The 114,689-nt window shown below is 38.3% G+C and overlaps 5 protein-coding genes across 6 annotated transcripts; 1 reads left to right on the forward strand and 4 right to left on the reverse strand.

Moving 5' to 3' along the window:
* Positions 1–4,942: 4,942 nt before the first annotated feature.
* Positions 4,943–30,128, reverse strand: kdm5bb (lysine demethylase 5Bb). Of its 2 annotated transcripts, none has more exons than XM_066643621.1 (28): positions 29,776–30,128; positions 24,475–24,552; positions 24,035–24,157; positions 23,691–23,861; positions 22,575–22,631; positions 19,646–19,786; positions 19,328–19,433; positions 18,487–18,605; positions 18,146–18,304; positions 17,126–17,245; positions 16,532–16,690; positions 15,933–16,114; positions 15,155–15,317; positions 14,557–14,676; positions 14,236–14,430; positions 13,272–13,453; positions 12,487–12,611; positions 12,150–12,300; positions 11,874–11,988; positions 11,322–11,692; positions 10,894–11,032; positions 10,446–10,625; positions 9,702–9,860; positions 7,890–8,336; positions 7,513–7,588; positions 7,203–7,399; positions 6,828–7,088; positions 4,943–5,548 (listed from the first exon to the last, which is right to left on the reverse strand). In XM_066643621.1, the coding sequence occupies exons 1-28, from the start codon at positions 29,926–29,928 to the stop codon at positions 5,429–5,431; spliced, it is 4,569 nt and encodes a 1,522-aa protein (XP_066499718.1). In that variant the 5' UTR covers positions 29,929–30,128; the 3' UTR covers positions 4,943–5,428. The 2 variants fall into 2 exon arrangements, with proteins under 2 accessions (XP_066499718.1, XP_066499717.1); XM_066643620.1 differs by having other exon boundaries at positions 4,943–5,603; positions 29,776–30,126.
* A 4,768-nt stretch (positions 30,129–34,896) lies between these two features.
* tuba5 (tubulin alpha 5) lies at positions 34,897–40,619 on the reverse strand. Its single transcript, XM_066643986.1, has 5 exons — positions 40,501–40,619; positions 38,294–38,516; positions 37,838–37,986; positions 37,014–37,694; positions 34,897–35,511 (listed from the first exon to the last, which is right to left on the reverse strand). The coding sequence occupies exons 1-5, from the start codon at positions 40,501–40,503 to the stop codon at positions 35,218–35,220; spliced, it is 1,350 nt and encodes a 449-aa protein (XP_066500083.1). The 5' UTR covers positions 40,504–40,619; the 3' UTR covers positions 34,897–35,217.
* Positions 40,620–41,313: 694 nt separating this feature from the next.
* Positions 41,314–56,140, reverse strand: klhl12 (kelch-like family member 12). The gene is made up of 12 exons (XM_066643985.1): positions 55,874–56,140; positions 54,577–54,828; positions 51,592–51,745; positions 48,426–48,643; positions 47,199–47,348; positions 46,993–47,107; positions 46,636–46,742; positions 44,142–44,337; positions 43,465–43,623; positions 43,112–43,210; positions 42,813–42,999; positions 41,314–42,627 (listed from the first exon to the last, which is right to left on the reverse strand). Exons 2-12 carry the CDS (start codon positions 54,757–54,759, stop codon positions 42,501–42,503), a joined length of 1,695 nt encoding a protein of 564 aa, XP_066500082.1. The 5' UTR covers positions 54,760–54,828; positions 55,874–56,140; the 3' UTR covers positions 41,314–42,500.
* A 2,677-nt stretch (positions 56,141–58,817) lies between these two features.
* Positions 58,818–64,328, reverse strand: adipor1b (adiponectin receptor 1b). Its single transcript, XM_066643987.1, has 8 exons — positions 64,152–64,328; positions 62,376–62,583; positions 61,682–61,816; positions 61,194–61,365; positions 60,635–60,821; positions 60,237–60,424; positions 59,781–59,974; positions 58,818–59,586 (listed from the first exon to the last, which is right to left on the reverse strand). Exons 2-8 carry the CDS (start codon positions 62,511–62,513, stop codon positions 59,458–59,460), a joined length of 1,143 nt encoding a protein of 380 aa, XP_066500084.1. The 5' UTR covers positions 62,514–62,583; positions 64,152–64,328; the 3' UTR covers positions 58,818–59,457.
* A 1,184-nt stretch (positions 64,329–65,512) lies between these two features.
* Positions 65,513–84,395, forward strand: ptpn1 (protein tyrosine phosphatase non-receptor type 1). The gene is made up of 9 exons (XM_066643753.1): positions 65,513–65,807; positions 68,732–68,822; positions 70,876–70,976; positions 74,852–74,950; positions 76,316–76,453; positions 77,445–77,654; positions 78,054–78,215; positions 78,397–78,578; positions 78,781–84,395. The coding sequence occupies exons 1-9, from the start codon at positions 65,751–65,753 to the stop codon at positions 79,058–79,060; spliced, it is 1,320 nt and encodes a 439-aa protein (XP_066499850.1). The 5' UTR covers positions 65,513–65,750; the 3' UTR covers positions 79,061–84,395.
* Positions 84,396–114,689: the final 30,294 nt, after the last annotated feature.

The raw sequence follows: 114,689 nt of genomic DNA on the forward strand, positions 1-114,689 counted from the left end.
TCTCTCCCGCATGTCTGACCTCCTAACCCTGGGTTATGGTTCAGATTATGTGCAATGTAAAAACATTCGCTTAACATTCTATTATGGTTGTGGAAACATGGCTTCGGAAATGTTCCCTGAAAGTGAAAAAAAGTCTTTCCCCTGGCCCCTCCTCTTTATCATCATCAACATCAAAAAACACAAACTTTTTAGGGGGTCTCCGCATGCTCCACCTGAAAGTAAACAAACATTTAAGTATTTCTTTATATTTATCCGTTCATATAAAGCATTGTTCCAATCTACCCAAGCCATTCTGTGCAGGTAAAACACAGCATTCTTTAAGTTATACAGACGTTTTTGACGCATACCTCACTACACATCTATTTCTACACACTTGACAAGTGAGCAAGAGAGAGATGGGGAGAAATAGAGGAGAGAAAGGAAAATTAAGCTAGGTAATATTATAGTCGTGTTCCATAGGTTTTACAGATTAAAACAGTAGCCTGTTTAGATTCTACATACAAGCTTTAAAATAGTGCTGTCAAGGCTAATGTGTTAATTTTTAAAACGGATTAATCATATGACCATGTTTGACGCAAAGTTACACATTTGTTTTATTCCTCGCCATACAAATGACTAGAATTTTAAGTCGTGCTTTATCAAAGCCAGGCTGCAGACTATGTAACTGAATTTATGAAAATAAATATTGTGTAAAATTTGTGTAATGTATATTATACTTCACTTAATTTATTTTCACTGCACTAGTTTAGAAATAGGAACACTCTCCCATTCTTGTCTAATACAGGCCTCTAACTGTTCGATCGTCTTGGGCCTTCTTTGTCGCACCTTCCTCTTTATGATGCGCCAAATGTTCTCTATAGGTGAAAGATCTGGACTGCAGGCTGCCATTTCAATCCCGGATCCTTCTCCTACGTAGCCATGATGTTGTGATTGCTGCAGAATGTGGCCTGACATTATCTTGTTGAAAAATGCAGGGTCTTCCCTGAAAGAGATGACGTCTAGATGGGAGCATATGTTGTTCTAGAACCTGAACATAGTTCTCTGCATTAATGGTGCCTTTCCAGACATGCAAGCTGCCCATGCCACAAGCACTCATGCAACCCCATACCATCAGTGATGCAGGCTTCTGAACGGAGCGCTGATAACAACTTGGGTTATCCTTGTCCTCTCTGGTCCGGATGACATGGCGTCCCAGTGTTCCATAAAGAACTTCAAATTGTGACTCATCTGACCACAGAACAGTCTTCCATTTTGCCACACTCCATTTTAAAAGACCCCTGGCCCAGTGCAAACGTCTGAGCTTGTGGAGCTTGCTTAGAAATGGCTTCCTCTTTGCACTGTATAGTTTCAGCTGTCAACGGCGGATGGCACGGTGGATTGTGTTCACTGACAATGCTTTCTGGAAGTATTCCTGAGCCCATTCTGTTATTTCCTTGACTGTGGCATTCCTGTTTGAGGTGCAGTGACGTTTAAGGGCCTGGAGATCATGAGCATCCAGTAGAGTTTTACTGCCTTGACCCTTACGCACAGCAATTGTTCCAGATTCTCTGAATCTTTTGATGATGTTATGCACGGTTGATGGTGATAACTTAAACGTCTTTGCTATTTTACGCTGGGTAACACCATTCTGGTATTGCTGCACTATCTTTCTGCACAACAATGGTGGAATTGGTGATCCTCTTACCATCTTGGCTTCAGAGACACACTGACACTCTGAGAAGCTCTTTTTATACTCAATCATGTTGTCGCTTGACCTGATTAGTGTTAATTGGTCTTCCAGCTGTTCGTTATATGCTCAATTTCCTTTTTCCAGCCACTTATTGCTACTTGGGATTTGTTGACACTGTGAAATTTTGAATCAACATATTTTTCCTTTAAAATGTTACATTTACTCAGATTAAACTTTTGATCTGTCATCTATGTTCTATTACGAATAAAATATTGACATTGGCCACCTCCACATCATTGCATTCAGTTTTTATTCACAATTTGTTTAGTGTCCCAACTTTTTAGGAATCCGGTTTGTAAAACAGGTGACTCTTTCCTAATATATCTGAAGAATACCATATACCATTTATACAAAAAACGTTAAAAGAACATTCATGCACTGGGTGAAATTTTATCAAGGTCTAATAATGTTTATGGAACATTCCTTTGAAGTTACTGTAAGAATGTTTGCTTCTCACATTAAGATATCCCTAAAATAGAGTTAGCCAAAGTGGTGGAAACGTTCCCTGTTAGTTGGGTGAACATTTGGATTGAATTAACTTCATACTATATAGCCTAAAAAATAAAATAAAATAAATATCTTAAAATTGTGTGAACGTGAACATGTAATCTTTCATGGGGCCCCAAGATATCTAGCGGTGTTCATGAGTGAAGCCTAGCGGGCTGAGACCATTTTACACTTTTACTGACACCAGGGCTTCGTAAAAACACATGAGACAGGTTTTGACCACACACACAAACTGGAGAGCTAGCAAATGTTAAGGAATTTTGTAAAGGAAAGTGTTTTTCGATTATAATTACGAATTTTACCTTTAATTCTACAATAACCTACAATTCTCATGTAGAAGAACTTATGTGCATCTGGTTTTATCCCAAAACCTAGTCAGCTGTCTAACTTTTTATGCATTTTATGTCATAGTGCACGTAGGCTAATTCTTAGATAACCTATTATGCTGCCTACTAGTCTGCCTCATGAGGACAGACAACCCTTAGAATACTGCCTACGCAGACATCCCACATTTTAGTGATATTCGGTTCACAGACAGATGCTGATATTTTCCTTTTGAATGTACTGGTTTAAATCATAATTATATTATATTTTTCCCTCAAATTTGGCAAAACATCTGTATGTCAAACATATCTCAAGTACAAAATGTCCATGTGATTTTTACCAAAGTGCAGACAGGCAGTAGTTTTTTTTTTTTTTTAAGTAGTGGCGTTTCCATGGGGCAGCCATTGACTAAAATATTGAGAAACATCCCTGATGTCCATCGCAGTGGGTGTGGGGGGAAATGAAGAAACAGCACTTTCTCCCCTTCAACATCCACAGCTTAAGTGCCATTGTGTATTCCTCAAAAAAGTTATTTACCTGGGCACCAAGGTAACTGCCAACTGCTTTGAGTGTTTGCTTCTAATCACTTGTGTGTGTGTGTGCATGTTTACCACCACAGATGTGAAAAAAGCAGAGTCCAAATTTCATTGTAATGCCAACTTTTAGCACCTGATTAGCATTAAAGGCTAAACTAAGGCTAAGCCTTTATACCTAATAGACCTCCATGAATATTTCACATTATTTTAGTTACTGACATATATAAGTATGAATTAAAATGAAAATAGCAGCTTAATTTGCTTTAAAACTGACAATTTTATTATATTGACGGAAAAACCCGAGCTCGCTACGGAAATTCTTGAACGCAACCGTGACGTCACTGGTGAAGAACAGCTGAACAATGCCGTGGTAAAACACCGTTATGACTGACTGTTATGACAGTATCTAGCTAAATAACCAACATTATTCATGACAATAGCCTAGCAATAAGCTGAACTCAAATGTAGAGGTACCGCTATTCTTGTAAATGTGATCGAAGTCGAACTCGATTTCATCAACACACTATAAACCTCCGTAATGCAACTTGGTTTCCTTACATGCCCATATTGTTGGAAAAGCGCCAGTGAAATGAGCTACAGATAACGGAGTGAGCGGATGGTCCTTTCCAAAGTGCCCGTTTAAAGTTGACAAATATAGTCCATTTTCTGGATATTTTGTGCACAGATGTCCCACTGTACATTGAATGATTGCAGCCAAAAACAACACACCGTTTCGCCATTTTGCATTAAATTAAGTGCAACTTCTAGAGTTGTTGTCCACCATCTACGTCACATGCAAGACACCTATTAGAGTTTCCGAACACTGTTGGGGGGGACGGTCTTTTAAACCTTATTCCTTGAATTAGTAAGAAATAACATGTTTCCTGACTATCAATAAACACAAGTTAGGAACTCAAATTCCACTGTGTTTATTTGTTTGACACTTCCATATAGCTGGTGCTTTGCCTTTAACACCTTTTTTCTGAGGGCTTAAATCTTCTTTCTTTGTGCCATCATACACACCACTGTGTTGTGATGATCAGACTTTTATAGATCCCTATCCTTGTCCCTGTTCCAGGCCACTCACAGCTGATTGTCATCGCATTGCATGCAAACATACATTTGTTTAACTGGGGTCTTTGTCTATTTTTAGGACTTGTGTTCAAATATGATGTTATGGGTCATTTAGGTAAAAATATTTAGAAATATACTAACGTTCCAACATCCAGAAGAAAAGCCTTCTCAGGAGAGCAGAAGCTGCTTCTGAGAAAGGTGTTTTCTCAATAATTATTTAACATTGAACAAGGGTGAGACAATGTATGACAATGAAAACAGACCTTTGTAAGATATTAGACCAAAGGGTATTTTTTAATTCCACACTATAAACCAGGACATCTTAAACAAACTCAACCCAAACACCTGCTCCACACCCCCCACCCCACCCCACAAAATAGCCCAAACAAATTTTGTGGCAGTTTATTTTGTACACGTTTCGTTTCTCTTTCTGGCTGCTACATCACTAGTCACCAACCCAAACTGCACCATCTAAGCTTTATGTTTCCTGTACAGGGAACCATCATCTCTAAATCAACAGCACACACCTCATATTCATGCTCAAGCCTCTGAATGCTTACTGACATTATTATTGCTCAGATAAATAAACTAATCTACAAAACAAAACCGAAACAACGGAGAGAAAAAAAATCATATAATCCCGGACACGTACTAAACAGTGGGTTTTTCCAAAAAATATGTTTTCTCTTTATTTCTTAGTTATTTATTGTAGATATTTGGTGAAAAATATTGTTGAAGTGTGTGTGTGTGTGTGTGAGAGTGTGTATATATATGTACGTGTGACTTGCATTGTTGTGTCTGGTTCAGCATGCAGAAATCTCTGGAAAATGAGAAAACCTTGCATTCTGTTTATCACAACATGCTTTTGAACAAGTTACCTCACCTGCTGTCTCCATAATGCAACAGAGCAGCACATAAATGGAAACCCACTTTGTATGCCCACTGAGACTCTTCATTTAGCATAATTATGTTTTTTTTGTTTTTTTGTTGTTTTTTTTTAAAGGCAACCACACACAGTTCAAAGAGGAGGACAAAAGCTGTAAAAATACAAAAAAGTGACCAAATAGCATCATTCAGAACAACAGATTCCAAAAAATAAAATAAAATAAAAATCATAATTGAGGAAATAGCACCGTTGTTACAAATTCAGAGGTCATGGGTCATAGGGAATCAGGGACGGTCAGTTACACAACCGGGAACAGGACAGTACAAAGGAGTAAAATTGAGGAAACGTGGGGGAGATTAATTGGTTCTTCTCCTAGTCCTTCACATTCTCCCGTTCTCCTCTCTCGCTCTCATTTCTGGCTCTGGCCCATATTACGTTTGCTGCAGGTGACACACACGTAGTCCTCTTCTGCGGCCATCTTTGCAGAAACTCCTACACAAACCATATGGAACCACTGGTTACAGCAATCACACTGCACCCAGTACACCTGTAACACAGAGAGAACACACTCAGAACACACACACACCCACATCCACACCTAGGCCTGGGCGATGAATAGATAACTTTTATATTACATTTTTCAATATCGATAATTCTTTTTCTAGGTAATTTTGATGAAGAATAAATGTTTATTTTGGGTATAGAATCAAAGTTTTGAACTTGAATCAAGTTGTTTTGTACACTAGGTGCCAATATATACCCAACAGTCAAGTGAGGGAGTATTCTAGCAAATTAGTTCTCAACTGCTCAAATTGTGGGTCAATTAGCGGAGTTGTCCAGTTAGCTTTCTCAGTGCTGTCAATTATTATATAACACCGAGTAAAAAGGCCTGGATTTGGTTTTTCAGAACACAAGGAGATAGGTGGTAATGCTATATGCCCTTCTTAGCCTGGACTTGGCTCTTTCTTATTAAATATTAAAGATTTAAGGATAAGAAATGAATAATACTAATAGCAATATATATATATATATATATATATATATATATATATATCCTAATATTGTGCAAAAGTCTTAAGCCTCTGAGTAATATGTAAAGACATGTATACAAAATCCCTCTAATATTAATTCATTCATTATCTGTAACCGCTTATCCAGTTCAGGGTCGCGGTGGGTCCAGAGCCTACCTGCAATCATTGGGCGCAAGGCAGGAATACACCCTGAAGGGGGCGCTAGTCCTTCACAGGGCAACACACACATACAGACAACTTTGAGTTGCTAATCCACCTGCCAACGTGTGTTTTTGGACAGTGGGAGGAAACCAGAGCATTCCCAATGTCCACGAGAAAGACACGTTTTTTTTCACTCATTAACTAGATTGGCCTAGCAAGCTTTCAGTCAGGGCTGTTGATGGAATATTTAAAAAAATAAACAAAAAACACGCAATGGCTGGTTTGCTGTAAGAATTCAGAAACAAAATTTTGCAGCTGTACTTTCCTAACTAAGAGTTATTTTAACTGTAACCTCAAAATGTTCAAGTCTCGTTTACTGCATTTAAATTTTAATATATTATTATAAAATGTTTAACTATCCTATACATTTTTCTCTGCTGGCTAAGACTTTTGCACTTTCCTGTATCTTATGATATGGCCAGATCGCCCAGTCCTAACCACACCCACACACTTCTCCAGATGTGCCAGGTGCAGTATGATGGCTATAGTTGCAGCAATGACATAAGAGTAAACAGTTATGCTTATAAACACACACACACCTCATCTCCTGAAGGCTGTAGGCAGCTTTCAGCTGGGCAGAGAATCATGTCTTCCTCTGAGTCGTCTGATGGAGACAGGTCAGACAGGTAGCTGGGAGATGCAGAGACAGACGCCGCTTTCCTCTCTCTTCTCTTGTCTTTACTTATCCGCTGCTTCTTTCGTTTTGAGATCCCTTGCTCCCTCACCCCTGCCTTTAGACCCGAGTCCTGTCTCTCTATCCGCCGCTTTGCTTTCTTTTCTGCTGAGGTGACTGCATCTGTCTTTTGTACAGAAGAGACACAGAGAGAAGGCTGAATTTAAGTAAAATCCAAGGAAAATGAGAGAGACTGTCTAATCTATTTTTAGTGTCTGTACAAAAGGAAATTTTTCCTTACCTCCCTGTGTGGTGAGGTGTGTTCCTGAGAGTGGTATGGTGTGTGTTGTTGGCTGTGCTGCTCTGAGTGTGTCCGCTGAGGGCTACGCTGGACCGGAGGGCCATTCAGTAGAAGTTTATACAGTTGCTCAGTCTCTGGCAATGAAACCTGTAGCAATAATCCCTCCACCATCAACTCCTCCATCTCTGCACTTAGACCTAAAACACAAACACCCATATCTTATTATATTTTGATCCAGCACCTGACTGGCAGTTGACAAAACACATGTACAGCGAAATATCAAAATTATTCAAGATAATTCACTACATACCCTGTAGAGGGATACAGTGCTGCTCTGTGTAGAAGACAGACTGCTCCTGATTGCCTCTGCTCCAGTCCTGAGACCGCTGAAGAAAAACAAAACACAGGTCAGTCAATTCAGAGACTGCTTATTTATAAGCATATTTACAATGTCGATATTTATAATGTCACTAAAGACTCTAAACTCAATTTCCTTATGCGGTTTCTGATATGGTACGACATAAAATCAACCTCTAAAAAATAGACAAAAATGTGTGTCAGCTTCAAATGGTGGTTGTAGCTGTCATAAAGCTAAATAATGATCATAAGCTTCTTACGTCTGAATTTTATCTAAAAAAAAAAATAAATGACATTTTCCACTGACCATGGCACAAGCCCAACACTGACCTTTGCACATCCGTCTGCTCCAATGTGTTCCTGAGAGGTGGGCATGGAGTCATAGGAGGTCAAAACCTCTCGTGCTCGTCGCTGCCAGCTGACAGTGCGTTCGATCATGTAGCGCAGTGCATCTCCCTCTGGCAAACGCACACGGATCCTCTGCAGAGATGCCAGTAGTGGCAGGGTCTTGTCCAGAGGGGGCTTGGAAGAGCGGTGACAAGATGGGCATAGCCATGGCTCAGCATCGTGGGTGTCCACTGGCCCACCTACACACACACTGTGAAATGCATCCCGACACAGCTCACACTGACGCATGGCACCCATGGGAGGCTTCTGACATAAACAAACTTTAAGTGCACCGCAGTCGGCTGAGGGGAGGAGTTTTGATTTGTTAGCTGCACGGAGAGACACCAGAGACTCCAGTTCCTTCAAACGTACTTCAGCAAGCGTAGCCATCTAAGAAAGAGAAACCGGAGGTGGGTGGGGAGTTCTCAATCAATGATATATTTAGGGGGGACTAGTTACCTTACTATTACGAAACATACATTTTGTTTAACTTAAAGTAGCTATTGGCTCTGCTCTCTCTAGATAGCACGACCCAGTTTCTTCCAAGCTGCTCTGCGTAATGCTAATCCATAAATGCGTTTGCTAGGTAACATAACAGAACTGACAGATATCATTCAAATAATGAAATCACTAGTGAGCTAAAAGATTACCTCAGATATTCTACACAGCGTAACCACATTTTACCTGCAGATTTACAGCTTTATATACACACACCCACACACACACACCCACGCACACACGCACACACCCACGCACACACCCACGCACACACCCACGCACACACACACCCACACAGGGGTTGGACAATGAAATTTAAACACCTGGTTTTATTCATTCATTCATTCATTATCTGTAACCACTTATCCAATTCAGGGTCGCGGTGGGTCCAGAGCCTACCTGGAATCATTGGGCGCAAGGCGGGAATACACCCTGGAGGGGACCACATGGTTTTAGACCACAGTAATTTATTAGTATGGTGTAGGGCCTCCTTTTGCGACCAATACAGCGTCAATTCGTCTTGGGAATGACATATACAAGTCCTGCACAGTGGTCAGAGGGATTTTAAGCCATTCTTCTTGCAGGATAGTGGCCAGGTCTCTACGTGATGCTGGTGGAGGAAAACGTTTCCTGACTCGCTCCTCCAAAACACCCCAAAGTGGCTCAATAATAATTAGATCTGGTGACTGTGCAGGCCATGGGAGATGTTCAACTTCACTTTCATGTTCATCAAACCACTCTTTCACCAGTCTTGCTGTGTGTGTTGGTGCATTGTCGTCCTGATACACAGCACCGCCTTCAGGATACAATGTTTGAACCATTGGATGTACATGGTCTTACTGGTGCAATGTGCAGTTAATGAAGATTGGCCACCAGGCTGCTCCAGTTTAGCCAAGAAACCTCCCACACTAAAATGACTGGTGTTTCAGTTTCATTGTTTAACCCCTGTATGTATGTATGTGTATATAAAAACACAGGTTTTCTTTTTTTGCAATAAATTTCAACGTTACTGCAAAAAAACCTCAGTCAGTACAGTAAATCCTTTACCATTCTCCCTTAGTTAAGTTAAACATCTAAGGGATTTTATGTAACACACACACTTTAGTAATTCCCTTGGCTAAGGTAGAATCGTCACTTAAGGGAATAACCTGAGGTGTTTCATGCAACTGGGCACTGAAATGAAACAAGAGGATGAAAGCAACCAAATTCAAACTAACTGTAGGTGCAGACACCATAAATGTGTTCATTATAACTTACAGCAGAGGCAGAGTCTTTACTGTCGGAAAGGGCTTTCTCTACATCACTTAGACAGTCCAGACGCCCTGTCCTTTTCTTCCCACATGGCACTGCATCACCCTTCATTTTCTTCATCTTTCTCTTCAGACAGCTACCCACCTCACACCGTGGACACAACACCTGTTTACAGAGAGACACAGAAAGAAGGTCATTGAAATGTTTAGTTCTATTAAAGTTCAACCAAATGATACCAAAAAATATAATGAAGATATCAACAATCGGGTGACATTGTGGAGCAACAGGTAGTGTCACAGTCACCCAGATCCAGGGGTTGTGGGTTTGAGCCCTGCTCCAGGTGACTGTCTGCGAGGAGTTTGGTTTGTTTTCCCCATGTCCTCTGGGTGCGCCGGCTTCCTCCCCCAGTCCAAAAAACACACGTGTATGTGGACTACTCAAAAGTGTCCATAGGAGTGAGTGTGAATGTGTGTCACCCTGCGAAGGACAGGCACCCCCTCCAGGGTGTGTTCCTGCCTTACTCCAAGTGATTCCCTGTTGGCCCCAAACCCACAACTCTGAACTTGATAAGCGGTTGTAGACGATGAAAGAAAGAGTAAATATCAAAAAGGGGTCTTCAAAAACTTGGAAGTTGGATGGGTTCAACCTAAATCTTAACACCACCTTCCAGGATAACTGCTACGTGAACTCAAGTTTTACATCATTGTGATAGGATTTGATTTCAATGCTATTTATGAGCTCAGATCGCACCTCCAGCAGGGTGAAGGCAGAGTTTTTTATCAGGAATGTTTTGGCTGCTGTTTCCTTCCAGGCCTGGACTTCAGAGACCAACGTCTCCAGCCTCTCCAAAGGATCCAACTGCACAGGAATAGCACGGCCTCTTAGGACCATGTCAGACAGAGTGTCTAACACTGGCACACGCCCTCCTGCCTGAACAAACACACATGAACAGAGTACTCAATAATCATGAGCATGATCCTTAACCAAATTATGATTAGAGCTAAATGTACTACAGCCAAAATATCCAATCTTAGTACTTATAGCAAAGAAAATTAGCACTCCTAATTTTAGTTTTAGCCCAAATCTAACACAAAATACTGCTAGGAAGAAGTATTTATAAGCTTAAGTAATGCATGTTATTTTAAAATCAGGATTCAGCCAGAAAGGTATACATAGAGGACAAGTGTACACATACTACCTGTAGAGTCTCAGCCTCCTGTAACCAATCTGTGGCTCGGTTAACAGAGTCGCGCAGCAGCAAACAGTTTGGCAGGTAGGTAGGGATGGCCTCAACTTCTTTCAGAGTTGCAGACAGAGATGCAACACTTTCTAGAGGTCTGAGAGAAAATAAATGACAAAAAAGTCACAAAAAAAAATAAAATCAATGCAGCTAAGGAATGGATTCCTTTCTGATCTGATATCACACTGCGTACAGAAATTTGAGCATCTTTTGTTTGTTTTTTTTTTCAAAACACATTTGTAAACTATCTAAAGGGGCATCATGTTTACTACCTTGTGTGTTATATATTTTATAGTTTACAGCCATAACTGCTCTTTCTAAAATGAGAGAATTTCTGTCTGGATTTGTTTTATAAAAAGGTCAGAGTGACTCAATACTGCCCTCACCTGGCCTTGAGCAGTGTCAGAGCCTTCTCCTCCCACTGCTCTGACAGAGTGAGGAGCTCCTGTAGTCGGGCCATGGCACGCTCTGTGGACGGGTGAGGGGTCAGACTCACACCACGGTCAATCAGCTGCCGCATACTGTCTAATGAAAGGCCTCTGGGCCTGGTGGCTGAATCTTCTGCCTGCCGGACAGCCGCAAGCCAGCGAGCAAGCTCCAGACGCTGCCGCAGCTGAGGAACCTCTGGCAGACACACATCAAACTCGGAACTCTCATCTAGCAGCGTCTGGATCTCCCCTGCCAAATCAGCACTGGCTTCTTCAGAGAGGACTTTCTCACTGTGCTGCTGGAAATCCTCAATTCGATTCAGCAGATCCTTGGAAGAAAGAAATAAAAATAAAAATATATAAAATAAATGATCACCGTCAATTATGCCTTCAGCAGTTTTGTCTCCCCTTTCTTTCTGCCTGTTGCAGTGAATCACTGGATAGTCACTAGAGCTATGGGGCAACCTATGTCTTTGTGGTGTTTGTGTGCTTGCCTCTATCTATTGTTACCTTCAGTAACGGAGCTTGTGTTAGGCTGCAGGGGAGATTGTACAGCTGACGAACAAATGACCTCATTTCCTCTACCTTCAGCTGGTTCTGAGACTTACCCCCAGAAGTGCGGTACCTAAAGGGACACAATATTATTAAAACTCCTGCTTCCAGATGTTAATACAAATACCTGATGCACAATGTTGTGCCAGAACTTGGAACAATAACTGTCCCTTTGCTGAGGCAAGTAAATGTTCTATTCAGGACTTGGAATTGTCAGATAAAGAGAGTTAATACCTGGTCTGTCTCTTTCCCTTCAACAGCTGCTGGGCCACAGACAAACATCTGTCTGCATCTTGAGTAACCAGTTTCAGGTGCCTTAACAGATCGTTATCCGGAAAATTCTTCTTATCTGACTCCTCAAGCAGCGTATGGAACATAGAGAGGCCTAAAGTGAAAGAGAAAACTACAGTATTAGGCATTCCTGTAGGCTTTAAACCTGAAATAATGTCCATGCACTGGTGTTTTTCCTCCATTAAGAAATGAACCCTTATGATCAACTACAAATTAAACCTTACATACAATCCACATTTCTGCAAATCAAGCCCACTTCAGACAGTAAAGTGAAACATACTGCGTTTCTTGTCCAATTTGGCCTCGAGCACCTCATTAACCCGTACAGCCCACTCATCATAAGACTTAGCTCTTTGCTTCACAGCATTCATCATGGGGTAGAGGTCATCCAGTGTGAATCGGTACCTATAGCAGTGATCAGGAAGGATTATTGTGTCTAATCAATACAGTATAAATGTTATAAATGTTCATTAGAATCTGTCATAGACATCTATCAACACTAGGACTTGCTAGCAATTAGTAATACAACTATATCCTATCCTATCCTAAAACTATGTCCTTTATCTTTTAGAAACAGTATGAGATAATGAGTATGTGCCCATCCTTAGTGCCAGAACTACTAGCATTACTCTCAAACACTGTGATATATTTTACTGTATTAAATTAATGTTTTTATACTTCCTATAGGAACTGATAAATTAAATGGGAAATCCCAATACTAAACTAGATATTTTACAGAGTTGGTGAGAGGGGACAACTCTACAGCACAAATGTAATCAAACTGTTAACTATCCAAAATGTCTTGGGAACATACAAATTTCAGACGAATTTCTCGGTTTTATTAATCATGTACCCTGCATCATGAATTGACAAAAAAAGTGTTTTTATTTGTTGCACCAAACTGAAAATGACCAGGCAATCAGTTCTTTCACCACCACCACCATGAACAATTCTGATCAATTCATCAAACCATTCAGAATGCCTTATTTATATCAATTATTAACCAAACAGAATAATAGAAAAAACCCTTTGTGCTTATGAAGCTTAACGCCATGAAAGACTCACTTGAGGGTGTAGTTGGAGATAGGGCAGGAGCACAGGTGGTGGGCGTGGTGCAGACACACCTGTTCACCTGGCCGACAGGGACAGGTGAGGGCAGACAGGTAACAGGTGGTGCGGCACTTCATGCACTGTCTCTCATCATCTTGCAGCAGGTCATATTCAAACAATTCACACTGTACAACTCCCTGGGGAGAGTAGGGGAGAGGTGGGGAAAAAAGTGAGATCCATAGAGAGAGGACAAGCATTGATAGATGTGACAGAATAATACTGAATATAAATATTGTGAGTCAGTAGAAAATCCTAGAAGTTTAAAAAGAGGAAATTTAACAGTTAGGAATAACAACAATAACAGCAAAGATGGTCAAGATAACAAAACACAATCTGCTTCAACTGTAGATGTAGATATGTTTGCAATACACCTGCTGTAAATAAAATCATCAGTTGTGGCTCTTGATTATTTGGTGTAAGGTGGTCAGGACAGTGTTCTTAAGTCAGGTTGTTTTTTGTCATGAGTTTCTGATTAAACCAACCATGTTTAACATATCTTAGGTTTTAAGTATTGAATCCTGCAACAATATATCTTCCTGTTTTTGGTGTGAGAGGGTACGATAAGTCTTCTCAAAGTCTTTTGGAATTTTTATATTGTATAATTAGCATAAAGGTTTAATGTGGAATTTTGGAAGGAGAGTTCCACTTCAAGTTGGCTATTTCAAACAGCGCTTGGTCTTTCAGCAAAAAGTTCAGTCAGACAAGTGTACAGGTCAGTGGTAATATGTGGTGGTATAAAGGCTGTTGCAAACCAAAGTAAAAGATATCTGTTTAAAAGGTGCTGAAATGACATTTTAGCAAAATGTACTAGAATAAAAAAAATGGCTAGTAAACTGTATGTCCATCTTGTACTGTGGCAGAACAACAAAAACGTTTTTAATTTGCTGCATGCTCTGTGGTCTGAGTCACCCATTCTCACCAACTTGCGGATTTGGTCTCGTAGGTCTCTCTCCTCATTAATCATCAGCTCCATATCTTTGTGTACTGCTGAGGCCAGAACCATGTCCAGCTTGTCTGCTTTGGTAGCCATGTTGCAGATCATTTCATCATGGGAAAACACACAGTAACGATGCAGTATGCGATAATGATCCACACACTGTCTGCCCAACGGCATCTGTGGGAAGAAAGAGGAAAGGTATATTTGGTTAAAGCCCATCATCGTCTGTCATTACCTGACAACAGGTATCAGACACTAAATCTGGCTCCAGAAAAACTGTTTGAAATAGGTGTCCACTCTTACCCAATCCACAGTGCAGAAGTTAACAGCCTCTGCAAAGTTGAAACCCTGGTTAAAGCCACTGTGATACGATCTTGGGAACGTGATAACAAACTCTCCAGCACATTGATTGGTCCTGTAAATCTAGACAAAGGATTAAGATATGTTTCTTTAAGTTATACAGAGATTTAGCATTGCTATTACTATTGTCAATATTTGTATGTGTATTCGCATGCGTGTTTGTGAGTTAGTCTAACAATATGAAGGCACTATGGTGCAAAGTTCATATTTATCTTCATATTGTAGAGATTTGTTCTTGTGAGAAATGTAAAAAAAAATAATAATTAAACAGGACTGTCAGTTCTATCATTATTCACAAATATTTGTTTTGCAAATAAAATGTGACTGTTTCTGAACACTCATTTGTTGAGTAAGTGTGCCATGTGGGTTGGTGTTCTTTTGCACATGCAGATCATTTCCAGAGTGTGACCTGTTCAGAATCTGTTCTGAAAAATTGATTTGGATCACATTTACCTGCTGTCTGACCCTAGTCTAAGCGTGATATTTCCAACTTTGAGTGTGTGTGTGTGTTCATGTGCATGCTCGCGCATATATGACTCACTGGCACGCCATGGGACATGAGTGTGTTGGGGTTCATGATGGTGACGAGCTGGTGTAAAAGATCGGGCTGTGATTCAAACAGTTCAGGTGCCAGCTTCTTCATCACTGCTTCCAATTGCTCAGCTGCAAATCCTGGAGCTCCATACCATGTCTTTGGTTCTCCCCTGAACACATACACAAACACAGAAAAACAAATCAAAATTGTCATTTCTTTTAAATTATTTAAAGTAAAATGTTTTGAGCCCTGCTTTGAGGAAACAACGTTATTTTTAAAAGTCCTGATGTAAATCTATTATAAGAGGCAGGGACATAATCAGCTGACACTGAATTTTAAAAGAAACAGTAATATGACACACTGGAGCAGATTTAAGTGAACAAATGGCGAAAAAATTGTAAATTCTTCTCAAACCGAGGTGATGCAGAAAAAAATGAAAGTGATCCTACAAATGATTCTCTAGGAAGTATGATGTTTGTGTTATCAATGATGGTTGAGTGTTACTGGGGTGCATTCAGTAGTGGTATAAGTATAAGTAGTGTTATAATTCAGTGTTTCCCAGAGTGGGGGCAAATTAATGCCTAATATTTGTGAAATATAGCGCAGGTAATAATTTGCACCTTAAAAGGTTTTTGTCACTTTGTTGTTTTTGTCAATGAGAAGACATGTAAGTGTGTGTCGGGGTAGACCGAAAATATTTCCATCAGCCACAAGGGCGCACTGCAGAAATGTTTGGGACTCACTGGCCTAAGTCATGGGTGAGTCTTTATAAAGTAGAATTTACCAGTGCAGGTAGTTTATGGAATAGCTCCAGTGGTCCTCTATATGCCAGCAGAAAGAAGAGAAGCACATGCCCACATAGAGCCAGGGCAGAGTCATGCCGCAGATGTCAGCTGTCACATGGGTCAACACAGAGGGCTCCATCATTGCCATGTTATTCAGGTTCCAACCACAGCTCAAGTACTTCTGCAACACACAAGGAAAAATATACACCATATAATAAAACTAACAACAGTACGGCATGAAAACAAATTAAAATCTGATCTTTGGAATTTTTAAAGTCTAACAGTTTGCTTTGTTTATCTATAAATACACAGCATATCATTGCTATCTGATCAAAATCACTTCACATTTCAAATGATTGAAAACAGCAGTTACATCCTTCAGTGTCACAATTTCATTAAGAATGAACAAATAAAACACTTCATAACTACCAGGTTTTTTCCCCAACAGCATAGGTATCTTTCAAATATATTTGAAGTACATTAATTTTTTTAATTAATTAAATATTCTACTTCTGTGTAATTCGGCTTAGAAAATCATACCCAGTATGTTTAGCCTATAAAAGTTCAAATTATGCATTTGTGTTTGTCTTGTTTTTACCTCGTCATGCGGTGAAACCTTGATCTTGCCACCCTTGATGGGAAAACCACTTCCAAACTCTTTGGAGGCAATATCAGCTCCATATTCCACCGTCACATCCTCCTCAATAGTGGCCACTAACCTCCAGAACTCCTTCTCCACCAGCTCAGTGGGGACCATCTAAAATACACACGAACAAGAACACAGACTCAAAATGATACAGTGGCAAGAACTAAAATGAGCAAAACCTGTGAATGCTACTGATTTCATATTCAATTCAATTTATTTTCTGTCCTCTTAGTTCTCTAAAGAACCATTTTTGAAATGAATGTGAGATATGTGAAAAAGATTTAAAAAACAAGTAATATATAGTAATAGTAAGATTTTATTTATTTTTTTAAACCAAGTGCATGTAAGTAGTTTTATGAAGTGTGCATTGTACATAGTCTTGTAAGCTCTGATTTCTCTGTATGGCTTTTTTGTTTACAATACAAATGAAGCAATTATATTTAGTGTCATAAGCAGCCACTAAGGATTAGGGTACCAGGGGGTCCTTTATTGCATCTGTTGATGCATAGCAGTGTGTCTGTTTGTGTGTTGAATTTTGAAACTTACATGAACAGGCATGTTGAAGTAGTCAGACTTAAAAGAGTCTGCCATTTCCCCAAATGATTTGAGGGAGTAGTCTCTTCGTGCTTGCTCAAAGCCAAATGCCTCCTGTGGCTTACTGCATTCCTATGTGGAGACATTTAGCAGTGATCATTTTATCAAACAAGCAGTGAAATATCTGATTTAAGACCACAGACCTAGGTATTTTATAAATTATTTGGATTTAAACACTGTTTTTACTTAAACATATAACAATCTGCAATTAACTGAACAATAACTTTAAAACAAAATGTGTCCAAATTAACTCAGGATTATTTAATTCTATAAATAAGAAAAAACATTTTATGCACAGAACATTTTTATACATAGTAACTGCTTAATTCTTATTTTAAATGTGGTAGAGTAAGAAATCAACAGAATTTATTTTCTGCATAGCTTTTTATTTCAGCTCAGGGAAGATATGCTATGCTAATTTTAGTCTTGCTTGTTTGTCAGTTGTTGTTTTTTTTCCTGTTCCAAAAAAGAGAAGCAATTTTGAAGAATGAATGCACATCCCTTTGAATAGTAATAGACACCATATTTCTATTTAACAAAGCCCATGTCCAGACTGACTGATATGTTACTGCATCTCTATCCAATGACAGTGAAGCTAATTGTGCTCTCAGGGACCGTGCGCAACATATGGCCCAATTCAGGTCACAAAGGTGTAGCTCAGCCTTGCATGACAATCAATGCCTTGGCCACAATCTCCAAGGAGCTTTTCACAAATTCTCACTGTTCACAAATAAACCAACTCCTGACACAAGAAATCAGTTATTTGAGTTGGAAGACCCAATTCAGACTTAAAAACTGTAATCAAACGGTTGATATAAGAGATTTTAGTGCTGAAGCTGAATATCAAATGTAAGGTAACTCAGTCTCTTGTAACTTGACTAAAACAAAACAATGTGTGTGTGATATCAAAAGACTATTTTTCATATTTTAACAACTTAGCTTGTAGGAAAACAGGCGTGTCCCTTTTCTTACCTGTGCCAAACACTTGGGGCACCTCCAATCACCCTTTGGGACATCATGAAGGGGTGGGATTAAACAGAAGGTGTGGTAGCTGTCGTCACAGCCATCACACAGCAACAGTTTATCTTCATCCGTGCCACTTCCACATACTAAACACACATACAAATCCACCTAGAGGAAGAAAGAGGTGTTCGGGGAAAGGAAACGGTTGTTATATATACTGGAACAGTTAAAAAAAATGTTATATATTATTCCAAGTATAAACTGTCAGAATGTGAGATCTGAAAGGCTTCTTGAGCCGTACATAATCAAAGGAGAGGAATCAAAGCAAGGCAGAGACAGGAGAGACTCACTGCGCTGACAGGTGGTGGTGGAGTGTTTTTCTTATAGCGAGATTTGGTCTTCTCTGGCTCGGGTTGCAGATCTTTGCTCTCCACTGGCTCTTGTTTGATCTGAATGGGGATTTCCTTTACTAATGGACATAATATGAAAAAAGCTTATTAGTCTAAGCTCAATGTGTTTCATGTGCTCTGAATAAAAGTATTTATGGTTATTTGAGAAATACAGTACCAGTCAAAAGTTTGGACACATCTCAAACATTGGTGGAATAGTGCTATTCACTGCAAAGAACTGTGCATCAGCCCTACCTCTGCACAACCCAGGTTATGACCTCAAACACATTAAGGTGGCGAACAATTCTACAAATTTAACTCTGTGACGAGGCCACAGCTGTTCACTGAAAACCATTTCAGGTGACGACCTCATGAAGCTGATTGAGAGAACGGCGAGAGCGTGCAAAGCTGTCATCAAAGCAAAAGGTGGCTACTTTGAAGAATCTAAAGTATTAAACATACTCTGGCTTGTTCAACACCTTGTTTACTACATAATTCCATGTGTGTTCCTTCATTGTTTTAATGATTTCCATATTCATATAAAAAGTAGAAAATAATAAAAAAACAAAGAAAAAATGTTAAATTAGAAGATGTCCAAACTTCTGACTGGTACTATACATTCAAAATTGCCCAAAACAAAGGAAACCCTTCCTGGGTGGGTGTGTCCAAACATTTGACTGGTAGTGTAAGTCTTCATTAACTCCTCTACAATCAAAAACAAAAATCTATATGTGATCTATAAAATATTTACAGAAAAACATAACCCAAGATAGCCAATGTGTCAGACAGAGGCAAAGCTCACTTGGTTCAGGTTTGGCTACAAATGAGCCCATCCTCCTCCTCAGATTGGGCCTGTTCTCACAAAACTCGCCTCCTGCACTTCCCTCTGACTTATCAACAAAGCCAGGCTACAGACAGAGATAGAGAGAGGGGGAAAATGTAAGCAATAATATTAGTAAATAAAAATCAAGGCTAAGTTTGAGTGAAAATAACCAGAGTAGAACTGTTAAGCAAACACCGATTTTCTAGTAGGCAAAATTACTGAACATGTGGCAAAGACCTGTATGCTGAAATAATACTCATACACTTTATATGTGATTATATAATATTGCCATTCTACCTCAGTCTTCATCCGCTTGGCTCTTCTAGCAGGTGTGCTTACATCACTGGGTTGCACCTGTGTGTTCTGTCTCTGCATCAGATCATGAGGTTTATATTCTTTATCATCACAATATTCCGGCAAGGGCATATTCTGAACAAACTGGAAGCAAAAATAAACAAATTAATCAAACAAAACTCAAATTACTATCAATGCTGTGACACCTGTAGAGGAAATATCATGAAAGTACTCTGCATTTTACCAATACACACATCGGTATGCACTGTGAGAATACCAAGATAAATGTAAGAAGTGCATGCCTAGGCATGATACCTCAGATTTTAACACCAAAATACACTACAAACTCATTTCAGGCCTTCGGAATGAAACAGTTGTAGAAAAGTGTGTGTAAGATATAAGCCCACTGATTTGTATGATTACATATTTCCAAACAATAAAATTAATTAATAATCATTACTGAATATATACATAACTAATCTTAAAACCCAAAAGTGGATTTTCAGTATGAAGAGTGTTGGTGAAAAAAAATATATGCCACAACAAGAACAAGATGAGGAAAGTTGTGTTTTCACAATGTTAGTAAGAAGACAAAGTTTGCATGTAACCTATTTACGTTCAACAAAAAATTATTTAAGATTTTAATCTAATTATGTTGTAGAGATAATTTTGATTAGAATATCTTTCTCAGAAAACAATCTGTGAAAAGAAATGTATCCAGGTTCAATGTAATTACCATCAATAAAACTGTTAAATAGCTTTTTAAGTCACACATTAATAAGTTTACGGTGACCAGACGTCCTCTTTAACCCGGACATGTCCTCTTTTTTAGACTTAAAAAAAAATGTCCGGGCGGAATTTCACAAATGTCCGGAATTTTGTTTTTCTAGAGTTTACAAAGAATTTCGAGAAGCGTTTCGTTCACAAACTAGTCCCGCCCTCCCCTACACCGTTTGGTTCGCTTGAGTGAGAGGGGGGCGTGGTGAAGTAGCCTAAAATCTTCGGATAGCCTAAAAGCTATCGTTATTGGTCGATAACCTTCTCTGTAAACATTTAATTGGTCAGTCTGCACATCAGTAGTCTTTGTTAACGTCAGGCAAAGCTCATGTACCTACCCTCATCTTGAGCAGCTATGCCGAAATGTAAATGTAAGTTCTCGGATGAATTAAAAAGGAAATTCCCATGTTTTCCCATGTGTAGCAAATAAAGGTGTAAAGGACCTAAAAGCACACATAGGTTCAGCTAAGCATACAACGGCAGCGAAGGGTGAGAGCTCATTATCCCCCTCCCCCAGGAGACGTGTCCTCTTTTTCACCATCTCAGATCTGGTCACCCAAAATAAGTTAATGTGGGGAACATTAAGGTGGGCATTAAACCTGGTGGATATTTGGTTTCTAAAAGAAGTACTTTAAACAGTTCTAAATGTTCAAGAATTGAACATTTTGCTTCAGTCTTGATGTACAATCATATTACTCTGAATGTCATGAATACAATCTTAAACTTTTTATTATTTTGAAAGACCAGTGGAACTTCCCTTTACAGGGAAAAACTGCTATTCCAGCTAAAGAGAAGCGGCAACAAATTAACTTCTTTTTTTGCAATGTACGGAACTAATCAGAAGCTAATTTACATATGAATTCTGGAAAAAGACCAGAGAATCAGGCGCAGGCATTTTTTGGAGTTGCACTTTCACATGTGTCATGCGTTTTAGGCATGAGGCAGCATCTTGAGAAGCATGGCATTAATTCACTTAATTCTCCAGGACATTACAATTCACATATGGCCTGGCAGGATAAAATTTGGGCAAAGTTCAATGCAATTATTACAGACATTTGAGTTCACACATACAGCTTCTCTGGGTAAATTCTTGGTTACTGTGTATGTGTAAAGGGGGCTAAAGATACATTAGTTTCTTGATGTCATGTCTTATCATTTTCTGCATTCCTATGCCCTAACAGTTAACAATAAAGCTAAAATGAGATAACCTTTCTTATTATTAGGCTCCTTTGTCTGACACCTAATTGCCTGTTGATAATGACTGTAAAAGTGTAGTTATAAAGCTGTGTAACATTCTCTCTCATTCATTTTCCCTCCTTTTCATACAGCACGATAGACAAATGAGCTTGATCCAAAATGAGTTTGGTAGCAGTGTCAGATTACTGGATAGAACATGCAGAATGAGAGAAAGGGAGTGACTGACTTCACAGTTCTTAACCTAGAAGACTCTCCTTCATGAGGATAACACACTGACACACAAATCAGAGAGAGGGTGAGACAGAGAGACAGACAGAGCGAGAGACATAGAGAGAACGAGAACAGCTGGTGGTTTTAAGAGCTTACTCCCTGGTGAAAACAGGTTAAGACTATAAGAGCTGAGAGTGGAAACAAATGGGAGGAGTGGTTTGGAGAAGGAGGAAGAACAAACAAATAGAGACTATAATGAGTTAAAGAACAATGACAATACAATCCATTCACATTGCAAAGCAATGTAGCATTTGGCACCATGGGTGGGGTGGGGGCCAATAGGGGAAGGTGTTAAGAGGTCAAAATAGGTCACAGCCTGTCAGTCACTGAAATATCAGCCTATGACACCAACATTATACCAAAATAACAAAGACAAAGTCAAAAACAAACAAAAACAATTTCACAAATGGTGATTTAGCAAACTGGAAAACAAATATACCTGTTGGGAACATGCTTAAAGGGGACAAACTTTCATTGTTCTACCTGTGGGTCATTACCTCTAATATACTGAGAATGACAATCAGATTCTTAAGTAACTATCGATACAGTGGGAGCTTTAATGTGTATTAATATCATATATAAAAACTCCAATTTGCTATTCTTTCTGTATATGGTCACAGCCCCAATGAAATAAATCACAGCCACCTCCAACGTTAGAATCTGTTGTGGATCATAAAAGCAAACGTACCTTCTCCTGCTCAGGACCTGACCCAAAACTCATCAGTTTGGCTGCTAGCTCTTGTGCCTGGGCAAGAGAGAGTACCAATGTTATACAAGAATTTAGGTGACCTTAAGGCCAAAGGTCACCAACATCCAATTAAATACCCCCTACTTGTGGAGGCATATTTGCTGGTGGAGTGAAAATGTATGATGCTAGGGCTGAATCAATGAAAATTAGTGCAAGTTCATCACACAAAATAAATCGTTTTAAGTCAATGTACTTTCAGGATTTTCTCATTTTCACAACAGACACTTGACTCTGTAGTTTATCTTCTTAATAGTTCTCTGCAATTACAGTAAATAATTTTACGGTTCTAGTACTTATAAATAACTGCAAGTCAGCTGCATTTGACTTCACAGGGAGATTTTCCATTAAGAATGGCTCAAACTTTAACTGGCAAAAATACAATCTAGTAAAACAGAATGCAGTATTACTCTTGATGTTTTTCCTTTGAACTATGAAATAAAAAGTGAAATTATTCTCATTCACACCATAACTGCCATAAGAAAATACCAGAGAGTTAGTGTTCCTACAGTACTTTTCAAAAACTGTCCAACACTGATTGAACATCTTAAATAATTAAATAAGCTATGTCATCCTATGATGAAAAGAGCTTTTAAAGATACCATGACTTATTTACCTACACTACTATAACATTTCTGGCACACACACAAGGCACAGTCTTGTGAAAGAGTCTTATAGCTGTTAATTCTGTTAATTCTATTTAAATGTTTTGTTCATTTGAATGGTTAACTTGCAAACAACTGCAATAATATTTATATCCCTACCTTCTTATGTGAAAGTAGACATGGCTATATAGGCTAAGAGGAAATGCTATACTTTTTAAAACACCTTGTGGCCTTTCATGATATGGGAGGAGAGGCCTTAAAGCCACAACCAATACTATGTTACAGGCAGGATTTTGAAGAATGCAGTCATGCTTCTTACACTTAAAAAAGCCTATAACCACAACTGTATCTGCCCTTAATCTTAAGCCTATATTACTTTTGTCTTAGTGAATATACAAATAATTATTGGAAAAGACATCTAAATGTTAAGTGGGGAAGGACTCATAGTACATACCAGCAGATTGGCCCCAGACTTAAAGAGGTTGTAGGGATACAGGATCCTCTCATAATGTGCCCGCAGGTGCGAACCCACTGCCTTGCCAGGGGCAAAGCCCATCGTCATGGCTATCTTTGTCCATTTGCGCTCCTTACAAACCACATCAAAACCTCCCTCATCCGCAACCAGCTAAAGGAAGTCAGAGCAGGAGAGAGGGGGAAGGAAAAGATGCTTGTTTGAGGCAATATCCTTATAACCTTATATTTACATATGAAGTTTACATGAAATTTACTACAAAAAAATAAAACAAACAAAAGTGCTTGGAGGGGGTATATCAATTTGTCTGTGTTTAATTGGCTTACCCTGTTGAGCAGGTACAGGTCTAATATTTTTCGCTCTACGTGCGGAATTTTCAGACTGCATCCCTGAAGCTCCCAGAACTTTGCAATCTGGTCAAGAAAATTAAGCTTGACCCGAGTCTGCGCCTGTATTTATGAGAGAGAGACAAAGGCACAGGACAGGACAAAAGGAGGAAGACAAAAAGAAACAAAACAGGACCATGAAAGACTTAGAAAATGCATAGAGAATGATAATGATTAACTTGATTCTTGCTTTACTGAAATGGAAGAGACCCCATATTGGTTTGAAAAGGCCTAAATTCTGCTGACCAGTCTATTTAATGACAAGCTTTCACCATTTTGACAGCTAAATTTTCTGAGGATCCTCAGGACATTTTTTACCCTACAGTACCCAAAGGGTCACCCCTACCCTTTCCTTCACATAAAATTTGGTGAGAAATTACCTCCAATTCATTGAGTCTCTGGATCCGAGGAGTGAAATGGAGTTTGTCAACATCACAAGCAAAGGGAGGCTGCCAGTCCTACACACAAACACAAAGAATTTAACAAAAGCAATACAGCACATATAAACTGGATATAAATTTTTGTGATGCCTGCAACAAAAATAAACCCATTTTATTGACCTTTCAAAATGACCAGTGAAGAGTAATAAAATAGTTCTGTATAAATTAATGAGTTTTATGTGGGTACAATATTCAGTGTTTTTGTGAACAATTCTTGGTATGTTTCCTTTGTGTGTGTGCATATATCTTCTTACTATTTTTGCACTGTCTACACACACTTACGGTTACATAAGACAATTTTCTACCTTTTCCATCATCCACACTTAGAAATCATTTAACAGGGATGTTCTGGCTCACTTGGAACTGGTAATACACCAGTTAAAATGTGTATTTTTATTACAGCATATAACAGATTCTGCAACCACATACATTGCCATAAGCCCCACCTAGAATAAACAGTGAAGGCTGGAAATGAGTGTTTAGTCTTATATAAAAAAAAAAAAACACTTTCAAATGAAGCCTTGATATTTATACCGTATTATAAAATTTAGATGGAGATATAAGGCTTTTATGACCTCTAGGATGATTTCTAACTCTGCTTAACATGATAAATGTACCACTTTTAAAATGTGTAGACTAAATCTACATAATGAAAGTGGCAAGCTTGCTATTCAAAATAATAAAAAAAATTACAGTGGCAAATGAATGATTCTATTCATTTAATATGTTGTCTGCTTTGACGCATCCCATTTGGGCACACTCTATAAATGCAAGAAGCATTAGGTAGCAGAACTCAGCCATGCTGTCTTGAGCTGTAATTTTCACAATAAGTGATTACTTTTCAACATGCCTATCCAGTATTAAATATGCAGTCCCTCTATTCAGCTTTATTTATGACTATATGCAAAATGGAGATGAGATGCTACATCTTGACTTAAATTGCCTTTGACAAAATATCTGATCAGACTTTGCTTAACATATGGTCCTAACTGGCAATGGGCTGTAACATTCCTGAGTTTAGACTCCATGTGTAAAAGGGGTTATTGATATGCAATGTGTGGGGAAGTTTCACAAGTGAGAGGGCCTTTAAGAGTCTATTGGCTCTAACAAATGGTAGTTTAGCAAAGGGAGGTCATCTAATACTGCAACAAATTACTTCAGGGTTTAGAGGATTTACAATCTAATTAGGAGATGATGCAAAATACAACTTGCAAAACTAAAATGTTGACAAGTTCTGTTTTCCCATCTTGATGAATAATCAATGAGAAGTCAAATGTAGGCAAATCAAAAGTAGCTTTAGCAAAGTACAGCCAGATCTTCACTTTTTTATTAAAATTATTACTACAAATATAAAACTGGAATAACCAGAAGAACACAGAATGAATAATTAATTGTTCAAACCATCTCAAGCAACAATAAAATGTTTAAGAGACAAAAGCACAAGAAGGCTGCCAACCTTTTCACCAAGTGCTGGCCACACCTTCACAGACACTAGTAATAATTAAACAGATTAAGTCATTACTGCTTCAGAAACCATTCATTACAAAAGTAATCAGTAAAAAAAAAAAAAAAAAAAAAAAAAAAAGATTAATCATTGAGTGCAAAAAGGAGTGAAGTGGTAGATTTATTTTAATTTAACCCACTTAAAGCAATTCAGAAAATATGCTTGTGTGTCAGTAAATATCAGTTTCAGGCTAATCCACAAATATCAGCTAAACTGAAACCAAACCTGACTCAACCACCACTGGTAGCATAGGTGACAGTATTGTCTGTGGGTCGTCACATAGTCAGTCTCTCTCTCTCTCTCTCTTGATTTCTTACTTTCATAAAAAGCATGTCCTCTGAGACACATCAACAAGAGTACACTTCCTTTTTTTTTTAACCGCATAGGTGAGCTATCAACAAAACCGCTTCCTCTGTCAAAACGTAAACGACACCACCTGCTCTAGTACAACAAATTACCAGCGGATCTAAAATGGCTACATTTACTGTGAACATGTTATATATTCATATCACTCCTGCTCACACAAACATACCAACAATTACGTAAACCCAGCAACCATACGCAAAAACTAGCAAATCATAAACAACCAAGTTTTAAATCCTTTCATCTTCTCATCTTCACTCAGTCTTTACCCAAGCTCCCTTTCATCCAATCCCCCCACCCCACCCTCAATATTTTCCAGAGATGGAGCTACACAGCAACAATAAGCTTAGTGCTGACCACAGAACACAAACATATACAAGCAAAATGACAGCAAATAACAAAAAACGTTTACAATACTGACTGTAATTTGCAGCTTATTTTGTTCCCAGGACACAAAAGAGAGTAAAAGCAATACAGCAACATGGTAAATTAGTAAACATGATCAAAATTCTAAATAGCCTAAATAGACTGGGCTAAACTGCTGCGGGAATCAGATGTGATTATTTGGTGACCTCACAAAAACAAAGTGTGCAGTTTAATTTCCATATATAATAAAAATGGGGTGTTTTATTTTAATATACTCATGTTTGATGTTAAATTCTAACAATAAATAAAAGGATAAGGGATTTTTAACAGTTTGTATATTTGTTGTAATTATGAACTTAAAGAAAACTAATTACTTTATCATATTGTGTGTAATATAATAAAAGTCTCATAATGGAAATTAATGCAAACATAAATATAACACACACACACATACATACATACAGACATATATACACACACACAGTGAGTGATAGACAAGTATTCACATTTCAGAAAACAATGTAGTGTGAGTATTTCTTATCTGCATGTAAATGGACGAACTGTTTACAGAAAAAAAGGCAAAGATTTTAAATCAAAGTTCATATCTCCACATATTTAATCTGTAATTACTTGGTCCACAACTGTTGTGTCGTACACAAAATGGCCAGATGGTCCATTCACTCCACAAAGGCAACATGGAGGACACCACCCCGAAAACAAGGCCTGTTGAGTGGATTCCCTTCAAAATGGAAAAACTCAGTGTCTCCGTCGAGTTAAGATTACAAGTGAGGGTTAACACCGTTTTTCAGTTCAAGATATTTGTAAGATGTAAAGATTCGCTTTACTGTATTTTCCACATCCGTCCACGCAGTCTACTGAGGAGAAATGCATAATTATGAAAGCCAGTGTTTCACTTTCCTACGCTTGAGCTCTGAAAGACGTGTAAATGTTATGGGTTCCAGAAAAAACTGTCGGAAAAATAAAAACACCATCGCGTCATTTATATGTCTAACGTTAGGCGTTTGGATTCAAAGGTGTCAAACTTAAGGAACTGTGTTCTGTTTTTAATAATTTCAGCGGTTTTAGGGGACCTCACTACTGTAAATGGCTTCAGCAGTCGTTATTAACTTCATTAAATGTGTACATTTGTTTCTGTATCGTGTTGTTTTCACTTTGCTGCGACCTGCATCCGTGAAACATGTCACGTAGCTCCCATCTTCGCGTTTGCGTTTCTGAGCATGCGTTATGATTTTATTCAGACACTAACAGAGCGGTAACACGACGGAAAGGGTGTTTAAAGCTAAACCCGCTTTCATTTAAAGACTTGAAATGGCGGAATGTGTCGTTGGGTCCGGCATATTCGGCCCTCTTTACAAAAGTAACAAATAAATAAAATACTATACCTCATTTCAAAGAAAATCGCTTCTACGTCTAAGAAATTAATATTTCTAATGAATATTTCTACAATAGATAAATAGTGTGGTGTATCATATATAACAGCTACCAGTCCTTTATTGTTCTTCAGGTTTGGTGAAAACGTGTATGGTTTACGTAATACCACTTAATGTCGGCTGCAGTTGCTGAAAGGATGTGCATTCATAAAAGCTACGAGGATCTTATTATCTACAATACGCCGCAAGACCTTCTTGGAAGCGTCTTTAGTGACATCAAAATAACGCCAAAAATGAACCGTAAACTGAGAGTTGAGGGGTTTAACCGTTGATGGAGGGTCATCTCTCAGAGTCAAACTTCAATGTCAGTGATGCGCCAATGCGATTTGGCCCTTTTCAGCGTGGGCAGATTTTGATTATTTCTACACAGTATTAGCTAACTTTTTTTTAGCTAGCAGGTAGTATAAACAGTATTACACATATTTCTTTAGGAGCTGAACAAAGCGTTTCAGTTTCATTCACGACAAGGGTGGCTTCATGACAAATGTATTTCAATACAAACACCATAAATGTGTGTAACCATGTATTTTGTTTACTAGTTAAATGGTTTACTTTGGTCAAAGTCATTTATGAAGCTCTAAAGCCTGTAAAATCATATATGGCAACTTTTAGGTAACGTCAGTTGAGTAAAGTAAGTTGAGTTTCCTCATCCTTCACGTTCTGTTGGTTTATCTATTAATCAAGAGGAGTGCCCACACTGCAAGCTAACTTAACGAAAACTGTTGAGTTCCAGGATTTAAAAAAATAGTAGCGAAATTACTTTATATTGGCCCTTATAACTGATCCATGGTACTGTTAGCAACGTGCCACTGAATAGCGTTACATTAGCTAAATATGAATGTAACTTCTGCCAGAGCTAACAAATAAAACCTCTGCAGTTGCCAGTGGTAACGAATAAAACGGTCGCCCATTGACAGCAGAGCGGTACAGCTACATTATTTGTAAACAAAGAAGATGTCAGATAACTCTATGCAGGGAACAGTCTTTCTGTGAAAAAGTAATATTACGTTTGTTGAGAGACCTGGTCCGCTGTAAGTCTTTAACACGCTCGCTAGCGTCTCACATCTCAGCTTATCGTTAGCTTACAGTAACTATTTAAATGTAAAGACGTGCCAGTTTTAATTAAGGTTAACATATGTAGCATGTTCGGACCTAACCGGCCTCTTTACTGAGCTAATACAGCTGCGACGTTATAGTTCCGTCGACCAGGTTTCACCAGCAAAGGCAAAACAAGCCAGCTTCAAACAGCCCTAGTGCTGTCACAAGCTTATATTCGAGTATTCCGCTCCACCTTAAATAGTGCAGCAGTTACCGCTGCTGTACAATTATTTTAAGGTGGAACGGAACATTTCAGCTAAAAGCTGGCAAATTAGAAGACAGTTTCAGCCGCCATGTTGAAAATGTTCCCTTTAAATATGCTAAAGCTTCAGCGACTGCATGAACTACAAGAAAATATCGCCAAAGCTGCGGTTAGGCTGAGTTAAATGTGGGCTGAGAGTAGCAGGATCCCGGCGCTTCTTTTCCCGAACCCACTCACTCACTCCCTCACTCACTCACCGGCGGAGGTCGGATTTTGCAGATGCCAGTTTTCTCCGCGATGGGTCGTATCTTATTGATAAACGCGAAAGGATCCGCGAATTCCTCCCAGCTCGGCTCGAAGACCGGACACTCCGGAGGCGGCCTAAACTCGTCCGGCCGCGGCTGATTCATCCCGAGGATCCCGGAGCTCGGAGGACACAGACAGAGTCGCGAGGGTCTGGCCCTGGGTCAGTGCCTTTGATTACTCTCTCTGTATTAATCTCCTCCAACTCGAACAATCAAAATCAACATACGCTGGCTTAGGCAAACACACATACACACACACACACACACACACCGTGAGACGATTGCTCTTAGGCACTCACCACATCCGCCCAAAAAACTAGAGACGGAGCAAGCCTAAAAATCGAAAAAAGTGATCAATAAACCTTTGAATAATCACGATGCAGCTCAAGTATGGTGCTTTATAACTATTCAACCTAGCATGTGTACTAATGTTTACAGAAATGTATTCTTGTATACTGATGCCCTTTATGTGTACATATAAACGTGTTATACCCAAAAGGTTCCTACTGGGAATTGGTTATTTGACTTTATTTACACACACGGTACACTATTATCAAGAGAAGGTTCTGAAGAGCACTGAAACGAGTTCTTTGACTCGTAAAATTATTGAAACCCTGGTGCTATAGGCTTATAACATTGTGTAAAGTTCTCTTTAAAAACAATGTACAACAGCTTTCCGTCATCACCATAAAGCAATGGCAGAGAAGCAATCATAGGTTCCCTTGACTGTTAATGGTTCTATATAGAACCACTGTCTTTTAAAAGATCTTAAAGACATTATTTAGTGTGTAGTCATCCAGTATGTTGAGTTCACAACGGATTTATACTTTTTTCACTTGTAGTTTTCTCGAACTTTAAAGCCTCCTTTGATACAAACATGCAGAAAAGAACCTGGACCAGCTTAAGTGCTTTTTGGAAGAAGTCAACACCAGCAAACACTAGGGTAAACTTGGATGGCAAAGTCTTCACCCCTTTAGAGAAATACGTTAAAACAGTGGCTTAGTCCCAAATGCATTAGGAAAACGCACACTTTCAGAAAACAAAGTACAGATTTAAAAAATGTTAGAGCACGTGAGATTTGTCTTAAAGATAGGAATATTCTGCTTTTCTAATCCACTGTAACTTGCATGCATTAAGCTGAGATCATTGCGATGATGACCTAGTTCTGAGTTATATTCATTAATCCACCCAATCATTTGCACACATAATAGTATTTACTTCCGCGGATGAATACCTTCAGGTGACAGCTCACGGAGGCCGGGACTATTTCTTTAAATAGACCCCGTGGAGCAGCTTATTGGACGCTGTTCTTACGATGAGGGTGATGTAGCGCTGGGGGAGGATCCTGTAGTGAAACGCTGGAAAGAAAAACGCAAGACAACGCTGGAGAAAAGGAAGTACCAAATGCAAAAGAAGAAAACGAAAAACAGAACATTAAATTTATATAAAAAGTTTAATTATATCTGAAGCGAATCAAAGATTAGCAGTCACCGATTCAGACCTAAGTCCACGTTTCTGATGGTTGGTATTGTAGATGATGAATGTAACATGAATCAAGATTACTTCCACGCGGTGGACAAAGGAGTGAACCATCTCGACAGCCTTGCTTAGAATCGCCATAAAATCCTTAAAGAGCTGAATCAGTATACGTGTAAATACTCCCAGTTAAGTTTCCACGATTTTGAGGTTACTAGTTCTTGTAATTGTTGTAATTATACACATGACAATGTGTGAAATATCCGCTTCCAGTCCATTAGAGTTTCACATGGGGCCCTGTTCACTCTCATCCTACCAGCAGTCACAGCTTTTCTGCTATCATTTATCATTGAAAGTTTAAGTAATGCCCAATAACAATGTTTAAAACTGAATCAATGCCAGTAATCGTATGAACACACCAAGAAATGCACACATAAATAAGAGGTATTAATCCAAAATGATATACGCCCACTCAAAATTAAAAGGATATGTCAGTATTTACATAAAATGTTTGTTGCTGATTTACATGTCAGTTATGATGAGAATTTGACCCAAAGCAGTTGGGATTTGGAATCAGCTTCTGGCCAAACAAACTCAGAGAAGATTCAATTCCAGTTTGTGAATGTGAATGCAGTTTAATCCAGATTATAATTTATCTGTGCCCTCCAGTGCCATCTTGGTTAACGCAAAGATATTTAATTTAGGTAGGGTGGAATCTAGGGCCTGTTTACACCTAGCATTAATATGCATGCAGATTGGATTATTTGAATTTCATCTGTCTGCATGAATAGCCAGCCCCCAAAACATTAATCACTCAAACCATATTCCGAGGTGGTCAGAGATGGATTTTAGACACATTTAACACTGTAAACAAAATTAAATTAGAATCCATATTGTTGTACAAGCAGATACACATTGTTCAAGAGGAGGGACAGCACAGGTATGAGTTCATCAGAGTTCAGTGGCTGAACATTTTCAGATTAATTTGAATGTCTGTTGTAATCTGTGAAGAAGTGTTAGGCATTCTTTGTCTAAAACTGGACACATTTCTTTCCCAATAGTCATGGTCTCTCTGCAGTGTCCACACATTCCTCTGGACAGTTATCACAGAGGCTGCAAGATACAGCTATTCCTCTGCTTCACTGTCTGTTTTAAACATTTCCAAGGATTGAGAGCATATAATACACCGATAGCTGCATGTGAGAAACCAGGTTTACAGCTGCTTAAGAAGTACACCGGAAACTATGTACACATTTGTGTGCTTTTTACACGGGACAGTAAATTCAGATCTCACCTGGCCAGTCAGGGGGCACACATTTTAATGAAAGTTACAGACAAGAGTCTGGTCAAAATACCTAGAAACTGTCCAGACACAAAACACATTTTAATGTCAGGTGTAAAAAGATCCCAATTCTGTTGACACTGGCAGCAGGTGTAAAGTCAGAATCAACTCCAATAAAACTAGAGTAGTTCATCACTGTATACCTGTCTGAGAAAATCTGGAAAAAGAAGACACAGAAGATGAAAATATAAAGAGAGAATATGAACATAGAGCCATCAATAAATTGATAGTAAATATGAAACCAAACTCACTCTCAAAATGGGACGGAGTTCAATCCAGGCATCTCAAATTAATAGCCAGTGTTTGATCCCAACTCCCAGCCACATTGGAGTATCATTGGGAGCTACGTCCTCTAAACTGACACATGCATCAGCTTGTCAGCTAGGAGCATGTGATGTTTAATAAGGACCTACTATATCCCTTCTCATAGGCCTCTCCCTACATCCATCTGTCTCCAAACATTTATACATAAGGCTCCCATGTTATTTAGTGGAGTATTGGTGGCAGAACTACAAATGGAATAGAGATGTATTGGTACCACTTTAGAATAAGAATATACTTATATGGGTTTGTAAGTGGTTTAAAATCTGATTTTATATATACATATATATATATATATATATATATATATATATATATTATAATGTTATAACACTTAGGGCAACACAACAATGACCTGTTGGTTGCCAAATAGTTAACTTGCATCCATCTTCACTGTTAAACCTCAGGTCTTCTCCATCAATCAGCATGAAGTCTATTGGCTTCATCACACATATGTTAATGCATTTAACCATTAAATGGATTAATCACCAATAGTGTCTTCTTATACATGAATGATATTGTTGTGTAGCTTAACACATTAAATGACTAAATTCACATTCGCAGGTCTTAGCTTATTCTGTATACTGACATTTTCAGTAAGTTCTCTGGCACTTTCAGTATTAGACACAAAAGAGGTCATTGTTGCACTTCCTATGTGTTCCAGATGATTGACTTTTAAAGTGTTTACAACCTAATTAGGGACCATGTAATCAAAAAGCTTTTGTTTATCATCCTTAGAATCCTTTATAAGTATAGTCTTATTTTAAATGGGTACAGACTTATTTTATAATTTTAATTATATATTAGTGCATTCAAAAATACATTGCAACATCTAGGAGTTGTTTTCAAGACAAGGATTAAGCCTAGTCATGGATTATGTCCTCCTTTCAATAAAAAAAATATATATTAATAATAAAATCACAATTCAGAAAGCTGTGTAGTCCAGTACTAGGCTTAATCCTTGCCTGAAAAAAAAAAAATACACCCCATAAAGCAGGGGTGTCAAACCAAATGCACAGAGGACCAGTGTGGGTGCAGGTTTTCTTTCCATCCCAGCAGAAATGACACTTCATTTCACTTGTTTTTAATCAATAGATCTTGACTTTCAGTAGTGTGGGGCTTCTGCTTGATTGAAAGGAAGACCTGCACCCACACAGCACTCTGTGGGTTTGGTTTGAACCCCCTGGGCTAAAGTACAAGTCTTAAGATACTCCAGATAATGACAGACCATTTCACAGAAATTTCCACCCAATGCATTAGTCCAGTGCTTGGTTGATTTCAGTTGGATTTTGGACTATACAAATTGTCTTGAAAATCAAAACAAATGTAATACCTCTAACTACAAAATATAAAACCAACATTAAGCTGTTACCAGATCCAAATACTCCTCAAATTAAAAAAATGCATTTTAATATGACCTTGTCCACCGTAACTTCCCAAGTGAGTTGGGGCAAAAAACTCCAATGTAACAAATACCCTTCTCAAGGTCAATTTGCAAGGAAATTAAATATTAGATTTCTATAACATTGTATTGAAAGTGGAATATGAATAATTGTGGTTATAGAGTATCCATGTCCCCTGACAATTAAGGGTTTCTGAACATCTTAATGAAACTCCTTCCTGTCTGCTTTTATCCAATTATCCAGATGTGTAATCCAAGTTCTAATCATGACTAAGACAAGGCAAAATATAAGTTGCAATCACACAGCCCAATTAGACGTGGTACAGTAACTTATTTCCCCCAAGATTCGAGACATGCTTTTTTCAGGTGCATGGTAGAACTGTGCTATGCAAAAACAATAAGACCCGCATAATTTGTGCAGTGGAAGGTGGTTGATCTTGTCTTATCACACACTTCTTCATAAACTGGACACGTTATTTGTGAAATGAAAGTGAAATTTGGTGCATATAAAAAAAGACGTCAGTTTTAAGTGAAATTTATTCAGAAACAGATTATTGCACAATCTTTTGCAACATCCATTGAGGCAGTCAGCAATGTCACAGTTAAAAAAAAAAAAAAAAAAAAAAAAAAAATTTTTTGAAAGGAAAAATGCCTTTGGCACTTGGCAAGTACATGAGCCTTAGTGAACATTAAAAATAAAAGAGAACTGGGATCACTGACTGAAGGACAGGATAAAACACATACAAAGAAAGAGGAGACAAAACACATGATCCCTTTCTTTGGGACACGATGCGACAGCCTGGCACTGGAGAGGTAAAAGTATCACCAACTTCCACCACTTGTCTTCTGAAGACTAATACTCCTCTCCTTCCTCCTCGTCTTCAACAGACTCTGTGCCCACCTCTTCGTAATCTTTTTCGAGGGCAGCAAGATCCTCTCTGGCCTCAGAGAACTCTCCCTCTTCCATACCCTCTCCCACATACCAGTGCACAAAGGCTCGTTTGGCATACATCAAGTCAAACTTGTGGTCCAGACGAGCCCAGGCCTCAGCGATAGCTGTGGTGTTGCTCAGCATGCACACAGCTCTCTGTACCTTGGCCAGGTCTCCACCAGGAACCACCGTTGGAGGCTGGTAATTGATGCCAACCTAACAAAATAAAATAAATAGAAAGTTTTTAAAAAAAAAATACAAACATACACACAAAGAAAAGGTGCATTCAAGTTAGCCAAGTTTAAATATCTCATAAAAAAAACAAAAAACAAACAAACAAAAAAACCACACCTTTAATTTTCTCCCTACCTTTTCTGACATCTTTGGTTCTTTATTTTGTGGCATTGTGATTAAAGTTAATGTAGTGAAAAAGTAAAAGGCACAAGGACCGAGACATACTTCACACAAAGACGCGAATGCTTGAAGCTACGCACATTTAAGAATGTGTCATGATGCATTTCATAACGCAACACGACTGCAAGCTGCATTCTGACCGTTGCTGCAAGGTGAGCTACAGTGAGTCAAGTTGCCTATAGTCAACTGTGATGGTGGACCAGCTCTATGGAGTCGCCTGTAGAATTGGTTTCTCGTACAATTTCCATGAGAGGGATTCAGAGACCACACACCCCAACTTCTTTTATCGACTATGCAACAGGTAAACCCCACTACTCTACTGTAGACATGTTTAACCCTGTCCTATTTACAGACACTATGATTAGTCTTCTATCGCCCCACTGAGTACTACATGTTTTAACTACCACAGTAATGTAAGACAGCACATTAAGATTGTACAGAGGACTGTGCATTCGCAAAGCATTGGCCAGGTGCGGGAATTTGCATTTGCATCCTGTTGTGATGTATGTTTCAACCCTAACATATATATATATATATATATATATATATATATATATATATATATATCTCAAACAGACTTGCTTATACAGTTTAGGGCCCCATGATTTCTCTGATGTGGAGAACACTGACAGTATCACATAACTGGGGAATATGGGCATGACTTCAAATATGAAGATGAAAACGCAGAATCCTCTGGAAAAACATGTTCTGCTGTGTCATGAGCCTGAGTCTCAGTTCGTCCAGCTTGCTCTCTCGCATGTTTTTTTGACAGGAAAAATGGATTCAATGTTTAAATGCAGTGTAAAACCAAGTCACTTTTTGTTAACTGTAAAATCATTATATTCTGTGCTCCTTAAACAAGGCTAAAGAATCCATAACTCAATTTTCCACTTTTTTCCCTCATCTGTCAGCTTCTGCTGTTTAAATTCCCTCCCGTTTCTGATGTGTCTGAGGTTTCAGCATTTCAAATATATAAATGGAGACACAAGTGCTCATTGTTGTGTGCATGAACAGACTAGGATCAAAACAAAACAAGACTGACTGTTAAGTCACTGTACAGTCCCCAGGTTTTCAGCTATGCTGTCATATTTTCCTTTAACCTCTGCATTTTTAGCCATCATGTTGCTCGTCATAAGCTTTGGTGTTTTGCTACAAATTAGTTGTTTCAAAGGGCCCTAATGGTGTCTAACCATGTAAGACAAACTATTGTTTATAAAATGGACAAAAAACTTGAAGTGTGATTTGTGGTCTGTACTTGTACCCATTTTAAGTTTCAACACAATTAAAACTTTTCATATCCTCACCTTAAAACCAGTGGGGCACCAGTCCACAAACTGAATGGAGCGTTTGGTCTTGATGTTGGCAATGGCAGCATTCACATCTTTGGGTACAACATCACCCCGGTACAGCATACAGCAGGCCATGTACTTGCCATGGCGAGGATCACATTTGACCATTTGATTGGATGGCTCGAAGCAAGCACTAGTAATCTCAGCAACAGACAACTGCTCATGATAGGCCTTCTCAGCAGAAATGATTGGGGAGTAGGTAACCAGAGGGAAATGGATTCTGGGATAAGGCACCAGGTTGGTCTGGAACTCTGTCAAATCAACATTCAGGGCTCCATCAAACCGTAGAGAAGCGGTGATGGAGGACACAATCTGGCCAATGAGCCGGTTGAGATTGGTGTAGGTGGGGCGCTCAATGTCAAGATTTCTGCGGCAGATGTCATAGATGGCTTCGTTGTCAACCATGAAGGCACAGTCAGAATGCTCTAGAGTGGTATGGGTGGTTAGGATTGAATTGTAAGGCTCAACTACAGCTGTAGAGACTTGCGGTGCTGGATAAATGGCAAACTCCAACTTAGATTTCTTGCCATAGTCAACAGACAGACGCTCCATTAGCAGGGAGGTGAAGCCAGAGCCTGTACCTCCACCAAAACTGTGGAAGATCAGGAAACCTTGGAGACCTGTGCACTGGTCAGTCTAGGAGGGTAAAAAAAAATGTAACATTCTGATGATGTATAAAGTTTTTTCAGTAGACTCAAATATATATAATTGTGGGGGCTAGACATGGATAATTATGAATATAATGTACTAAAAATAAATAGCTTTAATTTTCCTCTTACCAGTTTACGAACACGTTCAAGAACCACATCAATGATTTCTTTGCCAACAGTGTAGTGACCACGGGCATAGTTATTAGCCGCATCCTCCTTTCCAGAGATGAGCTGCTCTGGATGGAAGAGCTGCCTGTATGTGCCAGACCTGACCTCATCTGCAACATGAAAGCAACATTATACACAGCCTACTCTCATATACAGACACATTTGTAGAAAAATTAAGATTTTTCCTTTTAAATAATTGAATGTAAACCAAGAATCCAGAATACAAGCATTATTTAATTATAATAAATTAATGCTTGCTGAGATTATTTAATGAATATTTGATTAGAACTCATTCAGATGAGTAAGGAGTTAAACTATCAAATCCAAATTAAATTCCTTAATAAACAGCAAGTCATATTTTTACAGGTCATGCGCCAAAGCAGGAGGGGGACTATTACCATTATTATGCCCACTTACCAATTACAGCAGGTTCCAGATCTACAAACACAGCTCGTGGTACATGCTTTCCAGAGCCGGTCTCGCTGAAGAATGTGTTAAAGGAGTCATCCCCGCCACCAATGGTCTTGTCACTTGGCATATTGCCATCAGGCTGGATACCATGCTCCAGGCAGTACAACTCCCAGCATGCATTTCCAATTTGCACACCAGCCTGGCCCACGTGGATGGAGATACACTCACGCTGCACCCCCACACACCATGCAAGAAGAGAGAAAAGTAAACAGTTAAACTGGCTGCTTACCCACCACTGTGGGTTCCAGATCCACAAATATAGCCCTAGGTACATGGCGGCCAGAGCTGCCCGTGTTGAAGAAGGTGTTGAAGGGGTCCTGACGGGAGTTGGGCAGTGATGCCACTTCTTGCATCACACCGTCAGGCCCCACGCCATGTTCCAGACAGAAGAGCTCCCAGCATGCATTGCCAGTCTGAATGCCAGCTTGGCCCACATGGATCGAGATGCACTCTCTCTGTAGGCCAACAGCAGCAGCAATCACAATAATCTGATTCCAAGCACCAGTTTTTTTTTTAAATGTAATTTTCTATTTTTTTGTGCCATCTCTTCCTTATGGGCATGTCCTTGTAGAAAACTAATTAAATACTGAAAGAGCTTGATTTTGCAGTAAAGATGTCCTACAACATCTGTATCAAATGCAAAACTGACCAGTGAAACAACCATCGAGCAATGTAACTCAAGTCAGAAAAGTATAGCAAGGCCAGAATCCAGGCCAGTCTTTTGAAGGGTGGATTTTTGAAATTCCAAATCCATAACTTGAAAATGGTATGCTGGGAACAAATGTCACCCCTGTGACCTTCTTCCAGCTTTAGTTTAAACAGCACTCATAGTCACATAGATGGACTTGACCTGTGCCATAGTTCATTCATAAAAGAGTAAAGCTGAAACCTCAACTTAAAACATTTTAAATAAATAGAAAGATAGTTGTGGGGGGTCTGAAGGATATTAACTGAAAGATTTACCACCAGAAACTGGTTAAAAAGAAAGACAAAAGAGGAGGGAGTAAAGGTGTTGGTTCCTGACTTTCTCAGAAGGAATGTTGAAATCTGCAAGAATTACAGACTGGAGCAGATAAAATTACGGACAGAGACAAGGGGTGGGTCACAGCACACCTTGTGGAAAAAACCCTTTCCTTCCTTGTTCTCAGATTCACTTCAGAAGTGTTAACAGAGGCATTTACAATTCAGGTTTAGTAGAATAGTTATAACCTAAAAATGGGTCCATGCTGTATTCTAAAGAACAGTTTAGAACAAAGGTCTTTAAACGTAGAGACAAGTTTTCGGTTCTGGATTTTATAAACGCCCAATGCTTTATAAAATGTATAAACTCCTCAAAATTAAAACTAATTAAACACTAATCACGACAAAATCAAGGATCTGTAGTCCAGATTAAAAGGTGCAGATGTAAAGTTCTGCAGCTTATACCATTAGACAAAGTTCTGGGTCAATACTTGCTTGGGCAAAGTCTAAACCTGCCATTCATCAGTTCTTTGTAATGCTTCAGTTGACGGCATTACAGCTCTGGCACTTCTGACATCGCGAGGTTTTAATCAAAATGGGCGACAGGAAGAAAAAGCAATTTTGATACTCAAGTTATACAATGGGCGTCTATAAAAGTTACATCCAAACGGACCACAGTCAAACTTGCTGGAACAAAGAAAACTCCGACCACTTCACAGAGTAAGGAATATTAGTCTGAGCCTACATTTTCTCCCTCTCTTCACCATCCCCCACTCCACAATCTCCCGCACACTCTCCTCACGGGGCTGAGAGTTGGCCTCTAGTGTAACCGCTGCACGGTTCAAGTTGAAGAGGAAAAGCCCAATAAGCCCAGCTCATATCACATTACAGTTCATAGTTATAAACCACAAGGGCGTTTCCATTTTAACAAAAAAATAGCACACATCTATTGTCCTTCTTAAAATTAATAATGCTGGAGTTTTAAAATATTTTTAAAAACTTTTTGGAAACAAAACAAAAAAGTGTTTAAAGTTTTACGACGCTACAGCAGCGGCTAAGACTACGAAAAAAAGTAAAGGTGGGAAACCTGGGCCTTATCAGAAAGTATGTCATGCCTTTTGGCGCTCTGCTAACAGTGAACAAAAGCTGTAAATATGTACATGTAAAATAAAGTAGAAGATAGTCAAACTCACCATTTTGGTTTAGTTCTACGTACTAAAATAGCTTCTTTGTAAAGAAATAGCTTTTTTTTTTTTTTAATTCTCTGCGCTCCGTTGACTACAGACGCGTAACGTGTCTCCGCCAACACAGCAGTGCGGGAAGAGCGCGCTACGGGGATCTTTTATAGACTCGGGCTCTCCCTTGCTGCTCCACTATTGGTCAACACCTGCCCGAGGACCTGCTATTGGTGGAAACAAACACTCTTAAAGTAAGTGCTGTAATGTCTTTCACAATTGTTTTACTGAACCGCATTGTCAAATCTTTTACCTTCAACTAAGCGAGGACCAAACATTAATATCGCTGCTTTACCTTTGTTTTTAGCCTTGAAAGGGAAAAAGGGGGCGGTTCCCTGTGAATTTCAAATTCACTTTTAAGTCAACCAGGTACTTGCTTTGGCTGGGGCAGTCGGAGCTCTTTTCAAAACGGCCTATCAGAGGCATTTCCTACTTCTAGACTGGGAAAAGAGCAAATCAGCGTGTCATACAGTCATACAGTGAGGTTAGTGCTTCAATACAACACCAGCTCTGACGTCTTTGTGTGCAATTGACAAAACATTTAGTGACTTCTACAATGAAATTCGGTTACTGTGGACATTAAAAGTCTTTACAATTGCACTAAATAAGCTTTCACAAAAATAACTCGAGTAGTTTGAAATAATGCCTTATGACCTTTCATTACATCGCACTCACTTAGTCTTGAAGATTACTTCTCTGAGACACCCATCAGTTTTTGGACTCAAATCAGTCCATCTACATTGTGAAGACAAGAAAAAAGCAGTAAATTTGCATGATAGGGCTGATGTACAGAATTTATGACATTTCTTTATTCGCAATTACATCAGTCCATTAATCAGCATACCATACATACCGCAATACAATACACATCATAGCTCATCGATCACTCATAATAGTGGATGCATATCTAGAGAACAATACAAACACTTCACATTATGGTCATGATCAGTTTGTACAGAAGTAAATTCCTCAATTCACTTCTAAACTCTATTGATGCAACTGACTTAAGAAAACACGCAGTAAACTGGCTAATAGACTTCTGTCGTCATGATGGTGAATACACACAGTGCATACATGATGATATTTAAAGTGTGACAAAAAGACTGATTTAAAGGTACACCAAGTAACGTTTGTGTCTTTAACAAAGACAAGCCATTTTGTCACTAGGAAAAAATTTGGGCACAACTAATAGTGCTGCTGTTCATTTTCTTAATATTTTTTATACAGTATTAAAAGATATGTCTACTTACTGTACCTTTAACTCTTGAGGCAACAAGAAGGACCTCTGCATTTCAAATACAGACTTGAAGATTAAAATGAAAGACAAGACACTGATATCATCAGTTCCACAGAACTTTGTACATGAACCAAGGTAGAGTTGTAGGCATTTACAGTCAGAAATATGGGCATATTGTTTTCAAGTCCTAAAATATGCTCTCCTTCAGATATTATACTGCAATGTCAAAGTAGGCTGAAGCCTCATGGTCAGTTTTGGTAACATTTGCCACAAAGGCAATAAGGCATATAGCAGCAACAGCTGAAGCACACGTTACAGTGTTCTTCTGCATTTAAAATATTGTATATATATATATTTTTTTACAGCAGTTGATCAAAATATTGCACTTTTGTAGTCTCATCCATATGAACCTCGCAAGTAACCACAGACACCACTGAACCACAGGGTCATGTACGGAGAGTGAAGACATCTTGGCAGGCCACAGACAGTGAGTGCATTACAAAGTTTACATCTCAGATGGCAACTGAACCAGGCTCCAAAAAAGGACTAGAGCAGAAATATAAAAAATGTTAGTCATATGATCTGCATTCCCAGTTTGCCTGCTCTTCCATGCTAATATGGGTGGCACGTAGTAGATCAGTCTTAGTTGCTAGCTGCCAGTCACCGTCAGAAAAGCTTACTCCATTGGTTTGCCAGTTGAAAATGTCAGACAGCCATATTCTCATTTTTCACGTAGCACACAAACCCCTGCGTCACAGCGCTGTGTAGCCATGGAGGTCACAACCTCCCAGCTGTCCAGGACAGGGTCATAACATTCGATACTGCTGAGCAAGGAGTTGCCATCATATCTGAAAATGGAGTAAAGGAATGATAATACAAGACACATTTAGTTGGACAATTTAGATGTTTTTTGGGCAAAGGAAAGTTTGATGACACTACTACAATAACAGATGAAGCATTTACCATCTAATACTAAATTTCTCAATTTGTACTGTATTGGGTATTTTGTAAGAAATGACATTTGAAATCTTACCCTGCAATGGCATATAATCGTCCCCTAAGGACAGTGGCCCCCACATAGCAGCGTGGTGTTGTCATGGGTGCCACAGTAGTCCAATAGTCTGTACGGATATTGTATACCTCTACAGAGGCAAGATGTGCTGTGCCATCAAACCCTCCAACTACATAAATGTGGTCATTTAGCAAAGCCACCCCTGCACCTATTACACAAAATATGACAACATTACATGTACAGCAAGAAAACAAATTTGCAAATCCTACACCATTCATGTACAAGCGTCTTCAATTAAAACTCAACAGTTTAAAAATCACCTGAACGTTTGTTGGCCATAGGGGTGACACTGGTCCAATGACCTGTGTGTGGGTCATAGCGTTCCACTGAATTCAAAATGTTCAGGCCATCGTAGCCACCTGTAACAATGGAACCGCAACTTACTCAATGAATAATAATACACTAAATGCAACTTTCTGTTCATTAGATGTACTGCCAATAATTATAATGTCTTCCTTTGAAACACATTAAAGTGAAAAATTAACAAAAATTAAAAACAGTATATTTCAGATGTAAATGTGACATTTTCAGTGTGAATGCAAACAACTTTTAACCTTTAATAGTGACTCTTTCACTGCATAAAATGCTGAATTTGTACTAACATAGATCATACCTAAACAGTAGATGAGCCCGCTTGCCACTACAAGTCCAGCTCCTTCTCTAGCTGTTTGCATATCTCCCAGCATACTCCACTGGTCAATGTTGGGATCGTATCTCTCCATACTGGTGTGCCGACGACTGCCATCAAACCCGCCAGCCACATAAATCATATCTGAATGAAGGTTTATACATAGGCTAAGTCAGCTTGAAATTATAAAAAATATATATATATATATATATATAGCAATGGAAGATAATCTGTTAAAATCAGTCAAGGCATAATACTGAAAGATGTAGTGCAGATATGCAGGCATAGCATGGGTAGCTCTCCATTCCACTAAACAGAAGCACTTATCAAGTCACTACAATTCTTACACTTGGTTTTGAGAAATAACAGCAATGGATTAATACTTAAGGAGTTTTGCTTGACTAATACACCACCAACTGTTTAAGCAATCCACAGACTAATGTGGTTTCAAATGTTGTAATCAACAGCTCACAAAACTTGTTTGTTAGACAGGTCTGGTTACAAACGTGCACTTTCCTGAAGTATCGGTCTCACACTGTAGTATGACAGAGGCCTTAATAAAAAAACATATATATTCAATCCTATCACTGTACCCACAAACCAGATCAGATTCACTTAATTTTTTAACTTGTCTTTTAGATAAGGACAAATGATGAAGGCACCTCCAAGTGTAGTCGCCCCTGCAAGGCCTCGCCGTACATTCATGGTGGCCACGGTGTACCAAACTCCATCTTCATCCGCTGTATAGTCCAAACACTCAACGGAACTAAGGCGTGACCGACCATCATAGCCTCCGATTACATATACACGGTCATTAAGGGAAACAGTGGCAACATAACGTCGTTTTCGTGCAATGTTCTAAAACGTTAAAACATACAGAAAATTGATGAGTTTACAAAAATAAAACTTCTTCATACCCAAGTTCAACATGCTTTAAATAGTACACCTATACTTATTGCTTAAGTAGTACAGAACTTTACAGTACACACAAAGAATACCACAATTTGTTAATTATTATTAAATTCAATACATCTGATAGACTTATATTTAATAAATACAATACACTAAAGATTTTGTGATTTTGTGAGCAAGGTCTATGGTAACTCATCAGATTGGTGCTCTTAATCCCCAGAAGCATTACACCTCCAATAAAAGACAAGATGACAATTTTAAATCATGTTACAAACTCAGCCTGTTTTCAAAAAATAGCTTAGTCTTTAATGGATTGAATTTTTATTTTCAACCAAGCATGTCAAACATAATACAAAGTTTCTTTTCTCAGACATATTTACTTTCATGATACACCCATTCCCAGACTTTCGAAAACTCAGGAAGTATAATGCACAAAGCAACAAAAAGATAATAGAATATCATATAACCACAACTCTTTCCTTTGACATGTGCTTCCCCTGCAAGGAACAGTAAATGTATCATCTTAAAGCTCTACTCCTGCTGATTAAATAAACACAGTATTAAATTACAAACCGGATTCCAAAAAAGTTGGGACACTAATCAAAATGTGAATGAACATCTAATATTTTATTCAGAATAGAACACAAATCACAGATCAAAAGTTTAAACTGAGAGAATGTATCATTTTAAGGGAAAAATGTTTTAAAATTTCATGGCGTCAACAAATCCCAAAAAAGTTGGAAGGCCATTTTTTACCACTGTGTGGCATCCCCCCTTCTTCTTACAACACTCAGCAAACATCTGGGGACAGAGGAGACCAGTTTCTCAAGTTTAGAAATAGGAACGCTCTCCCATTCTTGTCTAATACAGGCCTCTAACTGTTCAATCGTCTTGGGCCTTCTTTGTCACACCTTCCTCTTTATGATGCGCCAAATGTTCTCTATAGGTGAAAGATCTGGACTGCAGGCTGTCATTTCAGTACCCGGATCCTTCTCCTACGTAGCCATGATGTTGTGATTGCTGCAGAATGTGGCCTGACATTATCTTGTTGAAAAATGCAGGGTCTTCCCTGAAAGAGATGACGTCTAGATGGGAGCATATGTTGTTCTAGAACCTGAACATAGTTCTCTGCATTAATGGTGCCTTTCCAGACATGCAAGCTGCCCATGCCACAAGCACTCATGCAGCCCCATACCATCAGTGATGCAGGCTTCTGAACGGAGCGTTGATAACAACTTGGGTTATCCTTGTCCTCTCTGGTCCGGATGACATGGCGTCCCAGTGTTCCATAAAGAACTTCAAATCGTGACTCATCTGACCACAGAACAGTCTTCCATTTTGCCACACTCCATTTCAAAAGACCCCTGGCCCAGTGCAAACGTCTGAGCTTGTGGAGCTTGCTTAGAAATGGCTTCCTCTGTGCACTGTAGAGTTTCAGCTGGCAACGGCGGATGGCACGGTGGATTGTGTTCACTGACAATGCTTTCTGGAAGTATTCCTGAGCCCATTCTGTTATTTCCTTGACTGTGGCATTTCTGTTTGAGGTGCAGTGACGTTTAAGGGCCCGGAGATCATGACCATCCAGTAGAGTTTTACTGCCTTGACCCTTATGCACAGCAATTGTTCCAGATTCTCTGAATCTTTTGATGATGTTATGCACGGTTGATGATGATAACTTAAAAGTCTTTGCTATTTTACGCTGGGTAACACCATTCTGGTATCGCTGCACTATCTTTCTGCGCAACAATGGTGGAATTGGTGATCCTCTTACCATCTTGGCTTCAGAGACACACTGACACTCTGAGAAGCTCTTTTTATACCCAACCATGTGGTCAATTGACCCAATTAGTGTTAATTGGTCTTCCAGCTGTTCGTTATATGCTCAATTTCCTTTTATTGCTACTTGTCCCAACTTTTTTGGGATTTGGAAATTTTGAATCAACATATTTTTCCTTTACAATGTTACATTTACTCAGGTTAAACTTTTGATCTGTCATCTATGTTCTATTACTAATAAAATATTGACATTTGCCATCTCCACATCATTGCATTCAGTTTTTATTCACAATTTGTTTAGTGTCACAACTTTTTTGGAATCCGGGTTGTATTATTTAACACAGTATTAAATTATAAATTACTATATACATAATGGCTTACATCATGTTCGTAAGTTCCTTACAAACTTAACATATAAAAAGTATTATGAAAATGCTTCTTAAAAATACTAAATGTTCTTTCACTTACAGGCAGAAAACTCCATTCCTGAGTTTTAGGATCGTACTTCTCCACAACATCAATAGGGGACTGCTGACTCCCAAAGCCACCAATTACCAACAGCACTTCCTTGGCACCTGGTATCAGTACGAAAGTGTAATAATTGTTTTTAGACAAAATGTCACAGAAGAAGTGGTATGGATATGACAGGGCAGTAGCGCAGCTATAGTATAGTATAGCATAGTAGTAGTGTTGTGTGACGGCAGTAGTGTTTTACGGTTTGTGGTCTATAAAGCTTTCCTGGATTTTCCAGTGCTCATATAACATACAATTTAGTTTTGATTTTTGGACAATCTCATCAGTGAGTTTGTGCAGATGAGTTTGTACCTAATCTGGCTTGGGTCCGAGGCCCCTGCATTTCACTGCGTAACTCAGGTCTTAGATGAAACTTTTTGGCTTCATCCACAAGGTCTCGGCAGGCCAGACTGCAGCGTATAAGAGGCTAAACACAAAACGCAGACTTAAATGTACACAACATGCTTAGTCTTCTTTCTTTGAAAAAAAAAATAAATAAAATAAGTGGGAAGACTGACCTCTGAGTCTATGACATCTGTAATGTAACGTGGTGTAAGCAGAGGCATGCGCACATATTCAAGCATGTCTGCCAGGTATGGCTCTCGCTCCTTCCTGTTGTGCTTTACCCAGTTTAACACTGCCTCAAAAACTGGCTCCTCTGAGTCCACCTAAGACAGATAAATAAATATACTTAATTTATATTTCTGGCAAGGACATGTTTTAGTTTCACCAAAAGTATCCCTCATTAATTTGTATTTCATTTGGTAAAAAAAGAAGTAAAAGCTCACAAAGGCTATGACAATCAGGAAACAAATCTCAGACATAGACCTTTTATTTTTGCATAATACAGACTAAAAATTAAGTTTTAAATTCTAGTTTCACTGTTGGGTCAATGAGACACGTAGGCCAGTATGTCTGATTCTTTCATATACACAGAAATTTCTTTAAATGGTATGGAGAGAGGAAATATCTTTGAGACTAAAGAAGACTGGTTATAAATCTAACTCCAATGGGTATGCTTTCAGAGGAGGAAGACAACAGCAGTAGGAGAAGTCAATTCTCGATCAGAAGGTTTAAAGCCTTTGTCAACTAGTGAAAAAAGAAAATGAATGTGGAGAGAAAAAGTAGATTGAGTATTAAGTGGAATTACAACAGGCCCATGCTTGATTTTATGCTCACTATTAGTTTGTGGTTTAAATATAAAATAACATACAGCTAGGCAAGTTTGTGCCAGTTCAGTGTCTTACACACAACTGTTACAGACCACACAACCTTTGAGAGGTAAATTCTGTATCAATTTCCCAACATCCCCAGGAGTTGGGAACTGTTCCATCCTCTCCCTAAAGTTGTAACACAATAAAAATATCAAACATGCTTTCAGAGACAATGAGACACTGTGTATGAATGTTTTTTTCTTCTCAATGCCTCAGCTCTGAACCCTGCTGCTGGATTAACTTGTGTACGAGCGGCTGCCTTTCTGACAAACACACTAACATTGTAGTAACAAAAGTATGCTTATTAAAGTTGTATCTGAAATGTGGAAACAAAAATGTCCTGTAGAGGCATAGAAGGACCCCAAGAACTAAATATTGAGCAATTCTGCACATAAATAAATTTGGATATTTATGCCATAAATAGTCCTCAGTTAATCATCTGGATTAATCAACTGAATAGGTCTATACTAGGACTGAATACAAAACATTTTTGTGAGTGTTACTAGGCATTTTGGGCAACCAGAGTCTCACCTGAATCTCATCACATTTGATGAGTTTCTCAACTTCACTCTGGCAGAGGAGCATGAACTCTTCGTGCTGTACCACCTCTGAGAAGTGCTTCTGTGAGAAGAGCTCAGCTGCCTGCATCAGATCCACACAGTTATGGGTCTCTGCAAAGTCTCTAATGCCCAGACAGTTGGATGGGTCCAGTTGACTGTTGAGGAAATCACAGCAAGCTCTTTTCACCCCTGTGCAGAACAAAGTTAAGAAAGATATTACAAAATGACTACTGGAATGAGTATTTGAGTAACAGTAAGTAGACGAACCTACTTATTAAGCCAAAAAAAATTTCCCCATAAAAAGTTTGACACGAAATATATAAAACTAATCGCCCACAGCTATTCCCTGTGGGGAAAATACAGTGTGTGCAACTTTGTTCTCAATCAACCCAAAAGACTCATAAATATCAAAGCTTAATATTTTTGGAAGTTGTGGAGGAAGTTAGGAGGATATCTGTTTGTGCAGGTAACTATTACAGTGCAGAATTATTAGGCAACTTAATAAAAACCAAATTTATACCCATCTCACGTTTTCACTGGTTTATTATCACCAGGTAAACCAATATAACAACACAAAATTTAGAAATAAACATTTCTGACATTCAAAAACAAAACCAAAAACAAATCAGTGACCAATATAGCCACCTTTCTTTACGATAACACTCAAAAGCCTTCCATCCATAGATTCTGTCAGTTGCTTGATCTGTTTACGATCAACATTGCGTGCAGCAGCCACCACAGCCTCCCAGACACTGTTCAGAGAGGTGTACCGCTTTCCCTCCCTGTAGATCTCACATTTTATGAGGGACCACAGGTTCTCTATGGGGTTCAGATCAGGTGAACAAGGGGGCCATGTCATTGTTTTTTCTTCTTTGTAGACCTTTACTGGCCAGCCACGCTGTGGAGTATTTGGATGCATGTGATGGAGCATTGTCCTGCATGAAAATCATGTTTTTCTTGAACGATATAGACTTCTTCCTGTACCACTGCTTGAAGAAACTGGCAGTAGGTCTGGGAGTTGAGCTTCACTCCATCCTCAACCCGAAAAGTCATCTTTGATGATATCAGCCCATACCAGTAGTCCACCTCCACCTTGCTGGCGTATTTGTCATGAAACGCTTGATTGTTCTGTGATCACGCTTCAAAATTTGCCAATTTCAAGATTGCTGCATCCCTCTGCAAGACATCTCACAATTTTTGATCTCTCTTCTGACCCATTTTGCCAAAGGAAAGGAAGTTGCCTAATAATTAAGCACACTTTATGTAGGGCACACTTCTCATTACAGAGATGCACATCACCTGATTTACTTAATTGGTAGATGGCTTTCAAGCCTATACAGCTTGGAGTAGGACAACACGTATAAAAAGGATGATGTGATCAAAATACTCATTTGCGTAATAATTCTGCACACACTGTAAATAAATACGTTAATTAAAAAAAACTAGTAGCATATCAAAACAAGACAAATTTAATCTTTCAACTAGTGCAGTATTTATACAAGCAAACTTGGGAAATCCCTCCAAGAATGCATTAATCCAAAAAAGTAAGAACATTTACCAAATATATATATAAATACATATTTGGCAAATATCTAACTGTTATTCAAATTTGCTTTTTGAACTTAAAATACTTCATGACAACAATTCACACAAAATATAGGTATCGTTTAATTTTTTTTCAGCAAAATTACATTTTATTTCAATAACACCACAACTACACTGGGCTTGAAAGAACTATGATGGACCGCTGCTTTAATAAATATGACAGAAAACATTCTTGAAAGACGTGTCTATTTTGTTCAACTCTCAGATTTGTTTCTCGTGTCTATACAAAATCCATTTGATCTCAGCTGACTAAAGAAAGTAATATATACCCAAGCTGGTGTATATTCACTAAACACAGCAATGCTGTAACTGAAAGCTGGCAGCTCAGGCTTGTTTGACGCGTTATCTGTCATGAACTTATGATGCTTATTTCCACTGAAGGGGCTGACCCAGTTAAAGGCAGAGAGTGAAAAACACACAATGTCTCCACATAGAACAGAATCCTAAATCCTCAGCAAGGAAATCAGTCACAGCTAGCAGCGCTGAAAGGCTCTAAAGGGCCATTTCTGAATGGTTCTCTCACAAGCACCGACTTGTGCTGGACTTTTTTGCAAAGTAACTGAAAACAAAAGGGACTCTGAGCATAGGACTTGCCTTTAGCAAGAACATCAGGTGTGCACCATGCTTTACTCAACACTAGAGCATTATAGAACCACAAACACGCGGTTACTCAGTGCTGCCTCTTCTTTTGTTTGTTGTATGCTCATTTAGAATGATGATAATTCAGAGTGTGGTACCATAAAAAAAATCAGCAATACCACTTAAATATTTGATTCATTCAAAGAACTTCAGCTGCAACACAACACTTCCAAAATATATGCAACAACTAGAAGCAAAGATCATGTACAAGCCTGAAGTGTTCAAACTAATTAACTTACCACCTTGTTTAGTAGCTATGTTTACTTAGCAGTTAACACAGACTGAACTGTAAAAACCATATATTCCAGTAAACATTTAAGCAAAAGAGAAAGAAAATCATTCTGCTAGTTTAAAGACATTAGAAATTGCTACTCAGCTAACAACAAACAAATATTTTTAGCATGTTACATTACTAAATTATAAGATATCTTTTTTCATAATTCATATTTTGTGTTTCAACAAAGACATTTGGTGCTTTTCGATACTGACATGTATTTGACATAATTCAAAACACCCTATTAACATTTCTTTTGGCTGGGGCAATATACGTCTGTGAAAAATAACGTGGAAAATTATTTCAAACCTCCTAAAATATTGCAATTATCTACGTATCTAACTATATGTTATATATATTCTTTAAACTACGTTCTGTACGTATGCCTGGTCCACAGTAATTAAGTAAAAATAAAAAGCAAAGATGATACCATATGCTCCCAAGTAAAACCATTTCAACAGTACTGACAGATTTATAGTACAGTGTTTGTATCGGAATAGACCACACAGCAAACTATCACAAGATTTAAACACAGGCCAAAAGCAACATAATCAAAAGCTTGTGTGGTATGCAAATCTTTTGTCACATGACTTCAGGAAGCCATTTTGCAGGTGTTTACCTTTAAGCTGGAGCAGACAAGCAGCGGGAAGAAGCTCCTGCACGTTCTCTACAGTAACCAACACAGTCTCTGTATAAACAAAGTCCAGTAGGATCTCCATGGTGGAGGCAGTGAGACCCTGAATGTCCACAAAAGACTTCCCTTTCTCTGCCAGCTACAAGAGAACAAGAGGTGAGAAGGGATAGGAAGAACAGAGAGATTAGGCAAAGTGTTCGGAACAAATGTATAGAACTTTGTCCAGTTTCTACACAATATATTGTATACAGTATATTAATGAACATTCAGTCATTGTCTGTAACCGCTTGTGCAATTCAGGGTTGCAGTGGGTCCAGAGCCTAACCGGAATCATTGGGCGCAAGGCACGAACACACCCTGGAGGGGGCACCATTCCTTCACGCGTGACACAGACACACACACAGACAATCCAAGCTGTTTGAGGTGAAGTTTCCACAATCAGTGATGGTTTGGGGAGCCATGTCATCTGCTGGTGTTGGTTTACTGTGTTATGTTAAGTTCAAAGTCAATGCAACCTTCTACCAGACAAATTTAGAGCACTTCATGCTTCCCTCTGCTGACAAGCTTTTTGGAGATGCGAATTTCATTTTCCAGCAGGATTTGACACCTGTCCACACTGCCAAAAGTACCAATACCTGGTTTAATAACTACAGTATCACTGTGCTTGATTGGCCAGCAAACTCACCTGACCTAAACCCCAGAATATATGGGGTATTGTCAAGAGGAAGATGAGAGAAACCAGACCCTACAATGCAGACAAGCTGAAGGCCACTATCAAAGCAACCTGGGCTTCCTTAACACTTCAGCAGTGCCACAGGCTGATCGCCTCCATGCCACGCCACATTGATACAGTGATTCATGTCAAAGGAGCCCCAACCAAGTATTGAGTGCATATACTGTACATAATGTTTTAGTAGGCCAACATTTCTGTATTAAAGATAATTTTTTAAATTGGTCTCATACATAATATTCTAATTTTCTAAGATAATGACTTTTGGGTTTTCATTAGCTGTAAACCATAATCATCAACATTAAAATAAATAAAAACTTGAAAGAGATCACTCTGTTAGTAACGAATGTATATACGAGTTTCAGTTTTGAATAGAATTTCTGAAATAAATTAACTATTTGATGATACTGTAATTTATTGAGGTGCACCTGTATGTGGAGCCTTTCTGACTGCAGCAAGAAACCTTCAATATTGTCAGCAGTAGTGGTCCTATGCCATCTTGGAGGAACGCAAATGACTCACAAATTTATACTGTTAGAAGTAATTTTCAAGAAAAGAATTCTCCAATGCATTAATGTACAACTTTATTCTGTAAGCTCAGATCTATTAATCTAAACTGTATGTGAACAGATATTAAAAAAGCCCAAAATGAATAATGATCCTACTTTGAAATACTGCAGAAATAGGGTCTGGGCTCTCTGGGTTATGATTTATATTAATATCTGTTTTGCATTAAATATAATCAAACATATTAAATTAATTCATAAATTCATTGTCTGTAATCACTTATCCAGTTCAAGGTCGCATTGTGTCCGGAGCCTAACCAGAATCATTGGGCACAAAGCAGGAACACACTCTGGAGGGAGTGCCAGTCACACACTCACATTCACTCAGACCTATGGAAAGTCGCCAATCCACCTACCAACATGTGTTTTGGACTGCACCCGGAGGAAACCCACACAGACACGGGGAGAACGCACCTATTTTTGCACCATAACTGACAAAAATGTACACTACAATTTAGAAAAGAACATTGAAAAAAGTGCAGAAATCAGAAAAATGCTTTCAACTACTTTATCTCTGCTTGAAATAATTTAGATAGAGAAGGCCATGGAAAAAGACCACACCTGGATTTAGTTCATATATTTTGGTTGACTTGCTCCACTGCACCCACTAGTGAACAAAGATAAGACTACATGGAAACATATTTCTCCATTTTCTAAAACTAGCAGGAGTCTACAAATTTCTCTTCGTCTACCTTGAAAGCATTCCATATCTATTTAGGGTATTCTGTGTTTTATCTTAATAGACATTAAAAAGGTCAATGCTATCCTAGGTAAATCCACAGTTTAAAATCATCAACTGAGTAGTGTTTTTTATTGGAATATATACTTTAGAATATATTCTCAACAATTTCCTTTTACTCAAACTCAGTGTAAATTGCAGAGACATATATAATATATGTGTGTATGTGTAAAGTACCGAATTTGTTTGTGTATCGAATGAGAAATGAACATCCATTGATCCTGAGTGATTCTATCAGTTATAACATCTACAACACTTATAAATCACAATATATTTGAGAAAAGCAGGCCTGATTACTAAAATTTTAAAAACGAGATAAAACCTCTAATGCTTTTCTGCTGACCCCTAGTGGCCGATTGCAGCCCCCAGTTTGTGAACCACTGATTTAGGGTGTTTGACAGACTTGTCAAAAAACATTTAAATAATAATAATAATAATAATAATACACACAAGCTTCAATACCTCAGCAGACAGTGTCACACTCTTAGAGCCAATGAGGATATTTCCTTCATAACCTATATTTTCTAACTGTCTAACTTAAATAATATAAGCATGTAAGCATTGTAGAACTACCATTAGTACTACAATGATTAAGACCACAGATAAGTGTGCCATGTTAAGTCTCTAACAAAGCCCCAGATCTAACACAGGATGTTAAATTCAGGGCAATAGTCATCACACAAGTCTAAATTGCTTAAGACTAAGCAGGTATCTCACAAAAAAACTGAAAATGTAGCCATGAGATATGAGGGAGAACATATACAATCATTTGAAGGTAATTCATGATATGTTGTGTTTTCTTTTATGAAGGAAATGGAGTAAATAAATGATCCAGAGATAAAGTGAGGTTGAATAAATTGCAGTATTTGGACCACATTATTTAAGACTTGTTCAGCACTGTTAAAGTCTGTTTGGTCTTGGTGTGTTTTCATTACCTCACTGGTGAACATGGCACAGAAGTAATCGCTGCAGGCAGCCAACACGATGCGGTGGGCAGGAAAATCTGTGTTCTCAACCCTCAGCGTGATGTCACATAGTGTGTTACTCTTCCTCAAGGCGTTCATGGCATTCAGGATGGACTTGGCATGCGAGTTGGTCATGATGTCTTTGGGTGCCATGGCGACTGGCGAAGGAGGAGAGCGACACTTCCACAGGCAGTGCAGGATGATAAAACAAGATTTGGGTCTCTGTTCATAAAACAGCATAAGAGATTGCTGGTTTGTTACTACCTAACTACACAGATCTAAAGCCGTGTAAGATTAAAAGTAAGAACAAGTCCGCAATTCTAAGCGATATGTGAACATAACATATACATTCTATCAGTAATGATCCTACTTTGAAATACTGTGTGAATTCACAGTCTGGGCCCTCTGGTTATGATAATTATGATTAAACATTTTACATTACTGCATTAAGTCTAATAAAACTTGAATATTTTTTCTTTCCTAACAATGCATCATGCAGTTGTTAGGCTGAGATGGAGGTGGGGACTAAATATAAGCAAGTACACGACATGAAGGCAATGGAGTAAAGTTACATCTAGACACTTTTAAGGCATTAGATGAGATTTTATTGTAAATTGCATCCAAAAGTCATTTTGATGCACAGAGATGGGTTTTTAGGGGTTGTAACCCATGGCCGGTGATGAACTTGATGACGAAACCTCTTCTCTCATGGCCAAGGCCTCTGTATGTTTATTCCCTGCAGCTGGACTGGATTCATTCCAGTAGTCAGTAAGGTTAGGAGCAAGTCAGCTCTCTTGGGCTGTGCATTACATATAACTGAGGCTGCTTTGGTAGTAAACCGTATGCCTCAATCAAAAATGGTCAACGGTGGGGCTAGTATTGTAGACAACCAATAGTGTTGGAGTAAAAAGGTTTAGCCACAAGCAGGACCATTCTAAACGTTCGAATTTTGGATTCCATCTTTAACAGTCGCAGAGCACCAGCGTAGCTTCTGCACTATTTAAGGTGGAATGAACACTGCACGCCAACTTTAGTATCAAACAAGCAGCACCATCCTTAACTAACAATGTTATTTCTGTAAAGCTAAATTATTGAGCTAAGCTAAACGCTGTGAATATATCTCCTTCTGACCTGAACCACGTTAGCGTCCATGCTAAGTGGCTAATTTACCACCATTACTTTACAAACTCAGCATATACATATATTTAAGACATACCTGTGGTCCTATGTAATAGCAATATATTATTTAATAATATAAGCGACTCACCACCAGCAGGAGCAAAGTCAGAAAGTGAGGTCCGTGGGCTGTGAGCCGTGAGCGGTTACTCAGCGCCACATACGCCGCCTACAGAGTTTCATACTCCGGCCACACTCAGCCCCACAGTCTCCAGGGAATAACACAAAACAAGGTGAACAAGGAGACTATACTCAATCTAAACACTGTAGCATTCAGCTCTCTCTGATCGACAAACTTTGCTAGAGTTACAGTGAGTACTTTCTCTACTGGTTTCACAGATCTCCTCAGCAACAAGGTGGACACCAAAACACTCTACGTCACCACGTAGGGCCCGGTGACGTAGAACGGTCAAACGTTGTACAGGAAGAAATAAAAAATAGCACCAGAAACAGTACACATAAAAACAATGTAGTACACTTTTAGATAATGTTTTTATTTATCGCTTATTCTAAACATAATTGGCAAATGAAACTAAACAGGTCGAACCTCGACCAGGTGGCGTCCTCTGGTGGACGGTTTGAACAAATATTAGAATATCATCAAACAGTTAATTTATTTCAGTAATTCAGTTCAAAAAGTGAAACTCGTATGTTACATAGATACAAACAGAGTGGTCTATTCCAAGCGTTTATTGTTCAATCATTTTAATTATTGTTCAAATAGCTTTTAATGTTCAATCAGAATCACTTTACTCGCCAAGTATTTTACACATACAAGGAAATTATTTTGGTGAGAGCACACCTGTATGACACGTAACATACTAACAGACCAGACAAGTACACAGACTATTAAAAGTATTAAACTAAGGCAAAAATACAAACAAACAAACAAATAAATAAATAAATAAATTGATTGATTGATTGGTTAGGCGGCACGGGGTGCAGCAGGTAGTGTCGCAGTCACACAGCTCCAGGGGCCTGGAGGTTGTGGGTTCGATTCTCGCTCCGGGTGACTGTCTGTGAGGAGTTGGTGTGTTCTCCCCGTGTCCGCGTGGGTTTCCTCCCACAGTCCAAAAACACAGGTTGGTAGGTGGATTGGCAACTCAAAAGTGTGAGCGTGTGTGTGTTGCCCTGTGAAGGACTGGCGCCCCTTCCAGGGTGTGTTTCCGCCTAATGTCCAGTAATTCCGGGTGGGCTCCGGACCCACCGCGACTCTGAATTGGATAAGCGGTTACAGACAATGAATGAATGAATGATTATGGCTTACAGCCAATGAAAACCCAAAAGTCATTATCTCATAAAATTTGAATATTATGTATAAGACCAATTTAATACAGAAAAGTTGGCCTACTAAAAACTTATGTATAGTATATGCACTCAATACTTGGTCTGGGCTCCTTGAATCACTGAATCACTGCATCAGTGTGGCGTGGCATGGAGGCGATCAGCCTGTGGCACTGCTGAGGTGTTATGGAAGCCCAGGTTGCTTTGATAGCAGCCTTCAGCTTGTCTGCATTGTAGGGTCTGGTGTCTCTCATCTTCCTCTTGACAATACCCCATATATTCTGGGGTTTAGGTCAGGTGAGTTTGCTGGCCAATCAAGCACAGTGATACTGTAGTTATTAAACCAGGTATTGGTACTTTTGGCATAGGGAATCATGAAGTGCTCTAAATCTTCTGGTAGAAGGTTGCATTGACTTTGAATTTGACATAACACAGATGACATGGCTCCCCAAACAATCACTGATGGTGGAAACTTCACACTAGACCTCAAACAGCTTGGATTGTGTGCCTCTCCAATCATCTGAAAACAAGACTTTGGATCACTGAGCAACAGTTCAGCCTTTTTTCTCCTTGGCCCAGGTAAGACTCTTCTGGCATCCTGGATGTCCTGGATACGTCTTTGTGTGGTTGTTCTTGAAGCACTGACTCCAGCAGCAGTCCAGTCCTTGTGAATCTCCCTGAAATTATTGAATCCCTTTTCTTGACAAAACTTTCAAACTTATCCCTGTTGCTTGTGCACCTTTTTCTGCCACACTTTTTCCTTCCATATGCTTAGATACAGCATGAAGGTGTCAATGACTGCCTTCTGGACATCTGTTAAGTCAGCAGCCTTCCCAGTGATTGTGTAGCCTATTGAATAAGACTAAGGGATGATTTTAGAAGACTTAGAAAACCTTTGCAGGGGTTTTGTGTTGTTTATTCAAATTTTCTGAGCCTATTCTGGACAGCAGAGAGGATCATGTAGTCTGCCAATGCTTCAGGACATCTACAACAACAGGGTGATGAAGCACAATTACAGCTGTCCCCTCTCATCCTGGACATCACCTCTTTCAAACACTTCCCTCTGGCAGAAGATGCAGGGCCATCAAAACCAACACAACCAGACCTGCCAACAGCTTTCATCCCTGAGCTGTAGCGCTCATCAACCATAGTGGACATTTCGCACTTTAAACTTGAACTAACTGAACCACCAAACTCCCGTGTATTACAGTGACTCTTCTGTAATGTAACGCTATTTGCACAGTGGTACAGATGTTTAAATTTTGCTATATTCATATAGTTGTGTAATATTCTGCACACAGTCATTCTTCTATAGATATTCTTACTGGCCTATGTACATATACAAATATAATTATTATTAATAATCATTTATTTATTATCTGTAAGCACTTATCCAGTTTAGGGTCGCATTGTGTCCGGAGCCTACCCACAATCATTGGACGCAAAGCAGGAGCACACCCTCAAGGGGGCGCCAGTCCTTCTCAGGGCAACATACACTCACACATTCACTTTTGAAACGGACCTTACAAACAACGGTTGCTTTTGTAGTAAAGAGTGTGTCCCTGTGGCTAGTAGTGAAAATTAATATTGCTGCAGTACACATATCTAAAAACTAATGAGACGAAGGGGCCTAAAAATAAAAAAGGCAGACAGTCTCAAATAAGTGGATTCAGACAGTTAGGGTCATATACACCACCATTTTTTCCATGATATGAGTGCTTTAAAATGAAAAACGTATATGTCATAGTGCATATAATTTATTTATAAAGATTAAGTGAGATACATAATGACCAAAAGACCCTACAGGAAAAATGTATACATCAAAAAATCTATATAAGAAAGTTCAGTACACAAACTATAGGTCACATGGAATTATTTACAGCAGATAAAGAACATTCACATTTTATTCCTGTTCTCTTAAAATTCTGTAAAATTAGAAACCTTTGAGGAGTCCATGTTCTGTAGCTACTACTCCCAGCTGAAAAGAAAGCTAATCCAGCAGTGTAGAGGCCAGAATGGAAGAAAGAGGTAGTGCTGTTTATACAGCTCCCAGTGCTTAATGACTGATCATCTCCTTTGATGTATTTTTGACACAGAGTTGAAAACCAAACAATGAACAAACAGGTAACAGAGTTCTGAGCTTTTCCCTCATAAAAGATTTCAAGTATGTTGACAATAAATCATCTGTGGTCACATAAACTTTGTTGAAATATATGTAATAAAACTTTAAAATCATTAACATTAGAGTCAGTCCATCTTTGTATCAGAGTACACTGTCTGTCTGCAGCTGTGGTTGATTCAGGAGTGTTTAGACTGGTCAGCACTCTAGTGCTAAGGAGAAGGGAAGATAGAGTAGAACAGTAGGAAATAAATAAAGAGGGATGATGATATTTATAAAAGGGAGTCATCCGTGCATCCTCCTCCCAGGCCATAACGGAATTCTTGCAGGTTGGAGATGCCGTAGAAGTGAATAAATGCTGCAGCCACCACAAGTACATGGAATATCTGATGTGATTGGAACTGTGGAAAAGAATGAGACAGAAATGGAGAGACAAAAGAGAGAAAGCAACCATTGCAGCAAAGAGAGAGAAAAAAAGAAATTTGTTGACACACTATTGTGAAGCCATTTTATGAAACTTCATCTTTCAAAATGTATTCAATACATTTCAAACATGTGATATTAGTAACTCTACTGCTCTGTTCTAGTGCCTTACCCAGATGTCACATTTCCCAGGGAAGAAGCGCTCTGGGATGCGTGCAGCATAGAGTCCTGCTCCGGTTATGTACATTGCACCCATTAGTATAAACCAGCCCATTTGACCCACTGTTGTAGCTTTCACAAAGCCCTCAGCGATGGTAAAGTGCATAGTGGGAATAATGCCACTCAGCCCCAGACCAAGAAACACACCTAAAGTTGTTTAAAATAAAAAAGCGTGTTAATATTCTCAACCCAGTTCTTCATTCCTTACACATTAACACATGCTATCAAGCCTAAGTATAATAGGCAAGGCAATTCTGAACCTTTACAGTAACATAACAACATTAAGACAACATATTAGAAAAGGTAATAAGCCTCTATTATGTTGTCTATAACGGGTTATGAGGTTACAACTGCAGCAGGTATTAAACTTGTATATATAGGGTTCGATAACAAATGTTTGTATGTTTACCTGCACGTGTAGGGCGGTGACGTGGCGTGGCGAAACGGTCCCACTGTGCCACAATAATAGCGGAAATCCCCAGCACACACACCACAGACAGGTAGATGAGCCGTGGTTGTGGGGAACAGTAAAAGGAATAGTACAGCCATGGCACAAAGGAGCCCATTATCAGTAATGCTATACCAGAGTAGTCCAGTCTGTACACATACATATACACATGCACAAAGAATCAGGAGGTTATACACAAAATATGCAGCTCAAAATTCACATTCCTGAATCTAGTATCCTAAACATATTACGCGAAACAACTATTTGAATCATTTACAAATGACATTATTGAACCTTGACTGATAAAAATATCCCAGCTCTAACAGTGTTATCCTTATGAACAGCACACACACACTTACTTAGAGAATGTCCTTGATACTTTTTCCGAGTGACAGTAGACTGTGTGGAAGAGCCAGGAGAAGCAGAGACAGAGCACAGCACCCAGGAAGAACATCCCAAACACAACCTTCTCCTGCAGAGGAGCCATGAATGACACATTTGGCCGCAGCATGGTCAGGATGCCCAGACACAGGAACAAAATCAGACCTGAGAGGGTAATAGCATAATGAATATATTGATAGACAAATAACTATAACTGTGGAGACTGCATTAATAATCATTACGCATTTATGGCTGGGTTCATTCATACATCCATTCCATTGTTTCACTTGTGTTCTCAGACTACTGCAGATGAAAGCCATCATCTGAGAGGCAAACATTAAGCTATAATAAAGGGGATCTCAGAGGTTTAAACTTTAAAAGAACTGACAGTCTCAAACAGATAAGAGGCACATTAAAGAACTCTGTGGTTACTTGGTAAACACAGATATGATCTAAATCTTAGAACTTAAAACAGATATGACTAAAATGTTTTAAAGACATGGCAGTTCATGCACACAAGAAGTCTTAGCTACAGACCCAGTAAATGTGACCAGATGTTCCCTGTTTCTGTGTGGATCCTGAAGATGCTTCCGAAGCAGGCTCTGAATGATGGCATTGGTGGTCGGTGACCATGAAGTAGGTAATCATTATCCTTCAGCCAATCAGGAAGCAGCTGGTAGGGAATCACTCGCCAACGCCCCTCCCATACCTAAAAATAACACCCAGCAGAAGACATGTAACAACTTTTCAAATGCATTTGATATGCAAATAGCTGCCGACAAATTGGACCATCTCTTATTAATTTCCCTCTTGAGTCCAATACATCCCAGGATTTTTTTTACACATTATAAAAACAAAAAGCACCTTTTCAGACCAAGAACACAGGAACCAAACAACAAATGTAAGCACATTTTGACTGGACATGGGTTCTGGGCTAATATTATATGACCAGCAGAGAATTTCTGCTTTATATCCTGAAATATGTAAAAGTATAGTTGCCCTGATATGGCTTTGAATCTGTCTACCTTGTGTACAAATTCCTCCATCTTCTCCATGGCATGGTGAGCCTGCAAGGGCAGCTTGACCACCTTCAAGCCCTGTCCTTCATCATCGCTGTCATCATCATCATCATCATCTGCACCGTCGAGTGCTCTCGCAGCCTGTTTCCAAACAAGATTTGTAATATAAAAACCCACACATGTACAGTAACAGAAATAGAGTCTATATTATCAGCAAATAAAGTGCTGTGAAATTGATCACAATTTTGTTTTCCTTATTTGGCTATGATAAGGAACTTGTTTTAATTAAATGTTGCTCTTCAAATATCTGGCAGATATTTAGGTCCTTAATATGGTGTAATTAAATTAATGAGTATTTTTCTTGCTGTTGTTGTAATGCCAACTCTCATCATCAGTAAAACCTTTCAGGTTTTTAAACCACTTTTTGTGGCAAATTTTCAACATGTGCTTTTTTCAATAGTTTGGAAAAGAAATAGGTCAAACTATTATTTAAGCAAACCATGTTATTCTTATCAAAGAAAACATGTTAATCAACAAGAAGAATAAGAAAATAATAGCCAAAGTAATCATAAATAAATATGTTTTTTCATGGTAAACCCTATATTTATATAGCAAATAATTTTTACATAATTTATCAAGCAGTACATTTAAAAATTCAAAAGGCAAAGTGTTCCTTGTATTTGTCGCTCTGCTCACTCACTCTGGAATCAGCATCAGGACCGGTCAGCAGCGGTCCTAGTTCAGCAAGCTCTACGTCCTCCATGCTCCCCTCATCCTCAGAGACCCGCCACTCGGCATCGCTGCTGGGGGAGCTGGTACCATGGTGCCGCGTTGTCATGGGGAGACAAACCAAAAGCTCCCCACAGGCCCCACCTTGCCCCACAGGTGACAGTCAGTGTCCTGAAATCCTGTACAAATATGACATCAATGAGGAACTACTGATTAGCAAAAGCACATTTCATGACAGGTAAAGGGCAAACATACTTGTTTCACATCAGCAAAGGAGTAAGATAAAGCTGCAAACTATCAGCGTACTTGTTCAACCTGTATGCTGAACATATGATAAGATAAAAAAGACTGAAAGAAGATAAATGAAGTTTCAAAACTGGTGGAAGAAACATTAAAGAGGTAAAGTTATACCCTTTTTTCACAAAAGAATATAACTCACTGGAGACATGATGAAATAATTGTGACATGCTTTGGTCTTAATATCATAAGGATCCAACACGCCATCAATCTGCTCTTGTCTAAAGTACCTCATTCAGAATGTGATGTCACATGCATTTATCTGTCACTGTACAATGTACAACAAACACACAGACACACGCACTAATTTAACCACTGATTGTGAATATGCAGAGGTGACCAGGTTTGCTACCTTGGGTCAGCTATTTCCACAACAAAATACTCAGTATCTCAGTCCATATCTTTTCATTTGTGTAACCAGGACAGCAAAAAACAGACCAGAATAAAATGCTGATGCCAGTAAAATTAGCTGCTGGTAAAGACTTTGAAGTGTACCTTGGGTGGCAAAAAAGATTTTTAAAAAATGACACAAGCCTCATATCAAGGGAAACTGAAGCGCTCAACTTTTTACATCTTATGAGCGGAATCAGTTAATTGGGAAATAACTATGGCTTGACACGTTTAAAAGCAAAAGGGGAAGAAGACCAGAGGTAGGAGAGATGAAACGATCGAACAAATCATATGAAAGCCATGAAGAGTCCTAAAGACACAACCAGAAGATATGACCTTACAGAAACACTCTTAACATGGTCATAGACTCCATATTGAAAATTTTGTAAATGTCTTTAATGTCAGTATCAATGATATTATTAACAGACACAATTAAAATATGATACACATATTCAACACACTGCTTTTAGGCTCATGGTGAGGTTTATCCATTTTTAAACTAAAGAAATACACCTAAAATGTCTCAGATACAAATTAAAATTTACATACATAGTCAATGTATGCAGATGTATACTTAATTGGGTGTAATTACGTTTTTATTACTGCTAAATTAATACATTCAGCACTCCTGTAGGAACAAATCTAAAGTCCAAGCACATATATGTGACTGACAAAAATTTTTCTAATTCTAGTAAAAGCAGATATTTGTCACGCGAGTACCGTGCAGTGAAGGGACAGTTTAACACTGTTAATCATTTAAACCCATTTTGATATTACGGCTGATGTTACATGACGTGGCAGAACTCGTTCGTCAAGTAACGTTAGTCTGACCTGGTAGCAAATGTACAACTAACATTAGCTAACTTTGCTGCTAACAACCTAGAAATAACACAGCCGTAAGAAATGCGCAATGAGTTTGTGTAGATATATATATTCTGTACTTGACAGTGAAACTGACTAACGTTAAATGTCTCACAACCAAGCACAGCAGTCCGCTTTTCTTGTCAATTACAAAAATACTACAAAGCGACATACGACCGTTGATGTGTGTTCTACATACCTATCTGTGTTTCTGGTGAACACGGCGGAGATTTGTAACACCACACTCGTTCAAACGAATCAGTAAATTAGTATAGGAAATTATTTGCGTACACAAGCTAACGTTACTCGTCTAACACGCCGCAGACAAGCCGCTGCTAGCTCTGAAGCTTGTTTAGGTAAACCCAGGCCTAATCCCAAACGGCTCTATGCTCCCTACACAGTGCACTAAACAGGGAAGGACAGTGAGACTTCTAATTTCAATCCGTGTATATAGTACAAAAAAGGATGTGTGTAGCCTATGACTGAATGTTAACGGCTTTTCAAGAATATAACGCAATACTGAGATATAAAGCTCTTGTTGAATAAACTGCATAGTGAACTACATAGGGCATTAGGGGCCATTTGGGATTTAACCTTCCAGTTAAACATGAAAATGAACATTTAATCATGTAAGTAAACAGTGAGGTCGGCAAGAAAATGTCCGAAAGAAACGCTGTTTAAAACAATTTTTTGCACTCTAGTGTTTAAAATACATCCCATGTAAGCTGCGGTCTGTCTGAGCCTGAGTCCACGCAGTACTGTTAATGGTTAAGCAGACAGTTAGCGAGAACTGAGAAGCTTCTTCCTGGAATCGCTTTGTCTGTCAGCGGTTTAATGAGCTCTGAGACTTCACTGTGGTGTACATGGGGAGAGATTTTCAGCACTGGCAGCAAGCACAGGGCAAATCAGCTCCAGTCAAGAGCGCTGCGATGCATGTTTAATTTGTAGGATATTTCTGTTAATGCTGATGAATTATTTGCCTCTCAAATTTGAACTTCATACAAGGTCAACATCCAATAACAATTCAGGTGTCATAGCTAAGAAAACAATTAAAATAACAAATTTCAAAGTATTATAAAAACCGACTTAATTCATGTGCACTTTTAAAAATGATAATGCAATTAATGTGAGTTATACTAAATGATTAAACTCAAGTGCCAAATTAAACGTTAGATGTTGAAATAGTGTGTAGGAATAAGAAAATAATACAAATGCTTCCTTTCCTTTTATTCCGTCTGTTTTTTGACTGGTAGGTCATAACCATTTTAATGCGCCTTTAAATACTTGCACATGTAATTCAACTAGTCAGCTAAATATACAAGCCTTTCTGGATCTATAGTGGTTATGTTAAACGAGGGAAAGCGCAAAGATGTGCAGAGCAGAGGGTACTCCCGGAAGAGAGTGAATTTGACTGAATTTGACGTAAAAACTACAACACAACGATTAAAGGACTACAATGCCCAGACAAACAGCAGGTTAACGCTTCGCACCCCGATCGGGATGCTGTGTCGTGATTGGCTGTTTCTATGAGGGCCAACCTCTCGTGTTCCATGGTTGGCTAGTGTAGCTCTCCCCGGGGAAAATGGGCGAGGCCTCGCCCAGGCGAGGCGCAGCGGCGCGGGAGGAGCGTGCGGCGTGTTTCCGCTAAGAACAGGCCGAGAAAAAACAGTGGAGATAAAATAGAGGCTTTAGAAACAAAGCCGCGGTTTTAAAAGCGTTTGCGGCTCGTGATTTTTGCGCGGAGGTGTCTAAGAGATTGTACGCGTCCCTCTGGATCCTGCCCGGTGAACACACGGCGATGGAAGCGGAGTTTCGGGAAATTGATGAATCCGGGAACTGGAACGCCATTTACCAGGTAATGTTAACAGCTTCGAAAACGCACTGCACTCATGAGGCTGGAGCTGGGTTTTTATTTCAGTTTTACACTCCTCATTAAATAGATCAGCAGTTTGAAAGTAAGAAAAAAAAACCCAACAGTTACTCACGAAGGTGGAGTTGACTTATTCAAATTTTCCGTCCCACCTTAAGTAGTACAGTAGTTACAGTACTTAACTGTACTGCGAATGTACCGTCAATGATGCCTCATTTAAGGTGGAACGGGAAAATCTTTAAAACTGTTGGGGTCTTTTAAAATGTAAATGAAAATTAGAATTAGAAGCTGGAGAAATCAAGTTAGGCTTCTTTGGTTAACCTTTCTCGGCGACCTGTGACTGCCATTTAAGGTGGAAGGGAGACTTTGAATGTGAGAAGAACATTTAGTTTCATCAATTATTCGGCGCTGGCTGCATTCTCACCGCTGTTTTTCCAGTTAAGTTGCCGAGTTACTACACTGTCTCTCTTTCCGTGGTGTGTAAAAATCCCCGTGTCCTTATAGCGGTGTGCTGGTGACATTTAGCCGGATGCTAACGCTCCGTGCCTCGCTCCAGTGAGCTGAGCCGAGCTGAGAGGCTGACGAGCTAACTAGTAACTATCTGGCTCCCTCCCAAACCTCACTTCTGTGAAGAGGCTTTAGATATACGACAGTGCACGACTGAACTACACAACACCAGATTCTTTAGAGATACACAGCTATGTGTAAACCCCAGAAACTATATCTCACTTCTTCTTTTTCAGTAAAAACTGCCATTAAATATTAAATGATACATCAGGAGATATGTCTGTATATTATTTGCCAAACACGAGGAGTTGGAAAGTCAAGGAGAAAATGGGCTGTGTAATTTTTTTTTTAAATTTTTTTTAACCAATAGCTCAGCAAGATCATGTAGTCCACCAAAACTGTCCATGAGATTAACAGAGTAACTGCTTATAACTGTAATCAGTGGGGGAGTGGATAAAATGCATCTCCACTAGTGTTTTAATCCATCCGTCCACTGTCAGAACACAGTGGGTCTGAAAGGACACGCAGCTGTCAAGAAGCAGTTTCTGAGTATAGGAAGTAAACCAAGAAGAAAAAACGTGCACAACAAACAAACGGCTGGTTTTGGTAAAACAATGGACTGGCTATCCCACAGCTCAGACCTTAACCTCCTTGATTTAATTTCTAGATTTAATTCATTCGTGTGTATTTATAAGTGCATTTGAAAATTTGGATGCCCTTTGTCAAATCTACATGTTGTGGTACACATTTCTAAAAATTTGAATGTACAAATGTCACATTACTGTTAATCATAGGTTCTTATTCATAGCTAGCCCACTGAGATCTGCCCTATTCTTTTTGTCTCATCCATGTTCTGACTACATTTATAATGATTGCTGATTTTAATTTCTGCCTAATTATATCAACTATAAATTTCCAAGTTTTGATGCAGAAGGTTACATTACTGACAGCTCTGCTTACTAATCTAATCTCAGTCTCTTTCAAATGATGCAGATTCATGTTCGATACAAACAGCACCACAATTTTTTTTCTTAAAGGCTGGTCAAAGAACAACAAAAACTAGATTATTGAGAGTAAAATTGTTTAGTTTAAATTTGTTCATTATATGGTGTGCATCACTGAAGCAATTGCAGAAGAATTATTCTGAATTAAGGCACAAATATGTGGAAAATACAAAATTGTCATTTCTCTAAGGAATAATTGCAATTTAAATTGCTACAAATTTTTATCAGTTTATACCAAGGCCTGTTTTTATAACGTAAGAAAAACCCCTTAGGCTTCTGGCTTTGGTTTTGTACACTGACTGTCGAGTACCTGATTGACACTCAGTTGTGGTTGTTGTCATGTACACAGCACAGTGTTTGGTTGCCTGTGACTGGTCGAACTCTGTAAGCCAAAGGCCTGTTTACGCCTAGTGTTAACATAGGTTTTTGGTGATCACATGTTTGGAATTCACTTGTCTGCATGAAAAGCCAAGTGTAATCGTCCCCAAGATGCACTGTTATCAGATTATGATCTAATTACTCAAATCATATTTGGAGGTGGTCAGAAAGGGTTCTTGTCCACATTTAAAACAAGTGTAAACAGAATGCGTTTACAAGAAATGTGATTTTTTTTTTTTTTAACAGGTCAACTTGAATATCCACTGTCGTACGTGAATGAGTGAGAGGAATTCTGTGTCCATAAAACCAGACACAATGCTTTCTCACCAGCATTAAATTCTGTGATGTGTCCAAAAATTACTCTGGACATTCGAAGAGCTGACCAATGCAAATAATCACAGCGGCTGCAAGACAATTCCTAACGAACTGCAAATGATATAATGTCTGTTTTAACCTTTATTCCAAGGGTTTGAGAGTCTGTAATACACTGGTAATAGTATGTGAAAAACCACATTTACAGTCAGTTTGAGGAAGTAAAATAGAAATGATATTTTATTGTATGCCTTTTTTACGCAGGGAAGGTAAAATTGGATCACTTCTGATCAGGCCGGGGACACATTGTAAAGACAAGTGTAAACAGAATCTTGTCAAAATATATCCAGATACTACAAAAAATATAAATATGTATGTTAATGCCAGACCCAGTGTCCCCATTTACAACTTCAGGGTGCTGTTTTTGATAATGCCGGCTGTAAATAAAATTGCAACATATTCTGTTTTGAACTCTGCTCATTGTAGTAAAGGGGAAAAAAAGCAATGTCTATGCAAAAGAAAGTGCATGTCTGTGTGCACACTTGTGTTACTACTCGTGCAACAATTCAAGAAAATAGATTCTTGGTGAAAAAGGTGTGAAAATTTAATGTTTCTTATTTACATATGTATAGCAAGTTTAATATGTGCATTTTTACATATTTTTTTCCAAGGTATTTAATTAACTAAATTATTTGTTTCATTCTGTAGGAAATCAAACAAAACTCGAGTGAACTGCCCTGCAAGATTGCCAAAGTACCAGAAAACAGAAGCCGCAATCGGTACAGAGATGTCAGCCCATGTATGTGTCTTAACTTCCAGTGATTTAATGAATATGTTAAATTATTAATGTATTGTTAGGCTAAATGCATTTGGAGAATGATTCATGCAAATTATACCTTAATTTAGGCTGCAGTTTTGTTCTTGTTTCACAAATGTGTTGTCTGGCTTACTTTAAACTTAGCGTAGTCCAAAACTGAATTGTTGATTTCATGATAGTGGATCACTATTTAGGGGACAAGAGCAGAGTTTCACAAACCTGGTTCTGGAGACCTGTTATCTTCCTGTATCTCCTTTAGCACACTAACTGCATCTAAGTTAGAGTTTGGTAATTAGCTAATTGGTTTGATCAGGTGTGTTAGGAGAAAATATGCCTCTGGGATCCTGGTTGGGAAACATTTTAGACTACATCATGTCAGCAGGTTATGCGGTATAACTTAAGGCCAATTTTATACTTCTGAGTTGACTCGATGCAGAGCCTACACTGTAGGCTACACAAGAGACCTACGCTACCGTGAGCGTTTATACTTCTGCATTGGCATCTGCGACACTCTGCAAATGCACAGCCGCAACACTAAGGCTGAATCTCAAACATCTTGTTCTACACTCTGTAGTAGAGGACTGTGTAGTAGATTGTGTAGTACACAATGTAGTGGTGTAGTAGAATTTCTTTTATAAATCTTTAAAGTGCACTATTTTGGGAGTAGTTTGTTGTTTGGGACAGAGCATAGTTTAGTGGCTGAGGTACCAGAAAAGAAATAAATACAAAACTGACACTTTTCCTGCATGTTCCCGCTTCTCCTTTTTTTTCCACTGGAGATGTCCATATTTTACCTTTGTTCAAAATTTTTATTCATCCCTGATGCCCACACCATGTCTGGGCAAATCTCTCACTATGAATCTGCTGCTGTCTGTGGTCTCTATAGTGTGGAGAAGAAGAGCTAATTTTCCTGTACTACTTCCGTTCAACATAAACAATATCTGTCCGACTACTGGCCAGTCTCAGTCATTGCAGTCTTCATCAACATGTAGTTACATTTCTGAAGAGATGCACGTCAGGCTAAGGCGTAGGGTTCGTGTTGACCCATTGCCTATGGCGTAGATTCAACACAGAAGTATAAATTTGGCTTTAATTTCTTCAGAGCAGGTTGAAATAGAATTATTGATTGTTAACTGGGTGGAAATTGACACTTGGGCCCTTTTTTAAGTTTCAGTTCAGTTTTCTTTTGAATTTATGCAAATCTCTTATAAACTTGGTTTTATCGCACAAAATAATAAGACCATAAAAGTATAATGCAGCAGACGCACAAAAAATAGCTATTTTAAGCTGGGTAACCGTGTCGACCGTGACTGCATTTGTCATGTTTATGAGGCTTAAACCTAATTAGAAACGCTAACTTAGTTCTGCTTTGTAAGGAAAGCCTAGCTTTTTTGCCTAACCTCATATAAGGCTTACCTATTCATTTTAATACGAGTGCATAAAGAACACTGGCAATTGATTGCATATCTGTACAATACACATGATTGATAAAGGTGTCCGAACTTGTCTGTATACAAAATTTATACAGTAATGTAGATTCATGAAAATAATTAAAAAAAAACAAAACTTTTTTTTCCCTCTGTTTTTACCCTTCTGTAATAGTATTTTTACAGAGCAGTGCTGCAGTAGATTCCTAGCTCTTTCTGGTATTCTCTTTTTCTCTTTTATTCTTGTGCCCTTTTTTCTCCCTTAGTCCTTCCCCCTCTTCTTCCCCTCAGCTCTAAAGCTTTGAGATTTTAGTACTGCATCTCATAAAAATGCTCCAGCTATATTGGACACAGATAATTCTTATCCATAGCTTTATGGTCATGTATTGCAGCTTTTTAGTGGCTGTACGAAAACCATCAATACTTTTTCTTTTGGTGGAACTGAGAAAAGGACCTGAAAAAGATCTGTGATGTTTGTGCCACCACAGAGACCTCTGGGAATTCCTCGTAGCTGCACCTGTGACTGCTACACTGTAAGGGTATTTTATCATGTGATGACTGATGTTATAACACTGGTATAAAAATTTCTCTCTTTCTCCCCACACCAGTCGACCACAGCCGAATTAAACTTCAGCTGGGCAGCAACGACTACATCAATGCCAGCCTGATCTCCATGGAGGAGGCGCACAGAAGCTACATATTAACTCAGGTTAGAAATGAACCACTTGCCATTATAGAAGTCATCTGCACTTCCCATAGAATCCTAACAGTCCCTCCTAGTTCTCCTATATGGTCAAACTCAGTTTATGATAAAAAATGTATTGTTGGACTGTATTGATTTCGGCTGTGAAAGGCAACAGATCCTAACTGCAAAGTCCATAACAGAATTATTCAACAATACAAAAGCGTCAGCACCTCTAAAATTCCTGTCAGTAACACAACATAAGCAACACATATGACAAACTTACATAGATGGCAGCCTCAACTTCCTAAAATAAAACGGTGTTAGTAAATTAATAACATCTAACTACCTTTCTTGCCATGAATGTGACCCTATGGGCAGATATGGCATTAAACACAAACTACCTAACCTAACCTTCTATGTGGTCTCAAAGGAACGCAATTACTTTACCCAAGTAACCTGGGGAAAGTTAACCTCTTCTTTCCCCACTGATGTTTATCAATAACATCATAGAGACATGATTGAATTCATTATATTCAGAAATCCCTGGGAACACAATGTTAAACATGTCATGTTTAATAGCTGCCTGTCCTAGTGTTTAGTTATTTTTGGTATATTGCTGTGAATTCAGAACTAAGCAGTTTCAAAGGCAGAGTAAAACATGTAGAAACTGGATGGTGCTCTGAGAATGTGAATTGGGGCCAGCACAGGAGTGAATAGAGTTCATACAAGGGAATTTGAGAAATTAAGAAAAGTCAAAGCTCAGGATAAATTACTAAGTGAGTAAATGTAACTAATTACTAACAGAGTTGAAGATCATGATTTATTTTTGTTAAAGACAACATCAAACATAATAATGTAATTATGTTTTATACTACTTAAAGGCTAAGCACCAGCTGTATGAAAGTGTCAAACAAACAAACACAGTGGAATTCAAAACGGTGTTCGGAAACTCTAATAGGCGTCTTGCCTGTGACGTAGTTGGTGGACAACAACTCTAGAAGTTGCACTTAATTTAATGCTAAATGACGAAAAGGTGTGTTGTTTTTGGCTGCAATAATTCAATGTACAGTGGGACATCTGTGCACAAATGGCCCAAATATCCCAAAATATCCCAAAAATTGACTAAATTTGTCAACTTTAAACGGGCACTTTGGAAAGGACCATCTGCTCACTCCGTTATCTGTAGCTCATTTCACTGGCGCTTTTTCAACAATATGGGCATGTAAGGAAACCAACTAAAGGTGTTCAAGAGCCTCTGTACACATGGAGGTAAACAGGGTAAGGACACTCACTTCACCTGTTTTAGTTGGTGTTAGTTAACGTTAGCTTGACTTGCTAAACTCGGTGGCTCAGATTATACTCGGCTACGTAGCTGCATTACGGAGGTTTATAGTGTCGGATGAATTCGAGTTCGACTTTTTACAAGACACATTTACAAGAATAACGGTACCTCTAAATTTGAGTTTAGCTTATTGCTAGGCTATTGTCATGAAGAATGTTGGTTATTTAGCTAGCTAGATACTGTCATAACGGTGTTTTACCACGGCGTTGTTCAGCTGTAGTCCACCAGTGACGTCACTGTTGCGTTCAAGAATTTCCGTAGCAAGCTCGGGTTTTTCCGTCAATTTAATAAAATTGTCAGTTTTAAAGAAAATTAAGCTGCTATTTTCATTTTAATTCATACTTATATATGTCAGTAACTAAAATAATGTGAAATATTCATGGAGGTCCATTAAGTGGTGCTTAGCCTTTAAGCACTGCAATGCGTTACAGTGTAAATTCTTATAAACATATTATAGTTAGTACTTAGTAAAATTTGCATTGCTTGAGTTACTTGTGTCTAATTGAGCAAACGTATGTATCTGCAGAACTTTAATGCTTTATTGCATTTTCTGTAAAGGTGCATATATATGTATGTATATATAAACCTTGCTTTTTCTGGTACATAATTCATGAAAGCTATTACTTGTAACAGAATCAATAAGCGAGAACACAAACCTCAGTAAAATTTTCATTCACATTCTGTGCAGTACTCATCAACAAACAAACATAAAAATCTCTAAGTTCATTTGGTCTGTTGGTTGTTATCAGATTAAAGCCAAACTCTGGATATTCTGGGTGTCACTTAGGATCTGTTTAAGGAGCACTGCAACAACATGTTGTTGTTTGCTTTTTGTTATTTCCAAATTTTGGTGCTTAAGAAATGCGATATCATCGTGTAACGTATATTATTCTTGATGTGTGACGTCAGTATACTCGTTCAGATGTGTTTTGGCCATTCATCAGTGCCTTTTATTTTTTTAGTCTATTAAAAAGAAATCAATAAATCCTCTGTGTAATGAAAAAGCATGATTGGTATGTTCCCTTTCCTTAATGGATGGAATATTAAATAAATTAAATATTTACTCCTCAAAATGAAGGTTTCAGTTTGTTGAACACTTAAATCGTTATTAAAATTTCAGTTCTGTAGTAATCCATGTGTGAGGGGAAAAGATTTAAGGAGATATGGATATTTCGGAATGATGTAATCTGGACATACAAAAAAAGGTGTTGGATAATATTACATCTTATTATTTTTGGGATGCACATATGATCCCAAGAACACCATGCCTACTGTGAATTTGGCACAAAAATGCTGTGTCTCAGCAAAAAGTACTGGGGCATTAACCTGAAGGAGAGAAACATAAATACAGCAATGCACCTGGTGATGTGCTTCTATTGCTTAGCCAATAGTATCCTGGCTAGTATCCCATAGGATAAAAGGAATTTGAGATTTTTTTTATTTATTTTTAAGGACAAGGGTAGATGCCCATAAGCTTTCATTTCCAAAAGAAGTTAAATCACAACCCATGATTAGTAGATCGGTAGTTCCTAAATTAGTGTAAGCATTTTGTATTTTATTTTGGTCTTCCTGTAATTCTGTTTAGCTGGATTGCAAGAACTTGTCTTTTCCAGTTTTAAATGATGAAGATGATGATGTTTATTGTGATGATGAAGGGTTGATGGATCTGGGGCATGCTCCGTGTAAGTGGATGAAGGCAGATTTACGGAAAGTGAAGTACATTATCAGTGTTTATTTCATGGTAGTGACGCTTCCTGGCCTGTCTGAAGAGTGTTGTGAAATACCAGAGTGTGCATTGTAATAGAGTGGCTCTATGCCAACCTTCATACTGAGCTCATAATTCGTGCACACATTCTGTGGAAGAGGCAGATGCGTCTGAACATGCCCAAGCCTTCAGTTTATCTGGGAGATTTGTTCTTCATTTAAGTCACAGACATCATCATACTGCACAGAGTAGAGCTGTCAGCAGCCCGACTCTTGCATTGCCCAGTCAATTTTTAATTAATCAATGATCACAATTTGCCGAAATGCTTTTATTTACTTCTATGGTAAATGATTTGTGAACAGTTTGATTATAATGACCTGCTGTTAGATTGTATGTGAATACAAATAATAGCTAATTGTAAAGTGTATGTGTTTCTGATGCACAGAATCTCATCTTTCTCTGTCTGGGCCCTGGCTGTTATGGCAAAGTGATTTACAGCTTTTTTTCTTTTAAAGAAAGAAATATATTACATTATATAACATTTTTGTTTTCAAACAAATCTGCTACTGGGAGCCATGAGCAAAATGTTGATGTCGTTGAACAGACAGTGAAGTCAGAAAAATTAACATCCCTCCTTGTAACATCTCTTTTTATGTATAAATATCTAGCCTTCCCTGGGCACTGATTCTATTTCAGCACAGTTCCAGTTGAATGCATACTGAGATGACTTCAGTTCATAAGTTATTGTGTTCTCCTTGTACTCATCTGCATGTTAAAACATCCCTTTAGTTCAAAAGAATACTTATATTGATTAATCTGTTATATCTCTGCCCCTTTCTCCCATTCTTCCAGGGTCCTTTACCTAACACATGTGGTCATTTCTGGGAGATGGTTTGGGAGCAGAGGACTCGAGGGGTTGTCATGCTGAATCGTGTTATAGAGAAAGGCTCGGTGAGTGTTACCTTCTTATATCTTTTCACTCTTTAATGTCATCTGGAAACACACCCCTCTCTTTCATTCTTTCTTTTTTTTGTACTTTCTTTCTTTCTTTCTTTCTATTTATTTATTTATTTAACCTTTAATTTAACCAGGCAAGTCATTAAGAACATATTGTTATGTACAATAACAGCCTGGCAAGTACCAGAAGCTGCTTGAGGGAAAAGAAGTCTTCTGAAGCGTATTCCTGAAAAGATGTGGAGCCGAAAGTGGTGTTTGTTTTGGGGTCTTTCTTAGCACTAGGCTAATCTAGCTAAGTAATGAAAAATATCTAAGCCACACATATAAAACAGTTGACTAGTGTGGTCAATAACATTGAGTATCTTGCTACAATGGCCTCTGTCAATCGGTGGGTATTTTAGGTAGCATGTGAAAAGCCTGTTCTTGAAAGCGGTGCTAAAAGCAGGAACAATGGGCAAGCATGTAACAAAATTACTACCGTTTGTGCCACTTTGACAAGGACAGAATTATTATGGTTATGTTTTGGTCAGAGTATCTCTGAAATAACAGTTTTGCTCGGTGTTTCCAGTATGCAGTGATTAGTACCTATGAAATGTGGTCCAAGGAAGGACAACCAGTAACAGGGTAATTGGATTCACAAGGCTTACTGATGAGCAAGGGGAGTGAAGTGTACTGGACCTTTTTGATGTGGACCTATCTCAAAAAAAAAACTACCATAGCACAAACTGAGATGCACTGTGTGTTTTTAAAAAACATTTGCTTTTATTTTTATTAATTTGACCTCTTAGTCATTTTATTCTTGTGGCTGTTTTACAGATTATGCCATGGCCAGCTTATATTGCATCTCAATATTTATAGTCCATATATAAGTTCAGTAATTTACAAAAGAACCAAAAAAAATCTTATCATATATTAGGACAGAACTGGACATATCTCGTCAAGATTGCTGTTACTGTTAATTAAAAAATATCTAGAAAGTCTATTTTTTTACTCTATTTGCTTGTATGTTTATTTGTTCTTAATTCTTTGAGTTGTTAAAAGTTGGAAATGATATATAAATAATTGAAAAAAATATATAGTAAGCATACTAAAGTATATTATAGTATACCAAAATGTAGATTTAATGTTTTGATTTAAGAATGTCTTTCTCTAATAATGTTTAACTATGTTCTTAGGGTCCTTGCTGTCAGGCTAATACAAAAATGTTGTGTAAGAATAAATTTGCATGAATGAAAAATGTGAAACATTAGCTAGATGGTTGTTGTACTTGATGCACCCAGTTGAGTTAAGCAGTGGCCTTGAAAATATGATATTTTGGGCTGTGCTGTCCTCATGCCGCTGTGTGTTTTTCTTGACCAGGTAAAGTGTGCCCAGTACTGGCCACAGAGGGAGGAGCGGGAAGCATATTTTGAGGACACAAACTTCAAACTGACTCTGGTTTCAGAAGATGTGAAGTCGTATTACACAGTTCGGCAACTGGAGCTGGAGAATCTATCAGTGAGAAACTTTACTTCGCATTTGCTTTTACACAGCACAATCAATTGTGGCACAGTTGTTAAAAATGTTTTCATAATCACAGTAATGATTGCTAAACTGGAGTGAGTCCTGTTGTAAACCTACTTTTTGGGAATGGTTTTGGAGACAGAATTACATTTCTCACAAATTTAAAAATAATACTTACCTAATGTTCAACACAATTATGGTAAAATTGTACTCACACTTGACCCAGCTGCCTCCTTTCCCACCCCATTCCCTCACTGGTATGTGCTCACATTGAATTTAATGTTCAGGACTCATGCACACTTACATTTTCTGCCTTTGGTTTTTGTTAAAATGATAAAATCATAAAAATGATTTGGTACAGGGCAGTGGAGTTCATGTTTGTCCTTCGTGGCTTATTTGGAGTGCTTTTATCTGCAGTGACTATCTGCACTTTCACATGACTTATAGTTTTATAGATTATGTAGCAAAGTGATTTTTTTTCCTTTAATCATATCACCCTTTTTATGTGGGCGATTTATGATTTTTATGGGGGCAGGTGGTCACAAATTTTATTTTACTAGATATCCCAGCAAACACTTCAAGCAAACTCTGCACCTCAGCAAAATAAATATGATCCCTTTTGTCGCCATGTTTCTTTACAGTGAATGAATGTCACTTTCAGTGATTGCATATTAAGTTCAAGTTCAATCATGCTGACCTGTGCTGAACCATGCTTGGGCCCACCACCTCAAGTGAGGAACAGAGATCAAACTAGTCAAATTAATTAGACTTTGGTGGTCAAAGGGGCCCAGGCACGGAACAGACTGCCTAATGAGATTACACCCTAGTTGTTATTTTTCTGCTTTTTAATGCGTTTTTTTTAACAAGACACACAGCATATCCACCAATTCTGATTTAAATCTTGAAAGCTGTTAGTTATTACAATTGTGAAGGGTATGAGTTTCTAATTGGTTGAGGGGTTCTAATTATGTGTATCTGTCTCCAGTCTCAGGAAACCAGAGAGATTCTTCATTTTCACTACACCACTTGGCCAGATTTTGGCGTGCCTGAGTCTCCTGCTTCGTTCCTGAACTTTCTGTTTAAGGTGCGGGAATCAGGCTGTCTGAACTCCGACCAGGGGCCAGTGGTGGTCCACTGCAGTGCTGGGATTGGCCGTTCTGGAACCTTCTGCCTTGTAGATACTTGCCTCCTGCTGGTGAGTAGAACAGGTTTTTTTTTACTCATAACATATTTAATCATGTTATTTTTGTGTTTTTAATTTGTAATCACATAACAGCAGCTTATTATATATTAACAGTTTATTGCACATACCTATATAGACTTGTCCACATTACACAAAACGAATATCTGTTCTGACTTGATCTGGTTTGATTATCTGTTCTCAAAGTGCTTCTGCTGTGAGTAAAATTCTTAATAATTTACTGAATAGCTGGTTTATTATTGCCTTCTGTGTACAGAAATAGGTTTGTTGTAATAGGTTTTTTGTCTTGAATTAGCACATTCTTTAGTTCAGTTCAAATTTCAAAATCCTGTCACATAACTATTGCAAATCTTCATGTTAAATTATGTAAACTGTTCTCTCCTGCATGTTTAGATGTCTTTACGGAAAGATCCATCCTCAGTCCAAATCAAGGATGTTCTATTGGACATGAGGAGGTACCGAATGGGTCTGATCCAAACAGCTGACCAGCTCCGATTCTCCTACCTCGCAGTAATTGAAGGAGCCAAATCCATTATGGGAGACACATCTGTTCAGGTGACTCCTGGGTTATTAACACATGACATGAAATATGAAGAAATACATATTCTTTAAATAAATATATACCCAAATGCTAAAGGATTTGAAATAGTTTTTGAGTGACCATGATGAAAGGTATATTTCACCTCGTTCACAAGCTAAAATTTGCAGTCATTTAACATTCATTTTGTGTTTGTAGGAATCATGGAAGGCGTTATCGAATGAGGGAGACCCTCCTCCAGAGTTCACTCCTCCGCCACGTCCACGACCCCTGAAGGACCCCCACAATGGAACAGGAGACTCTGTAAAGCCTGAGCCCACACCACGTTTCTTCCCTGAGCCTGAGCTCATACAGGCGAGGAACGAGATCCACACACACAGGTAACACATTCACAGATACAGTACATGCTGTAGTCATGTTAAGACCTGTTCACTCTTGCATGAATAACAGTTATTAAACTTATTTTCAGTAGTGTTGTCAGTAAATCTCACCTGACTTAAATCTGAAACATCCAGTGTTGTGTTGTATTTATATTATAACACTGATTAATGTTTATTTCTTCATTTTGCTCTACCCCCTTAGTGCCCCTCGAGAAACAGAGGTTCGTAGGCGAGCAGTGGAAGCAGGGACAGGTGAGGTCTTTGTAGACCAGCCAGACAATGCCAGCATTGTAAAGCCAAGCCACACAGTCCCAAAGACAACAAATCCTGTGGTCAATCCTGCACGGTTGCCTCTTGAGACACAAACACCGCCGTCTCGAGGCAGCGCTGCCGGAGAGTGGAGCCCATTTCTGACCAACGTCTGTGTGTGCACCGTACTTGCTCTTGGTGCTTACATCTGTTACCGCACCTTTTTCCACTGATGTTGTGTGTCTGTCTCTGTCTGTCTTCCTCATCTCTCTCCATCTCTCTCTCTCCCTCCATCTCTGGGGGTGGGCAAATAGGTTCTGCTGGCCAGCCAGCCCTCTCTACCTCCTTTAAGAGAGAGACAATTTGAAAAAGAGAGAGATGAAGACATATGCCAATGAGGCCTGCCTCTTTAATTGTTTCACCCCCCCCCCACTTTCTTTTCCTCACAGTTTTGGGGGGAAGGATGTAGAGATGTACTTTTCTGCCAAACTGCTGTTGTTCCCCCTACACACACACACACACACACACACACACACACACACACACACAGATTCTACAATACTGTTAAAACCAGGGACCATTCTTCGCTTATTTAATTTCTAGTCAAAAACAGCTATTAAATACCAGTAATTCATTATTTATATATATTTCTTCCTCTGAGAGAATAGAAAAAAAATAACTAAACATAAAGATTTTAGGGATTGATGACTCTAAATTTGCAATTGGGATTTATTTGATTGTGAGAAACAGAAATTACAGAGCTGTAAATGCAGAGGAATTGGCACTAGATTCTAAATGATTTAATGTTTAGTTGTTTAGATTTCTGTTTGATTTTTCAGTTAAATATATTTTAACATTAGTTATTTTTGATTTGAAATATAATAATTGAACTGTGGTCTCTGACTTTGGCATAGAACTGTGTCTGTCTATAGCTCAGGGCATCACATTTCAGGTGTCACCAAATATGGCATCCAGGTTTTACTTAATCCAAATAAATCCTTTTATTATTGCTGCAATAAGTAAGGGAAAGTTTTTGTGTATGTTTGGGTGTGTACCGTTTGTCTCTTTGTGTGTATGTCAGGGGAGTAGGGTGTATGTATATGTATTTGTCATATGTAGCGTATGCATTTAAAAAAAGGAAAGAAAAAAAAAAGCAAAAAGGAAAAAGCAAAGACATGAAACCCCACTGCATATGGCACATAACTGCCATAACTCCACAAATAGACTCTTCTGACTTGGACAGTTTGTTCGTCCTTCCCACATTCAAGAGTATTTTGTTTCTCCTTCCCTTTTCCTGCTACCCCTGTTCTTTAGCAGAGCCTAGAACTGCTTGTTTCTGTGTGTTTGAATAGGAGGGAGCTGTATTGTGCAAGTGTGCGCAGGACAGAAATGTATTGAGTTTGTGTAGAGAGAAGAGGGGTATTGATGGGGTGGGGGAACAAGCACACAAACAAATGAAAAAAGCAAAATTACATTGCTTTCCACTTGCCTTAGTGCAGTCTAGTCTTGATCAACTAAGAGCTATTGAAGTCCTAAGCTGGCTAATGGATACTAGAAGTCAGTAGTCACAGTCTTTTTGTTAAATACACCTGCAAATACTCTCAGCTCATTCAAGCCATATACAGGCTTCTTCATTAAATTGGATATGTGTGTTGTTTCCGTTTACACATACACCGAATGATAATGGAACAATTAGGAACACCTATCTTGTATCTACACTCTTTGTCCATTTTATCTGCTCCACTGACCATACAGGAGCACTCTGTAGTTGTTCACTTACAGACTGTAGTCAACCTGTTGCCCTGCATACCTTTGTACAAGTGGATCAGTTCTGTTTGAGATTTTAAACACTGTCCCCTCACTGTGCACTCTGTTAGACACACCGATCTCTTCGGTCCACCTTGTAAGATGTAAAGTCAGTGTGTAGCAACAGCTGAGCTTCTGTCTCTGTGTTGGTCGTCATCTAGTCCTTCATCAGTGGACACTGATTTGGACACCATTTGGATCAACACATCATCACCACATCAGTGTTACTTCAGTGCTGAGAATGATTCCCCCATCCAAGTCAAACCTGCTTTATGGTGGTCCTGGCCATTGAAGAGCAGTGGGAAACAGGGATAACAAAGAATGCAGAGCAACAGATGGACTACTGTGTATAATTGTAAAACTACAAAGTGCTCCTGCATCGTCTGTGGACAGATAAAATGGACAATGAGCAAAATGGACAAACATTTTCCTAATCCAAGGATCGAATGTAAAAAGGTCCTAAACGCACTTATAATTGTGAGAGATCTAAGTTTGACATGGCTACAATTTCATCATTTTGAGAGATGATTTTTGTAGGGGGAAAATGTGTAAAGATTGCCTAATAATAATAATTGTTCTAATAATTGTTAGCAATAAACATTTGACACCAAATATATCTTGGCTAGTCAAGCACATAAGTGGAAAATTATGTAAATTATTATTATTATTTTTTTTTCGCTGAACCTTTTATTTAAAGCAAACTTGCCAGTGCTGATAGGTAATGCTAGGGCATGTGCATGAATGTACTCTGCGTTCACCAAGGGGAAAAATGCCAAAAGAGAACTTTGTATGTACGTGTGAATGGTTTTTTTCTGTCTTTGATTATACAAGAATGTGTATATAGTCAAAGGTGGTCAGGTATCGGTGATATCACCCTCTGTTTCTGAGAGATGGACACAAGAAAGCCTCTGAAGCAAACTCAATTCCCATTTTCTAGTAATAAAACCGCTCTTAATTCTCCTTTATCAATAGGGGAATTCCACCAATTTTTTTTTTAAACTAAAAAAAAAAAAATAAAAAACACAAAATTTGCATAGGCACGTGATGTGAAATTGTGCATTGTAGAGAAACTTGCTGATTTCTTTACAGTGGCGATCACACAAAACAGGATGTGTGACATTTTACCACAGAAATATAAGCATTTTGTTTAGCCATTTATACAACCTTTGAACTTAAATGTTTATCTTAAATGTTTAGTCGGCAGATTAAGGTTAAGAAAGTTAAAACTCTTCCCAGAATGTTGTTGTCTGCCTTTGCATGTTGGTCAGCTTTGAGATAATCAGAGACGCTAGGCAGTTGGAATGAAATCCAACTGGTACGATTTTAATGTTACTTTTTACTATGTGCCATTATACAGTATTTTTTGTGTGTAATATTGATACTAGTAAGGCAGCTTATAGAGGCATTACAATTTTGGAAGCCTGGTTCCTGTCTCATGAACAAGTCTAAGTAAGTCTAGAATTGCACTTTTCACATCAAAACACTTGGAATGACTGTTTACATCTTGAAAAATTAAATTATGCAGGAATTTTGTAATAATGGTGGAATTCCCCTTGTCATTTACATTGTATGGATCGTGTGATACCGTGATTTTGAAAGGTGTGTGTGTGTGTGAGAGAGAGAGAGGCCTGCATGGAGGGCTGGAATAGTGTTCTAACCGTTTCCTCCTTCCCACTTCCAAACTCACATTTGCACTTATGATTTTTTTTAAAGAAAAAAATAGACCAAGTGACACAAGGATAAGGTTCAGGGTGACATTAGGCTGTTGTTGTTGTTGTTTTTTTTTTCTTTTTTCTTCCCCCTCCTCTCGCTTCAGCTCTTTTTGAGAACATTTGGAATGTGCTGTGTTGTTGTTGAGGTCTCCTTCTTTTCATTTTTGTTACTGCTGCTTTTCCATTCTTTGTAATCAAGCCCACTAAAAGCATTTGAGCAATATATTCAGGGACGTTGACCTTGTTTTTGTGATTTGGTCGAGTTCATTTAAATATTTGTTGCTTTTCTGGCCCAGAACCCACTTTTTTTTTGTATAACGTAGGGGAGGGGGATGGAGGGTTCAGCTGAACGTTAAATAAGCGTTATTTCAAGGTTATGTCTGCTTAACCTTGGCAGGCCGCATGAACGCACAACGACGCCAGGTGGATCTACGAGGACCCACTGGCTCAGTCCCAAACCCCTTCCCACTGTTAGTCATAGCATACTGGAGGTGATGTTCAATCAGGTTTAGTTTTTGACTCATCACCCAGCCACCAGGTGGCAGCATTGGATTCGTTTGCTTACTTCAGTGCAGTATTATCCCACTTGATCGTACTCTGCTGGTTTAGCGCTTAGGAAAAGTATTTAGGCCGTGGATTTGGCCTTTGTTTTCTCATCTGTTGTTATTAGGAATATATACATTTAAAAGTTTGTGGTTCTTTACAAACAGCTTTTCTTGGGGTTGTCTGAAGTTCTGTCAGCCAAGAATCAGACACCTCTGGTTGCTTTGTCAAAAGACAATAAGGATTTTTTTTTTTTTCATAAAATATGTCTCATTCACGTTTCTGTATTTTTTTTTCTATAAGAAAGTGTCTAGATGTTATGCAGGTGTTGGATTTTTCTTCTTTTGTGAACTCCCAGCTAAATTTACTGATGTGGTCATAAGAAAAATAACTACTGCCACCTGCATGTAACCTGTGTGGTTAGTAATTGATCAAAGGATGCTGATTTAGATGATGTAAGGTATCAGTATGATATAAAACACCCATCCTCCCCCGAGCTACTGGTGAAGAAACACTGCTAAAAAATTGTCTCACTTTGGTGGTTAAGGACCTCCAAATGAAGGTGATGGTAACATTGGTAACGATGGTAAAATAAAAAATAATAAAAAAAAAAAAATCAAATAATAACAAAACACACACGCATACACACAAAAAGCACCAGCACATGGAGGAGAAATGTGAAAATGTGGTGGTGGGATTTTGTAACATTGAGATGGCTTTGACTGTCTATTACAATTGTTATTTATTATTTTATTATTATTAATAAAAGAGATTACTGCCAGTTAAACTCACATTTCCTTCAAGTCAATATAACCACAGACAAAAGGCCCTCTAAGTTTAGAACGAGGTCCAAAAAAAAAAGGAACACTGGAACAGACGAGAGCAGACGTCTACCTAAGAAACACTGAAATCGAAAATGAGCGACGACTCGTTGCTTTAATATATTTTCTGAAGGTGTGCTTGGCCTGCCTGAAAGCTGCTATCTCTGTAATCAGTCCCAAATGAAGACTTTTGATTGTATGTGGACTCTCCGCTGGGTTTGTAATATCTTATTTTGAGGTTATACTTGATTTTGAAGTGCTTGTGGTTAAACTGACAGAGTGCTAGCATCTAGGTTACTGTAGTGACTTAAATAGTGCCCGGCCCAATGGCTGAGCCTCTAGAATGTAATGTCCTTCCCATGGACAACCCTCCCCTTACTCTTACCCACATTTGTTTTTATCAGGTTGTTTATGCCAGGGTTCTTACTTTCTGTTTGTCTTTTTTTTTTTTTTTTACTTTATTTCCATTTATTTTTGAACTGGCAGAACAGTAGAAACCTCTTTAGCCTTCATGTGTTAGGCCCAATGATTCCTTTTTTTCCCCCTCCTTCTTGCATCTATTTTTTACATTCATTATCGCACATATTCCATTGTTGTAAAAAGGACATGCTTTGTTTTTGTTTGGATATGATACCATTGGAGAGCTTTATTTTCAGATTGAAAGCCGAACCATGTTGTAGTAATAAAACCATATGTCTTAGAGATGGCTCCTTTTGGTTTTGTTTTTAACAAACTGGTTATTCCAGCATCACATGGTATCAACTAGTACAGGAACAATGATGAAAGCCATACTCATGAAACACATCTGCAGCTGAGGTCCTGCATGTCTTACTACAACCAGCAGCATCTGACTAGTCTTGAATCTCAAGTGTGTGCTGAATCTGTGTGAATAGTTTAGGATTTCTGTAAAGCTAAACTGGCCACAACTTATTAGAGAAAATGACTTAACACACATGGGCCTTTATCAGACCACATTGAAACCAGCAGAATTTGATGGTTTGTCACACAAAGTATTTCTTCATTTGGAGGACAACTTTCATTTTTCCTTACCATCTGCTGCCCATTTGGGAAGTAGAACTTAAATGTTGGGGCAGCAGCTTGGGCCAAGTGCTCCAGTGCTATGTTTGTTACCGTAAGTCAAAAGCAAAACTATAAGACTGTGTATTATTTGAAATGAAAATATAACTAAACCCTTACTATGATTCAATTATAATCCTGGCATGAAATATTTATTAGTATACATACAAATGAATAAGTAATGTAAGGCGGGTGTATGATTGCATATTATCGAAGCCTTGTTTACGTATATTACAATATATAATAGTGATAAAGTCATAATATTTGTAATGATAGCTTTTTAGTATCATTAATGGGTTTATATATATTCACCCTCTGGGGTCTAGGTATGGGCCCTCGTGTCAAATTGGATGCGTATGGATTTTATTCTGAATATATTAACACAGTGTACATAAGGTTCAACCCCTACCCGAATTTATACAGTCTGCCCTGTCCATTCTGTCTCATCACCAGACCCTACACATCCAGAGTTATGAAGCTTTGAAGATGATTTGAGACACGACAGTCTTCTGTGATTTACCTATAATGGTGTGACTTGTAGAATTGTGTGTGAAACTGACCAATGGTTACTCATGAGGTACGGTGTGTTTACAAAGAGACATGAAGAATTTGTAAAAATGGACTTCAGCTTTTCAGGTTTAAGGAGGATGTCCCCTGTCCACAGGGCCTGGTATCTTTGACCAGTCTCGAGAGCTAACCCTGAACAGTGTGATATGAAACAGATGGAGATCAGGTTAAAGGAGAGGCTAAGATGATCTGCAATGTCTCAAGAGAGGTAATATTCAGTAAAATACAAAGTACACAACATAAAGGTCATGAGAACTTTGCTGTGTGTACTTTGTCACAGTTACAGTGTAAACATGAAAGAGCAGTAATAGCATTTATTTTTTGTTTTTTTGCTGTAATTGTGTTGTATGGTGATATGTACTATTTTTTTCTTGGTTTCTGAGGACTATAAGAGTATAAATATATATGTTACATTTTTAACATTTCATTAATTATAGCACAAAACATTTTCCCACCAGTCAAAATCAAACAGGACATATGAGTAGTCAAACAGTGTGAATAAATAAATTAAATAAATATAGAAACACACTAAAAAGAGGAAGATATTGTAACTGTGCATGAAGCAACTGTCAGTTAAGTGCCAAGTAATAGGTTCACATCCCCTGAAGCCCAGAATGGGACTTGCCCCGGGAGCTTTGTGGTTCCTCCTTTGTTTCTGTTTTGTTCTTCTTTCTCTCCAGTTGCCAACAGTCACCACAAGGGGGAAGGTGAAGATCAGTAAAGCTGTATGAATGCACCAAAGACCTTTGTATCTCCTCCTGGAGAACAGTGGAATGAACTGCAGATAAGAGAATGATAAGAAACTCTGCCGCTCTGAGCAGCAATGAGATTTGGTTTGTACAAAGTATTTAGGTTTGTGTAGTACCCTCTGGATTAGTCATTACTTTGTATGGATAAACTTCATTAGATTCAACTCCAATAAAAACCTTTGGATTGAATAAAAGCATTCTTACTTTAGATTCAATTTACAAAATCAATATTTTACATTTGATCAAGCATCAAAAGACACTTCAGATCTACTTCACAACAGTTTCAGTTTTAGTGGCTCTGCATATTTATCACCCATTAACCGAGCATTCCTTCTGAAATCATTCATTCATGAATTCATTTGTTCATTATCTCAAACAGATAATTCAGCTAGTTCAGAGTACTCAGAATCACTGGACACACTGCGGGAACCCACACTGGGTGAGGTGCCAGTCCATCTCACACCTATGGATACATTTGAGTCGCCAATCTACCTATTTTTTTTGGACTGCGGGAGGAAACCAGAGCTCCTAGAGGTAACCCACACAGACACAGGGAGGACACACCAAATTTCTCACAGACAGTCACCCAGAGTGTGGCTCCCTGGAGCTGTGTGACAGTGACAGTACCTGTTGTGCCACTGGGTGTCAACCTTCAGCAACAGGTTCTATTCTTCTGGGGACGCATTAAGTGTTTGAAAATTTCTGTAAAAATGAGTGTCAGGTACTGATGGTTTGTTTTGGATAACAAAAGCCACTCTAAGATATCTTACAATTATTGGATGGAGCTCCATCTCTCCAGAAAACAGTTCCACTGCTCCACAGTCATTGCTCAGTGGCTTCATACTCCTTTAGACTACAGGTTCACATGTGAGTTTTCTATGGAATTTATTCCAGCTGTGATTACCAGTGGAATATCTAGGACAAGATGGTTCACATCTTTCACACTAATAGTTCTTTAAAGTGACCAAAAGTGCTTCTTTTATGACATTGTCCAAAAAAATAATTTTGCTGCCTTTATATTCCTTTTTGCATTAATTATTCTCGCCCTGTGAAAGACTGGCGCCCCCTCCAGGGTGTGTTCCCGCCTTGCGCCCAGTGATTCTGGGTAGGCTCCAGACCCACCGCGACCCTGAACTGGATAAGCGGTTACAGATAATGAATGAATGAATGTTTCTGTTTATTACATTAGCATCACTGAAATGAAAAACTGAACCCAACTGACCTTTAGCACGTTTTCCCTAGAAACCCATTTCATTGTGGGTTTTCTAAATTTCCACAGTACAAGCTTAATTAATTCATTATGCCTTAAAGGTCTTGAGTCTTACAGCACAGGGTTTTTATTTATGTGTATAAATCATCCTAAAATAAGAGCACATGGTGTAGTTGAACTTCTAAGGAATACTGATCTGTATAAATCCTGTATATATTTGGGGTGTGAAACAGTTCTGTTTTCCCCTGACCACTCAAAATTAAGATACAAGAATGGTATTTGTTCAGATTTGTTTGTTTGTGCAAACACATGTGTGTGTGTGTGTGGAAGGAATTTCAGAGCTTGTGCCTCTGGCACTCAGCCACTGAATTTCCTGTAGCATTACTCAGCCTCTTTTTTACTGGAACGTTTTCTCATTTTTCTACTTTAAGAAGAAAAAAGCCAAACACAGCCCACATAAATGCTCATTAAGGCCTTTTTTTTTAAAATTTGTTGACAGCTGACCAATCAAGTCTCGGACACTCTGAGCTGGACACGGAGTCGTTTAGGGAGTGAACCAAAATACTCCGCTCTCATAGTGGAGGAGGCTGCTCTAGTTTTATTAAAAATTTTTTGCTTTGCTCTAAAGTCAGAACTGCTGGCAGAAATGATGTAATTCCAGACTATGAAAACAGATCAAACAAGTTAATCAATGTTTCAGTGCCTGTCATCAATATGTACACAACTAGTACATGGGTACTTGTTCATTTATTCATTTTAGGCAATAACGGAAAACAAGCACCAAAAAAAAAAAGATACCTCATCATCTTCATCTGAAATCTCTTTTTTCAACATTTAGTCTGTCCAGTATTGGCCATTACACCTTCCTTTTTCCTTAGTATTTTAAACAGATTTTTCCAAATCCTTAAAGTTCAGTCCTAAATGTTGGTTGCATTTTCAGCCACTCACAATCCAGAGACTACAAAACATTTGGTGACACCAATGTGTCAAATTTCAGTTTTTCTTATTTATTCACAGTGGGCAATTAAATGATGTAACAGCTTCCACTAATGCAGAAACTGTGTACATTTCTTAATGAAAATAAATTCAATATTTCCTTTTTTTTCCCCTTAGTGGATCCATTGCTCCCTCACTGCCTCCTTTGACCATAACAGGTTCATCCTGTTTGGATCTGAAGCTTATGATTCTGTGCTGTTCCAGTACAGGCTGGAATAATTCTGCTGAAGCATTTTATTGCTTTAACTCATCCATGTCCAACAGCTACATTTACTCTGACAAGAAAAATGCCACAGAATTGGTTCTGACTGGGTATAAATGATAACATTACGTGTAGTTTTACACTGTATGTCTTAATATTTGCAGACACCTCCCCTGTGACAGAATTCTGCTGCTTTTAATTTAGACCTATTTAGGGTCATTTAGCATACTTTAGACTAAGCGAATGACTTTAACTTTGTTGGGAAAATCATATGTCATGCTTTTTAATCTCAATCAAAATTGGATTCTGTGTTTTGTTGAAAATCAATTCACTCACTTTTCAGCTCAGAGACCACATGCAATTCATTTGTGTTGACTTTATCACAGTTTTGTGTTGACTTCATCCTAAAGACTCTGGTAACAACAATCTGAAAAGTATCTGTAGTTAAGTATTTGTTTTCAAAAAGTTTCGCTCTGAGTTTCTACTTGGAAAAGGCATGAATCAGCAGGATACACCAATTAAATGAATGGTGGGTGAAAATGTTGAGGAATGGCCATTTATCCAGACCACAGTTTCAATGTACTTTTTAACGGAAGCCATGTGTGTGTATGTGTGTAAGTGCAAAACACAAGATGATATATAACACAGTGTATGTGTGCTCCAGTAAGCGTTTATTAGGGTTAGTAGGAGGTTCATGCTGTTTAGGAATGTCGGTTTTGTGTGTGTGTGTATGACTCAGGGCACTCCCTAAAACATGCGCTGCTCTGACGTAAGCAGACATGTCTGAACAGACTGGGAAAAACACTAAAGTGCTGGGATCCAAAACCGGAAATCTTAAAGCTACAGAGTACCCATTACTCGCTTAGTAAATTCACATTTTGCTTGGAGTGAATGGTGCATAAACACTGCTCACGCAATATCACGCAGCTTCAAATTTTTTGTTATTACTCAGAACTGAGTTTTTGCATCAAAGAAAAACAGCAGCTGCTCTGTAAATCATGTGACCATTTCATGGCAAATGGACCAAAAGAAATGATCCTAAAATGACCCTGAATACAGTGGTGTTGCCTGAGATATGAGAACCATTTATCATTATCCAAATCAAGAGCAATGACTCAAATAGTGCAAAGTTCAGGTCATGGACGGAAGGCCTAAAGCAGAGCCTGATTAAAAAGTTCCTAGGCCTTAAATTTAAGAACCTCTTTTCCATTGGCATATCACCCCAGTTATATTGAAGTACCCCAGTTACAAAAAGTACATTCAGTGTTTATGTTTTCATTAATGTCTTCCCTGTCACATATATTTACTAGTATCATTTTTTCTCCTTTATAATTAGTCACGGCATCTGTCTGCACAACTTGCGACACTACTGCTGGAAACATGTCCACTACGTTCTCTACTAATAACAAATACTAAGCTAGAGCTGCCATTAAAGCCCTGTCAAGATCAGGCTGAGGAATACATAAGCTCAGTGACAAAAGATCACCATGTAAATATGTTTGTATTGTTCATGCTTTGATGATAACTGATGATAATGATGTTTGGATATTTACAGCATATAACACAGACACGTCTTTAGTCAAAGCAGACAAGTTCTATTTCCTGCAAAATTACTCATCATTTTTAAGCCATGGACTCCTGTCCTGTGCTGCACTAGATATGTACCGCACCCTTCGCCTTTTTGTATCTCCCAATGCGCGCGCACACACACACACACACACACACACACACACACAGACACACACACAGTCAAATAAAATCAATAACATCAATGTCCTAATCTGCTCCTTTGGCCAAGGTATACTTAGGCCATCTTGCTTTATCCAGAGACTGAAATCGAAAAAAAACAATGCTACTATTGCTGACAGGTTTATCAATTGTTATAGCCTTGTACCGCAGTTTTGTCCATTAGAAGACTTTATGAAAATGTATTAATGCTTTCATTCGGTCGTAGACGGCAAGAGAAAATAACGGAAAATGTCACCACAATTTAAAGAAGTTCACCATGCTCATAACAGTAATTTAATATATACTAAGAATCTTGGGAGTTCATGGCATACACTGTGGTCCATCTTGTACTGAACTGATTTTACTAAGTTTATTCTATGTCTTTCATATAGTATCTATTTTCATTTATTGTACACTATCCTTGATTGGTGGCTAAATGTGCACTGACTGTCCTGTTAAGAAACTTAATTCCTTAACACCAATCTGTTGTCTACATATAACACTGTAATTACAGAATGTTTGCAAACATACATATCAGGAAACATCTCAGGGTAAAGGGCCAGATCAGTGTAGTTTTAAGCTGGAAAGTGGTGGAATAAAACCTGCCATCATTTCAAAGCTGAAGATGAAACACTTGAATTGCTGATAAAGACGGTAGCAGGTCAAAGTGTGTTACATTCTACTGTGGTCAGATATGAGCTGATAGAAATGTGAGTGTGTGTGTGCGCATTAGTGAGTGTGTGTGTGTCACCTGGTCTGTGATTGAGCTTCACTTAACCTTATGGGAATCAGTAAGTCTCCTCCCACAATCCCCTGGGGTTATTCATTAATCTGGAGTTTCCAAAAGTCCATAAGGCTAGAGGAGTCGGTCAGGAAAAGTGTGTGTGTTCAGACTGTGGCTTGAGGCATGGGGTGATCATGACTCACCTAAATTCAAATTTTATTCTTTCTCTTTCTTTTGTTCTCTTCATGTATTTTTAAATATATGATAAATGTCATATATTTATTTTTAAATTCCATCTAATTTTGATTCACCTACTATATTTTTCCAACAGTAGAGTATGAAAATAAAAATGTAAAATACATTGTGTTATATTTTTCTGCATATAACATTTAATATCTCCTTCTAAATCTCTTAGTCTCACCCCATTTGAATCTGCAGAAAACTGCAATGTTTTTATTCATAATTCTAAAAACAATGCAGGTGCACAGTAATATATGAATAAGATCTCAGAATTTTGGAACCTCTCTCTTTCCTTTCTCTCTACTCCCTCTCCCTCCCCTTTTGTATCACCATATGCAGGAAATGCTCCAGAAGCTGGGACCAACTCTTCTTTCACTATTACTAGTCTGCTCTTTTTACATTCCTCCCTCCTCCCTCTCCTAGACTTTTCATCTGTAAGGTTTCCTGGGAAGTGATGATTGTGGAAACTCCTGGAAGACGAAATCTGCTGTAATACAAGGCAGTGCTGTCTCAGCTTGCGCACACACACACACACACACACACAACTCTCTGAATGCCTCAGAAAAGTCACAGTGGCAGCCCAGCCATGCTGCTTCAATCACTCAGCCAAAGGGAGAGCAGCAAAAAAAAAAGTCCTAACTTTTAAGCTGTGTACAATATAGCTTGTTGTAGACATAGTGCTCTATATAGTGTGTGGGTATTATAGTGTGTTTATATTATGTTGATAATTCCTTGGTTTTCAGCCATGTTCAGTTACATTAAATTAATGAAATTTAGATTTACTGCAACGGTTAGATTTAATCCATGTCCAGGAAACCAGCACTATATGGTAAATGGTATGCAGAGAATACTCCAAACACGATATAACTCCAATGCCATTTTGCAATGTCTTCATATAATTGCTGAATAAAAAGCACAGGATCCAATGTCAGTTTGCATTGTTTTCCTTGTAGTAACTCAACAATGAACTTTAGGGTGTTCTAGGCCTGGGAATGGTATAGGCTAAAATATTAAACTTCAAGAGCCAGATTAACCATTGTTTTGGTCTAAATTACAATGGCAAGGAACCATTGAAAGTACTTTAATATCCTAGGCTAAGGTTTAATGTGGCTCTAACTTAACTTGCATCCCGGAATTAGTTGCATTTGTAGGCCAACTTCTGGGTGTTTTCCCCTTTGTGTGTCTTTCTTTGCTGGGACTTTGTCACACTAAAATCAGGAGTGTTGAATTAACTCCTACACTTTTAGACTAAAACAACACCCACATGTTTGACTTCAAATCTGCAAAAGCCAAAATCCACTTCAGTTTACAGAAACAAAATTCCCTGGCTTGTGAGAAGACCCTCTAGTAAGAAGTGATAATTTAAAACTACTAATTTTGCTTGGTTTCTGTTGCTGTTGTTTAGCCGTCTCTGCTCTGTCCCAGAAAAGCAGCTGCACTCTCTTCTGTGCTGAACTTTGTCAGAGCCTGCAGAGTAGCCAAGGCACGCTGAACTTTGACCTGCACGCTCCTCACTCCATGCACGAATAGCCACATATTTGTCTGGACTAAAGGTCAAAGGTCAAATCTGGTAATATGAAAGCATAAACGACCTTGATGGAGGCTTTTGCCTAATCAGATACTAAATGATGACACACAGATCATTTTCAGAAGAGCTTCTGGAGATATTGGCAACAGCATTACCCCCAATGACCTGTTCTAAAGCAGGTTCTAAACAGGCTAGAACCGGCCAAGGCTAAATTTGAGACAAATAGCACCAAACGTAAACAAATGGAAACTGAGTGAGGTCTGTACATGCTGATTTGAATGGTTAGGTCTTTGAGGGTATCCTTCAACCACATCTCAATATTTTTGAGGTTGGTCTCTATGGCAACCAGTGTCTGCTTCCTGTCCTCCCCCGTCACAACTACAGGGAGCTTCTGCTTGGCCTTCGTCACGAGTCCTGAGGTCCTGCTCTGATTGGTTGTCTGCCGTGCACTGGCGCTTCCCCTGCGTTCTCTCTCTTTCTCTCTCTTGCGGCTGGGGCTTCCTTCCTCTTCTTTCTGACGTGCTTCTGTAGATGTGTGCGCATGGTCTCAATGTAAACACAGCTTGACCTGTAAACTTCCACAACAACAGCTCTCGCGTAGTTTACCACTGACATAAGTGAACTTTCAGCACCTCAAATGTGACTAATTTCACTTCTGGGCTTGTTTTAACCAGCTACAGTGGCATTGTCCGGCACCATGATTTTTTTCTGTTGTTGTTGTTGTTTTTTTTAAATCTGATTGCTGTGTATATATATATATATATATATATATATATATATATATATATATGTATGGGAATGCACACTTTTCTTCTTTGCTTTAATAAGATGATTTAAGCATTCCCCTGATCACACAATACATTCTCATACAGGTGTACTTTATACTGTTTGGTGGTTAATTTGCAACCATGCTCTGTGTCATGTATAACAATATTTTTTATAAAGAGTGCTGAGTATTGGGATTCAGATGATTGAAGCTTCAGTCACAAGTACTGTTTAACAGTTTTTCAGCAGAAACTGTGACTAAAGTAAGAAAAAAATAGACTCACATTAATTGTGAGTTACAGAGTGCTGAATAATACTCTTTAGGGTTTCTTATGAAAAATATAACGGAAAGTGTATTGGGTGGCAATTTTTTCTCCTTTGCTGCAGCAACAGCAAAGTGGGACTTTATGAAAAGTCTTTACACACTGGACCCTATAGCCCTATAAACATTAGTGAGAACTGATTAGTCCTGGAAGACCATTCCATTTAATCTGAAAGACACTGTGTGAAAATCCATTACTTCACAATACACAGTTCTACCTCTCCACAGCTCCATACTGGTGACCTTACACCAGTACAGCACATGCTTGATATTGAGCATGGTGGAAGTGAACTGATGTGTTCTAGTGTGTCCTATTACACTGACAATACTTTTCTCTGGAGAGTATACAACAATTGAGACCCAGAGCTCTGAATCCACAGGCAGAATCCTGGAGAGGTTTGCCTTATTTTACACTATTTGCAATTTTGCAGCAGCAATTAGTCAGAGAACCAGACATCTCCTTCAGAAACTTTCCAATATAGTCTATAGGCATCAAAGAAAGCATAAACAAAATGACATTTAAAATCTCAAAGTGTGCGTGTAATGCTTGCATAGTCACAGGAATGCCCACACATAAACACACACACATACACAAAAGCAAATAATATCGACACACGATGCCCACTAAAATTCGTTAACTTTGAACATCTGACTATAGTCTTTCACCAACAGCCACATCAAATGTGGCAGTCTGAGATGTGTGAAGAGTAGGCTGCATTTGCGGAAAGAAAACAACACTAATGCCAGTACACATATGTGTATTTCCTGTTATTTCAAATTTTAATAGGATTCATTAGTGTGGGTGTCACTTCTTAAATGTCTCATATGCAAAGATATGTAGATGCACCTGACTGGGCTAGATTGAAGCGATGTGTCAACATAGAGATGTAGTATATAAATAGAATAAATAAGCTTGCTCATTCCTGGATTGGCCTGGCTCATACAGTTTTCATTGTATGTTGGTTTAATTATTTACTGTAATATGTTTTTCATAGATGTTATATTCCATGACATATTAGAGTGATAAGACCACACAAACTATTGGTTATATATACTTTACATTAAAATGTTGATTCTTATGATCGCACTATAATAATCTTATGATGATCTTATAAAAATTACAATGAAATCATAACCTACATTTAAGATGCATTCATGTATTTTCAGATATTGTAAAAATGCTACTTTAGGTGCAAAACTTTACTTGCAGATTAATGGTTTAAGAGTCCCCAACTTTCAGATATGCTGATCTAGTAGAACTGCATGTGTTATACGTACGTGATGTGGCCATTTAAGGATTTTCGGAGAAATGGTGTGTGGGTGCATAAATGGTAACGCTCCAGAAAGGTGTGCAGAGACGTTCGGTGTATGCGGACAGGTGAGGTATGTAGGAAGGAGTGGGTGTATAAACAGGGACAAGGGGTTTGTCACTGTTTTCTAAATTGCACACCCACACACACTCAGCTTCCTGTTGGCTCTGCCAGTGGTGTGTCCTGGTTTGAGTTTGATTGTTGGTGCTTGTGTGGAGGGTGTGTGTGTTTGAATTCACGTATGCGTGTGTGTGTGTGTGTGCTTGTATTTGCATGTATCATACCTACAGGATGTGCTCAAAACCAATGGTGCCAATGTCCACTGCAGCTTTCCATCATGCCATTATAAATAAGTTAATTATGACTTGCCTGGTTTATAAAAGTTTAAAATAGTAGTAGTAATAATAATAATAATAATAATAATAATAATAATAAAGGCTGTAGAAACTGGAAACAATGTTAACACCAACTCTGACTGCTTGGTTGATGAATTGAAACACTTCTCTATTTTGTTTCTTTTTTACTTCTTCAACTTGCTCTCCTTGCAGATCTGAGAGCTATTCTGCTGAGAATTTTGACCTATGCCTCAATTTTCCCTTCTTTTTTGGACAATGACTACATATCTTCACATCAGATAACATGACTCAACTCATTATTCTTTAGGTGGGGCAAGCGATACAGAAGAAGAGAAAACCAGTGCTCTGGCAGAATTCCCACACATGATGATCACCCCTTACTCACCTAATGTCCTTCAGGCGGCCACCTGAGCTTTCCTAAATTGCATCAGGGAGTTGTGACATAAATACATAAGCACTGAAAATCACTATGCTGAGAGTTAACAAAAAAGCTATGAAACACTTATCTAGCTGTTGGTGTGCATAAGAGGGGTTTATTTTAAGGGGCTCTTAAAAGTTATTAATGTTTTATGATGCTGTTACAGAATCAGCTCTGTGTGATGATAAGATTTATATTCTGCATCTTAAACAAACATCTTAAATGTTTGTTTATTTAATGTTGCTTAAATACTCTTAAAATGTCTATGATCATAGAATTACCATATTTAAGGCATATTAATGTCATTTTGTAGTCTTCTTGAGCAATTGTTTATTAAAATAAATCACCTTCTAGCTTTTCATGTGAATAGAATAATGTGTGTCACTTTTACACTTTTAACAGTTTAATGAAGACAGCTATTTCATGGTTCACTTCCCCAATGGGAGTTAAAAAGAAACTTAACCATGAGTCTGGCAATTGTTTAGGTTTTTTTTGTATAGTACATTTAGAATGTGGTACTTACAGTGCACCCATTCCTAACATGTTTTTGGACAAGAATCAGTGTGTACAATGCAAAATTTCTGCCAGATGGATCTAAATTCCACAGATTTAGACTTTACATCACAAACACATTCATTTTCACTGTTCTACAACAGATTTTCTTCTTCCCTTCTTCCCTAAGTTTCCTATCCTTAGTAACATGTCTTGTAGCTGAATTATGAATGATTATTAAGCAAATGACAAGCATTCCCTCCATTTTTGGCTCTAGAAAAATATATATATATTACCTCCTGATAAAAACATTTCTGATACTGCAATCTTATTTATCATGGAACCAAATGTCTTAAATTCCTTTCTGCAGTCATGAATTATAGAGTGAACATCAAGTTACAATATCCTTGTTCATGACAAAGTCATGGTCAGGTGTAACTGGACTGTGAAGTTCTCATTGTACTGAGATTTGTAATCAGTCGAAGCAGCTCATTTACCTGACCTTTAACACACATACCATAACAGACTCTGACACTCGGAGAACAAGAGGAAATGACAGTGGCATCAGAGAGAGAGAGAGAGAGAGAGACTGAGAGAGAGAGAGACTGAGAGAGAGAGAGAGACTGAGAGAGAGAGCAGTACACTACATGCTATACCACTGGCGTGAGGATTTGTGAGCATTTAACCAATGAAACATTAGTGAAGTCAAGTACTAATGGTGGATGATTAGCTCTGGATCACAAATGCCACTGGGTGGATCACCATCATGCCACAGAACAAAGTTCAACTGCTGAATAAATCAATACATAATACCCCAGCCAACATTCAGTTGAAAAAGTCACAGTACCTAATATCTATGCAGCTCTACCTAATGTCTATGCCTGCTCTATAGCAGCCCATTACATTGTTAATGCTTTTCAATATAGACTGATACTGAGCACACAACTAAATATACAACCTGAGGGCAAATGTAAACAATGGGTACACCGGAATTCACTAAGTCAACGGTGATATGGATATTCCTGGAGTGAAAATCAGTATCTACGTAACCTTTAAACACTTATGTCACAATTTCTGGCATCTGCCAAAGCAACACATAAAGGAGTTTGTGTGTGTGTGAGGGAGAGGGAGAGAGAGAGAGAGCCTGCAACAGATGATGAAACTACAGATGATACACTTGTAATTATCTTAATAAAGTTTCATAATAGGCAGCTGTAAAGAGTTGGGCCTCATCCTCCCCTCTTATAAAGTCAAAGATACTACACGTCAACGTAGAATGTAAATATTCAGTTGAAGGCAAAACTATGGACATAAGGTCTAAAGGTCCAGCTTCAAAATGTTAGTTTAGGGTTATAGTGTGTAAACCTGCCTTTAAACATTAAGTCTACAAATGTCCACATGTTTCTACAAGAAAAGACTGAAAACTTATTTGTAGTTTCCAGCCTTTGCTGTGTTGTTTGTTATATATATATATATATTTCTGTGTATGGTCTTGTTTTTCATATTTTTTAAAAATTTAATAGATAGATAGATAGGCCCACTCTAGAAATTAAGTGTTGTCCAAGTATGCACATAATTCTAAGAAAGGTATCTGGAATTCCCTTCTAATTTTTCTTCAGGAAGAACATAATTAAAATAAGCAAATAAAAAGCCTGCGCTGGGTATTTTAAACATTTACATGTAGAAATATGAGTATTTTCCTTTTTAAATAAATACAACTGAATGAGTCATTATAGTTGTATAGCCACAGATCAAATTAAGTGATTTTGAAATGAGCATATATCCTCCCTAGAGATAACAATTCTGCACATTTTAATGTACAATTAATGTTTATTAGCTGAACCTAGTGGGGGTCAAACTGCTTAAAATATGGCCTGTGCAAAAATGTATTAGTTTGCTCTCTGTATAGGATGTGTTACGTTTTTTCCATTTAGAAAATTACCAAAGCATGTAATTTGACCAGAAGTGTCCAAACATTTCAATATGATGTTAATCCAGGAAGTACTTACTATTTTAAAAAGCCACATTCAACACAAACAATGGCACCTAATCAAACCTGCGTTATTGAAAAGGTTATGATTCATCTGATCAGGACTGTGATGAAATGCAAAGCCCTTTCTATCTTTCCTTGTCTCTTTTTGCATTTTTTTCTTAAGCTCATTCTCCACAGGAAGGAAGAGATCCAATATCACTCTGTGGGCAGACGGTTGAGATTCCACCACGTGAGAGTTTGAGACGTGGTTTTTGTGCCCACATGCCTTCTTACTCACAAAGCCATTATCAATTTTGATCTGATTGTGAAAGTGGCCTATTTCAAGTGATCTGCACTGTTTGCCTGTCTCATTGTGCTAGAGGTGATGACATCAGACACAACCTTTACGTTAGTGCCGCAGATAGAGTGGCATCACTCTGAACTAGAAACACAGTTCAGTTGAACAAATGCTTACAAACTTCTACCTAATGGAACACAAGAAGGTACCACTCAGCGAACAGATGAACCTCACAATCTGAAAGTAAAAACCATAAATGGAATTTTCAACTTTTCCTGTAATAAACTGCCAATTTTGACACTGGACAACCTACACCCCACTCTCCCCAAAGTATATAAAACCTAAATAACTGTTATTCATAACTGCATATTTTGTCTTTTAATTTTTTAAAAATATAAATGTCAGTATGAATTTTCATCATTCCAAAATCTTCTTTTGTACAAACCGGATTCCAAAAAAGTTGGGACACTAAACAAATTGTGAATAAAAACTGAATGCAATGATGTGGAGGTGGCCAATGTCAATATTTTATTCGTAATAGAACATAGATGACAGATCAAAAGTTTAATCTGAGTACATGTAACATTTTAAAGGAAAAATATGTTGATTCAAAATTGTCACAGTGTCAACAAATCCCCAAAAAGTTGGGACAAGTAGCAATAAGTGGCTGGAAAAAGGAAATTGAGCATATAACGAACAGCTGGAAGACCAATTAACACTAATTAGGTCAATTGGCAACATGATTGAGTATAAAAAGAGCTTCTCAGAGTGTCAGTGTCTCTCTGAAGCCAAGATGGTAAGAGGATCACCAATTCCACCATTGTTGCGCAGAAAGATAGTGCAGCAATACCAGAATGGTGTTACCCAGCGTAAAATAGCAAAGACTTTTAAGTTATCATCATCAACCGTGCATAACATCATCAAAAGATTCAGAGAATCTGGAACAATTGCTGTGTGTAAGGGTCAAGGACGTAAAACTCTACTGGATGCTCGTGATCTCCGGGCCCTTAAACGTCACTGCACCTCAAACAGGAATGCCACTGTCAAGGAAATAACAGAATGGGCTCAGGAATACTTCCAGAAAGCATTGTCAGTGAACACAATCCACCGTGCCATCCGCCGTTGACAGCTGAAACTCTACAGTGCAAAGAGGAAGCCATTTCTAAGCAAGCTCCATAAGCTCAGACGTTTGCACTGGGCCAGGGGTCTTTTAAAATGGAGTGTGGCAAAATGGAAGACTGTTCTATGGTCAGATGAGTCACGATTTGAAGTTCTTTATGGAACACTGGGACGCCATGTCATCCGGACCAGAGAGGACAAGGATAACCCAAGTTGTTATCAACGCTCCGTTCAGAAGCCTGTATCACTGATGGTATGGGGTTGCATGAGTACATTCTGCAGCAATCACAACATCATGGCTACGTAGGAGAAGGATCCGGGTACTGAAATGGCAGCCTGCAGTCCAGATCTTTCACCTATAGAGAACATTTGGCGCATCATAAAGAGGAAGGTGTGACAAAGAAGGCCCCAGACGATTGAACAGTTAGAGGCCTGTATTAGACAAGAATGGGAGAGCATTCCTATTTCTAAACTTGAGAAACCGGTCTCCTCTGTCCCCAGACGTCTGTTGAGTGTTGTAAGAAGAAGGGGGGATGCCACACAGTGGTAAAAAATGGCCTTGTCTCAAATATTTTGGGATTTGTTGATGCCATGAAATTTTGAAACACCACATTTTTCCCTTAAAATAATACATTCTCTCAGTTTAAACTTTTGACTGTGATTTGTGTTCTATTCTGAATAAAATATTAGATGTTGGCTCCTCCACATCATTGCATTCAGTTTTTATTCACAATTTGTTTAGTGTCCCAACTGTTTTGGAATCCGGTTTGTATAAAATATCGCGTTCAATGTCGCCAATTTCAAACCCTTAATTTGACGTGTAAAATCACTGCTAATTACAAGAACAAGTTCTACAAATTTTAATAATCATTTCCTTGATTCTTCATATAAAAATGATCCATTGCATTAAAGTTCCTGGAACCATGACTAAGTAATACATGTATAAACGTCCATTGTTTGAGATTCCTTACAATAATCGCCACAAGGCTTTAAGAGTGAGTCCTGACATAACATTTACAGTTTGTGGCTGATGATTGTGAAATATGAATCACTTAACTAGTCACTGGTGTCAAGCACACCCACAAGTCTGACAGACATCACAACAATGTACCCAGTGGAAAATACTGGGTTAAATCTAATTTATGTCTGACTGCCTGTTTTCCACCTGATATTAACTTTCATTATTATTGCTGTACAATTGTCACACATTGATATTGCCCTAGGAAGCATTATTAAGATCATTCAAATAGACATTTATTTGTCTATTTGTCATAAATACGAAAACTGCAAAGCCTTCTATGGCTTCAGAAAAAAAGTCCATTGGTTAGCACTTACAGCACTAACCGAATTATGGGAGGACAGTGGAATCAGTTATTTTCGATTTTGGGCTGCAAGGGTTAGGACCAAATTTGTGAGACAAAAATCAAGTGATAATCTGACTATATTCATTCATTCATTCATTATCTGTAACCGCTTATCCAGTTCAGAATCATTGGGCGCAAGGCGGGAATACACCGCCAGTCCTTCACAGGGCAACACAGACACACACACACACATTCACTCACACCTACGGACACTTTTGAGTCGCCTACCAACGTGTTTTTTTGGACTGCCGGAGGAAACCCATGCGGACGCGGGGAGAACACACCAACTCCTTACAGACAGTCACCCGGAGCGGGAATCGAATCCACAACCTCCAGGCCCCTGGAGCTGTGTGACTGCGACACTAACTGCTGCACCACCGTGCCGCCCTAATCTGACTATATGTTTCAGTTAAATATAAATTATATAGATAAAATAGATTCCCACAGATTTACAGCCGAAATTTGCATCGGTAAACAGGCGTTTCATCCTTACATTTTGCCCAAGCTCATGGCCTAGATATAGTATTAAATTTATTCCATGGCATATTGGCCCTAACAGGCAATATGACAATTATAATTAGAGATTCGTTCATTATCTGTAACCCTTATCCAGTTCAGGGTTGCGGTGGGTCCAGAGCCTACCTGGAATCACTGGGCGCAAGGCGAGAATACACCATAGAGGGCAACACACACACACACACACACACACCTACGGACACTTTTGAGTCGCCAATCCACCTACCAACATGTGTTTTTAGACCGTGAGGTCAAACCGGAGAGCTTTTTTTAATTACTGACTGCTTAACATGAAAACCAGTATGTCAGTACGTCTTATTAACAATATATTATTTTGTTGTGTTTTATTTTTGAGAAGGATGGTGTTTTCTGTGTGTTTTTGAGGGTTTTATTGAAATGGTGGAATAAATGTGCCTACACAATAGACAAAGTGGTAGACACATACGCATGCAGCACTCATCTATCTAGAAGGCGCGTACATGGCTGAAGCAGGAGAGAAGTGTGTGGCTCGAAATTCTATACTGGAAGGAAATAATAACTGTAGAAAACCAGACAAAACCTGGCAAACCAGAATACACAGACACACAGTGTGTGTCTTTATATTTTGTTAATCTCACTTAATCCAAAACTGGGAGTGGGTACATTGCCTCGCTTAGCGTTTCCTCCATTTGGATGTTCATCCGTAGTCAGTCTGTACACATCCTCATTTCTTTTGTTTGATGTGCCTCTACAACAGCATACAGAGGAAGGCCTAAGTGCTGAAACATTCATGCTTAATCTGTGAGTCTAATAAACATATTGTGAATATTACAAATGCTGTCCAACCTTTTAATGTTAAATATGATATTAGCATTTTACTGTTAAATTCAGTCTATTCTGATTTATTCACAAACCACAACTAGTTATAGATGCATAATGTTGATCATGAACATATCCTAGCAACATAACAAGTGTTGGAATGCTTTAGCCATATTGCCAACTCTTACACACAGTATAAAGGAGGACATTAATATACCAGTTGTTGGTAAACACACAATTAACACCGATATAAGAACAACCACACAGAGTGTGTTTATAATCTAGATAGACCAACTATTCACAGTGGGCATGCAGTACACGCACACACTTGTAGAATGGATGACACAGTTCTGTTCTCCAGTGTTGCAAGAACAGGAAAGCATGCCGTTGCTCAACTCTGGGCCTTATGATGTGAATTGTGTGGCCTCACGACACGTCAAGCTACTGCTGCTTCTGTGCAGCCACTCGGGCCAGAATTGGAGAAGTGTGGCGATGGGTGTCGAAATCTGGGCCAGCATGAGGGTGGGTCCAAGCACCGCCCTTTACGGACAGCAAGGACGCCTGAGTTCCCGACAACGCTGCCACGAAAAACCGGATGTCCGTCCGTATGGACACGTTGCGGTTTTTCCTAAAGTCACCCATATGAAACCGCTAGAGGGCTGAGGACCACATAATTCCCCTTGCTAGTACCAGAATGGCCTAAACAGAAAGAAATATAGAAAGAGAGATAGATATTGCTAGATTACAGGCTTCACTTTCTAGCGCTAGCTTCCTCTCTGCAGTAAGCTGCAATATACTGAAACTAACTGACTTATACAATGTAGTTTCATACACATTTCACACGCATTATCTTAATGATTTCCAAAAAACGTATAATTTCTTGGACTCTGGCCGTCCTTTCAGGTTACGGAATATTTAAAAATTGTTTGTTTCAGACAAAAACACTTTTAACGCACATCGGAGTGATGCTCAAACCCTTTTGCGGAGACAATCTGAAAAAAGTTCTAGACTGACTTTACTAAGGCTACTGCAAAGCAAAGAAGGGAAACCGGCCTGTTTTTAATATAAGTGAGCTTGTATTTACTGAAAAGTTCACATTTTGGATGCAAATCTGTAGAGATCTTCATTGTTTTACTAATTTCACTCATTTTCTGTAACTACTTTGTATTGATTAGAGTTCTAATGGGTTTGGGGCTTACTCTGAATCATTGCCTTGACTCTATCACAGGGCATCAATCACTCACACACTCACAGCAGTGGCCAATGTCACACAGTCAACTGACAAACCAACATGTGTTCTTGTAGAGTGGGAGGAAACCTCAGCCAGTTACATGAGTTGTAGATGAAAACCAGGACCCTGAAATCCTGGAGCTGTGTGGCAACTAGGTTTTAACAGATCTAAAAATAATATGCTTTTTGTAGATGTGGTAATTTATGATATAGTACATTTAGGCCTACTTGCATAATTGAATTGTAGGTAGGTTTTTGTGAGTTCAGTGAGAGATCTCAGTAAAGGCAATAGAGTACATAAAGTTCTTCTATGCCCTGACAGCAAGTTCAACTGAAAATAGGCAAGAACAATCCACAGACTCCTAGTTCCTTAAGTTCTTGCATTGTGGGCAATCTAAGCAGGGAGTAGGACTTTTTTTGTGTGAATTGACTTTAAAATTGCTGACTTTATGGGTGTCTCCTAGGCTAAGGTTCTGCAAAACAATGTAAAAAAATCTGCAGCTTGCACTTCATTATGTGAGTAATAGTCTGCTTATTATACCAGAGTAATCTACATTATAACCCAGTAATACAGCTTAGAACTGACCCTAGCTCATCCCTATTGGGTCAAGTACTGCTCCTGAGAGTCAGTTAGTTAATAATCTGAGCAATGATCTGCATTTTGTGTGGCATGACTACAGATTGTTTGGCAACATTGCTGTTATCTCTTTAGTGAATGACTAAGGCTGTTTGAGCACTTCTGACAAATAAACCATGCTGCTTATTTAACTACAAAGATAAGCCAAATCAGCTTGCAGTATATTTAATTAAACTACATGTTACTGTTAGATGTTACTAAAACTCTCATATCTGTAAAAATTATATACGTGTACTGAAAAATGGGTAACAGTCCATGGCCATGATTCTCTTCAGATTGTTTAAAACTGTAATGTAGAACACGGTATGATGCACATATGTGGTATGTCCAAATGTTTGCAGACACCACTTCTGCAAGAGCAAATTCAGCAAATTTAAGATTCATCTACTGTGGACAGAGATATTGCACTCTGCACACACACAGCTTGTGTCATGCCAATAAAAAATCATGCAATGAAATGTGGTGCTCTGGAGCAGTTAAATATGAGGCTGAACTCCAACTCATACCAAAGGTTTTGAATGATGCTTCATCACTCCAAAGAATGCAGTTCCACTTCATACACCATTAGCGGACAATTGGCCCTGAGCATATTATATTTAGCCTCATGTGCAATGAAACGTGGTGCTCTGGAACAGTTGCACATGAGGCTATATATATATAACAGACTCAGGGCCAATAGTCAGCTAGTGGTGTATGAAGCCACATAGCATTGGACTGGGGAGCAGTCGAACTGCATTCTTTAAAATGATGAAGCATCATTCAAACCCTTTGGTATGAGTTGGAGTGGCATTTGTGGTCTTTCCACATCTAGTATGAAGCCTTCACAGAAAACTAGAAGGTTAAAAGAGAACGTAATTTCAGGTAATAACTTCCGTTTATAGGGAAGGTTTGTGGGTAAGTTTGTCCACAGACATTTTGCTACATAGGATTTAAGTTTTTATACACACGATGAAGCTCAGACTATATGTCTGCTCACTGACAGTCCCAAACCATAGTGTTTTTTTTTTTTTTTGTTAGCATCTTCTGTTTTGCTGTTCTTTCCATTTTTCAGATTGTTATATTGTGTTGTTGGGCAGTGTTTCAGTGTTAAACAAGTGTCAAAGATGTCAAATGGTGTTATGTAGTAGCTGACTGTGTCCTCACTGAGTCTATTATTGATTCAGTAGTTCACTGTGAGACAGAGAGAAGCAAGTCTGACTGGTTAAAAGGCAGCAATTTGTAGTTATTTATCTACATTAGATATGACTTAGTAAATTGAAAATACGTGACATTCACACAATGCACAAGTTGATACTAAATGCACTCAGTGTCAATGTTTGCACCACGGATATGGGTGTGGTAATTCCCAAATAAAAGGAAACTTCACAATGTTCACAATGAAGCATATCCTGGGCAAGTAATATATCGCTTTGCATACAAAAAAAGCCATTTCAGACTGAGGATATTCATAGGGCACAGCAACCTTAGTAGTTAGGTGCAACATACTGTTTCATTTAAATGATTAACAATAGGTGATAACAAAAATGTTGTGGCTGCTAGAAGGAGAAGAATGGGCTGGGCCCTATGTGAAGCTCTAATGGACTGTCACAGTATATTTTACATCTTATCCTGTGTATAATTACAAATCATACATACTTCCAGAGTGAGATACAAAGATGCTAAAGAAATGGAAAAGAAGCAGATTTAAATAAGGCATGCACTAATGTTCATAGATCTCTGTCCTACATCCACAGTGAGTGTCTCACCTGAACATCTTTTCATTTAACACATGTTATTGAGAGCCAATCTAGGTTTCCCTTGTTTTGAAAAAAAAAATAACTCTGGTAAATATTGTTAATTCCCACTTTATTGTAAAATAAATCAGGGTACCTTTTAAATTCTTTTGTGCTTTTGGCCTCCTGGTAATATAAAGATTTCCTCTTTCAGGGTTTCATAGTTAGGGTTAAAGGCATGTATGACCACAGCGTGAACACGGTATGAACCCAAGACATCTAAATGAATGAAACACAGGACGTGATGTTACGATAATAAACATGCCACAAGAGAACAGAATGCCCTGAAAACAAAGAGCATACTTTCGTTGGTTTGTGTGGCTGTTTTGTCTGTTATTGCTTTGTCACCTTTAACTATTTGACCACCTCTTGCTGTGTTTCCAGTTGGTAAAACACCACCTGGTATACACAACTCTGATAAGTGCCTTAGGCCCAGTGAATTACAGTGAACAGCATATATACATCATACAATGTTTTTTTGTTTTTTAATATTAAATATACATTGATATTCCATGATGCTTTTTAGCTGCTTTTTGTTTAAAGCTACATAACAAAAAGTGTTAGAAATGGACACCAAATGTATGTCTTCTAAAAACTTCAAACATTTCTAACATAAACCACTACTAGTAATATTGCCTTCATAATGAAATAGATAACAGTTAGAGTTACACATACTTGCAAAAAAGAAAAAGGAACATTAATTTAAATAATGTGATTAAAAAAGGGAAACAAGAGAAGCTAATTAGTAAAAACCTCTGATAATACAAAGTTATTAATGTGTTAAAGTTTATAAAATAAGGTTTTTAAACTACTTTAACCTCAATCTACATAATTATCAGCTAACTGCACAATGAAACAAAAGCTTTAACAACAATCAAAACGACAACCCACTTTGAGTCTAAGTACAGCCTAAAAATTATTAATATGAAAATACATCAAATTACAGTAACATTGTCTCAACAAGTATGAAATTTCCTATCTAATGAAATAAAAAACCGCGTTTATATTGTAGATATTTGTGCACTGGTTCAAAGAATACGTGTATGTTCCGTTTACATGCTACTAATTGTTCTACTTCCTTTACCTTCACCTTCTTGACAGGACCTTCAGCTGTACAGTGACTGGGTTAGAAATAGAGGCCGGCCAAAATAAAAGTCTTAAAATAGCTCCGTGAAAATGTGTTTTGGGAAAAGTGAATAACGACCTAACGCCCACAAACGTGTTGATGAGAAACGTGAGTAGTTTTGTGGAAGTATTACCTCAATGTTATTTTATGGAGCGAAATAAGTTTTATCAAGATTAACACATCCCACAGCAGCTGGCTTATGTGTTGAAACTGTGGAAAAAGATGGGAGAACCTGTGGAGACAGGAGAACCTGTGAGACTCTGAGGAGCATTTATAGAAACTGTGGACAGTTTTTTGGCCGATTACTCGTATTGTGGAGGAATCCGGGATAAACTCGGGAGCATTCTGTTGGACTTCTTGTCTCGTTGCTTTTGTTTGTCAGGAGACATGACGCAACGGCCCGGTTACTGACACGTACCCCGCCACTGCCGGTAAATTGTGCTTGGGGACACAAAGAGGCGGGGCGTTTAAATATGGGCGGAGATTTGAAGGGTGACGAAAGAGGCAACGTGTGGGAAAACCCCGCGCTCTTGAGTACGGCGCGTTCTCTGAAACGGATGTGCTGCACGTGACTCCCGAGGGCGTGTTCTGAACATAGTTTTAACCCTTGATTCACCGGAAATCTGATAAGGTGAGGCCAGGTGAAGCGGGCCACTGACGTTTGGTGACGCTGTGCTCTGTGGTATTTTTTTATTTTATTTTTTTTAAAAACATACACCATTACCGTTAGAACAAAAGCTCATTTTGGCATTCAACTGTTGGCATTTTAATCATGAAAATATATCACAATTTAAAGTGGAAACATAGCTTCAAATTATATCAAATATGTGAAAATAATGCAAATGTAAATATACATATAAAAATATAGACTTTTATATTTTGGTAATTAGACACTACACTGTGTAGTGAACATAACTAAAAATGCGCTATAGATGCTGCTATTTGTGTGATAAACATGAATAAATATTAAGATGTTGCTCAGTGTGTGCTGTATGATTACATGTTATTTAGATGTTTTCTGTGTGGTGAGTATAAATTTATGTTGTTCAGATATTGCTGTATGTGTGGTGAATATAATTAAACATTGTTTGTATGTTGTGATATGTGTGTGAACATGAGTAAATTTTAAGATGTTCCTGTATGTATAGTGAATATGAACAGGGGTCTTATCCCAAAATGATAAAATGACAATTTTGATAATTGTTATTTTTATTTTGTGATGATATTGATGGTACGGCATTCTATACAGACAAAGTGTGTCAATATATTATTGATTAGATTTACCTCCAGATTGACCTCCGGACCACTTCCTTCAATGACCCACCACTCTCCAAAACTGAACTATGTCTCTCAAATATCAGGCACTGGATGACACACAATTCACTGATGCTTAATAGTAATAAAACTGACCTAATCCTCATTGGCTCCAAATCTACCCTCAATAAAACTGGCTCCCTCACACTTTCAATTGATGACGTCATCCTGTCCCCCTCCCCTGTGTCACCAAATGGTGTCACCATTGACTCTGTGCTCATGTTTCATCCCCATGTTAGTTCCATCATAAAAACCTCATTCTTCCACCACCTTCGCAACATTACTAAAATCCGTCCTTCTCTTTCCCAGTCTGCCTCTGAACGCCTCATCCATGCATTCATCTCCAGCCGTCTTGACTATTGTAACTCTCTTCTTTCTGGCATTAACTCCTCACTACTTTATAAACTCCAAATGGTCCAGAACCCTGCTGGCCGTCTCCTCACCCACACCCGGTCCCACCACCACATCACCCCAGTTCTCCACAACCTCCACTGGCTTCCTGTTAAATATCGTATTCAGGTCAAAATCCTCCTTCTCACCTACAAAGCTCTCAGTAACCAAGCTCCCTCTTACTTCTACCTTCTTCAACCATACACACCTAATCACATTCTCAGATCTCCTTTAGCTGGTTTACTCACCATTCCCCCTTCTAAACTGCGTAGTCTTGGGGACAGAGCCTTCTCCAGACATGCCCCACGCCTCTGGAACTCCCTCCCTCCAGAAATTCAACAGTCAACATCTCTATTGCTATTCAAATCCAATCTTAAAACACACCTGTTTGCGGCTGCACTTAATCTCTCTGTTTCTTGACTAGCCCATGTTGTTTTTACTCTTCCTCTTTTGTAGCATTGTGTGTTATGTAGCATTATTTGTTCTTCTTGCCCTGTTTTGATCGTGGATGTGATTGTCTTTATGTTTTTATCTGATTGTAAACAGTGTCTTTGGGTTACTGAAAAGTGCTTTATAATTTCCATTTATTATTATCATTATTATTATTATTATTATGATTTTATTTATTTATTTTTTTGTAGAAAATTAAACATTTGTTTGAATTTTGTCAGGTGTTATTTTATTCTCTTGATATCCAGTATTATTCTAGGTAGGTATAGAGCATATTGAAATAAAAATCTTCAAATAACATTAAATTTGGAGCATTCTATTGACCTGTTTTTACAAAGGTCAGCTGTTGTATTCAACTGACAAGTGAAAATATAACAGAGAACATGTTTTATTTTGCACACTATCAAAATTATGATTAAAATTAAAAATGAACCCTGATGTGAGCAAATGCTTTTAGGTATCAGTAGTTTTCTATATCCAAACTCATTCTTTTTAACAATCATAAATAGTTTTTTACTGAAATCCTGAATGTGATTAAAAAAAGTTTATAGTGTTTAAATTTATTAATTTTATAAGACATTTGTTGTGTATTTCTTCTGGTGTGGTGTGGTGTGGATGATAAATATACTTCACTTTCATTCAGAGTTACATAGACGTGGATTAAAGCTCAACACACGAGTTTTTGATCTAACAGCATTGATGTGAATATCACGAAATAGAGAAGACTAACAGAGAGAGAGGGAAGAAGAAAAGATGGAGAAAAAGAGGTGTCTAATTTCACTGCTGTGATGGAGCTGTGCGTCGTGCCTGTGTACGTATGACTCGCTGATTCAGATACATGGGATTCCCAGCTTCCTTTTTTGTGCCAAAGTGAAAACTGAAGTAACCTCAGGTCACCGGTGAGTTAGCCTACTGCTTATTGCTGATGTTACCTCAAACGTGGGGTGACTTAATACAAGAAGAACTACAAGAAGAGGTGACTTAGTGGAAGAAGAGTAGTTTATAAACATGAAGTGGCACATTGTGGATTTGTTTGTTTATATGTATTGGCCCTACTCTTCATATTAATCAAATACATTTTGACAAATGTTAAATGATGTATTATATTCAAAACCGAATAAGTGTTTATTATTGTTAAGAGTGTTCCTTCTTAGTTCATTCTTCATTCTGTAAGTTCATTCTTTCCTTTCTTTTGTTCACTCTAAGATATGTCTAAAAAAGGCAGCAGTGGTTGCTGCTGTTTTAGAGCTATATATGTCTGATTGTTGTCGCAGTGTAGTAACTGTACTCGAGTAGTGCTTGTGAAAGTTGGGCAACACAAAGCTAGAACCACTTTGAAGGAGAAGGAAGTTGGAAGTATTGAGCAACACACAGCAACTTTGCTCTCCTCCTTCAGATTGGGAAGTGTTATGAAATGTCCTGTACCCAAAACAGCCGACTTTCCCCAGGTCTGCTGTGGGTTCATGCTGCTGTACTCTCAAACATGAAACAAAATATCTATAGCTTCAGCTTTTTTACTTTACCATGACATCATCTACTTAATACACGGTACCTTAAAGAACACACATTCAATGCACCTTTTTTTTTCCGTTATCAAACATTTGGTCATCAGAAACCTAGAGCTGTAAAAAACTTTGAGCTGTACTTCACATTTAGTTGAAATACAAGAGTAGAAGCCAGTCTGCCACACACACCACATTTTATTACGCAGTACATATGTCCCATACGCATATGTTTTAGGGTTAATATATGTTCTGTTTGTAATTTATGGGTAAGTACTTATAAATATTCATATTATTAGTAAAAGAAGCTGTTTACATATGAGGCATTATTTTTGTGTATTTTTGTGAGGCATAATTTTATTATTTTTAAATCCAAACACATGCATAGAACAAATGAATCATATCATTACTACAATAAAGCACTTATCATATAACTAATCTTAACATTAAACCTTAGATTAAGTAATGTTTTTACATTTTACATTTGAATAAAAAAATCACACAAACAGATTCACTATTTAAAACAATTCTTTATTTTTTTCAACATAAGGTAGCACATGTATTCTGCGGAAGACAGTTAAGGTGGACAGGTCAGACCAGGTCAATCTATGCTTGATTGCTCAGCTATGGTGTTGTGACATGTACAGAAAATGGCATGACATCTTGTTGAAATAAGCATGTAGATTTTGTAATGATGTTAACATATCTAATGATAAGTATATTATAAGCATATGTTTCTGTAGTATGTGTATTGAACTATCATATGCCACTAATACACCCCCTGTAAAAGTCTGGATGATCCATTACTTAAGCATAGAGCACAAAACACTCATTTTTAACAAATATTTTTAAAGAACTTCATCACAAACCATTCAGTTAATTTTAGACAGCTTGGAGAAAATAACATACTATTAGGATATTGTTGATATATGATTTTACATAGAATAGTTTTGACTTTAATTTTGGAAGCAGTAACAAAGGCTAAAAAAAGTATTCCAGAGTCCATTTGCTGAAATACACTTGAAACATCTTGGTTTTAAATGCCGTATCATCTTATAATCAGCCTTGTTCTTTGCAGCTAGAGATTGCTTTGGATTTCCTAAATCATCTGACATTACACACACACACACACACACACACACACACACACACACACACACTAAAAGCAAGAAACAATCTAGATGTTTTTCTTCTTCTTGTGTTGAGAGAACTTAACATCCAATTGTCCCATAAACCAGCTGAAACATGGACTTATCAGACCACAGCACACTTTTCCACTCTTTTGGATCATCTGGTATAACTTCGAAAACATCTATAAAAAGTTGAATTGGTCCTGAAAACAAATTCTGGCATGTTTTCCACTCAAATAATTAAATAATCAGTCATTCATTGCCTGTAACCCCTTATCCAGTTCAGGGTTGAGGTATGTCTGGAGCCTATCTGCAATCACTGGATGCAAGGCAGGGACACACCAAGGATGGCATGCCAGTCAATCTCAAGGCTTCACATATTCATTCACTCACACACCTAAGGATAAAACCTGCTTACAACGTGTGTTCTGGAAGTGTGGGGGGAACAAGAACACCTGGAGAAAACCCCCCCACACACAGGAAGACACAAGAAAAACACACCAACTCCAGTAACCTGAGGCGGGGCTTGAACCCACAACCCCAAGACCCTAGAGCTACGGGACAGTGACACAACCTGTTGCACCACCATGCTGCCCATAATGGAATTATGGAATTATAAACTTGTACAACCAGAATTTATAAATCTGAAGAACTATAAATATACTGTAGTGTGTTTTAGATCTGAATGCATGGGCTTTCTTCTTTCGCTTCAGGCAAGAGAATAAAGTTTAACGAGAAGGGGCTGTAGATACATATATACATCTCTGTTACAAGGTAAAGAGAGACACACCCCTCCACAAGCGCATATCTACAATTTTCCCACTCCCCCCTTTTTTTCTCACTCTCCCACCCTCCACTGTCATGGTGATGACCTCTTCTTCTCCCACTATGTCAGGTGAGCACCTGTCTGTCAGGTTCCTTCCCCGCTCTCTCTCTTTCTCTCTCTCTTATCCGTTGTCTCTCTCCAGTTCTCATTTTCAGTTTTCAACACAACTGAGCTTCCACCCCTCGCCGTACCTGTTGAGTCAGATTTGCAGCACAGGGAAGATGGACCACCACCCAATGCTTAAACTGAAATAGACTTTTACACATTTATACATTTGCTGTCCAAAAACAACCCCTAAATCATCAAACAGCATAACATTTCAGGGTCATTTGGGCTTCCCATGGATGCGTATTGCAGTGTGATGCAATGCATCTTTTTTCCGCATAGATTTTTATCAGGCTGTTACTGGACAAATTCTGCTGGAAGCTCACCTTAGGTTTGTATATGTTCCTCGGTATGATTCTAGTCATGATTGAGTGACTGTGAATCTGTCTACAGCACTGATTCCAAAGGCATGGTACTTCAGTTACAGCTAAGACTCTCTAATTATGTGCTTAACAATGGTATATCACTGTGTCACAAATATGAGGAAAGGATTGAACAGGACAATTAAACCATTTGTGCCTGACATTGTAAGTTGATTGTTATACCATTAATATGCCACATAAACACATTCTTTAAACACTTCTGAGATATTTATAAAAGTCTGTCAAATAATTATAAAAATGTGTTGATGGACCACTATAAGACTGTATTATATGTTTTGATAGAACTATATAATTAAATGAGACTATATCAGTATTGGTACTATTTGGAATCTATGAAAATGTCTCTTTGTTTTTGGTATCTGAACACTATATAAAAAATGTTATTAAGTGTATTACTGTGTTTACCAGTGGTAAGTCGTATGTGAGGCAGCACGTCATAGACACATTTCTTTCATGTAATTACAGACAATAAAGTTTTGAATCTGAAAACCTTTATTATGAAACATATGTAGCAAGCAAATACGCTAAAGCTATTAAATGTGTGTGTTATTGTTACATTACATCATATTATTTCATTTGTGTGGGTTGACTGAAGAACCTGTGCTAATCTCTTTGAGCTGTTGTATTTGGTTAGTCTTTTTCTCTATAAAAGTTGTAACACATATTATGAAATTTAACACCTTGTCTTTCATCATAGGTCTTTTCTCCTAGAATCCATGAGCTATTTATGTTGTTTTGCCCCTTCTCTCATGAATATGGAAATTACTTTTTATTAAAAAAAAGCATTATTAGACAGTAATAAATATTTATAATACACAGCATTTGTTGCTGGGCCACAGCAGACCACAGCAAAATGCATAGTAAATCTCTTAGTCTATATGGCTCTATTAAGTCTTATTGAAATATCTGTGAGCTGACTAAAGAGGTCATGTTAATCTCTTGAGCTGTTTGTATCTGGACAGTCAGCCACCCAATAAAAGTTTTAAAATCCATGTTAGGAAATACAATGCCTTGCCCTTTCTCGTTTGTTTTTGCAGGTTTGCTATCACGTATTTATGAAGCTTTATTTGCTGAAATATATTTACATTCTCAGTATGACTTTGTTAAAAGAAATAACTACCAGTTGTAGCATATAAGATCTGTTGGTAGGGCTTTTAGCAGATGGACATTGATCCAGCCTTGACCCCAGAGCACTGAACTCATAGACTGTTGACAGTGCCTCTGTGTGTTTTAGATAATTCTGCTTTACTGCTGGCCAAAGGTGGACAATGGACAGACCTGTTAAAAGCCTCCCTGAAGTCTTCGAAGTCCACACACTCTGTAATAAGAAAATGTTCTTGCACTTTTACAGAAACGATTGCCTT

Source organism: Hoplias malabaricus, chromosome 14 (genome assembly GCF_029633855.1).
Source record: "Hoplias malabaricus isolate fHopMal1 chromosome 14, fHopMal1.hap1, whole genome shotgun sequence".
NCBI classification, from domain to species: domain Eukaryota; kingdom Metazoa; phylum Chordata; class Actinopteri; order Characiformes; family Erythrinidae; genus Hoplias; species Hoplias malabaricus.

Coding starts and splice junctions, on each gene's coding strand:
- tuba5 (XM_066643986.1), bottom strand. Junction 37,987..38,293: donor TCTGGAACCTGCTGTAATTG/GTAAGTGGGCAT, acceptor TTCATGTTGCAG/ATGAGGTCAGGTCTGGCACA. Junction 37,695..37,837: donor TTGAACGTGTTCGTAAACTG/GTAAGAGGAAAA, acceptor TTACCCTCCTAG/ACTGACCAGTGCACAGGTCT.
- klhl12 (XM_066643985.1), bottom strand. CDS start 54,759: ATGGCACCCAAAGACATCATGACCAACTCGCATGCCAAGTCCATCCTG. Junction 43,624..44,141: donor AGGGGCGACTACACTTGGAG/GTGCCTTCATCA, acceptor ACCTTCATTCAG/ATATGATTTATGTGGCTGGC. Junction 43,000..43,111: donor TATGGCCAACAAACGTTCAG/GTGATTTTTAAA, acceptor TTTGTGTAATAG/GTGCAGGGGTGGCTTTGCTA.
- adipor1b (XM_066643987.1), bottom strand. CDS start 62,513: ATGACAACGCGGCACCATGGTACCAGCTCCCCCAGCAGCGATGCCGAG. Junction 59,975..60,236: donor TCACCGCCCTACACGTGCAG/GTAAACATACAA, acceptor AAACAACTTTAG/GTGTGTTTCTTGGTCTGGGG. Junction 59,587..59,780: donor CTGGGAAATGTGACATCTGG/GTAAGGCACTAG, acceptor TCTTTTCCACAG/TTCCAATCACATCAGATATT.
- kdm5bb (XM_066643620.1), bottom strand. CDS start 29,928: ATGAATCAGCCGCGGCCGGACGAGTTTAGGCCGCCTCCGGAGTGTCCG. Junction 23,862..24,034: donor ACCTGTACCTGCTCAACAGG/GTAAGCCAATTA, acceptor GACTTCCTTTAG/CTGGTTGCGGATGAGGGAGG. Junction 7,089..7,202: donor ACACCTCACCACACAGGGAG/GTAAGGAAAAAT, acceptor TCTGTACAAAAG/ACAGATGCAGTCACCTCAGC.
- ptpn1 (XM_066643753.1), top strand. CDS start 65,751: ATGGAAGCGGAGTTTCGGGAAATTGATGAATCCGGGAACTGGAACGCC. Junction 68,823..70,875: donor GTACAGAGATGTCAGCCCAT/GTATGTGTCTTA, acceptor TCCCCACACCAG/TCGACCACAGCCGAATTAAA. Junction 78,216..78,396: donor TGGGAGACACATCTGTTCAG/GTGACTCCTGGG, acceptor TTGTGTTTGTAG/GAATCATGGAAGGCGTTATC.